Raw genomic sequence first — 144179 nt, forward strand, 5'->3', positions numbered from 1 at the left:
CCCACCAGGCTCCCCCGTCCCTGGGATTCTCCAGGCAAGAACACTGGAGTGGGTTGCCATTTCCTTCTCCAATGTGTGGAAGTGGAAAGTGAAAAGTGAAAGTGAAGTCGCTCAGTCGTGTCCGACCCTTAGCGACCCCACGGACTGCAGCCTACCAGGCTCCTCCATCCATGGGATTTTCTAGGCAATAGTACTGGAGTGGCTTGCCATTGCCTTCTCCGAGCATAAATCTACTCCGTCTAAACTGTTCGCCCTCGGGATTGGCCAGTCCCAGTTCTGGCGGGTGTGGCGGAAGACCACAGAGATCAGATCTTAAGCACTTTCGAACAGGCATTGGCGAGGTCGGCCTCACGGTCCGGCCACGCCCCCACGTCGGCGCCGTCCGGGGACCTTCCGTGAGCGTTGATATGATTGGCCCGCGAAGTTTAGCCCTCTTTTCCTCCCTGGCTGCTTGAAGATCAGCCGCCATCATGGTGAGTCTCTCCGGACCCGTGCATCCATCCGCCGCATATCTGAGCCATCCTCCGTCCCCTGGTTCTGACATTGGCGTTACAGTCCCCCCAAAGCCCGGTTACTCTTCCCTGGCCGAGTCTGACCGGGGAGACCTGTTGCCGAGGGCCTGGGAGACGCCGGCGAGGAGTCCGGGCTGTGTGCTGTCTACCTAGACATGCCGGGCTTTCAAGAGTCCCAGGAATGGGGGATTGCGGGAGTACCTACTGCGTTTGTCGGCCTCCTGGAGTCTAATGGGTGGGGTGGGGTGAAGAGAGAGACATCACGTTTGCACTCCCAGCTTGGGGTCGGCGGTTTGCCGGGGAAGGCAGCCCAGGAGGTGAAGAGGGTGCCAGCAGCGCCCGGGCGAGCTGCGACGAGTGAAACTGTCATGTGTAAGCTGAAGTTATTGTCAGCCGAATGGATTCTCTTGTTTCACATGGGGGAAACGGAGGCCTCCGGGTGTGGAGCCACTTTAAGGCTTGCCATGCCGTTACTGGTTCACTCATTTGAAGGTTCACCAGTTTTTAACCCCGCTCCGCCCTCGACCTATTTTTTCCTTGACCGCGACTTTAAAGAACTGAACATTATTGAAGTGGATTTAGTATGGTGTGGTTTTTTAAACTGTAGTTGAAATAGCTATCAGTTTACTGTGAGAGCTCTTCTTACCGGTTAAGTTTTTGTTTTTAGTGTAAACATGCTGAATGCCCACATTCTTTGGTAGTTATTGTGTAAAAACAGTGGGGCCGTTCAGAAGGGAATACGTATTTTTGTGGGATGTAGAGTTGGTTATTCAAGGAGGGTAGTTTACATGAAGATACTGCAATGCTTGTCAGATCTCTGCGCGCTGCTACAAACAGGGTGGTTTGACAGTAACATTTGTAGAATTAAAGCTTCACACCAGAGAAGTGGAACTTGGGGTGATTTTTGTCTTTTTTAAGGGTACGATTGGCAGAGTCTGGAGACATTCTTGGTCACAAGTAGGAAGTGGGTGTGCTCCTAAACATTCTGAAATGCACAGACAGTCCGCACAACAAAGTAGTAGCAAGACATTTGAGGTTTGAGAAACCTGTGTAGTGATTTCTGTAACAAAACGAAGTAAGCCTTTACAGATTCGGTATGTGGCTGTTGAGCACGTATTCTTGGTACTGTTTTTGCGTTGGGGTAACCTGTGAGTTAGGCAGTTTGCTATTTAAGTGTGTTAGGAGGAGATGGGAATTGGTGCTTTTTTTTTCCTTTTATTCAAGGTTTCCTGGCACTAACGCGTGTGACTCCTTTGTTTTTAATTAACTGTTCACAGATAGTGGCTATTGATGTGGACCTTGCACTTCTAGATCTTGGAAAATCACAGTAAGGTCAGGAAAAGATTGACTAGTTATGAAAACTATTATTATTAAGACGAGTGTTATGTTTTCAGAATGACACAGTAACTATCCGGACGAGGAAGTTCATGACCAACCGACTGCTTCAGCGGAAACAAATGGTAAGGAAGGGTATGTCAAAGTTCGGTTGTTGCTCAGTTTAGAAGGTGTGTTTCATTGTAATACACACTAAACTTGATAATTTCTTCTTAGGTCATTGATGTTCTTCATCCTGGAAAGGCAACAGTACCTAAAACAGAAATTCGGGAAAAACTGGCCAAAATGTACAAGACCACACCAGATGTCATCTTTGTGTTTGGATTCAGAACTCATTTTGGTGGTGGCAAGACAACTGGCTTTGGCATGATTTACGATTCCTTGGATTACGCGAAGAAGAATGAGCCCAAACACAGGCTTGCGCGAGTAGGTGTCCTCACTTGTTCAGTCGCTGCTGAAGGCATCTTTCTTAATGGTGTTGTATTGTGGGTGCAGCAGAATGAGCAAGAGCAGGCAGTCTGGAGGGGTAACACACTAAATAACTCTCCAGTGGCTGACAGAAAAGGTTCTTTGATAAAAGGCACAGATAGAGCGTGGGATTCAGAGTGGTGTCTGCAGGATTTGAGGAGGTGCCTTTGGAGCTGGGTCTGGAAGAGCAGGTGAAGTGCTCCTGGAAGTAGGAACTGGCTGACAGTAGAGGGATGGGTTCAGAAACCGTAGGTTGGCCCTACATGAAGTGAAATCTTTATTCCCAAATGTCTTGATTTTGGACTTAGCTTAGATTCATTGAGCAAGGAGCCATGAAAAGTTTCAGGTGATTTCCTGAGTATCAAGTACATAGTGAACTACAGTTGATCCTTGAACACTGGTTTGAATGTCCACTTATATGCAGATGTTTTTTCAGTGGTAAAGACTGTAGTATGGTGATCCGAGGTTGGTTGAATACATAGTGGCAAAAGAAAGCAGATGTGGAGGGCCAAGCCAGCTATGCATTCTACTAAGATACTCAACTGTCGAGATTTGATGTGTTTATTGCTGGAGATGGGATGTTCGCAAGTCATGTGTTCATATTACGCCTTTTTCCTTCAGCATGGCCTATATGAGAAGAAAAAGACCTCAAGAAAACAGCGAAAGGAACGCAAGAACAGAATGAAGAAAGTCAGGGGGACTGCAAAGGCCAATGTTGGTGCTGGCAAAAAGGTACAGTTCATCAGGGAGAACACGGGAATGTTAGTTTCAGGTGTTTAGTTTGTAGAAAAGTGGGGTTTTGTTTTCTTAATAACCTTTCTTAATGTTTCTTCTTTTCCCACTTCTTCTGGATTACAGAAGGTAACCTGTTTTGAGAAGCCACGTAACGTAGTATCTTAACACCTCAGTAGAGTAGCTTTGCCCACCCCTTAGCTCACAGATTAGCACAGCACAGGGCCACATCGGTTCAGTGATCCTGGTGGGTGCCTTGCAAGACTTACACCAGGAAAGTTTTCACTTTACTGCTAATTGCAAAGGTTTGTCAAGAGGGAGCGGACCTAGGTTCCCAAGACTGACGTCCTTAAAATTGGCAACTGATTGAGCAAGCAGCTGAATCAATGTGGCCCGTGTTTTCCTGGCACGCTGGAGAGGCGGCACGGTTTTCCGTTGCTTTCCTCTCCAGTTAGTCAGCACTTGAGTGATTTTAATTCTCAGCTTTTTACCAGCTTGGCTAGCTAATTGTAAGTAGTTGAATGGAATTAAGGTGTTGGGTTGTCAAATTAACAAATAATTAAGTGTTCTGTGAACTTTTGTTTTTTGCCTTTTCCCTCTACTTTCTTGGAATTCTTGTTCATCAGAAATGAAGTGTCTAGCAGGTACTGATTGTGAGCACGGTGTGGGGTGGATGCATCACCTTCACTGAGTTTGCTTTGATGCTTTGCATGTTGGCTTTCAGAGGAGAGTTTTGTAGCATAGTCTATAAAATAACACTAGTGCTGTGGTTTAAAATAGTATATTGTGAGCACAAGAGAGAAACTTTAAATCACGTTTATTTTGGAAACTCAGAAATGCATGTTAAGTTGTGAAGTGTCCCAGTGGAGGAAGGTGGCCCCTTTTAATTGGCACTTGCTGTGTTCCAGAGCACCAGATACCCAGGAAATGAATGGCTTTACTTCATTAACGAGGGCTTGGGAAGGGTTCTCTGATCCAGTCATGAGCAGTGTCTCTCTTGGAGACTGGTTGATTGACTGGCAGCTCGATAAACTGGCCCAGAAAATCTGGCAAAGCCTCTCTGTCTCAGAGCACCCACCCAAAGCTGCCTTTCACTATCTCCCTACTGTCCCATTGCTTATTATTTGGTCTTCAGGTTTCTACCTGATGTCCTCTTTTTTTTTAATTGAAAATTTTCCAAGATAATGGAGTATTCACATCAAAACCTTTGATAAACTTTTCCTACAGATACTTAAATATATTTGTACAGTGAGCAGCCTAAACATGTAACATGAAAAGTGGGCTGAGAGTGGATTGGGGCTAGCAGGGTTTGAAACAGTGGTGGTCACAGCCCTGTGTGTTTCCTCTCATTGTGACTCCCTGCAGAGCAGGCAGGACACTTGGTGTGCCCGTCTCAGGCTCTGACCACTCCCTGGTGCCGAGGAGCTGTAGTGGACGGACTGCCAGAGGAACTGGTTGCTGCTTAGAACTGCTCCCTGTTTGTGAGGCTTACTAAACCTGTTGACAGAAATTCCAGAAGTTGAAAAGCAGTCAATATTTGTGTACTGATCTAGATCTGAAGAACGTTTTTACGTCTTGTTTCCTTCATTCAGCCATGTGTTAGTGCTCAGCGGTGACAATGTGCAGAAAGTCAGGCATCGTAATTGTTCTTTTTAACTTAGTTTTTGTTCACATGTTGGAATTGCATCTTTTGGGTGCTGTAACGTTTACATTAAAAGAATAGTGTTTGAGAAGTGATTGAACTATTTTTACATCAGCTAAATTCTGTCTCTTAAAATACTAATTCACTACTTTTGTTGATTGTGAATAGTGGCTTTTAAATTACTGAAACTGAGACAGGTCTTAAAGACTTGCTTGATCCTTTAGAGCTCTCCCTTTGGTTAAATTAGACTTGAGTCTGGGATGATTCTCAAGTCTGTTGATGGTACTAACATGCCCAGCACAGTGTTGCTGAGCAGAGCAGAGCAGAGGGGCTGAGGCTCTGAAAGTGGGCATTGGCAGCCTAAGAACCATAGAAATCGGGCAGGGTGTTCTCAAAATTGGGGAGAAATCAGTTACTGCATCTAGGGAGTGCTCTATATACAATTGCAAAGAATAAAACAATCATCATGATTGCATGCAGATTATTTAGGAATTTGCAAAGGGACTATTAACGAAATGTTTCTTTTCCCTCTTCCCTCCTTTCTCCCTTCCCTGCCACTATTCAGTGAGCTGGAGATTGGACAACAGGTATTCAAGCTTTTCGTTTAGATTGTTAGATTTTTTGGTTGACAGTATTAAAGCATGTGAAATGACTTAGAATTATATTTACAGCTGCTCTCAAAAGTTGTGCCTTTTAAAAACTAGCAGTGTCATGGTTTTGTTTTCAAAACTTGTTTTTTGTCTCATCCCTAACTGGAATGTTTTTTTATTTCTTGATGCTTGCGTTGTGTTAAGATTACACAGACTTAACTAGGTTACTAATGTTTGTTCTGCATGAGTGTCATTAATTTTGGAGCTTGCTGAAGACTTTGTACTGTTAATTTTTAAAGACTTTTAAAGGTAGTTGCTAACTAATTTCTTTTTTCTTTGATTCACAGAAGGAGTAAAGATTCTGCGGTGACTGTATCTGTGGTGATTGTGCAGATTTTTCATGAAAGAGAATAAACTAAGACCTTTTACATGTCTGGCTGTTTGGAGTATATTTGAAGTTTTCTGGGAGTGTTATAAATTGGTTTGCTATTTAACAATTAAACAGCCCAAGATCACGTGTTCCATTAAGCATTCAGTGAAAACTTGCTGTATTGGGGTGGTGTCTGTCCTGTCCTTTACTAGCACAAAGGTGGCAGTGTGTTGAGTATCTGTAGCATGGGGGCATGTGGGGCCAGTCCAGTGTGCCATGTTAATACTTGGCATTGTAGTTGGTCAGTCTCTGAAAGAGACACTTGAAACCTGAATTCATTTTTGGTCTTACTAAAACCCTGCTTAGTTGTTAAGGAAAAAAATGTGTTGGCTGTGATAAAAATGAAAGTTACTTGGTTGCATTCTCATTTTTTATCCTGGAGTAAATAGGATCTGACAAAATCATTAGTCTATCGCAGGTTTGTGCTTATGTGATAAATGGGTGTTCTTTTGTGGGTGGGGAATTTGGAAAAGGCTCTAATGTGAATATTTGTGTAGTGTGTCGTTGCTTGGTAGGTCTGATTGTGCATGGGTTTTATGAGGTATGGAGGATTATCTGGTGCTGCTTTTTCCTTGCCAGATGCTGATTCTCCGATGGGCTTTCTCAGGCATCAGGTTGAGAGGCTGAACTGGCTTTCTGGTCAGTTGTGTGGGGGTAGCAGGCTTGAGGGTACATGAGTTGGGAGAGCTTGAGTGTTCGATGGGGGCAGAAGAGACGTTAATAGTTTGGGTTTTCTGTATCAGTCATTCTTCCTCGCAGTTGGTGTGTTTGGTTTGTACATGTAGGAATCAAGCTTATAAATGCTATTCAGATCTATGTCAGTGGATGGAAAGCTCCAGAGAAACTTCAGGAAGCAATAGAGGACTGCTTGGTTGGTTTGATGGGGGAGCCAGGAGAAGTAAGAATTGACAGCAGAAAGCATCTGAGGGTTGCAGGAAGAAATGATATTTTGCAGAGAGCATGCTGGGAAGCCTTGACTTGAAGGAGCTATATGCTGGGAGGGCAGGGATGTGACCAGGTAAGTGAGGGGCCTGAACCTGCTGGCCTAGGGTACAGTGGGCAGGGTGGGTGTAGTTCTGTTTGTAGTTACGCTGAAGCTAGATATTTGGGTTTGTGGAACTCATGGCCCTGTGGGTTCCCTTACTGGGAAATCTACTTTTATGTTCCCTTAATAGGACCAGGAAATAAGATCTGATGGTCTACTTGTAGGAAGAGTGGAGAAATGGGGGATTTAGGCCTGCATGCTATACTTTCACCAAAATGGCTAACGGGTGGCGTGGAATCCCTGGGGGATTGAAGGTGAGTGGCAGTTTTCAGTGAGCAGTGCATGGGGGCCAGAAGAGGTCATCTAAGCCTGGCGAAGATGCAGTTTTTCCCACTACTGACCTGGGGTATGGGAACAGAGACTGATTGGTAAGCAGCATGTAGGCAAGAAGAAGATCCTGGGAGAGACTCAGGATAGAAGGTAAAGCTGGAAGCAGTGGTGGGCAGGGTTGACGGGGTGGCCCCATGTTCCCGTGGTCACCAAGTTAAGGAACAAGGCTCAGAGAAGCAATGGAGCAAGAACCGAAGGGTAGGAGGTGGTTTTCAGAGTAGGGTACTAGAGGCCAATGTGAAGATGGACACACTTCAGGGAACTTGACCAGGTGAGGGTTGGCATGCAAGTCCCAAGATGTGTAGGCTTTTCCATTGGGATATGCTCGGGAAGGGCAGGGTGCAGTCATTCAGCCAGTAGTCTCTTTGAAGGGGATTGTATATAAAAGATCCAGATTTCTAACCTCTTGAGTTAGAGGAGTCAACAGCAGGCCCAACCTTCTGGCATCATGACAGCTGGCAAAAGTTAGAGGGTGGGCTGTGTGCCTCAGGGTAGATGTTCTGCTGTCTCTGTGGCCTCTGCTCCTGCAGCTGGCCTGTACCCTGGTCCACATGCCTCTGTTCTCGTGTCCCACCTGCATGCTGCCTAGCCTTCCATCTAGTCCAGCTGGGTGGGCAAGTTGCTTGGTCCCCTGATTGGGTTACTTCTCTATATCGGGGCCCTCCAAGAGTGCATTAGCTTTCCAGGTGGCACCAGTGCAAGTCAGGAGACGCCGGTTCGATTCCTGGGTCAGGAAGATCCCCTGGAGGAGGAAATGGCCACCCACTCCAGTATCCTCGCCTGGGAAATCCCATGGACAGAGGAGCCTGGTGGGGTACAGTCCATGAGGCTGCAGAGAGTTGGACACGACTGAGTGTGTAGACAGTGCTCTGCTGACCTGACACAAGGCCGTTTTGAGTCTCAAATGATAAAAGCATCTATGAGAACAGTTTGGAAACTGAATTGCTGAACAGCTGTGCCAGAAAGTGAGGACTCGCCTTCAGTGTGCACAATTGTGTGCAATTCTAGGGTTCTTAGGAGACTGAGCTCTGTTGGTTCTGATAGTAACCAGATCAGATTCTGTCAACAGGCTCTGAAAGAGCCTCCATGAACGCACAGAGTCGACTTCACTGGTCAGCAGTTGGGGAGGGCACATCCCTTCCCTTCGCTTGGCACTTATGAGACTTGTGGTGTCGTGAGGAGAGCTAACAAGAGTCTGGTGAGGAGAGCTTAGGACCGCACCCTTTCATTCCACATGCCCAGGTGGTCACTCAGTTGCTTAGTCTGTCCGACTCTGCGATGCCGTGGCCTTCCCTGTCCTTCACTATCTCCCGGAGCTTGCTCAAACTCAAGTCCATTGAGTCCGTGATGCTCTGTCGTTGCTTTCTCCTGCCTTCAGTATTTCCCAGCATCAAGGTTTTTTCTAATGAATCGGCTCTTCGCGTCAGTTGGTCAAAGTATTGGAGCTTCAGCATCAGTCCTTCCAGTGAGTATTCAGGGTTGATTTCCATTAGGATTGACCAGTTTGATCTTGCAGTCCAAGGGACTCCCATGAGTCGTCAACACCACAGTTCAAAAGTATCAGTTCTCATTTGTGCCCAGGTGATCAGCTTCTAACTGCTGCACTCTCTTTGAAAGAAGAGATCAAATGGCAGGTTGATTATTTTGGGCTCTCCTGAAAGATAGCATCTTGACAAACCATACTTTTGGAGCTGAATTAGGTACTGTATAAACAGTTCTTTAATCTGTACAATAGCTCGAAGAGGCGGGTCTCACTAGACCCACGTTGGAGAGGGTTTAGAGCAGGTAAGCACCTTTCAACTCAGTGATGGGGTGGGATTAGGATGCAGTTGTCTGGAGACTTTATTGTGCCTGTGTGTGTGTGTGCTCTGCTCTGCTCAGTCACTCATTCGTTTGCGACTCTGCGACCCCATGGACTAGCCCACCAGGCTCCTCTGTCCATGGGATTCTCCAGGCAAGAATGCTGGAGTCAGTTGCCATTTTCTACCCCAGGGGATCGCCCCAACTCGGATCAAACCCGTGTCTTCTGCATTGACAGGTGGATTCTTTACAACTGCACCACCTGGGAAGCCCGCAGGACTACCTATTAGTTACTGTATTTGTCTAACTGCTATTTGTAGTTAGAGTGCCTCTTGGCAGGAGTGTTACTGAACAAGTCATTGATGGCCAGTCGAATCTCCCATTTACTGATCTGCTGTGCACAGTACTCCTTGTTCTGGTAGCTGGGGAGATGCTGGAGCAGCTGTCCCTGCCCACAGAACTCAAAGGGGCTAAAGCGACTTATCCTGAGTCTCCTGGCCACGTTTCTGTTCCTGACCGTTGAAGGAGCAGACTGTAAGTTACGTGATGGGACTCCAAAGGCAAGAAGTCTTCTGAGAGTAACTAGGGCAAGAGGTGATGATCTGGGGCTATGGGAGCAGGTGTCTCACAGGAAGGCTGTGAAAGTGGAGAAAGGTCACACAGCGGGGAGCTTTAGGACGAGGCGCAGCATTCATCCTGCAGAAGAGGGGATGAGACTGGAGAGAGTGGGAGCACAGCGCAGGCAGGCTTTGTCATCCTCAGTGAGAGGGCCCTGTGGTGACGGGGCTTCCAGCAGAGTGTTGCCCAGTGCATTTCTGGTAGGAGGAGTTCGTTTCAAAAATAGACTTCAGGTTGTCTGCAAGAGCACAGAGGTGTGACACTTGATTTATTTATGCTGGCGCAGTAGAGGTGTTGCTGGGTTCTGGAGCCCTGTAGTGTGAGCCACGGGAGTAAACGCCTTCCTTTCATTTGTCCATTCCTTTCCACTCAGCCTTGAACTTCTTTTCCTATATGCCAGACTTTGTGGAAGTCATCCCCGCAGAACAAGTGTCTGGTCTAGTTGAGGATCAGTGCACAAGGGAGCTTCTGGTGGGAAATGAGATGAGGTCAGGGAGGAACCTTGTATGCTGGGCTAAGGAGGTTTCATTCAGTATTTTGGTTGAGTTAAAACTAGATGTTCAGCAGTGAATTGACTGTCCTTGTCACGTGCTAAATTCCTCTACATGGAGGATACCAAAGCCCTTGGACTGCTCATTTATGTTGGAGAGGGAATTTGTACAGAAAGTTAGGTGTTGATGAGATGGTATCTAAGCAGTCTAGCTTAGTGGGAAAAGGACTAGACTGGAAATCAGGAGACTTAGTTTCTGACTACTACTCAGACTCCAGCCACTGGGGACCTGAAAAGACAAGGGGCTTCCCTTTCCTAGGCCTCTATTTCCCTGTGTCTAGATGAGATACAAGGGCTTGATGAGTGCTTCCCAACCTGGTACCCGGGGGCTTGTTAAAAAACTAAATGCCCATGCCTCCTTCCTGTTTCCAGAAGTCTGGGTCGCAGTGAAGGCCATCTGAAGTTTTAACAGTTTCCAGGTAATGCTCCTGACAAACTTGGTTAGGGAAACTGGACTCAGAAGGTCTCTAATGTTCCTTCTGCCTCAGAATTCTGTGTCTCTCATTCTGAATTCTCTTGTCATTGAGAAGCTGGCAAAGAAACAGTAATACTACTGTTACTACTGCTAATAAAAGTAAAAGAAAAGCTAACACCTTTGGAGTGCTTTCCAAGTGCTAGTCCTGAACTGATGTCTCTCATTTGCCTTTTATAACCACTCTGGGAGGGAGGTATTCATATCCTTGTTTTACAGGTGAAGAGGTTGAGGCTCCAAGAGGTGAACTGTTTCGGTCAAAGTTTTGCAGCCATGGGGCCACAAAAAGTCAAGTGTGAGCGTGCATGCATGCAGCTTTGACAGCCTATAATATACCTGGGGGCATTTTTGGAATTTCCCAGTAAGGAGCTATAATTTGCACTGAGTCTTGAGTGCAGAGAGGTTAGCTAGTAATTCTCCGAATATGTGACACAGGCAGCATCTACATCACCCTACAGCTTGTGAGAAGTGCAAGTTCTCAGGCCCCAGCTGAGACCCACTGAATCAGACTGTGGGGTCCACCCACCTCTGTTAACAAGTCCTTGAGGAGGTTCTGATGCTGGTTAAGGTTTGAGAACCCCTGAGCTAGAGAGCGAGAAGGACATTGCAGGATTGCAGGCTGGCCCATCACCGGCCTTCCCTTTGGCGGAATCAAGAGGTCAGATGAGCCACGAAGACTCCCACGAGGGGGCGCTGTGGGCTCAGGCTTGGATGCTGCTTGCTTTGTTGTTATGGCTGCTACCCTGGTGGAAGCGTGAAAAAAGCCTGGTGTCACATCAACTGGAGAGGTCATTCTTTCTTCTCAGAAAAGGTCTAATGGGGGTGGTAATCTTGTTTATAGGATTCGGCCCTCGTAGGGAAGTTGAACCTGCAGGGCTTTCTGCTGTTCACATCTGCACAGCTATGTCTACCTGTCTGTGCTGCAGTGTCTCTGCAGATCCCGTGCAAATAGCATTCCTCTTGTAGCTGCCCAGCCAAGGGGCTTGGAGTTTCTTTCAGAGAAAAGCCGCCTGAACCCCAGCAGCCTGATTCTGGTTCAGTACTTTGCCTATAGGCGATGCCTCTGTCTAGTTCTTTGACAGTTTGGGAGTAGGGTGCAATGCTGGGTTACAAGACCTGTCTTCCAGCCTTAGCTGTACCCCAGCTATACTTCGTGATCCCAGGCAAATACCCATCTCTTTAGGCTTCAGTTTCTGGTTGTGTTAGATAAAGGAGTGGTGTGGAGTGGTGTGGAAGGTGGCTTCCAGCATCTTTCTCTCTACATATAAAATGCTGCCCTGGGGAGTTGAGGAGCTAGGCCTGTCTTATTCAAGGAGCTGGCAGTGCAGGGCAGCAGTAAGCCCGGCTGCACTACGTCCATCTCCTGTATCAGTTTAAGGAAGTTGGGTACTTGGTATAAGGCAGAAAGGTGGAACCTGTCAAATTGGATTTTTTTTTTTTTTAAAGTCCAGATCTTTAGGTAAGGATCTGCCTCTATAAATTTCTGTTCTGCATATTCTTGGAAGAATGAAAGATTTACACCTTGTTCTCTCAGCTGCAATGTGTATTTCTTCTGAAAACACTGGGTTGTGGCAGTGTGGGGGCTTTGACGTTCTCATTAATCTGGGGGTGGGCATTCTACACTTCATAGTGATCACTCACCCAGCCGAGCTACTCCTCTGCTGAGGCACTTTTTTTCCAGAATTGCGTTTTCAAAGAGCTGTAAATGTGCGCATCTCAGAGCGAGAGGGAATTAAAGAGAGGGTCTGGTCTAGCTCTCTGCTGGTTGCCCCTGTCTATACACAGTGATGTTCAGAGCATTTGGTTAGAAATTGCCCTACCCAGTGGACAGAGAATGAGATGGCTGGATGGCATCACCGACTTGATGGACATGAGTTTGAGTGAACTCTGGGGTTGGTGATGGACAGGGAGGCCTGGTGTGCTGTGATTCATGGGGTCGCAAAGAGTCAGACACGACTGAGCGACTGAACTGAACTGAATGGGCAAATGCTGTCAAGCTGCAGCTGTTTGGTGGAGGAAGCTCCTTAAACAAGATACTTCTTTCCATCAGGCCCCCTTGGAGAAGGAAAGAAAGCTCTTCAGTTGATCTGGCGCCTCTGTTTTGTGTCCACGTAATTCTGCATTTTTGTGCTGTTTATGGTGGCTTTCCCCCAGCCCCGCAGCTCATCAGTAGTAGCGGAGGAATGTGCAGGGGGCCTCTTCACCTTGAGCTGCGCCCCTCCTGATTGCTGCTGAGCCATGTGCTATTCAGGTGCCAGTTTCTCCTCCTCATTTTTTTTATTTTTAAGTATTTCACCCTTAAAATGTTTTTCCATTTTATTGAGATATAATTGACATGTCACATGATGTGAAAGATCTATATATGGTGAAATAATTACCACAGTGAGTCTATTTAACATCCATCACCTCACATAGTTACAAATTTTCTTCTTTCTTGTGGGGAGAACTTATAACAACTTTCAAATATACAATAGTCACCGTGCTGTACACTACGTGCCCAGAACTTAGAGATGGAAGTTTGTACCTTTTGAACACCTTCACCCGTTTTCACCCTCCTCCTACTACTGGCGACCGCCACCCTGCTCTCTGTCTGTGTGAGTTTGGTTTGTTTTAGATTCCACATAAAAGTGAGATCATACAGCATTTGTCTTTCTCTTTGACTTCTTTCGCTTATTGTGTCCCCAAGTCCATCTATATTGTCACAAAAGGCAGGATTTCCTTTTGAAAGACTGAACAATATTCCATCTCTGTGTGTGTGTGTGTGACATTTTTAATCATTCATCTAGTCACAGACACTAAGGTTGTTTCTGTGTCTTTACTATTGTGAACAATGCTGCGTGAACGTGGGAGTGCAGATACCTCTTTGAGAATGATTTCATTTCCTTTGGATATATACCCAAGTTTGGAATTGCTGGGTCATATTATAGTTCTATTTTTAATTTTTTGAGGAAACTCGATACTGTTTTCTGTAGCAGTTGCACCGATTACATTCCCACCAACAGCGTACAAAGGTTCGTCTTTCTCCACATTTTTGCCAACACCTGTCTCCTTTTGTCCTTTGCCATCTTCAGGGCCTTATGGTTACCTGCATCTGCCTGGCAGAGTGAGAAAACTAGGTAGAGGAGAGGCACCCAATCTCCATAAAGGCCTAACATTGTTCCATTCCTACTCTGCTGGCTGCAGCTTAGTCCCGCGGCACACCTGACCACATGGAGGATGAGGAATGTAGGCAGCTCTGTCCCAGGCAGAGTCCAGCAGAGTGGTTTGAGGAGTGTCTGCTAGTCTTTGCCATGGCAAGACGAAGGAAATGGGTGCTTTATGGGACCCTTCGAACAGAAACCTCTCAAGCAAGTGGAATTTATTGGAAAACTGGAGGTGTCTAACAGCCGTAATGTAGACAGTGCTGATGGCTTTGCTGGGATTGGGACTGGGAGTTGTTCCAGTAAAAATCAGCTCTTCTTCCTTCCCCGTCTTTGAGTCTGTTCCACTCCTTTCAGGTTGGCCTTTTTTTGCTCTTCCCCAAGGCTTTTATTTCAGCTTGCCATTCCCTTCCTTTCTAAGCATCCAACAGTATTAATTCGAACCTGCATCCCACTTATCACTTTCTAAGAATGAGACACTGATTGGCCTGGCCCAGGAGTTGGGTCCCTTCCCATCCTGCCAGCTCATGGAGCCCACTTTCCTCTTAAGGAAAGGAAAGTGACTGAGGGAGCACTTGCTGAGGAGTGAAGATCAGGGGCTGCTGACGTGTCCACAGCGGCTGCCCCTCGTACTGCTAAGACTTGCTTTCTCTCCTTGTCACTCCCAGACCACCATGTTACCACTTAAAAAACAAAACCAAAGCTCTGGTGCTGGCTCCGACGGTGCAGACGTGAGAGACGCCGGCTCCGGCACAACCAACCACGTGCAGAAGCGTGGCCGAGAGGAGCTACCCCACGTTCAAGGTAAGGTGCAGCAGCTGCGCTTTGCTGGAACAGCTATGAAGAGATGTCCCACGACCAAAGTAAGAGAAACCCAAATAAGACGGTAGGTGTTGCGAGGGGGCATCAGAGGGCAGACACACTGAAATCATAATCACAGGAAACTAGTCGATCTGATCACGTGGACCACAGCCCTGTCTAACTCAATGAAACTAAGCCATGCCGTGTGGGGCCACCCAAGACAGACGGGTCATGGTGGAGAGGTCTGACAGCATGTGGTCCACTGGAGAAGGGAATGGCAAACCACTTCAGTATGCTTGCCTTGAGAACCCCATGAACAGTATCAAAAGGCAAAATGATAGGATACTGAATGAGGAATTCCCCAGGTCGGTAGGTGCCCAGTATGCTACTGGAGATCAGTGGAGAAATAACTCCAGAAAGAACGAAGGGATGGAGCCAAAGAAAAACAAATACCCAGTTGTGGATGTGACTGGTGATAGAAGCAAGGTCCGATGCTGTAAAGAGCAATATTGCATAGGAACCTGGAATGTTAGGTCCATGAATCAAGGCAAATTGGAAGTGGTCAAACAGGAGATGGCAAGAGTGAACATAGACATTCTAGAATCAGGGAACTAAAATGGACTGGAATGGGTGAATTTAACTCAGATGACCATTATATCTACTACTGTGGGCAGGAATCCCTTAGAAGAAATGGAGTAGCCATCATGGTCAACAAAAGAGTCCGAAATGCAGTACTTGGATGCAATCTTAAAACAACAGAATGATTTCTGTTCATTTCCAAGGCAAACCATTCAATATTACAGTAATCCAAGTCTATGCCCCAACCAGTAATGCTGAAGAAGCCAAAGTTGAATGGTTCTATGAAGACCTACAGGACCTTTTAGAACTAACACCCAAAAAAGATGTCCTTTTCATTATAGGGGACTGGAATGCAAAACTAGGAAGTCAAGAAACACCTGGAGTAACAGGCAAATTTGGCCTTGGAGCACGGAATGAAGGAGGGCAAAGGCTAAAAGAGTTTTGCCAAGAGAACGCACTGGTCATAGCAAACACCGTCTTCCAACAACAAAAGAGAAGACTCTACACATGGACATCACCAGATGGTCAACACCGAAATCAGATTGATTATATTCTTTGCAGCCAAAGATGGAGAAGCTCTATACAGATAGCAAAAACAAGACCAGGAGCTGACTGTGGCTCAGATCATGAACTCCTTATTGCCAAATTCAGACTGAAATTGAAGAAAGTAGGGAAAACCACTAGACCATTCAGATATGACCTAAATCAAATCCCTTATGATTATACAGTGGAAGTGAGAAATAGATTTAAGGGACTAGATCTGATAGAGTGCCTGACGAACTATGGATGGAGGTTCGTGACATTGTACAGGAGACAGGAACCAAGACCATCCCATGGAAAAGAAATGCAAAAAAGCAAAATGGCTGTCTGAGGAGGCCTTACAAATAGCTGTGAAAAGAAGGGAAGCGAAAAGCAAAGGAGAAAAGGAAAGATATAAGCATCTGAATGCAGAGTTCCAAAGAATAGCAAGGAGGGATAAGAAAGCCTTCCTCAGCGATCAATGCAAAGAAATAGAGGAAAACAACAGAATAGGAAAAACGAGATCTCTTCAAGAAAATTAGAGATATCAAGGGAACATTTCATGCAAAGATGGGCTCGATCAAGGACAGAAATGGTATGGACCTAACAGAAGCGGAAGATATTAAGAAGAGGTGGCAAGAATACACAGAAGAACTGTACAAAAAAGATCTTCACAACCCAGATAATCATGATGGCATGATCACTCACCTGGAGGCAGACATCTTGGAACGTGAAGTCAAGTGGGCCTTAGAGAGCATCACTACGAACAAAGCTAGTGGAGGTGATGGAATTCCAGTTGAGCTATTTAAAATCCTGAAAGATGATGCTGTGAAAGTGCTGCACTCAATATGCCAGCAAATTTGGAAAATTCAGCGGTGGCCACAGGACTGGAAAAGGTCAGTCTTCATTCCAATTCCAAAGAAAGGCAATGCCAAAGAATGCTCAAACTACCGCACAATTGCACTCATCTCACACGCTAGTAAGTCATGCTCAAAATTCTCCAAGCCAGGCTTCAGCAGTATGTAAACCGTGAACTTCCAGATGTTCAAGCAGGTTTTAGAAAAGGCAGAGGCACCAGAGATCAAATTGCCAACATCCGCTGGATCATGGAGAAAGCAAGAGAGTTCCAGAAAAACATCTGCTTTATTGACTATACCAAAGCCTTTAACTGTGTGGATCACAATAAACTGGAAAATTTTGAGAGAGATGGGAATACCTGACCACCTGACCTTCCTCTTGAGAAACCTGTATGCAGGTCAGGAAGCAACAGTTAGAATTGGACATGGAACAACAGACTGGTTCCAAATAGGAAAAAGAGTGCGTCAAGGCTGTATATTGTCACCCTGCTTATTTAACTTATATGCACAGTACATCATGAGGAATGCTGGGCTGGAAGAAGCACAAGCTGGAATCAAGATTGCTGGGAGAAATATCAATAACCTCAGATATGCAGATGACACCACCCTTATGGCAGAAAGTGAAGAGGAACTAAAAAGCCTCTTGATGAAAGTGAAAGAGTAGAGTGAAAAGGTTGGCTTGAAGCTCAACATTCAGAAAACAAAGATGGCATCTGGTCCCATCACTTCATGGGAAATAGATGGGGAAACAGTGGAAGCAGTGTCAGACTTTATTTTTTTGGGTTCCAAAATCACTGCAGATGCTGATTGCAGCCATGAAATTAAAAGACGCTTACTCCTTGGAAGGAAGGTTATGACCAACCTAGATAGTACATTAAAAAGCAGAGACATTACTTTGCCAACCAAGGTCCGTCTAGTCAAGGCTATGGTTTTTCTCATGGCCATGTATGGATGTGAGAGTTGGACTGTGAGGAAAGCTGATCGCCGAAGAATTGATGTTTTGAACTGTGGTGTTGGAGAAGACTCTTGAGAGTCCCTTGGACTGCAAGGAGATCCAACCAGTCCATTCTAGAGGAGATCAATCCTGGGTGTTCATTGGAAGGACTGATGCTGAAACTGAAACTGCAATATTTTGGCCACCTCATGCGAAGAGTTGACTCACTGGAAAAGACTCTGATGCTGGGAGGGATCGGGGGCTGGAGGAGAAGGGGACGACAGAGAATGAGATGGCTGGATGGCATCACCAGCTTGATGGACTTGAGTTTGAGTGAACTCTGGGAGTTGGTGATGGACATGGAGGCCTGGTGTGCTGCGATTCATGGGGTCACAAAGAGTCAGACACGACTGAGCGACTAACTGAACTGAACTGAAAGCTTTATTTTTAAAACAAAAAAATAGCTTTATTGAGATACAGTTCACATACCAAAATATTTATTCTTTTGAAATGTACATTTCAGTGGACTTCTGTATTTTTGCAAGTTTTGTAACTATTATCACCACCTACTTTTTAAACATTTTCATCATGCCAGAAAGGAACCCTGTGCCTGCCTGGAGTCTCCCCGTTTACTCCAGCCTCTGCCCTTTAACCCTGGGCAGCTGCTAATCTACTTTCTGTTTCTATGCACATGTGCATGCTAAGCTGCTTCAATCGTGTCCAACTCTGTGACCCTATGGACTGTCCATGGATATTCTGTCCATGGGATTCTCCAGGCAAGATTACTGGAGTGGGTAGCCATGCCCTTCCCCAGGGGATCTTCCTGATTCAGGGATTGAACCAGCGCCTCTTAGGCTGCCTATATTGGCAGGCAGGGTCTTTACCACTAGTATAGATTTGCCGATTTTGGACATAGTCATTTCATATAAATGGAATTATATGAAATGTGATCTTTTTTCACTTAGTATTTTTAAGTTTCATCTATCTTTTAGTATGTATCATTACTTAATTCCTCTAAAAAATACAGCTTTATTGAGTTATAATTCACATAGCATGGAATTCACCGTATATAGGCCTCCATTGTTTTTAATATATTCACAGAGTAGTGCAGCACTCACCACTGTCTAATTTTAGAGCAAAGGCTCATCCATGTAGAGGCAAGCAGCAGTACAATTAATGCCTTTTAATTGTCAAATAATATTCAATTGTATGGATATACCATATTTTATTTATCCATTCATCAGTTGATGGACATTTGAATTATTTCTGTATTTTTGCTGTTATGAATAATTCTATGAACATTCACATACGAATTTTTGTGTGGGCATATCTTAACATGTTGAAGTGCTGCCAAAGTATTTTCCACAGACACAGTACCATTTTATGTAACTCCCAGCAATATGTGAAGGGTCCTAATTTCTTCACATCCTTGCCAACACTTTTTATCATCTGTACTTTTGATTTCAGCCATCAAGTGAGTATGAAGTGGTTTCTCATTATGGTTTTGATTTGCATTTGATAATCAGTTTTGCTGAGCATATTTTAATGTGCTTGTTGGCTGTTTATATGTTTTACTTAGAAAAGCATTTGAGTCTCACTTATTTTAGAATTGGATTATTTGTCTTTTTAAAAAAATTGAAGTATAATTGATTTACAATATTGTGTTAGTTTCAGGTATGCAGCAAAGTGATTCAGATATATATATATCCATTATAGATTATTTTAAAATATCAAATATGGTCCCCTCAGCTTCCCTGGTAGCTCAGCTGGTAAAGAATCCACCTGCGGTGCAGGAGACCCCGGTTCAACTCCTGGGTTGGGAAGTTCCCCTGGAGAAGAGATAGACCACCCACTCCAGTACTCTTGGACTTCCCTGGTGTCTCAGTTGGTAAAGAATCCACCTGCGATGCAGGAGATCTGGGTTTGACCCCTGGGTTGGGAAGATCCCCTGGAGGAGGGCAGAGCAACCCACTCCAGTATTCTTGCTTGGAGAATCCTCATGGACAGAGGAGCCTGGCGAGTTGCAGTCCATGGGGTCGCAAAGAGTCAGACACGACTGAGTGACTAAGTAGCACAGTGCTACACAGTAAATCCTTATTTATTTGTTTTATGTGTATCAGTTTGTTAATCTCATAGTCCTAATTTGTGACCCCTACCCCCCTTTGGTAATGTATTTCTGTTTTGTATATAGACTCATTTGAGTCATTTCTTAGGTTGCATATTATAATATTTGTCTTTGGTTGACTTCACTTAGTTTGATATTCTCTAGATCCATCCATGTTGCTGCAAATATTGTTGAGTTATAAGTATTCTTCATATATTCTAGATATAAATCTCTTAGATATATGGTTTATATGTATTTTCCTCCATTCTTTGGGTTGTGTTTTCACTTTTTTGATTGTGTTCATTAAAAGGCGAAGAGTTCTACATTTTGATGAATTCCAAGCTCTTTTCTTCTGTTACATGTTTTTGATATTTAGCTAGGAAATCATTGTGTAACCCAAACTCACAAAGTTGACTGATTTCTTTTATGAGTTGTATAGTTCTAACATTTAGGTTAGCGGTCCATTTTGAGTTAACTTTTGTAGCTGGTGTTAGGATGGGGTCTGACTTCATTCTTTTCCCTGTGGCTCCTCAGTCGTCCTAGTACCACTGGTTGAAAAGTCTACTTTCCCGTGAACTGTGTTGGCATCCTGTGGAAAATCAGTTTTGTGTGTGGCCACTTACTGGATTTTCTGTCCTTGGAAACTGCTGTCAGGGCCCCCATGAGACTTTGAATATGGCGATAATGTCTTTCTTGTATTGAACACCTACCATTTACACTGCTAGGCACATTATATGTATTCTCTTTTGTCCTCACAATAATTCTTCAAGGTGAGTATTACTCTCCTCATGTCAGAGATAAGCAAATTGGAATTTAGGATTTCAGCCATTTGCTGAGGGTCCTTTAGTATGTGGTAGAGCTGGGCCTTGAACTTAGATCACTGTGGCTTCAAGGGCAGAGCCTGACCCTGTACTATGGCTCTTTGTTCCCAGGAGGTCCCATCCAATTTAGATGTCATTTCTGGGCTTCTTTGAGGCCATGACTAGTCAGGTGTATGTATGCAAGTTTATGGCCTGAAACCTGAACATAGATTATTTGACGTCACAGTGTGCTTTGGATTTTTTTTTTTTTAAAGCAAATTTTTGCCTCCAGCTGCTAGAGTAGAAAGTGGGCACCTGAAGTGAAGGAGTGGTGGGTGGGTCCTATCCTGCCCTGTTGGGTCTCTCCTGGGGGTTATGTTATTTTAGAAGCCATGAAGTACATGGCTGTAAGAAAAGAGTAATAAAAGAGTATCACGATGGTGACCTGCCTTCAGATAATGGCCTGTGAGGACTGTTTGAAAGGTTTCAAGGTATTTAACTTGGAAATGAAAAGAGAGAGCTGTTGTTGGTTCAAGGGCTGTCATGTGGAAAAAGGGTGCGATTTGTGCCAAACATGGTGAAATGGACAGGAGGAAGTTTTTAAAACTCAGAACTAATGGGAGATGGCAGGGGCTGCCTTGGGGAGTCATGAACTCTTGTCACTGGTGGTGTACAGGCAGAGCCTAGCTGCTTACTTTGTGGGATTGTTCTAGAGGCTCTTAGGGACTTCTGTCAGGTGTAGCCCTGTGGGATTTTTTTTTAAGGCTTCTTTTGACCCCCAAAGCTTATGTGTCATGGCTTCTGGTTTTACAGGGACTTCCTGTCTATGCATCTGGGATTGCTCCCAGCTCAGATCTGTCATGCCTCACTGATCCCGAGGGCTAAATTTGGAATTTAATAACAACACTGTGGATTTATGTAGCCTGTTTCCTTGGAGGCACTTCATCTGTTATCCCATTAATTCTCATAACATCCCTGAGCGGAAAGTGAGGGAGGGCACAAGAGGAGAAGGAATCTCTCTGACTTCTGCACATCCTGAAGGTGAGAGGAGATGGTGGGATTAGGAGCTAGCCAGGACCTGGGGGAGTGGTTTGGAGCACGGCCCCTCCAGCTCCCCACCCATCCCTCTACCCTCACACCCAGAGAAGCAGCTGCCCGCTGGATAAAGTGTGTGTCTGCCCAGCAGGAAGCTCAGGTCTTGGGCATAGTATATTGGTGATCTGATTCCACAGAAAGTTTAAGACATCATGATGCATATGGCTTCAGGTCAACTCTGTCATGAGTGGGAGTGGATGTGTATGGAGGAGAGCAATGAAGTTTGAGCCCCAAGGAGAAGGGAATGACCAGTATCCATGTGTCCACCACTAACTTCCAGTGGCGGGGGTTGGGGGGAGCAGAGGCAGCAGCAGGGCTTCCTGGGGGAGGACATTTGAGCCAGGTTTGAAGAGTCTTGGAGAGAACTTTCAATTTACAATCTGGAGCTCACAGTTTGGTTTTGCTACAACTAGCTGTGTAAGTCCTTACTCCCCTGGCTCACTTTCCCAGGGGAGGCGTTGCCTTGGGTGCTCTATAAGTTTCTGAGCCTGTGAGCTGAGTGCTGTTGCAGGGATGGGTAAAGAGTCTGGGCATGCAGAGGAGGACCTGTGGACTAGCTTAGGAGGAGGTGCTGGAACTGCTGTGGAGGTTGAGCAGGCAAGGAGGGAAGAGGACCCCGGGTAAAGGTGTCTGTTTGGGCAAAGTCCTTGTCACTCCAGACCATGCTGCTTATCACTCCTGCCTCTGTTCGTACTCTCATGGGCATCTGGCTTCTCCATGCCTCCCAAGCTCTTTCCCTTTAAGTCTTGGCATTCTGTTTCAGGCTGGCCCTCGGTAAGTGTCCCAGCCTGCAGTGGGGACACTCCTGGCTGGACTCAGAGTGCTGCTAGCCTTCCCAGGCACCAGGCAAGAGAGGGCACGGAAACCTAAGGCCACAGACTGGAGACTGCTGCAGCTGGAAGGTCCCTTGAAAATCATCCGGTGCTATACTCCCCGTCACCTTTTGGTAGATGAGGGAATTGGGGCTTAGGGTTGCAAGCCTTGGGGAGAGCAGAACAGGTGCCAAGACCTGAGGCAATAGAAAGTGGATGGGTTTGTGGAAGGCGAAAGAGTCAGGACTGGGAGTGTTTGAGAAATGAGGCGGAGGGGTGGGCAGGGCCAGGCCACCACAGGACAATGTTAAGCAGAGGAATGGTTCCTTTTGCAAAGGTCACTGGCCAGAAACCAAGCCCCCAGTTTTCCCTGCTTCCCCTGTGACCTTTCCCACCAGTGGAACACCCCAGGCAAGGCCTACTCCTCTTCTCACCCCCACAGTCCAGACTTCAGTGTTTTCTCTCTGTGAGGACTCGCTCAACGGGCCCTTAATCGAGCGTTTACTGTATGCCAAGCCCCCTGATGGGCACTGAGGATCCAAGGGTGACTAAAAACGGCACCTGCCCTCAGCAGCCTGGCACGGCCACTGCAGAAGAGGTCGGGCCCATGCTGTCTGGATACCACCACCCAGCCCCCCAGGACACCCAGAATTCTGTCTAATCTACTTTCCCAAGGTGCAAACCCCGGGGCCAGGAGCCCTCCAGAACCTTGCTTTCCTTAATTAAGTCCTAATTTGCCCCTAACGGGCGACAGGTGCTTGCCTGATGTTGCTGAGCCATGATGAGTGGGCTGCCAGGGCGCCCTTGGCTTCGACGGTCTGAGCCCGTGGGGGCAACAGGGCCTTGGGCCCAGTACAGTGCAGCAGTGTCCCCATAGGAAAGAATTCTTTGGTGATGAACACTGTGTCTGCAGAAACTAATGGCCCAACCTCCTATTCAGTTTATGTAAAATAAAACAGGCCATATGCTGCTGCTTTCAGAGTTTGGGTGTTTAAATTAAATGTTGTTTAATGAATATTCAAACCCATTTGCTCCGAAGTTGCGCTCAATGTGGTGGCGGCTTTCATGCCCACTCCTTCCTTGCAGCCCCCTCCCTCCTCCAATACCCAGGGTATTAAACCATTAGAACGGGGTGTGAACATCCAGGCATCTGCCTTCCAACGGAAAGTTGGATATTAAAATGCTGGAGCAGATGACAGTATAAATAAAGACATAGAGTGAGAGGCTTGTCTGGTTATTTTTTTGTTTGGTAATTAAGACTGAGGAGGTTTTGACTTAAGAACTCAGTAAGTTCTGTCTTACTGAGAAACCGAGCTGGGGGGCCAAGAACTCTCCACATCTTTCCTTTGCCCATCAGCCCAGAGGGGACTTCCACACTGGCTGTGTAACTGGTTTATTGACGAGTGTCAACTTGGTGGCACAGAGGAGTAATGGTTTATTTTCTTCCAGTCACTGCTTTCTGCTGAACTCTGTCAAATTACCCTTAACATCTGCTGGAGTGGAGTCCTTAGTTTTATGGTCATTTATGGTCCAGGCTCTGGGTCGGGAATATCTCCTGGAAGAGGGCATGGCAACCCACTACAGTATTCTTGCCTGGAGAACCCCATGGACAGAGGAGCCTGGCAGGCTACAGTGCACAGGGTCATAAAGAGTCGGACACGACCAAAGCAACTTAGCACACATAGTCCAGGCTAGTTCACTCCTGGCTCATCTCTGGATGGAACCTCTCCCCTTGGCCTGCAGACCAGGCCTGACTCAGTTGATTGAAGTGGGGAGGAGGTAGTGTTTGCTCTCTCACTACTCCTCCAGCTCCAGAGCCTGGGGCCTCACTATTTCAAATTCAAGGGCAGGGATCATGTGCTGCGGATGCAGGGTGTCCTAGGGAAGTGGTCCCCAGGGTGGTGGGAGGTATCTCTACTTTGGCTTGCTACCATGGCTGACCTGGTGGTCTCTGTGTCGATGGGGAGCTGGAGTCCCTGGGGGCAGAGTCCATCTCATTCTAGCACTGTCCATCACTGAAGATGCCCGTAGAGAGATGCCCCCCTCTGAGGCCATGACATCCTATTGTACACATTTAGAGTGAGGGTTTGTTTATGACTGGAACCATTTTCAGAGCATCATGAGGGTTCCCATCCTTCTCTCCTACCCCACAAGACACCCCCCAACCCGGAGAGCTCCACATGGAGACCTCCAAGCCTCTCTCAGCAGCCCTCAGGTCTCTCTGTGGCTCTCTCTCCACTTGGACATTCCACTGAATTTCATTATGCTCATTTTCAACTTCCTCATTTCTTCTCATCTCCACAGTCCAAACCAGTGTTTTCTCTGTTGCGAGAACTCGCTCAACGGGCCCTTAGTTGAGCAGCTACTATATGCCAGGTCCTGTGATGGGTACTGAGGATCCCAAGGATGGTTAAAAATGCTCCCTACCCTCCAGGAGCGCTTTCCTCAGTGGGGTCCATGGACCTAAGGGAGAGACTCAATATGAAAAGGTAAGAGCTGAGGTATGGAGGTGGAGAGCTCTTAGAGGTATTTCACTAACCTCTAAGCATGTGGACACTCAGGCTTTCTGGAGGGGATGACCTTTAAGCTCAGTCTTGAGTTGTAATAACTAGCAGGATAAGAAATGTGAGAAGGACATCCCGAGGAAAGCAAATAGCAAGAAGAAAGACATGGAGGCATGGAAGAGCTGTTCTGTGTTCCTGGCGTCTAATATGCAGGGTAGGGAATGGTAAGAGATGGCTGGTTCCGGTCTCTGTTTCTGGCCTATTCCTCCTCCCAGTCCTCCTCCTACTAAGAGTTGTGGCTGACACCTCTTCAGCAGGCCTTCAGCCCTGCAGTCCCTCTCACCATAGAGTGAGTGATGGAGCGAAGTGGCTGATCATGGTATCTTCCTGCTTTGGTGTCATGCCACCAGTAGGTAAGTACGGTGATGTCTGTCCTGGGGGAGGTGGCCTGGTGGAACCATTTGAAGGTGGGAAGCTATCCTAGGGCCAGCCCCTGTGCCTTCACCCTGGCCTGCCTTTGGGCTCAGCTCTTGGTCTGAATTCTGAATCTCCTTCATTCATGACTTCATTTGCATTCTTTTTGGTCTCTGACTTTGTTTTAGAATCTACTTTCCCAGTAGGCAAGCTAGGTAGAGCCACCTCTGTTGGTATTGCACATGCCCAGACCTCAGAGAAAAGGACCCACCTGTGGACCCCAAGGTATTCTTACAGATCCCCGCCTGACCCGGATCCCACAGCTCCTGCTGTCCAGGAGGATTGGCATCTTCTAGGTGAGGTCAGCCTGGAGACTTTCTTCCCTGCCCTGATTGTGCGTGTGCATATAAATGCCTGTCTGTGCCTTTCTGTGTTGAGAGGGATTGGCAGGGAGCCAGTGTCCCAGCTGAGAATCTGTTTCTGGAGCTCAGAGGAAACTGGGCATCCCTCCCACTGGCCCGGGCTCCCAATCATCAATAAGTGCATTATCTGTGATAGGAGTATTACATTTTTGGGGGATAGAAGCCCTAGTCCCAAGCCCATGCCTAGGCCCCTGACTCTCCCAGGTGGCAAGTGTGGACTCAAATGCATTTTCCTGATAATCAGAGCCAAACAGTTAAAGAGCTGAATGTGCTATAAGGAACCTGTTCATCCTCTTTGCTTACAATTTGTGTCAGAGCTTGTGCTGGGAATTGAGGGGTAGCAGGATGAATAAGATATGGCTCCTGCTCTCAAGGGGTTCATAGCATGGTGCAGGCTGGGAGAGAACATTCTGCACTGAGCATGTTTAGTAGTCCTGGGCATCATGGATAGCCACCTCCATAGGATGAAGGGGCTGATGTTTGTCAGGCCCTTACCTTGCACCTGCCTCTGGGCTGACCTCTCTTCAATTATTTCACTTCATCCTCACAACTGCCTGATGAGATCAGTACTGGTCCATTGGAAGAAATAGGCTTAGGGAGGATAAGCAAAGTGTCTGAGGTCACGCAGGGACAGGCTTTGAGTGTGGACAGCCCATTTCTAGAGATCGTACTCTTAATTCCTGATGGCTCCCAGTCTCCTTGTGGGGAAAGGTGCTGAACTGTGTTCACCTGATGGAGTTAGTGAAAGTGATTTGTTGTTCCATTGGGCAGAGGCTCCCTGGCCTGGCTTTTGGAGGTCCACAGAGTCCCTCTAAATGCCCAGGGACAAAAAGAAGTAGTTCCAGGGAAGAAATTCCCTGGTGGTCCAGTGGTTAGGACTCTGAGTTTCCACAGCAGGAGGCACGGGTTCAATCCCTGATCAGGAAATTAAGATCCCACATGCCACAGCTCAGCCAAAGAAAGAAAAAAAAGCAGCTCCACGTTTTCGTGGACATCCCTATAGTCCTGAATCTGGAAAAGATAATGCTCAAGACAGGGACAAATGGTCTACTGAAGCTTATTCAGTTTCCCTCTGGGCACAAAGAAAAATCAGCTTACCCTGGTGAAGGATGGAAAAGATAGTGGGGGAGTCAGATGCTTTATCTGTGAGTTGAGGATAGTAGTTCTGTCTCCGTTTGTATCCCAGAGTGGTTGTGAGATGGTAAGACCAACTCCTACAAAAATGTAAAACATTACTCACACTGCTACCTGAAATTCTTCCATGTCAGTGGGTTTTTCTCTGTCATTAGTGGATTTCTAAAAACCAATCAGCCGAGCAGATGTCCCTGTCCATCACAATACATTTATTTCATACCTACTTGTTGCCAGTCATGTACAAAGAAAGGCAGGCAGTTAGGCCGGCAGTATTGTAGGCAACCTCCTACAATATTTTTAATTAGATACCTTATTTTGCTGAGTCTTCTCCATACCAGTCAGATGCTATCTCAATAGGAGATGACAAAGTTGAGCAACAGAGAGGTTAAATTATTTGCTCCAAGTCGCCGAGGTAGTAAGTAGTGCAGCCAGAAGTTGAATCCAAGTTTTGTGACTTCAAGTGGCTTGCCATGCTAATGATGCAGTGGCCTTAAAGGGTCATATTTTTATTTGGTGGAGGAGACTGTCTTGGTTCCAAAAGACAAACAATCCATCATGTTGTGGCCACACTGAAGGTTTCTCAGTGAAGGGCAGTGACTCCAGGATGGTTTTGTAGATCTCTCCCCTTATCTCTACAGACAGCTGAGCTGGGACACCCTGAATTCAGTATGCTGCCTGGTCTGCATACTGCCCAGGAACTTGGGGTATCTTAACAGGCACGTGGGGCTTGGGCCCATTGGAAGGATGGGGCCCATGGGAAGGGCTTGGGCCTGTGGGAAGGATGGAGAGAATGTTCAGATGGGCATAGAGGCCGGCTCCTCATACCAGGACCAGGCGGCCCCGAAGGATGCACCCCTGCCCCTCGGCAGGTACCCCTCGGCCTCATTATTGTAGGTGGGGTCACTGGGTTGCACGGAACACAGTCTGGGTGAGCCAGCTCGTGCACCAGGGGTCAGGCCGACCACAGTTAGTGGAGCAGCACAGAGTTCTTAGGTGGGAAGTGAGGCCATCAGAGTGAGGCAGCTTGTCTCTCTGTCTTGAGTCTCCTGTCTCTCTTGGACTGTGTGGTCTTTGCCCTTTGCCTGCCTCTGAGCCTCTGTGCTGTTTTCCTCTCTGCAGACAGGATTCCTCTGCTTATTTATGGTTCCTATGCTTGGCACACCTTTCTTCTCCAGTCTTTTTGTTTGGTTTGCTGTAGGGTCAATGTAACTCTGCTGCTGCTGCTGCTGCTAAGTCCCTTCAGTCAAGTCCGACTCTGTGCGACCCCATAGACGGCAGCCCATCAGGCTCCCCCGTCCCTGGGATTCTCCAGGCAAGAACACTGGAGTGGGTTGCCATTGCCTTCTCCAATGTGTGAAAGTGAAAAGTGAAAGTGAAGTTGCTCAGTCGTGTCCAACTTGTAGCAACCCCATGGACTGCAGCCCACCAGGCTCCTCCGTCCATGGGATTTTCTAGGCAAGAGTACTGGAGTGGCTTGCCATTGCCTTCTCTACACAACCTCAAATGCCTATCACCATCTAACTTGGTCTAAATTCTTGAGAGAAAAAAAATTTGATTGGTCACTGAATAGCCAGTGAACTTGATATCCTCAGGTCAGATGTCTTATCTATCTCCCGTCCATCCAGAAGGGAACAATGGTGCAGACATGGCCACTTGGGGCTGCCCCTTCAGCCAGGGATGTGGGCAGGGCAGGTACACCTGAACACATCTGCTGTGGACCAGGGCAAGCTGAAGCCTCTTGTCTCACTCAGACCTCGGGCAGAGGGCACAACCAGGCTCAGTTTCCTGTGGTCTGGTTTTCTCCAAGTGGGCAGTTGCCTTCTGAAGGCTCCGAGCAGCGGAGGCCCCCAAGACCACAGTTCACTGGGTTTGTCTCTGGGTTCACGGCGTGAGCCCTTCAGGTGGGGAGGACACGGTGAGAGACACGTGTCCACGTTTGTCAGGGCCCTTCCAGCATGTAAGGACAGAGTGAGGAGCCTGCAGTCAGAAGAGGGCCTGCCCCGACTGCCAGCACCACCGTCTTGGACTTCCAGCCTCCGCAGATGTGAGGAATGGATTTCTGGGGTTGAGAAGCCAGTTTGTGGTATGTTGTCACAGTAGCACGAATAGACTCGGACCCTGTTCATGTCTGGAAGCTCTGCTGGCCCAGCTGGCTGCACAGAGCCATGTTTGTCCATGGCTGACCCTGCCAGCCTTCTCTTCCATGCTCCTGTGGACCTCTCCATGTCAGGGTCATGTCTTCCCAGGACAAACAAGCTGTGTGTGTGAGAGAGAGAGAGAAGGAGAGGGAGGGAAAGGGTTAGACATCAAGGAAGGCCTTAACATCAGGACTGATGATGAGCTAAGTGACCAGGTGACTGCTCCTAACTGGCTGTCACAATAGCCAGCCAGCTCCTACCACATTTGTACAGGACTCCTGATTGCCTGAGGGAGGTGAGGCACATTCAGGCAGGGCTGAAAACGGGACAGTCCCCCCCCGCCGCCACGCCACGACTGTGATCCAGGAGACGACACCCAGCAAGGACTTAACGGCTTGGCCAGCTTTCTGGAAGGGGTGAAGGCCCTTCTCCCTCAGTCTGACTGCCTCCGTCAGTGCAGAGAGAAGGAGCTTCTGACTGGGAGTCTCTAACTCTGAGGCTGTCATAACTGACTACTTTATGTTGTAACGAGCCCAGAAGCCATCAGGGAGAGGACAGAGGCCTGATGAAAGAATGGTCCTATCTTGGACGAGCTGGGAGAATGAAAGCATACCTTGTGGTCTCTGTTGGCTGAGGAAATGAGACGTGGCTGTGTCAGAGTGCTGACCTGGCAGAAGGGTGTGCTTTGATGTCATGGAAGGAGCATGAGTATGAGAGTTGGAGGCTTGGAGCCAAGTTCTAAAAAGATAGTGACTGATAACAACCGTGCTTATTGTGAACTGGGTACTTTTCTAAGCACTTTGTGTGTTTTAAATTCATTTGAGGTTCACAACAACATAATGGAATAGGTACACCCTTGTCTGTTTTGTGGTTGATAAATCAGGCATGGAGAGGGTAAGTGACTTGCCCAAGGTCACATCGCCTATGAGCAGCTACTCAGACCGTCATGAGCCGTGCAAGCCTGCCGCTTGATCTGGGGCAGGCCGCTGGCCTCTTCACGTGGAGTGGCTGGTGTGGCAGTTCCCTGCCTGTTGTTGTCTGCTGTGTTTTGACCCTGAAGTCTGGCCTTGGGACTCTCTGCAGGGTTGTGAGATGGCAAGGGGTGGAGCTTTTCTTCTCAGGGACAAAGGAGCTGTCCAGATGATGTCATCACCGAGCTGTGCAAGCCAGCCTTCCCTGGTTGATCACACTAGTCATTAATCCCCATGTAAAATGCAGCTCGGGACCAGGCTCCAGACTCCGTAGTCACATGCCTGATAAATGATTCTGTTGGGAGAGGTTTGAAGGGCATCTGTGGAGAGTGGTTCTCAGCAAGATTCTTTAAGACCTTTTTACACATTGCCATCCATTCTGAGGCTGCCCTGGGACTGGGAAATGAGACTGCTTGCAGCATTGGGAAGCCAGTTTTGAAGGCCTTTGGCCTGGAGTCAGAGGCTGCTGTGCAGTCTTCTTCCAGGAAATCAGGGAGGGAGAGCCTGGGAAAGCACCTTAGTCTGTCTCTTTCACTGCACTTCGGGTCCAGGTGGGAGAAGGGAGTATTCCAGGTTGGCCAGCATTAGTCCTTGTGTTGGGACTCTTAGAACCATGCTTGGCCTTTCTCCTTGCCCAGCTAATAATATATGGAACACTAGCGTGTTACATGCATTGTCTCTTATCTAGTCACACCAACCCCAGAAGAGGAGTGCTATTAAGCCAATTTTACAGATGAGGAAATTGAGGTCAAACAAGCAGAAGCAGAATTTGGCCCCAAGTGCTTCCTTATTATTCCTTCTTTGAGTGTTAAGATCCTTTATATTTTCCAGAGCACTTTCTCTTTCACGCGCAGGCTGTCTGGTGGCCATAATTTCTGAACCAACAATCTGGATGGTCAATCCAAAATCAGATAGCCCAAGTTCAAATCCCAGCTCCACCATTTACTGTGGCCTTGAGTAAGGCAAACAGTTGTTGAAGCCTCAGTTTCTATTGTAAATTGAGGGTAATAATGTCTAAATCACAGAGCACTTATTAGGATGAAATGAGACAGCCCTTGGGTGGCACTTATGATTCCAAGTATATAAGTGGTAGCCATTAAATTATTATTGATTAGAAATGCCAATATTTGATACTGAGTCTTGTCCTGGAAATCAAGAATTAAGTTAGTTGTGACCATATGCTAAAGCTTTTGGCCAACTTCTAAAGAAGGAATGGCTATTATGATTTGTTTTATTAAGTCTGTGATAGGCTGAATAAAGGGCCTCCCAAAATGTGTACATCCTAAATCCGGACTCTGTGAATGTGTTAACTTATGTGGCAAGAGAAACTTCGTAGAAGTGATTAAATTAAGGATCTTGAGATGGGGAGATTATCTAGATGATCTGGATGGGCTCAAGGCCAGCACAGGGTCCTTATAAGAAGGACACGAAGGACAGAGTTAGAGAAGCAGATATGATAATGGAAGCAAAGTTCAGAGAGAGAGAGAGAAAGATTTGAAGATGATTTCCTGCTAGCTCTGAAGGTGAAGAACGGGGCCATGAGCCAAGGAATGTGGGTGCCTCTAAAAGCTAGGGAAAGGCCAGGAAATAGATTCTTCTCCAGGGCCTCCACAAGGAATGCAGCCCAATCTGGACCTGTGACCTGTAGAACCGTAAGGTGATAAACTGGTATTGTTTTAAGCCACTATATTTGTGGTAATTTGTTAGGCCACAGTAGGAAATCAATATAAAATTCTTACCAAAAAGGCTGAATCCAGGTGATACCACAGCAGAAAGATCATTTAGGAGACTTGGTTGGGTCTAGCTTATACTTCTTTTGCCAAATCTTACTGTACCTTTGAATAGACTATTTGACTTTCACTGGGATCCTGAGTGTCAATGAATAAATGATATTCTAGTTTTTCTGAATAAATGATAGTTCAGTTTTTCCACTCACACGAAATTATAGGATCCTTATTTAATGTCTCCCATTCAGATTTCACAGGTAATGATAAGCACCTCCTCCACAGACTAGGCTCTGTGCAAGGTTCAGTTCAGTTCAGTTCAGTTGCTCAGTCGTGTCCGACTCTCCGCGACCCCATGAATCACAGCACCCCAGGCCTCCCTGTCCATCACCAACTCCCGGAGTTCACTCAAACTCATGTCCACAGAGTCAGTGATGCCATCCAGCCACCTAAATGCATCTCTATAGGCAGTGTGATGAGTGTGCTTGGAGAGTGTGGGTTTTGATGCAGAAGATGCGAGTAGGAATACCAGTCTTACTGTTCATGATCAATGTGACCTTGGGCCAGTCACCTGACTTCTCTGAGCCTTAGTTTACAAATCTGTTAAGTAAGGTGCAGTACATGAGAAATACTTGACATGGGCCCAGCACTCAGTAGCTGCTGCCCCAATTGATGTTGTTGCTTACTTCTCTCAGACTTGGGTGCTCCACATCACTCCCCCAGGAGAGCTCTCTTGTCTGGGGAACGCCGACACTAGGTGTGAGGTCATGAGGTTCAGTGCCTCATGTTTTGTGGCTCTCCTGAAGAGAGGTGGCCTGGCCCAGGGACAGGGTTAGTGCCAGGCAGTGGGGAAGAACTCACTTGAACTCACCAGAACTTTCCAGAGGTGGAACCAGCTCCTTGTTACCTTCCTTGTTTTCAGGGGGACCCGGGTGTTATGACTTTCTGTCCCATAGGGGCCTGGAAGGGACATTGGCTCAGTCCAGATCGTGAGGATGTGGACTTTGGGTGTCATCCCCTCATGGGGTCACATGTACAGTCACGGAGCCCACTGTTGGGACTGAAGGAAACAAAAAGATACGCATCTTGGAGTCTTGAACTCATGTTTCCTTTCTGGACTTTGCTATCTGTAGTGCTCCATACTTCTCGAGATTACAGGCTTCATCGTGGTATTGGCACAAACACATATATTGATCAATGGAACAAAATGGAGAACCCAGAAATAAACTCACATACCTGTGTTCAGTTAATCTACAACAAAGAAGGCAAGAATGTATAATGAAGAAAAGACAGTCTCCTCAGCACATGGTGTTGGGAAAACTGGATAGCTGGACATGTAAGTCAATGAAAGTGGAACACTCCCTCCCACCACATATAGAAATATGGCTCAAAATGACTTAAAGGCCTAAATATAAGACAATACCATAAAACTCCTGGGCTTCCCTCTTAACTTAGTTGGTAAAGAATCTGACTGCAATGCAGGAGACCTGGGTTCAAGCCCTGGGTTGGGAAGATCCTCTGGAGAAGGAAATGGCAACCCACTCCAGTATTATTGCCTAGAGAATCTCATGGACAGAGGAGCCTGGCAGGCTACAGTCAATGGGGTTGCAAGAGTCGGACATGACTTAGCGACTAAACCACCACCACCATAAAACTAGAAGAGAACATAAGCAAAACATTTTCAGACAGGAATTGAAGCAGTATTTTCTTAGGTCAATCTTCCAAGCAAAAAATAAAATAAAAGCAAAAATAAACAAATGGGACCTACTCAGACTTAAAACCTTTTGCACAGCAAAGGAAACCATTAACAAAAAATGATGTAAATGACAGGGGGTTAATATCCAAGGTATACAAATAGCTCAGACAACTCAATATTTAAAAAACTGAACAACCCAATCAAAATAATGGGGAGAAGACCTAAGTAGACATTTCAACAAAGAAGACATACAGATGGCCAAACAGGCACATGAAAAGATGCTCAACATCAGTAATAATTTGAGAAATGCAAACCCAAACCACAAGAGGCATCTACCTTATACTCATCAAAATAGTCATCATCAAAAATTCTACAAATAATAAATGTGGGAGGGACTTCCCTGGCAATCCAGTGGTTAAGACCCCATGGCTTCCATTGCATGGGGCATGGATCCCGTCCTTGGTTGGAGAACCAAGATCCTCAGTGCTAAATGGGGTACAACCAACCAAAAAAAGAAAAAGAAATGCTGGAGAGGGTATGGAGAAAACAACCCTCCTATACTGTTGGTGGGAATATAAATTGGTGCAGACACTATGGAAAACAGTATGGAAGTTCTTTAAAAAACTAAAAATAGAGCTACATATGATCCAGCAATCCCACTGCTGAGTATATACCCAGAAAAGATGAAAACTTTAATTTGAAAAAAAAAAATCCATGAATCCCAGTGCTCATCACACTACTTAAAATAGTCAAAACATGGAAGCAACCTAAGTGTCCATCAGCAGATAAAGGGATAAAGAAGATGTATGTGTAAACACACACGCACAATGTGATATTACTCATCTATAAAAAGGAATGAAATATTGCCTTTTACCGCAACCTGGATGGACCTAGAGAATATGCTAAGTGAAGTAAGTCAGAGAAAGACAAATATATATCACTTATATGTGGAATCTAGAAAATACTACAAATGAACCTATATACAAAACAGAGGCTTGCAGACATAGGAAAAAAGCTTATGGTTACCAAAGGTGGGGAGGGATCAATTAGGAGTATGGGATTAACAGATACAAATGCCTATAAATGAAATAGATAACCAATAAAGATTTACTATATAGCACAGGGAACTGTATTCAATATCTTGTAGTAACCTATAATGGAAAATAATCTAAAAAATATATAGCTGAATCACTTTGTTGTTGTATACCTGAAACTAACACAATATTGTAAATCAACCATACTTCAATAAAAAGAATACAGGCTTCATCTTTTGACTGACAATTACACTGCATTGCATTTTGTTTTGGATTGGTGGGTGAAAACAATATTTTGGTAAATGTACACATTAAAAATCCCTCCCCCCCACCGACCCCTGCTTTTAAAATTCTGGCCCTGGCAATTCTTTAGTTTTCACTCAGAGCTTCAAGAAATGTAATTAGCCTCACTTGAACTTAACTTCATGAAGACTTTGCCTCCAGCCAGTATCTGAAAAAGGAGGAAAAAATACAAAAATTACCCAGATCTGCAATATTTGAATAGTCTTCCTCCTTTGAAGCCTCATCCCATTCACTATCTCCTGTAATGCTTTCAACACCCCTCTGAGGAAGGTATTCTTGTCCTGCTGATCCAGTGTTCAACCAGGGTGAACAGGTGAGGGCATGGGGCATGCAGACCATACCACCGTGCCCACAGGTCTGTTCCTTTACTGCCAGCATCCGTTCTGATTGGTAATGGCCCGTGCTGCACTGATGTTTACTAGTTTGAATAGTACCCCTGATTTTCCCCACTTCACAGGTGAAAACTCAGATAGGTGAAGGACGAAAGCCAGGCCCCTGGGGGACGTAACCTGGGGCCCCTGACTCGGAGAACCCGTGAGCTTTTCCTGCTTCCCAAGCTGCCCCTCTTTGTGGTAGGTTAAATCATACCAGCTTTAAAGACTCCATTACAATACCTTGGTTTCTTTCTTTTTACCACCTCGGAAGCGGCAGTAAAAATATTAAAACCAATTGCCGTCATCTTTCAGACCGCTGCGTTTATGAGACGTAGCCTTCAAATGAATGAAAATAATCGCAAACTCCCTCCCCGTTCCATTCTATGGGGACATTTCAGATTTATACAATATTTCTGAAAGCTCTTATAATAGGGCACATGCACTTAGGGCATTAATGAAGTCGGCTCAGTGCTGGCTGGTCTCATTTCATGGAGCTAATTGTTAAAGTGTTTTGCATACTTACAATTGAACTAAATTATTCCAAGCTAGCTGGTTTCAGGAAGTGTTAATTATATTTCAGTAAAGGAAAATCAAGGCTAAAAAATCATCCACTTAGAGCTTATCTATTTATGAACATCTCATTCTGGAGATCTCAAACATATATTTTAACACCATGTGAATATTGAGATTAATATTTCTTCACCAAAGAAAGCTTTATTCCTCCTTTGAATAGGCCCCTTCTCCCCCCATATTCCATCCTTCTAGCTTTATTCAGCAGTCTGTTCTGAAAGTTGAAAGAGGCCTTCTTTTGTATTTCTGGCGCCTTGAATCTTTAAGTTGGGTGCCAAGAGCAGCATTAGCTCCATTCATCTTGAGACCAACTGGCCTTCTATAAATGATATTAATTAATTTAGGGGTCCTGCACAGGCCGTTTCGGACCAAGAGCTCCCTTGCTCCTGGGGTTCTTTTCCGAGTAAGTCGTTTGGACAGGAATCTTCTCCTGGGACATGGTTGAAGAGGGTGAGTGGCCCAGCATTGTCGCTCAAGTCTCAGCACAGCGGGGGTGGGGATGGAGAGCTGGAGAGAAGGAGGTCTGAGGGGTCCACAGCGCCTGCATTGTCCTCCCACACTGCTCTCTCTAGCCACTGGGTCAGAGGACCGAATGGATGCCTGACGAGAAGCTCCCTCAGCTTCTTTTGCATCTGTTGCTCCGTTTCTTTGCTACTTGTTCTCAACTGTTTGTTCACTCACTCGTGCATGCATTCATTTTTCCTTTCAGCGCAGGCATGGAAAGCTACAGAAGGCCCATCACTCAAGAGCAGTGGACCAGGGGCTGGGCGTGGAGAGCTGAGGATGGCAGAGCCCCTGCCTTCAGCAGTGCTCATCATAGGTAGATAGACCAGAGCCTCCTGGAGGGCTTGTTAAAACACAAAGGACTGGGCCGCACCCCAGAGTTTTTGATTGAGCAGGTCTACGGGGAGCTGATAACTAGCATATCTAACAGGTTCCCAGGTGATGCTGATGCTCTGGTCCAGGAATTACCCTCTGAGAACCACTGCAGGAGACTCATGGGATGTAGGAGGCTACATCCTGAGGCCATCTTAATTTGTGTGTGCAGAACTCTGATACAACTTTTTGGCTGGTAGATGTGAGTGGCATTTTTTCATGAATAAAGACTTTTTCCTTTAAAAAATTACTTTATCTTCTACATAAACAGAGAATAACCAGTATGTATTGAGAAATGAGTGTCAAGTGTCTAGTTGGGCTTCTGAAACAGCTGCACAGCTCCTCCTGCACACTAGCCTTCCAGAAGGAGATTCAGACACACACACACTTGTGCAAAATGACGTGCACTACTTTGTAGAGGCCTCCAAGGATGCTTGCATGTATGTGGACCTTGAGAGGAATTAGTATTTAAATAGCAGTGGTATGGACAGCATCTCAGTGTTAAATCTCCACAGGTCCAGGTCTACCCAAAGCTTATGTAGGCCTGGGCTTGGGGTCTGGGCACTGAAGTGGACATGGGTAAGCTGGAGAGAGAACAGGGTCAGGGCAGGACACAGGAAGCTGGTGAGGGGACAGTGCACTTAGGGCTTGAGGGGTGAATAGGAGTTCACTAGCACTGGAGTGAGTAATTCTTCACACATTGGAGAAGGAAATGGCAACCCACTCCAGTGTTCTTGCCTGGAGAATCCCAGGGACAGGGGAGCCTGGTGGGCTTCCGTCAATGGGGTCACACAGAGTCGGACACGACTGAAGTGACTTAGCAGCAGCAGCAGCACTGGAGTGAGCGCAGGGTAGAGAATGGCTTTGGGCTGAGGGAGCAGTCTTTGCAAGGCACAGAGGTGAGAAAGGCAAGGCTCGTTGAAAGAACGTTGTGCAGGCACTGCTGTGTGGAAGCAGGAGGAAGAGTGGAGGATGAAGCAGGATTACAAAAACTGACAGGCTGAAAAGCTAGACTGCATCCTGAAATACAGATGACAGAGGGTCACTTGCTGTATAGTCAGGAGAGTGACTCAAGACTGTTGTGGCGAGGGCTTAGAAAAGAAGTCTGGTGGGACTGAGAGACCAGCTGGGAGGTAGCGTTAAGTCACAGAAAAGCTTCAGTCCCTTAGCTGTAGTAGCCATGTTTCCAGGACTTCTTTGCCACATGAAGCTAGTGGCTACCATTGGCCAGTGCCTACAGAACATCCCTGTGGAAGGTTCTATCGGACAGTGCTAGTCTGGATGGGAAGCCCGATGTCTGGGTAGTTACATCTCCTTGGGTCCGTGGACTCCTCACTGCAGGGAGAGAGGGGTGTGATGGAGGAGGGCCAGAGTGGAGCCCTCTCAAAGTGCCAGTTCCCAAGTTCAAGGGAAGCACTTGGGTGGAGTGGAAGCCATGCCCAGAGGTTGCTAGCAGAGTATAAACAATGGGAGTGGCTGGAGAGGGACAGTCAAGGGTCAGAGGAAAGATGACTCAAGCTCAGTCCTAGAGGCCAAGAAGGACAGTTTCAAGAGGAAGAGCAGGGATGTTCAGGAGACTCCACCTCGGCCAGTCAGTTCCTTTCTCCTGGAAATCTGAGCTGAGACACAGCGACTGGGCCCATTACTGCAGGAGCTGAGTTGGAGGGTCACTAGCTTGGGGGACAGAGCTGAGGCTGCCATGTTTGGGAGGCTGCAAGGAAGATGGTGCCGAAAGAGGAGAAGCCAGTTTGTGGAGGGAGATGAGAAAAGCAGGTGCGTAGAGAGAAAGGGAACGGCCACTCCCTGGAAGGAATGGGCTGAGAGTCTGGCTCTGAGCCCGTGCCACTTCCCAGGAGATGCTGTCCCCGCTCTGTGCCTTCACAGCAAGACTGTCTCCACTCTTAACCAATGGAATCTCACTGGGTTTCTCTTTCTTACAACCCAGCCATCTCTAAGCATGTCCTACCACCTAGCCCAGGAAGTGGCACACACCAGGTGCCCAATCAAAGCCTTTGCCTTTATTTACAAATTTATTTTTAAAATTAGAGTTTAACTGCTTTACAATGTTTTGTTACAATTTCTGCTATACAACGACAGATGAATGATTAAAGATGTGGTACATATATACAATGGAATATGAGTCAGCCATGAAAAGGAACGAAATTAGGTCATTTGTAGCGATGTGGATGGACCTAGGGTCTGTCATACAGAGTGACATGGGTCAGAAAGAGGAAAACATATATTAATGTGCATATATGGACTCTCAAAAGATGGTACTGATGAATTTATATGCAAGGCAGGAATAGAGATGCAATCAAAGCTTTTAAGGTATTGAATCAGTGCGAGATTTGAACCATGGACAACTTGAGAGATTCAGAGGCAAAAAAGAGGCTATGGGTTGCCTCTTCATCCCTCCTCCCACCCCCTTGAATGCAGATGGAAATACTGTGGGCAAGTGAAAGGTGGCCCCTTCCTCACCTCTGTGGCACTGGGGGTGTGGTCCCCTCTCCTTCCTTCTTCCAGAAACTACACCTGTGGTTGGCGCTGCTTCTGAGGTCTTTCCGTGCATCACCACACTCTTACATCAATTCAGGTGGTGGTTTAGAGCCAATTAAAATGTGTAAGCCACAGGTAGTGAGTGAAATCCCTAGGATTAATTTGCTCAGTGGAGTATTAATCTGTGTAATGTCACAGGTGCTCCTTCAGCAAACGCGGCAAGATGGAGTTACATCCACTCCCCGTGTTTTACCGTAAATGCTCTAATTGGCCCCGCTGGGCTGGGGCTGGGGTTGGGGTGTGGCTCCACCTCCTCTGAGCCCCGTGAAAGGGTAGAGTCAGCTGTTTGGGTCCCCAACTGAGCTGCCAAGCATCCAGGCCCCCTCCTCTGTACCAGCTGGCCTCCACACCCTCGCCCTGTGCCACCTTTCCACTCTGCCTCAGGGGCAAAGCAAGAGAAGGAGCTTAACGAACTGATCCTACCAGCCCCCAGGACTTGCCACTTTGCAAGCTTTGTAATTAGAATCCTTCTCAATTAGGAGGTGGAGTGAATCAGCATCCAAGTTAACAATACAACCACACCCATCTGTCTGACCAGCTACCTTGCCTTTAAGACAGCCCCCAAAGCAGGAGAGGATTGTTTTTAGTGCTGAGGCTGCAGAATCAGGGCTGCATGGTTGGGGGGATGTGAACCTGTCCAGTAAGCTTAGGCGCTGCAGTTCAGGACATCTGGCACTTGGTTTCCTCCTGGAGAATCTAAACTTCACTGTTGCAGTGACCGTAGCTGGTGACCTTGGAGTCCAGAGGGGCTTAGTTGGCTTGTCCAGAGACAGTGGCAGGACGCTGGGAAGCCATTCAATACAATGGCCAAGAGTTCTGGCTTTGAAGCCGGACAGATCTGGATTCAAGTCCAGCTTCTGTGCTTAGCAGTTGGATGCCCTTAGGCAGATAACCTAACTTCGCTGGGCTTATTTTCTTAATACCAGAATGTGTGTCACAGCATCTGCCTTACAGAGTCGCATGATATGTAGGAAGTGCTTAGCACAGAGCTTGCACAGTCAACTCTTCAAAACGACAGTTTTTATTATTATCATTAATAGTAGTGATAATGGAATAAAATGCCCTCAGGTGCCCTGAGGTCGCTCTGCTTTCCTATCCTTTTTCCTCCTCCTGCCTCCCCTGTCAATAACAAAGACGTGCCACGTCTGCCTCGACCTGTGCGTGGTGATAGTGAGGCAGGATAGTGGAGGCGACAGCTCTGAAGAGGACATAATTGGTGCTTAAGCATAGAGATGATTATGGCCAATAAGCTAAGCTGAAGCCCTAGAATCCTCCAGAGCTGGTCAGCTCGTCTGATGACATGGGGATAGAAGTTCCTCTCAGCTTCAGAGGATTCTGATGTTGGGGTGAACATTGCCAAGTTCACTGTCGCCAGCAACAGAAATGGACTCTGGCTGGTTTAAGTAGGAAAGGACTTTCTTGAAAGAGTATGGGGTCTCAGAGAAAGCTGGGAAACCAGGGTAAGGGAGGTGGGGCATAGAGCTGTGCTGCCTCTGAGCTCACTGTGCCTGGGGTCACACGCAGACACCCTGGGGACACAGGAGCTGCCTCACCTCTGGCATCTGTTCTCTCCTGACCCTGCCTCTCTGTGCCTCTTGCACATCCTGAATATCTGATCCACTCTTCCTGGGTGACATACTTGATTTCAGCTGCACAGATGAGTAGGGGAATACTAAACGCCTGTCAGGCCTGCCTTGTTTTCTGAATTGGGAGGAGGGCTGTGCCACCAGAAGAGTCACACAGGTATTTATTACATGGTGAGAACGCTTGGTCATGGGGCAGCCATTGGTGTATGTCAATGGAAAATGCTAGAGGTCTTCAAAGTCCCCATCCCATGGACCATGATGCTGCTGAAACCTTACCTGGCACATTTCCAGCATATTTCTGCATTGACAGCTGCTTCTGTCCTGTCCTGTAGAGAAAGGGTCTTAGACTCCTGGAAGTCCAGGCCCAGATCTTCAGATGACAGGATGCTTGGGAACTCTGGGAGTGGCAGTGGGGGAAGCTGGTCAACAAGCTCAGTCTGCGAGCAGAGTCTCTCTGGAGCAGCAGTGAGTCAGAGCCGAGGTTGTAGGGTGGCAGGAGAACCGGAGGTGCAGCCATGGTGGGGGGCTGCCATGCTGCCCTTCTAGGGACACATCAGATATGACACCCCTCCTCATCAGGCCCGACTCTGTATGATGTACGTGGGGAGGAGACTGGCTGAAAAGGCCCTTGTCCTGCCTTGACGGCATCGTTCGTGTCCTGGGGCTTCACCCCCATCCCCTGTCCCCATTCCCTGCAGTGGGTGACCACCATGCTCCAGGGAAATGAAAGGTAGCTTCCTGTCACCAAATGATAAGGCATCTTCATGATATAGTCCGGTTGTTCCCACAAAACGGTGTTTAAACCGTCAAACACAAATTAAAAAAAAAAAAGCCAATCTTATCCACAGCACAAAACCATTGCTCTGTTAAAACCCTGGGTGAGTGGAGGGTTGGGTATGGGGTCAGAATTCACACAGCCTCCCCTGTGTCACCTGAAACAACACCATGGCCTCTTAGGACACTGGTTCTTAAAGTGTGGTCAACAGCGTCAATGACACCTGGAAACGTTAAAAACAGCTTCTCAGACCCCATGCCAGACTCGCTGAATCAGAAACTCTGGGAGCGGGGCCCAGTACTGCTGTAACAAGCCCTTCAGGGAACGCTGATATTTGAGAACCACTGCCTTAGGTTTTGAGGAGGTATATTCTCCTTCCTGAAGGCCCTCAGTTTCCCTATCAGTAAGGTAAAGAATTTGGATGGGGACTTCCCTGTGGTCCCGTGGCTAAGACTTTGTGCTCCTAATGCAGGGGGCCCGGGTTTGACCCCTGGCTGGGGAGCTAGACTCCACATGCCACAACTGAAAGATCCAGTGTGCCACAACCGGGACCCAGCACAGCCAAATAAATGCATAGTTACTTACTTTTTAATAATGTGGATGATTTTTTAAACTGAAAATTCAAATAATTTCTGGAGTGGAAAAGCCGGGGTTTCTCACTGTTATCAATCAGCTGAGGGTCACTGGGTAAGTCACAAAACCTGGGCATAGTTTCCTTATCCATCAAAGGAAAGGTATGTGATGGCTTCATGGAGGAGGCAGGACCTGGGCAATGGACTGGACAGATGATTCTGCAGGCCGACTGTGGACCTGGTGTGTGCCATGATGTGGGGGTTTCCTGCAGCTCTGATTTTTAAAAAAATTTATGTATTTTTTATTGAAGGATAATTGCTTTACTGCTAAGTCACTTCAGTCGTGTCCGCCCCTGGGATTCTCCAGTCAAGAACACTGGAGTGGGTTGCCATTTCCTTCTCCATGCTACAGAGTTTTGCTGTTTTCTATCAAACCTCAACATGAATCAGTCATAGGTATATATATATCCCCTCCCTTCTGAACCTCCCTCCCATCTCCCTCCCCACCCCACCCCTCTAGGTTGATACAAAACCCCTATTTGAGTTTCCTGAGCCATACAGCAAATTCCCGTTGGCTATCTATTTTACATATGGTAATGTAAATTTCCATGTTACTCTTCCATGCATCTCACCCTCTCCTCCCCTCTCCCTGTGTCCATAAGTCTATCCTCTATGTCTGTTTATCCATTGCTGCCCTGTAAATAAATTCTTCAGTACCGTTTTTCTAGATTCCATATATATGTGTTAGAATACGGTATTTATCTTTCTCTTTCTGACTCACTTCACTCCGTATAATAGGTTCTGGGTACATCCACCTCATTAGAACTGACTCAAATGTGTTCCTTTTTATGGCTGTGTAATAATCCATTGTGTGTATGTACCACAACTTCTTTATCCATTCTTCTGTCGATGGACATCTAGATTGCTTCCACGTTCTAGCTATTGTAAATAGTGCTGCAGTGAACAATGGGATACATATGTATTTTTTAATTTTGGTTTCCTCAGAGTATATGCCTAGGAGTGGGATTGCTGGGTCATATGGTGGTTTTATTCCTAGTTTTTTTTTTTTTTTAAGGAATCTCCATACTGTCTTCCTTATGGAGACTGTGGCTGTATCAATTTATATTCTGCCAACAGAGCAAGAGCGTTCCCTTTTCTCCACACCCTCTCCAGCATTTATTGTTTGTAGATTTTTTGATGAGGGCCATTCTGACCAGTGTGAGGTGATATCTCTTTGTAGTTTTGATTTGCATTTCTCTAATAATGAGAGATGTTGAGCATCTTTTCATTTGTTGGTTAGCCATCTGTATGTCTTCTTTGGAGAAATGTCTGTTTAGGTCTCTTTCCCACTTTTTGATTGGGTTGTTTGTTTTTCTGGTATTGAGTAGTATGAGCTGCTTGTATATTTTGGAAATTAATCCTTTGTCAGTTGTTTCATTTGCTATTATTTTCTCCCATTCTGAGGTGCAGCTCTGATTTTTAAAGTACCAGGCTGGTCAAAGTATTGGAGCTTCAACTTCAGCATCAGTGTTTCCAATGAATATTCAGGAGTGTAGAACTGCCTAAAATGTGTATAGGACTAATAGGAAAACAGAGATCTTCTCTTTACTGGAATGGTGATTTCTGCAGTTGGAGCTATAGAGACAGAATAGGAAAACATATAAGGATTGTATGTTGGTGGATTCATGGACTAAAGCATCAGTTCATGCCTTCATGAAAACAGAGACTAAGAAAAATAGGTAAGATTGAGGCCAGAGGAGTGGATAAGGCTTAAGGAGAGGTTGAAGCTCAGCAAGAGATAAAGACTGAGATCAGGTTCAAAATTAGTTAAGTGCTCAGAGATGTAGTAAACTATTGGAATAAGGGATGTGTGTCTACTATCTTGGTATTGATGTGCTATTGTGATGAATTCATATCAAAATTGCTACCTCCAAACATGCATTGGAATGTTCTTTTAGTCAAGAAATATCAGTGCTGAGGTAGAGGACCTTGTTGGGATCAGAGAGGATTTTCTGCATAGAATCAAGATTCAATATAAGTTTTCTGTGGGAAAAAGATACATCAGTTACCCAAGAAATCTGGCAAAAGAAACAATTTAGCATTTGTACTCAAGTCCAGGTGGTGCTAGTGATAAAGAACCTGCCTACCAATGCAGGAGATGTAACAGACACAGGTTCGATCCTTGGGTCAGGAAGATCCCCTGGAGGAGGGCATGGCAATCCACTTCAGTATTCTTGCCTGGAGAATCCCATGGACAGAGGAGCCTGGCGTGTCCATAGGGTCACAAAGACACGACTGAAGTGACTTAGCACACAGACTGGAAACAGCTGCATATCCACAAATAGATGTGTCCATGCAATCAAATATCCTGCACTGTCAAAAAGAATCCCTGGAGAAGGGAATGGCTACCCACTCCAGTATTCTCGCCTGGAGAATTCCATGGACAGAGGAGCCTGGCGGGCTACAGTCCATAGGGTTGCAAAGAGTCAGACTTGACTGAGAAATGAGAATGTGCATGTACTGCTAATCTGTCAGATACAGTAAGTGAAACGAACAAGGTAGAAAACTGTATATAATATGTTAAAGTTTGTATGGAGAAGATATAGACATGTTTGAATATATGTAAGATGTCTCTGGCTATAGGACGTGCCCCTGGACAGGGCATCTCAGGGACTGGTGTTGAAGGTGGGTGGGAGTGAGACTTATTGGTTGCCATATCCCCTTTGGTGCCATTTGAGTGTTTAAAGCATATACATGTACTACTCAGAAAATGAAAACTAACAGAAAGCAGCAAAAACAGAGGACCACGGGCTGGTCTGGCCCTCTGGTGGTCTGGTCCTTGAGTACTGGCAAGTCAAGTACTGACGAGCAAGGCTCCTGTGGTGCCCTGAAAGAAAGGAGGCAGCAGGTGTTGGCTGAGCTCGCTGTTAACATGCTCACAGGCAGCCCAGCTTTCCAGGCCTCTGTCAGCACCTTGCAAAGGAGGGGGAGGTGTGGAGGCCCAGAGGGCCCCCGTTTATCAGCTGTGCAGGGAGCTGGGCAGGGGAGCTCTGGAGGGCAGAGGTGTGCTTGCCAGGCAGTCAGGGCACCGGTCTCACTGTGGACTCCAGCTGGGCACGTCCCTGCCGGCTCCCAGGACCACAGAGGTGCTGGAGGCATGAGGCTGTGCTGGAGCCCAGGGCTTTGCATTCCCAGCGCCCTTCTCCACATGTCATCTGCACGCCTGGGACGGGGGAGTGTTGCTAACCCCTTTCTGCACATGAAGAATCAGAGGCTTGTTTGTTCTAAGGACCTGTCCAAGGACACCTCACTGGTGCATGGCTGAACTGGGGTTGGAACTCAGTCCATGTCCTATGCGGTGAGTGGTGGGAAGAGGTTGCTGATGACTGGCAGGAAATGGGCATCACCCTCTTCTGGCCCAGGCTGAGAGAGCTCAGAGTCCCAGGTTTGAGAAGCAGGTTGGGTAAAGCAGACAATTCAGCAGCAGCTGCTGACCTTGAGGAACTTCCTTGAACTAGAACCACCACTGCTTCCTCATAGGGAAGAGGAAGGTGACTCTGGGACCCTGTGAGAGGTTCTGCCATGGCCTAGTCCTATTTCCCTGTTCTCGTTGGCAAGTGCCAATCAGGCTAGATAAGTGGATAAAATGAACATTCTCTGCCTATTGGGAAATCCTATTATTTCTCCAAGGTCTGGCCCAAATGCCAGTCCTCCACAAAGATTCTCTGATCACTCCCAGGGCATTGGATCTCTTCATTCTCATAGAACAGGTTCAGATTCAGTTCCCTCCTCAGGGCAGGGTCCTTGAGATTGCCCACTCTATGGACTACTTTGGGTTCACAGGAAGGTTTCGTGAAGGCTGAAAGGTGTCCTGGCCTCATCTCTCCTCTCCACAGACAGAAGTCATTTATGATGATGAATCTCATATGGCTAGGACAGAGGGTGTTTAGCAGTGAGTGACTCAGAGTTGGGGCTGGTTGTGAAGGCTGTGGGGAGATTTTCTCCTGGAGGCCCTAGGACCTGCAGAGATGCTGAATTAACCTGTGTGGTCTCTGGCAGTGGTAAGGTGGGAAGCCTGGGGGTACAGGGAGAGGCTGGATGTAGACAACCAGGCCAATCAGTGGGCCTGGGATGCGGGATAGGTTTGAATGAGGCAGTTGGGGAGGGGCAGCCAGAGCTGGAATCAGCAGTTAGAGGGAAAGAGAATGAGGAGGAGGAGAAAGAGGAGGAGAAAGGAAGGGCAGGAGCAGACCTATATTGTCTGGTGGCTTCTGATGGGCCAGGCAGTGGATAATACATAATTTCAGTCAAAAAGAGGGGTCAAAGGAAGTCTCAAAAACCCAGGGATCACCCTTTTAAAAAGAAGGGGTGATGGCCAATTTCACAGGCTTCAGAGGAGGTCAGTCTGTGCAGGGCTCGGGGGAGGTGGCTGGCACGGGCTGTTAGGAGGCCACCGCAGCCTGGGTTGATGGCTCTCTGGGCATGATGGTGAAGAAGCTGGATGGCAGTGTGAGGCGGGCAGCGAGGCATCGCTTGTGGGTTGGGAATGGGCCCAGCACAGGCTCACTGCATGATTGATTCTGCTGCTTGAACACAAATAGCTGGAAATGTAAACACTGCCCGATCCCGGCACAGCTCTTGGCATTGCTAATTAGCCCTGAGATTATTCCTTGCAAGGGAGCAACTACATCACACCTCAGTTACGGCTGAACTACCTGAGAGGGAGGCAGGTCTGCTCAGTGGCTGCCTCTGCCCCAGTTCTTCTTTAAGAAATGCTCCAAACAGTCATCTGGCCCCTGCCTCCTGGTCCTGCCTTCTTCCCAAGGTGCCACTGCTTAGGTGTTATTACTTAGGAGAGGGACTAATTTGTGTAAGGGGAAAGTCACAGGGAGAGACTGTGGTGTAAATGTTAATCGTTTTTTTAACTCCGCATTATGTGATCCGTTAACATTAATATTTAATTTAATGCAGTCAAAAGATTAATGCTTGTGTTTATTTCTAAAAAAGGCAAGGATGCTTCAGGCTGCTTTTCGGCTTGGTTGAGCTTTGGGGTAAAAAAAAAAAAAAAAACACCCAGAACAGAAGAAATGTATTCATGCTGTAATAATACAAATACCCTCTCTCTCTCCCGTTCTACCTCCTCAATTCCTAAAAATAAGCCACGGGGTTCTAATGGGGACACTGATTAAATATTCGACTCTGTAATTTATGCCCAAGTGAATCCCAACAGGAACCAGGGGCTCTGGAAATCTGTTGTGAAATAATTATCCTGAATGACATTGTCGAGATGGTCTGCAAGGGTGCTGTCAATAATGCATTAGCCCAAATCTGTTTGAAATACAGCAAGGAAATTACACGATATTCACGGGAACCTGAAAGAATTATCAGTAAACAAATTTAATCAACTTGATGTTATGCATACCACTCAACCTCTTATTATCTGATCATCTAGGTTTAGAACACGCAGGGGAATTGAATGACGTGGGATGCGAGGCTGTGTGTGTGTGTGCGTATGTGTGTGTGTGTGTGTGTGTACTAGGTGGAACCAGCCTCAGGTTTCTACATTTCTCCTCCTTGGCTGCATTTCATTTGCATTTTTCTCTAGGGCTGATTGTTGGCTGTCAGCTCTCATCTCAGCCTGGCCCTTGAACACTCACTTTTTTCCCCCATGTCAGAGCCCTACTTAGAAAATCAGCTTACTGTCCACCTATCCTTCAGATCCCTCTTACTCCCCTTCTACCTTCCAAAGGAGTGGTACTTGCCCCTGCTTTTGGCTCAGAAGTAAAGAGGAAGTGAGTGCTGTTATCTGGGGGATACTTCCTGGCATAGCAGAAAAGAGCCCTAAGTGAGGATCTGCCACTGATTTGCTGGGTGATCTTACCTCAGTCCCTTGCCATCTCTGGGCCTTAGTTTTCCCGTCTGAAAAGTGGGTCTTGGGCTGAGCTTCTTGGTAGCAGCTAAGCAGAGTCTCATTTGATTGGCTTCTTCTTTGTGTCCTTTTGAAGCTGATAGGGACCCCAGAAGGAAGGGGGCTTTCTCAAAATTACACGGAAAGTTGGCGGCAGAGTCAAGATGAGACCTTTTGGACCCACTTATCATGACCCCTCTGTCTCCTAAGCCAGAATGTTTTATCTTTGCCTGCAGTACAATTCACGAGGAGCATTTCTGAGTCTTTAATTCCCATCTGAGCTCTCACTCCTGGGTCAGGGGACTTGGGTTGCCTCCTGGGATGGGTATTCCTTTCTATTTCCAAGTCTCAGCTTCCCTACCTATACAACAGAGCAGTTGGGTGAGGTGACTTTCAGAAGCCACTTATTTTAATTAAAAAAAAATGTATCTGGCTGTGTTGAGTCCTAGTTACAGTGCATGGGCTCTGTCATTGTGGCACATGGGCTTAGTTTCTCCAAGACATGTGGGATCTTAGTTCCCTAACCAGGGATTGGACCCGAGTCCCCTGCATTGTAGGCTGGTTCTTAACCAGGGAACCTCCAGGAAAGCCCCAGATGCTTCTTATTTTAGCTTTGACATTCCTCATTGTCACCTACTTTCTAAGTTCCTCAGTTGGCTGTGGCTTCATGCTTTGAGGTAGAGGGTCTAACTTCCATATGTAGACTGTAACCCTCTTGTCTAACTTCTCTGTGAAATGAAAGTGCACTCTTGTTGAGCACCTGCTGTGGTCAGTGTCCAGGACCAGGCCCTGGGTGCATGTGAGGGGGGTGATGCTCACTGAGTCCTACTTTGTGATGGGCCCTGAGCCTCATATTGGTGTAACTTGATGGAAGTTGAGAAGTTCTACTTGGAGATTAAGTAAGAGCCAATTCATTCATTGACTTCTTTTTTGGGCACCTGCTGTGTGTCCATCCTTACACTTGGCATTGTGTAGGATAACAGTAACATATGAATATAGACTATGTACTAAGTACTGAACTAAACACTTTACAGGTTTAAGAGCATGATGAATTGCCTGAGAATGGGTCATCATGAGGGCTTCCCTGGTGGCTCAGCAGTAAAGAATCGGCCTACAATGCAAAAGTGGGTTCGATTCCTGGGTCAGGAAAATCCCCTGGAGGAGGATATGCAACCCAATCCAGTATTCTTGCCAGGAAAATCCCATGGACAGAGGAGCCTGGTGGACTACAGTCCATGGGATCACAGAGTCAGACACGACTGAAGTGACTGAGCACACATGCATGGGCCATCATGAAATAAAGTTAGGGGTAAGAGGCAGAAAACACCTGTATTATAAAGAACAGCCAAAGCAGAGAGGTATAGACCCCACTGCCCCACCCCCCATCCAGAAGCTACTGAATGGGCCCTTCTCCCTCCACCCATCACTGTAGCCTGGCCCCTGAGCCCCACATTGTCCCAGCCTATACAAATGGAAGTCTAGATCTGGTGCTGTTCAATATGGTAGACACTAGCCCCAGCTGGCTATTCAGTCCAGACTGAGAAGTGCTGTAAGTGTATACTACACACTGTAAGTGTATATTGTAAGTGTATACTACACACTGGATTGCAACAATAAGTACAATGAAAGGATGTCAAGTATTTCATTAATAATTTTTATATGACTAGATGTTGAAATGGGCTTCCCTGGTGGCTCAAACAGTAAACAGTCTGCCAGCAGTTAGGAAGACATGGGTTTGATCCCTGGGTTGGGAAGATCTTGACCTTTTAGAGGAAGGAAACCTACTCCAGTATTTTTGCCTGAAAAATATCATGGACAGAGAAGCTTGGCAGGCCACAATCCATGGGGTTGAAAACAGTTGGACACGACTGAGCAACTAACACTAATAGATGTTGAAATATTATTTTGGATAGATTGAGTGAAATGAAATATTATATTAAAATTAAATTCACCTCTTTTTCTTTATTTTAATGTGACTAGTAGGAAATCTAATATGATATATGTCTTATATTTTATTTCTACTGGAAATAGAAATATTTAAATATGGAAATAATTTATCTCAAGGGAATAAGGAGTACTAGGATGGTGGTGCTGTGACTTTCCCCTCCCATTTCTCATGGGGGAGACTAGAGGGGAGTTTGTCCCTACCCATGTAAGGGGTTCTAAGAGAATCACTCATAGCAATGGAGGAGTGCTGGTTGAAGGAAGACTGGCATCTTATCTATTGGCTTAATTTATGACTGCAAGGAAATCCAACCAGTCCATTCTAAAGGAGATCAATCCTGGGTGTTCATTGGAAGCACTTATGCTAAAGCTGAAACTCCAATACTTTGGCCACCTCATGCGACGAGTTGACTCACTGGAAAAGACTCTGATGCTGGGAAAGGTTGGGGGCGGGAGGAGAAGGGGACGACAGAGAATGAGATGGCTGGATGGCATCACCGACTCGATGGACATGAGTCTGAGTGAACTCCGGGAGTTGGTGATGGACAGGGAGGCCTGGCATGCTGTGGTTCATGGGGTTGCAAAGAGTCGGTCGGACACGACTAAGTGACTGAACTGAACTGAACTGATCAGGAGAATTGTTGACTTGCTCCCTCTGCTGGTCTGAACAGGGGAAAAGATAATCAGGGAGCATAGTAGATGGAAAAATCCACACCCCACCTCGCCCCAGAGATGTCTATGACTCCATTCCAGCAATCTGTACATATGTTAACTTACATAGCAAAAGGGACATTGCAGATATGATTAAGGTTAAAGACCTTTCGATGTGATTATCCTGGATTATCCATCTGGGCCTAATCTAATCACAAGCATCCTTGAAAGTGGAGAATCTTTCCTGGCTGCTCTCAGAGAGAGACGGGATGACAGGGATGATGGAAGAAGAGGCAGGAGAAATCAGAGTATGAAAGGGACCTGACTTGCCATTGCTGGCTTTAAAGTTGGAGGAAGAGTGTCGTGATCCAAGCAATGCAGATGGCCTCTAGAAGTTGGGTACACAGGGAAACATGCTCCCCTAGAGCCTCCAGAAATGACACAGCCCCACCGACACCTGTATTCTGGCCCAGTGAGATCTGGGTTGGACTTCTGACCTACAGAACTGGGAGGTCCTTGTGTTAAGTCAGTTTGTAGTTATTTGTTATGACAGCAATAGAAAGTGAATATAGAAAAAGACATGAGGTTGGAGAGAGGGTACAGCATTTGGTCCAGTAAAACTGCATGAGTTGCTCATGAGTTGAGTGGACATCTTGGAATACAGCCAGGCTCGAACCATTCTGCCAGACACATCCAAGAGCCTAGATGGAGGGGAAAGGAACTTAGCAGTAAGAGGCTTTGGGGTAGACCACCAAGGGTGATAGCTGAGAAAGATCAAATGAGATTAGGTTGGAGCAGATGTGGGGGCTGTGTAATGGAGAGTCCTCCTTCCTGTAGGGTCTCCTAAAGAGCTCATGCATGTGTTCCAGGATCAGTTTGGGACCTGTCACACAGAGATTATTACCAGAGACAGTGAAGATTGGGCCATGGAAGAGCTATTTGTATCAGTTAGTTAGACTAGGCTAATGCTAAGTAACAAATAGTCCACAAATATTAGCACTTTATAACAATGGAGTATATTCCCTGTGCATTCTCCGTGTCCATCTCTACCCATCCTTCTGGGATCCATGCTCACATGTCATCTGCTAAAGCATGCCACATGGCTCCACCTAATTTCAAGGGGAAAGGAAAGTGTAATCTTACTATATGCCTGGGGCAATAATTGGGGATAATTAACCACCACAACCAATGCCCACCAATCCTCTTTTCCATTCTGTTCTTTCCAGGACCAAAAGTTCCTGGAGAGAAAGGACCCCAGGGAAGGAAGGAGAGGAGGGAGAAAGAGCAGAGCATGTACCTTCCCTCATGGCATGACTCTCAGATTGATGCCTGACTAGTATGGGAGGAAGGGTAACATGTGACAACTGAATTAGTTATCCAAATGAGATTTTAAACCAGACTGGACTTTTCATTTAGATTTTGAAAGGATATGGGAGGTTCTTCCTATGGTGTCATTACAAAATAAGAAACTGGGATTCATCAGGGCATGGATAAAGGCAGTACTTAGAAAATAAAATTATTTTTTAATTTGGCCCACTAATTTCAGACTCTGCAAACCAACAACCAATGCATTTAATTCTCCAAATGATCCTTTCAAGTAGTCACTATTATTATCTTCATTTTAAATATGACCAAATTCAGGCTCAGAGAGGTAAAGTAACATGTCTAATGGTACACAGCTCTAGCAGCGAGCCAAAATTCAAACTCAGATTTGTCTGCAAGTACACTTCTGGGCATCTCCAATGGCTTAGAGGTAAAGATTCTGCCTGCAAAGCAAGAGACATGGGTTTGATTCCTGGTTGGGAAAGATCCCCTGGAGGAGGGCATGGCAACCCACTCCAGTCTTCTTGCCTGGAGAATCCCATGGACAGAGGAACCTTGTGGACTACAGCCCATAGGGTGGCAGAGTCAGCCACAACTGAAGTGACTGAGCTGGCACAGGCATGCAAGTATACTTTTAAAAGCCACACTTGCTTCCCTGTGCCATATTACTCTGATATAAGTGACCCTTCTAAAGGAGACAGGAAGAGACTCACTTACACTGGGAGTTATCTCTTTGTGGGTAGGTGGGTAAATTTAGAAAGATCTTCAGGATGTAGCAAAAGGGAACCCACATTTCTGGGACACCTGCTATGTGCCAGGGCTCACCACATACTTGGCATGTATTATCTCATTTACCTCCTGGGCAACTCTATAAGAAAAGGAATTCCATTCCAGTTTTGCAGGTGAGTCAAATGAGGGCATCAAGAGGTAATGTGACATGCCCTATGTCAAACAACTAACAGGCAAGATTTAAATCCAGTTCTGTCTGTTTTGCAAAGCTCTCTCCACCCATCAGCAATTCCCAATGAATGGATTTTGGAGGAGTTAGAGTTGGAGGGGGTAGTCTTAGTGGAACAGTTGAGAAGGGCTTCCAGAATGAGAGGGTGTGATAAAGCAAGAAAGGTTGCAAGTGAAGGTGGAGAGATGAGAGTTTGGGGACTCAGAACAGACTGATCTGGTTGTCACCTGGAGTGTGTAAAAACAGTGGAGGTGAGAAGAAAGGCAATGCGGAGCCAGATGGGGTCTTCTTTGGGATTTTGGGATGAAGAGTTTGGCTTTGTTCCTGCAGGTCTTGGGAGACCATTTGCAGTGAAGTCTGGCAAGCTGCTGGGGAGGACTAGGAAGCCCCAGGCCTTACCGCAGGGGCTTTCTGCACATAGAGACGTGGTCCTCTGGGCAGGTGGAAAACAGGAAGGGGTACTTTAGGCAGAAAGGACTGCCTCAGGACAAGGCATGGCCAGGGTTGGGGGAGATGGTGGGAGAAGATTCCAGACACAGAAGGACAGACAATGGAAGGCACCAAAGCAGGCAGGATGCATAAGGCAGCAGAAAGAATGTGTCTTTGGCATATGACAGGTCTCTTTCTGGTCTCAGATGTGTCTTTTAGTGTCTTTGCGACACTGGGCACATAATTCTGCTTTTATGACACTTAAATTCAGTGAGATCTGTGTGGTAGAAGCTGTATTTTACTGTACTTGACTTGCTCAAAAAGGTAGCCTCTTTGATTTACCTGACCTTCTTGCTGAGCTCCTCTTCTGCAGGAGAATAGGAAACCCAACATGCCAGTGACAGCCTCTGCCAGTGTGTTCAGTCTCTCCTCAGTGCAAATGTCCCCATTCTTCATTTTATATTGTTCTCAGAGCTGATTGAATGGTCCTTCTTGGGACTTCCCTGGTGGTCCAGTGGTCAGGACTTCAGCTTCCACTGCAGAGGGCTTGGGTTTGATCCCTGGTTGGGGAACTAGGATCTCACATGTGTGGAACAGCCAGAAAAAAAAAATGGTAAAAAAAAAAAGAAGTCCCTCCTGAACAGCTCTTCAAGTCAGTGCTGTCTTTCAGCTTCATTCCTTCTCTTGCTTTTCTCTAGGATGACACGCAGGTATTTGAGGGTTTTACTGCACTCCTAGGGCAGTGAGGACAGTTGTCCTCCATGCCAAAGAGCTGGTCTGCTCTGCCCCTGGACTGCTGGCCACTAGGTATGACTGAGCTCTTCCAGACTTCTGGATGATGTTCTGGTGATGTCGCTGGTTTTGGCCGTTTGTCCTTGGGTCACATAATTCCTGTCCCTGGTGGCCTCTTTCTCTGGATCCTGGTGGCCTCTGCCCTCTTAGTACCTCTGTGTGCCCTCTCTGGATCCCCCTCTTGGTGGAGGGTTGGGGTGCTGCCTCAGGCCCAGACCTCTGGCCATTTCCTGCAGACCCTGCTGAGCCATCACCCTTTGCTGTGCTGGAACTCTCTTATGAGGGGCTTTTCCTGGAGGCTTATGGACTCCTGCCAGTAGACACGGGGAATGGGTCTTCAGTCCTTTGAATGGTCTTGGCTTCCCTCTTGGCCCATCTAGTTTATCACCTCAAAGTGAGATTGAAGTTAGAGGGGAAAGGTAGAACATGATCGCAGCTTCCTGTCAATTCCTCTCTCCCTTCCTCCATCCATCTTTTCTTTCTCATCACTTCTTGAATGTGAAGGGAGGAGCACCTTGGCTTTTACTCTGGGGAAATACAGCACCCTAGACCATGCGTTTTGGGCTACTGACTCCATGCCTAAACCCTAGGGATGGACAGATTCCTTAGGCCTGGATGACCAGGTTAGTCCCTTCCCCTGGCCAGGCACTGGTTCAAGGATAAACATATGACCACATTTGTGTAATGAGATACAGCTCTGGGAACTAATTAGAATAGAGAGGCTCTCTTTTAAATTTTGTAATTTTGAGTTATAATTTATATAGAGTGAAAGGTACAGATCTTCAGTATTTGGTTTGAAGAGTTTTGACAAATGTTCAGTTGATCCTTGAAAGACATGGGTTTGAACTGCACAGGTCTTCTTACTAATGGAATTTTTTCAATAAAAAATACGTACTACAGTATTATAAGATCCACGGTTGACTCTGTGGATGTGGCATTATGAATACAGAGGGCCGACTGTAGGGTTATAGAGGATTTTTTGCTGTGTGGGGTGACCCTAGCCCCCTGTGTTGTTTAAGGTTCAACTGTATACACATCTGTGTAACTAACACCCAAATCAAGGTACAGATCATTTCCATCACCTAAGAGTGTCCCTCTGGCTCTTTTCCAGTCAATCCCAGAAAGTGTCCACTTGCCCATTCTCTGTCAATAACACTCTCTCCCCAGTGCACAAAGCAGAGGCAATCATGAGTCTGACTTTTTATCACCATAACTTACTTTTCCTGTTCTAGAACTTTACATCCTGTTCCACTTCTCTGTCTTTCCTTTATCCAATATCACACTGCCTTGATATACTGCCTTGAAGTTAGGCAGTATGAATTTTCTAATTTTGTTCTTTTCCAAGATATTTTTTTTAATGTTTAGGTCCTTTGAATTTTCATATCAATTTTTGTTTATCTTATTATTTTTAAAATATTTATTTATTTATTTGGCTTCACAGGGTCTTAGTTGCAGCATGTGGTATCTCGTTCCCTAACCAGGAATCAAACCCAGACCCCCTACATTGGGACCATGGAGTCATAGCTACTGAACCACCAGGGAATTCCCCTCATATCAATTTTAGAAACAACACTTTCAATTCTTCAAAAAACAACATGGTGGGATTTTGATTGGGACCTCATTAAATTTACAGATCCATTTAGAAAAAGTTGCCATCTTATCCATATTGAATCATGCCATCCATGAATATCTCTTTCCATTTTTAAAGTTTTTCTTTCATTTCTTTCAGCAATATTATGTCATTCTCAGTGTAGAGTCTTTCATTATGTTCATTGCCAAGTATTTTATTTTGTGTTGCTATTGTAAACAGTTTTAAAAAATTTCATTTCCAACTGTTCGTTGCTCCTATAGAGATTCTCTTTTCAGTGTTTGCTAAGCTTGGTGGGACGTAAGCCATTCAGAGGTTGCCATGGGGAGGTGGTCTCCCTGAGAGTAAATGCAAAAGAGGGGGAGCATGGGACTTCTCTGGTGGTCCAGTGGTTAAGACTCTGTGTGTTCACTACAGGGGACAGGGGTTCCATCCCTGGCTAGTGAACAAAGGTCCCACATGCCTCATGGTGTGGCCAAAAGATATTAAAAATCATGTATAAAAAGAGGGGAGCAGAGATCAAAACTAAAGAGAGCTAAGAAAAGAGAGGAAGAGGGAAAGAGAATAAAAAGAGAGAGAGATCCTGGACGTCACTGGAAACAATATATATGTTTGTTTTTGGTTAAGCCATTTTGAGCTGGATTCCTGTAGTTTGGAGCTGAGAGTCTTGACTAATCCAGTGCAGACTCCTGTGTGTGTGAGAGTATGAGTTCCATGCCTATGAAGAAAAGAAAAACGAAAAGAAAAACATGGGTAACCAATTCTTACTCCATCTTCCCATAAGTGAGAGCTGCAGGGGTGCTAGTTTCCTCACTAGGTGATCTAAAATTGAGTAAGCCCATTGCTTAATTCTTTTCTCCCCTTCCTCCTCTTTCCCTCCCCTCTGCTACTGTTAAGCTTGTAGAATAGAACTTAGACTATAATGGCTTTACAACACAGGAAAATGCCAGTGGATATTATGGGGTGGTGTTTGAATAATGTAACATTGGGATGTCCTAGCAAGGCTGACAGCACTAAGTTCTTATCTTTCAAAACTTGTTATTTCTTGGAACACCACTCACAGGATTTATGTAAAGTATACTATGCATATGGACTTATTAATAGTTATTTTATTTGCAAGAGCAACTCATCATTATTAGCAAAAAGAGCCTCAAACAGACAGAGACAACACGACAACAGCTATGAGGAAGATTGACTCATGTCAATTGTGACCTTCAACTATATATGTCTGTGCTGTCTGTTTTTGGTTGTGACGTGACATTGGTGTGTTCCTTCAATCCAGTAATGTCTCTATATTGATACATTTTAATTTGCACAGGAGAATTATGCTATATTTTCTTGTTTTCTTGCATGATTTTTCTTGGAAGTTAAGATTGGTCAACACTGAAATCAGATTGACTATATTCTTTGCAGCCAAGGATGGAGACATTTTATACAGTCAGCAAAAACAAGAAAAGGAGTTGACTGTGGCCCAGACCATGAACTTCTTATTGCCAAATTCAGACTTAAATTGAAGAAAGTAGGGAAAGCCACTGGACCATTCAGGTATAACCTAAATCAAATCCCTTATGATTATATAGTGAAAGTGACAAATAGATTAAAGGGGTTAGATCTGATAGAGTGCCTGAAGAACTATGGACAGAGGATTGTGACATTGTACAGGAGGCAGGGATCAAGACCATCTCCAAGGAAAAGAAATACAAAAAGGCAAAATGATTGTCTGAGGAGCCTTACAAATAACTGTGAATAGAAGAGAAGTGAAAGGCAAAGGAGAAAAGGAAAGATATATCCATTTGAATGCAGAGTTCCAAAGAATAGCAAGGAAAGATAAGAAAGCCTTCCTCAGCAATCAATGCAAAGAAATAGTGGAAAACAATAGAATGGGAAAGTCTAGAGATCTCTTCAAGAAAATTAGAGATATCAAGGGAACATTTCATGCAAAGATGGGCTCAATAAAGGACAGAAATGGTATGGGCCTAATAGAAGCAGAAGATATTAAGAAGAGGTGGCAAGAATACACAGAAGAACTGTACAAAAAAGATCTTCATGACCCAGATAATCACGATGGTGTGATCACTCACCTAGAGTCAGACATCCTGGAATGCAAAGTTGAGTGGGCCTTAGGAAGCATCACTACGAACAAAGCTAGTGGAGGTGATGGAATTCCAGTTGAGCTATTTCAAATCCTAGAAGATGATGCTGTGAAAGTGCTGCACTCAGTATGCCAGCAAATTTGGAAAACTCAGCAGTGGCCAGAGGACTGGAAAAGGTCAGTCTTCATTCCAATCCCAAAGAAAGGCAATGACAAAGAATGGTCAAATTACCACACAATTGCACTTATCTGACATGCTAGCAAAATAGTGCTCAAGCCAGGCTTCAGCAATATGTGAACTGAGAACTTCCAGATGTTTAAGCTGGATTTAGAAAAGGCAGAGGAACCAGAGATCAAATTGCCAACATCCGCTGGATCATGGAAAAAGCAAGAGAGTTCCAGAAAAACATCTACTTCTGCTTTATTGACTATGCCAAAGCCTTTGACTGTGTGGATCACAAAGAGTGTGGTAAAGAGTCGGACACGTCTGAGCGACTGAACTGAACTGAACTGTGTTTCGAAAAGAACATTTAAATTCCCTGAGAAGTAACAAGATAGGCTAGTCTTGAGGGAAGTGCAGACATAAGCTAGAGGATCTGGGTAAGGTAAATATGATGAGTAGCTATTGAACTCACACTAGACTACCTATAGGAGTTACTATGTGAGCTGGGCTGTGAATGGTACCCAGGACTTAGAGACAGGAGGTGGAGGTAAGAGTTAGAAGGAAGACATTCCAGGTAGAAGGCACAGCTTTTGCAAAGAGAAACTGAGACGTTGAAATTTGGGGATACACCGGGAAGTTAGATTCACCTTGAACAGAGAATTTATGAAGGGGATGATTGACAATATGATTGGAAGGGTAGAGTGGGGCTAACTCCTCGTGGAACAAGGTGAGGTTCCTATACCATTTGCATCTCCCCACCCTGTAAAGGAGGTACTCTAGCATTGTTTGTTTCCATGTTCTGATGAGGAACCTGAGGCACGTGAATTAAAGGATTTGCTTAAAGTCACACAGGTAATAAAGGGTAGAAGTTGGGGAACATGAGCCCCCAGAGCCTGAAGTCTAATGTCTTGCTCATCACAGGAAACGCTGGAAGTTTATGGAAGTGAAAGAGTGACTGGGGTTTTCTTTTTTTAGAAAATCTTTATTTATTTGGCTGTGTTGGGTCTTAGTTGCAGCATGTGGGATCTTTGATCTTTGCCCCCTGCATTGGGAGTGTGGAGTCTTAGCCACTGGACCACCAGGGAAGGCCCTACTGGGGCTTTCTTAAATGTCTGTTGAGTTGAATTGATATGTAGAAATTAGAGAGAAATCAGATTTTTGGTTCAGTATGAACAAACACTTTCAGGAAAAATAGGCTTCTATAACAAGTTGTTTTAGCAATCAATTTTGGGGATCTCTCTCTCTCTCACTGATGTTGTGAATTTGTAACTGATATGGTTCTTTCTTCCTTTTAACTACAAGGAAGCTTAATGTCAAATTTGTAGCTCTATAGAATGGCTGGTCTGCTTTTCTGCATGCTAATCTTACTCCTTGTTTTATTTTTTCCTGCCCTTTTGTCCCTTTGCTGTTAATTTTATCCCTTTGTGTTGGACACATCCATTCAAGCTGCCTCAAATTTGCATATAATTAACTAATTAATGGGGGCACAGATTGAGAAATTGTAACAGATATGCTTCCTTGTGAGGTCATGAGCTCACTGCCATCAGAGATGTGTAAGAAGAGACCGGAGGACCTTTTGGTTCAAAGATCAGTTTCCAGAGTTTTTGATGATAAGAGTCAGAAATAGGTCATTCTTTGACTGCACCCACACCCATTCCCCTAACCAGCTGCACCCCAGTGCCCGTAATAAAGTCTTCATCCGCTCTCAAGCCTGAGGTCCTCTGGCTTCACTGGCTAATGAGACTCTGGGGGCCGGGCATACAGGCTGCCTGGTACTGGGGCAGCAGTGCAGATGACATTAATAGCATGTGACTAGCCATGGACTGATTGAGTAAGCAGATGTTAAGGTCTGGGCCGATAATGACTCATTACTATTTGGGATAAACCTGATAGGGACGCTCTCACTCTAAGAATTAAGTAGTTTATGCTTCATCAGTTGTGTTGAGCAGAGTGTAAGTGGCCCTTCTGGGTACAGAACTCTCCAGTTAGGACAATTAGCATGCCTTCTACCCAGCAAGACAAGGGAACAGGAAGTTTCCTTCCACTGAAGAGTAGGCGAGAGGGGGAGGGGAAGAACTCGAAGACAGAGGTGTGCATACTTAATATTTGCATTACCAGCATCCATCCTCCATCCTCCCCTGCTTTATCATTTGGAGATATGCCTCTTTGCCACTCTCAGTCCAGGCAAGGGTGGGGCTCCTCTCCCACCCAAGTTGGGAGGGAGAGCAGGTAGCCCAAAGCTGGACCAATCAGTGCATTGCATTGCCTGGGCCACAGTGATTGGTACAGGGAGGTACACTTGTGACTCAGTCAGACTCCATGAGACATGAGACATCTGCTGGGAATCTAGGGAAAGCCATTCTCTTACTCTTCCCAAAGGATGTGAAATAGGAGCTGCAGCAGCCATTTTGGGATTCGAACTCCCAGGCCTCTGAGTCACCAGTCCCCAGCTGGTGCTACATGGAGCAGAAACTACTGTCCCCACAGAGACCTGTCCAAATGACAGATTTGCCAGCAAATGTAAGATTGCTATTGTTTTAAGCCACTGAGTTTGAGGCTATTTGTTAGATAGCAGTTGATATCTAGGACAGTTCATCTCTCATATCTTGCACTCTGGACTAATCTTGTCTTATTTGCAAACCTGATCATCTTGCCTCTGCTTAAAAAGTCCTCAAGAGCCAGAAGGTTAAAGACCAAACTTCTTCATGTGTTAGTCAAGGACTTTCAGGCTCTACCTCTGAGATCTTATCCCCCTGTCTTTCCTCTTGGATATTCTGTCCTTCCCACAGAGCTGCTCATAGCTCCATAAACAGCTCCTACTCTGTCTTATATAGGCTGTTCCCTGTGCCTGGAATGCCTGTCGGGTCCCTACCAGAAGATTCCTCTGTGCAGAAGTCCTTCTACTCTTTTCTCTTTCTCAAACTCCTGTTGGTCAAATTAATCTAAATTAATCCAACATTTAGATTAATTAATTAGATTAATCACTATGTTCCCTCTATTTCTATACATATTCTCTGTTTTTCTATATGGAGATTGGGAAGAGAATTTATGACCAACCTAGGCAGCATATTAAAAAGCAGAGACATTACTTTGCCAACAAAGGTCTGTCTAGTCAAGGCTATGGTTTTTCCAGTAGTCATGTATGGATGTGACAGTTGGACTATAAAGAAAGCTGAGCACTGAAGAATTGATGCTTTTGAACTATGGTGTTGGAGAAGACTCTTGAGAGTCCCTTGGACTGCAAGGAGATCCAACCAGTACATCCTAAAGGAAATTAGTCCTGAATAAACATCGGAAGGACTGATGCTGAAGCTGAAACTCCAATACTTTGGCCACGTGATGCGAAGAACTGACTCAGTTGAAAAGACCCTGATGCTGAGAAAGACTGAAGGTGGGAGGAGAAGGGAACAACAGAGGATGAGATGGTTCGATGTCATCACTGACTCAATGGACATGGGTTTGGGTGGACTCCAGGAGTTGGTGATGGACAGGGAGGCCTGGTGTGCTGCAGTCCATGGGGTTGCAAAGAGTTGGACACGACTGAGTGACTGAACTGACTGATGGAAAATTCTATTTTATCTCATTTTGAATTTCCAACAGCCCTTTTTAAAAATTCTGTTTTTCACTGTCTTGTATTGTTTCATGTTTTATGTTTCTTGCTTCATGAATGAAGTAGCTTCTTAAATCTTTCTGCTCTTCTTTATTCTGAATTATCATAGCTGCCTTGCAGGTCTGGTTTTCTATATTTCTTGCTTTCTTGCTTTCTTACTGGCGACCCCATGGACTGTAGCCCACCAGGCTCCTCTTTTCATGGGATTCTTCAGGCAAGAATACAGGAGCGGGTTGCCATTCCCTTCTCCAAATGATCTTCCTGACCCAGGGATTGAACCCAAGTCTCTTGCATTCCAGGCAGATTCTTTACCACCTGAGCCTTCAGGGAAGCCCTTTTCTTGTTGGCAACTTGCCTCAAATGTTTGACAATCCTTGAGTTGTCCATTCATGTTTAAGAAAGAGCAACTTGGGAGCCCTGAGGACATAGGGCTTGAAGCATTCCCCTGATGGGTGAACAGAAAGCTGTTACCCTGGAAAAACCCGAGTGCCGTAGATGTAGGCTGCAACACCCCACCCCCTGAACTATCTTTGGTTGTCCCAGACAGTTCATTCTAGCTCATGGGAGTGTATTCTTCCTTGTCACTGAGTGATGCATACTTTGATATAGAGCCCACTGTACATGGGGTGGCGTAGGAGGAGTAATGAGCCTTATAAAGATTAATCCTCTCTATTCATCCCCAGGTCTACCTTCTGATCCTCCTTCTTACTTGGTAACTTTGAATCGCAAACCTCTCTGTACCTGGACACAGCAGGATAGCCTCCTCATCAGCTATAACCTCATTCTCAGGTGTTTTAGACTGCCTCTTCTTCCATCCAACTCCATCCATATCTGGCCAGTTTCTATATTCTAGGAATACATTAAAATTGCCTTTCCATTGATGTCTTACCCCTGTTCTCTTTGTCATATTGAGTTTATGCCTTTTAAATTTTCTCCCTGTCATCTTACAGGGATCTAATCAGGGTGAGTGAGAGAGAAGCCCAGTCCACAGACTGTGTGCTTCTGCCTTTCTGCCCTGGGAAGGACTTCAGAGACCATAGACTCAATTTAAAATGAAGAAGCCAAATTTAGAATGGGATATAGCAACTGGCTAAGGAGGAGTGGCCAAGCAGGGAGATAGTAGAGTGTATTAGTTTAGAGCATGGACTCAGACCAGATGAGTTTGAACCCTGGCTCCAACACTTAGTAGCCATGGGACCTTGAGAAAGATTTTTAACTTCACCGTGTCTGTTTTCTCATCTATAAAATGGGGATAAAAATACTGACCTTTTAGAGTTGTGAGATATAAGTGAGTTACTATATATGAGGGGCCTAGAAAAGGGTCCATCATGAAGAGTTATCTAGTAGTGGAGAAACTTAGTAAGTTTCAGATCTTGGCCAAACTCAGGCCATGCACCAGTATGTCTTATGAGTTTCTATCATATGACGTTTCTAAACAAACAGAAACACTGCCATTGCTAAATTAAGTACAGAGTCATCATCCTGGTAGCTCAGACCCTCTGCAGGGTGAAATCTCTGCCCCCAGCTCCCACCTGGTTTGTCCACCTGTTGCCTCAGACCCCTTCCCCTCTTGTCCTATCCAAGCCATGCAGTCTACACTAGTCCCCCCGGTCTTAATTCTTTATGGCTGATTGGAACAGCTTTTAAATGTAGTCCCTAGGGCCCACCATTGATAACTGTGTTATAGCAAATGGCACCCTCAAGTACCTGGAGAATCCCTCTCTTGTCTCTTTTGCTGCTGCCTTTGCTGAGTTTTAAATCTGTTTAACAAAATAGACTTCTGTCCTATTTGTGTCTTGGCTCTCATCAGAATTTCCTTGAAGGTAAGGACTGTGGCTTAGTCATCTTAGTTTCCTCCAGAAGGCTGGCTGATGTAGTACTTCACATCTGCTAATAAGCATGATAGAACAACTTGGAGATGGGTAGACCTGATTGAGGTCTCAGCTGTGCCAGTTAATAGCTGTGCATCCTCAGATAACAAAATTATCTTCTCTGGTCCACCACTACCTCATGTGCATTTTGAGACTCAAATAAGATGATAAACCTTTTACAATCCTAATAAACTGTGAGAGGAAGATTTCATTGTTGTTGTTAGTTGCTAAGTTGTGTCCAACTCTTTTGTGACCCCATGGACTGTAGCCCACCAGGCTCCTCTGTCCATGGGATTTCCCAGGCAAGAATATTGGAATGGGTTGCCGTTTCCTTCTCCAGGGGATCTTTCTGACCCAGGAATTGAACCACGTCTCCCGCACTGCAGGTGGATTCATTACCACTAAGCCAAACCTAAGGAACTGTGAGAGGAAGATTTCATTGAGGACATGTTTATAAAGAGAAAAGCTTAACAGTGATGTCAAGGATTCCATGCAGGTAGGATGGGTTTAGGGAGATGAAACCCCAAGGGTCTATCAGGGAGGACTTGGTAGAGGCATGGAGTGGTGGCCAGGGGCAACTGGCACCTATGAAAATTGGTAGGTAGGTGATCAAGAAGACAGGGATTTTAAGTGTAGCTGATTGGAGGATGATATGATGACCGGGATGGAGAGCAAATTTGGTGGCCAGATGAGGTGTTAGGTTTGGGAAATGTAAGGTTTGAGGTGAGGATTGCATAGAGATGCTCTGTCAGAAAGTTGAACATGTGAAGTTCCTACATGGGAGAAAATCTTGGATGTCTCTGTTACTGAGCTGATTGTTGGTACCATGGAGAGGACAAGATGCGGAAGGGAATGTGGAGACAGATCAGAGAGCTGAGGACAGGATTTTAGGGAAGAGAAGCATCTTTTGAAGTTTTAGGCTAGAATTGTAGTCTGTGGAAAGAAGAAAGTGCTCTGTGACACAGCAGGGGACCGAGAGAGCACTGATCTCAAAGATGAGAATTTAAAGAATGAATGCTGATTACTGATTGGCTGTTTGTTTATATTAAGAAAACCACTGAACTGAATGTGGTATGTTTAGATGTGATAATGGTATTGTGTTTATTTTTTTTTTAATTCTTAATCTTTTAGATATACACATTCTTCATTTGAATGATTTACAGATAAAATGATATGGTGTTTGGTATTTGCTTTAAAATAAACTGGTGGGATATCTAAAAGGGACACACTTAGATTCAAGATTCAAATATGAAAGTTAAGGATGGAAAAGATGTACCATGCAAACAGTAACCAAAAAGAGAGCTGGGGTGGCTATACTATCATCAGACAAAACGGACTCTAAGACTGAACTTATTATTAATGACTAAGGAGGATATTTTACAATGACAAAAGGCCAATCCATCAGGAAGAAATAAAAATTATAAACATATTTGCATCTAACGAGCCTGGCAGGCTACAGTCCATGGGTTCGGTAAGAATCGGACACGACTGAGTGACTAAAGAGAGGGGGATGCATCTAACAACAGATCCTCAGAAACAGGAAGAAAAAAAACCCTGATAGAACTGGAATGAGAGATAGGTAATTCAACAGTAATAGCTGGGGCCTTCAGTATTCCATTTCAATACTGGATACAATAAAGAAGATCAACAAAAGAAGTAAATTTAAACAACACTCTAAAACAATAGACCTAACAGATACCTATAGAGCATTCTAGCCAACAAAAACAAAATACATGTTCCTTCCAAGTGCACATAGAACATCTTGAGAATTTGGTTGGGACTAGAAAGTGTTTTCTGAGACTGGCATAATTTGAGGCCAATTTTCCTGAATTAATCAGCCACTGAAATCCCTCCTGATTAAGGATAGGACACAGTGTTTGGGCTCAGAGCCTGCTGCATTGGTTAGAGTTCTTAATTATACTTACAGAAGTGGGTAGCTTTGTGCTTAAGAAGATGGGCTCAGGGCAGTGGTCTGGATCTGATTCCTGGGTCTGCCATTTACTGGGTCTCTGAACGTAAGCAAATTGATTAACCTCTTTGTGCCTTGAATTTTTTTGCCTGTGGAATAAAATATGATATTAATATTGATATTTTAATATTTGTTAATAGTTATTAGGATTAAATTTAAAAATATATGTCAAGCATATACATACATGCATGGAACCTAGTAAACATTAAACGAGTGTTAACTATTATTATACGCAAGTAACTCCACCCTTATGGCAGAAAGTGAAGAGTAAAAAGCCTCTTGATGAACGTGAAAGAGGAAGGTGAAAAAGTTGGCTTAAAGCTCAACATTCAGAAAACTAAGATCATGGCATCTGGTCCCATCACTTCATGGGAAATAGATTGGAAACAGTATCAGACTTTATTTTTTTGGGCTCCAAAATCACTGCAGATGGTGATTGCAGCCATGAAATTAAAAGACACTTAGTCCTTGGAAGGAAAGTTATGACCAACCTAGTTAGCATATTAAAAAACAAAGACATTACTTTGCCAACAAAGGTCCATCTAGTAAAGGCTATGGTTTTTCCAATGGTCGTGTATGGATGTGAGAGTTGGACTGTGAAGAAAGCTGATCGCCGAAGAATTGATGCTTTTGAACTGTGGTGTTGGAGAAGACTCTTGAGAGTCCCTTGAACTGCAAGGAGATCCAACCAGTCCATTCTAAAGGAGATCAATCCTGGGTGTTCATTGGAAGGACTGATGCTAAAGCTGAAACTCCAATACTTTGGCCACCTCATGCGAAGAGTTGACTCATTGGAAAAGACTCTGATGCTGGGAGGGATTGACGGCAGGAGGAGAAGGGGACGACAAAGGATGAGATGGCTGGATGGCATCACCAACTCAATGGACATGAGTTTGAGTGAACTCCAGGAGATGGTGATGGACAGGGAGGCCTGGCGTGCTGTGATTCATGGGGTCATGGAGAGTCGGACACGACTGAGCGACTGAACTGAACTGAACTATTATTATGAATGACTGGGTTACAGGTAACAGAAATTCAACACAACTAGATTAGGGAAGAGGAAGTGATTTACTGACTCTTGTAACTGACAGTATAAGAAACCAAGCATTTATAAATCAATTTATTATCAGGAATGCTGCTGCTGCTAAGTCACTTCAGTCGTGTCTGACTCTGTGTGACCCCATAGAGGGCAGCCCTCCAGGCTCCCCCATCCCTGGGAGTCTCCAGGCAAGAACACTGGAGTGGGTTGCCATTTCCTTCTCCATATTTTGAGGCTTTACCTTCTTCTGTATTGGTTTACTTCTCAGGTAGGTTTTCCACAAGGTGGCCACCTGCTTCTCTGTGCTCACATCCTACTTTCTGAGCAATGCCAGCAGAAGACAGAGCTCCTTTTGTCTTGAAGCTCCAGCAAAGGTGTTGGAGTTGGCTTTTACTGGCCTGGCTGGTGTTCCTAGCCCATCAGTGATCTGGTTACTGTGGCCAGGGAAACTCAGTGCTGTCACTGGCCAGTCCCAAGTCACAAGTAACCTTTACAGCTGAACCACATGATCTGAGGTTGGATGGGGGGATAGTCCCAAAAAGAATGAGATATTTTTATCAGAAGAAGAATAAGGATGCTGGGCAGGTAGAAAGTCATTTCTACTACACCCACAGAAGGGGAAGTGGAGAAGGACTGTGGAAGAAGGGAGGAGGCTGTGCCAGGTGGTGAGGCTTCTAGCAGCATGAGGGCGTGTCACGTAAGCTGGTAAAATATTTTGCAAAGTGAGTTCCACTGAGTGCCAGTTCAAGCAAGCATTAATAGACGTTCCTGTGAGACAGGTTCTGTGGAGGAGGAAGTTTGGGAAATTCTAGGTATCTTCACTACAAAATTCTCCCTGCTTTTAACACAGCTCTGTATTTGATGATTCTGCAGGATCAAGATAGAGATCTGAGATTCCCAAACATATGGAACCACGGAACCCTTATTCAGTGAAGCATTTTGTAGGATCACAACCTGTGGAACATGATTTGGGAAGCATGGTAGAATAGGATGGTGATGAGGTTGGGAAATGGCAGAAGCAAGAGACTTCCCTGAATGCTCGTAGGGGAACAATGGTCTGCAGGTGACTGTGGGTGGTGAGGGGTGAACCTCTCCTCTTCAAGCCTGGAGTCAGAAAATTCTGTCTTAGTCCAAAGGGGAAACCAAGATCAGATCGTTTTGCCTCTAACCAAGTTGGCTGTCACCCAGAGAACACACCCTCCCTACTTGTCAGGAAACAAATGCAGAGGACTGATGCAGGTTCTCGCCCCTTTAGATTCAGCCAAGAACAATGCGGAGCAGCCTCATCCCTGGGGAGAGCAGAGTCACTAGACCTACTCCTTCAGGCAGGGTGTGGTGTGCAGAGATGATGAGGCCTGATCTTGGAAGGTCTCTGCAGGGGAAGTTCTGTGTGCTCCATGTGTGCTCAGGGGCAGGAGAGAACTTCCATCAGCGGGTGTAACAGCAGCATCTCAGACAACACTGTGTGGCCTGGAGAAGACTCTCTTTTATGGGACTACCTGGGAGTAACCATGTTCTCAGGGAGATAGCCAAGTCTTCGCAAGCTTGAGTACCAAGGAGTCAGCCCCCTAGAATCCTTTTGAGCTATGTCACTGCAATCCTAATGCAGTTTCACCATCCTATGGTAGCCTTTGCATGGGAATTAATCCCACTGTACTCTAACAGAGCTATGCGTTCTTCTTTATGACTTGAGACTAGAGGTTTCAACCTATACAGGGGATAGACTGGTGACATAAAGGGAGACATCTCTTGAAGGTGGCATTTGTCCAGAGGGCCATTCCCCCACAGAAAGGGACCCCTACCACCACATTACCCCTCAGTGCTGTCGTGAAAGTCAATTGCTACTGTTAATCATTTCAGTTTTAGGGACATTTATGGACTAGACTTCCCTGGTGGCTCAGATGGTAAAGTGTCTGCCTACAATTTGGGAGACCCGGGTTCAATCCCTGGGCTGGGAAGATCCTCTGGAGAAGGAAATGGTGACCCACTCCAGTACTCTTGCCTGGAAAATCCCATGGATGGAGGAGCGTGGTAGGCTATAGTCCATGGTGTCCCAAAGAGTTGGACACAACTGAGTGACTTCACTTTCACTTCACTTTTCATGGACTAGGCACCAAGTTTTCAGTGGGCTTTCATTGTTTCTGTTGGTTGATGAGAATTTATTTACAACTGAGGAAGTGGAAATTCAGAGGTTAGAAAATTTTCCTGGAATCATACAGATGGTAAGTGGCAGAGCTAGGGTTCAAATCCTGGTCTATGGAATGCCAGAGACTGTGCACTTATGTTAGGCAACTGGCAAGAATACTAGAGTGGGTTGCCATTTCCTTCTCCAGGGGATTTTCCTGACCCAGGGACTGAACCTAGGTCTCCTGCATTGCAGGCGGTTCTTTACCATCCGAGCCACCAGGGAAGCCCACAGAAGTGCTTAGAGAACATGAAATCATGATGCTCTTATGATTTACACACGGGGGATTTGGGTTTGATATTTATCTGGCGGAGGAGCATTCACTGCTGTTCTTCTTAAGAGGCAGGATATGTTCTGTGACTTGAGTCCTGGGAGTCTCTTCATATTTTTTCCGTCAATGTCCTCTGGGACTCAGCAGCCATGGTTTTGAAGCTACTCCTGCCAGTTAGCTCTTGGTCACAAGTGGGCATCAACTGTAAATCAGTAGAATGTTCTGTCATTGGCTCTAAGCGGCAAATGAGATAATTAGGTCTTGCAAACTGGTCATCTGTCATCTCATTTCCATGTTTGATGGGGTTCCTAAATATTGGTACCATTTGTTGAATACTCCCTTGTGCTCGTTTTGAAGGAGTGTTGCTCTAAAAGGGAGGAAGAGAAGTGAGGTCGTACCTGAAGGGAAAATTGAGATTAGGAGAGGCTGTTTTTTGTTTGTTTTAAAATCAATGAATGAGTGGCTAAACACATAAATGATAAGACCATGTTAGTATGCTGAAAAGAATGATCCGTAGTGCGGAGGCATGCGATGAAATGGGATGACTGAAGCTATGTCCTCAAGCAGATGAGATGGGGATAGATTTAAAACACAGATGGGAGGAGTGGCTGTAATGAGACATTTGGCTGGAATCCAGATATCCCATGCTTACAGAGTCCCCCAGGCCATAGAGGGGAGTGGCTCTTGGGGAAGAGACTTGGACTTAGCCAGGAGGACTGATTTCCAATGGCCCTGTGCTTCCTCCAGAGGGTCCTGGAACAGGGTGGATAGCTTCTATGAGCTTTGGTTTTGGTCTCCTTGTTAGATGATTTTGCATACTCTGCAGAGTCGCAGCAAGTATTAAACAAGACAATGTAAGTAGAACCCTTGGCATGGAAAATAAAAGTGATTTCAATTCTATCACTGAGAGAGAACTGTATTTACCATTTTAATGTATTTTTGCACCTATCTTTTTCCCACTTAATATAAACACATACTTAAAAATACTATTGTTTTTTACACACACTTCTATAACATGCTTTTAGCACTTAAATATGTTGAGGACAATTTTCCACAATAATTTTTCTATAGCATCATGTTTTAAATATATGCACATCATTACAGTAGGTGGATGTACCATACTGTGTTTTAACTAGTTCCCGTTGTAGACATCATGGAAGTTGCTCCTTATTATTTTCTATTATAAATAACACTGTTAAAATGTCCTTTCATCTGTATTTTCACATACATCCATGGTTATTTCCCTACAGACGTTTTCTGGCAGTGGAATTTCAGATGACCTGTGGGCAAGCTCTGTCACATGGCTACAGAGAGAGAGGAAGAGGATTTCAGGGGACAGCACAGACAGGCAGAGTGAAGTGTGATACCTGCAGGGTGCTGATGAATGGCTCGCTCTCCTTCAGGAAACAGGGCTCTGGGGGCCTGAGATCAATCTGTAGATGTGATCTGTCTCCTTTAACAATTTAATTGCTGCCCTGGTTGAAGACATAAGGCAGGTTTACCAAATATGAGGATATTGTGAAGTTGGCAAGGATATGTTGAATGATGGAATCAAGATGCAAGGGAGACCCTGAATGGCAGGAAGAACAGGCTGAAGCAAACAGGAGAGACTGAATCGGGAAAAAACCTGCAGTGTCTTAACAATGATAAATCTAGACTATGCACATCAGGGCTAGAGTAGAGCTGGATGAACGCCAGGTCATGCCAAAAAGACATGGGAGTTGATGTCGTGTGGTTGACCCCCCAAACTCATGCAAAACAATCCAATAAATCTCAGGTGGTATTGGTGTGAGTACAGTGTCCAGACCTTGTGCCAGTGGAATGTTGATAAGCTGGAGCTCAGCAGAAAAAAAAAAGTGGTCAGGCTGGTGAATGATCTAGACTGTAACTGTTCAATAGAAATATTGTTGTTGTTCCATCACTAAGTCATGTCCAACTCTTTGTGACCCCATGAACTGCAGCACGCCAGGCTTCCCAGTCCTTCACTGTCTCCTAGAGTTTGCTCAAATTCATGTCCATTGAGTCAGTGATGCCATCCAGCCATCTCATCCTCTGTCACCTCCTTCTCTTGCCCTCAATCCTTTCCAGCATCAGGGTCTTCTCCAACGAGACAGCTTTACAATGCAGGCCATATCAATCTATCTATCTAAAATTTAAGAAATTTCTAGTAGCCAGTACAATATTTTAGATAACTCAGTCTATCTAAAATATTATCATTTCAGCATGTAATCAATATGAACAAATTATTGAGATATTACATTCTCTTTTTTCCTCCTATATGCTAAGTCTTTGAAATCCAGTGTACAGCATGTAATCAATATGAACAAATTATTGAGATATTACATTCTCTTTTTTCCTCCTATATGCTAAGTCTTTGAAATCCAGTATACTTCCAGCACATCTCAGTTCAAGCTCTAAATTTTCAATGGTGAAAATGAAATGTAGTTCACTGAAACAAAAAGTTGTATATAGTGGAAAAATATTTTATACTACTTTTGTTTTTTAATTTAAATTTAAATGATTAAAATTAAGCACAATAAAAATTGAGGTCCTCAGTTGCCCCAGTTCAGTTCAGTTCATTTCAGTTCAGTCACTCAGTCGTGTCCGACTCTTTGCGACCCCATGAATCACAGCATGCCAGGCCTCCCTGTCCATCACCAACTCCCAGAGTTCACTCAAACTCATGTCCATCGAGTCGGTGATGCCATCCAGCCATCTCATTCTCTGTCGTCCCTGTCTCCTCCCACCCCCAATCCCTCCTAGCATCAGAGTCTTTTCCAGTGAGTCAACTCGTCGCATGAGGTGGCCAAAGTATTGGAGTTTCAGCTTTAGCATCAGTCCTTCCAATGAACACCCAGGATTGATCTCCTTTAGGATGGACTGGTTGGATCTGCTTGCAGTCCAAGGGACTCTCAAACATCTTCTCCAGCACCACAGTTCAAAAGCATCAATTCTTCGGTGATCAGCTTTCTTCACAGTCCAACTCTCACATCCATACATGATAACTGGAAAACAGTTGCCCCAACAGCACTTCAAATACTCAGTAACCTCATGTGGCCAGTGGCTATTGAAACTGGACAGGGAAGGTCTATGCCCTATGGTTGCTACACAAAATGTGTTCCATGGACCAACAACATTTGTGTCCTCTGGAAATTGGTTAGAGATGCAGATGCTCAGGCTCCACCCAGAACTCCTGAGTCAAAATTTGCATTTCAGCAAATTGTCTGCATGATTCATGTGCTCACTTGAGAAATAGTGATCTAGATGTCAGGCGATGACTTGGGGAATGTATGAAGAAACCAAGAATGTTTTGCATGGGAAAAGGAAACCTCAGAACACCGTGATAATTTTCAAACATTTAAGGCCCTGTGTGTGGAAAGTGGAAAAGATCAGGTGGAAGAACTGAGACCACACAGGTGGAGGTGGGGCTGGGGTGGGAGAAAGGGAACTGAACTTTTTTAAGCGTCCATAGTTAATTTCACTTAATCCTCATAACTGGAGGATTCCAAGAACTGGGCTTGGAATTAACTCAGACAATCTGAGTTGAGATCTAATCATCACTAATCACTGTGCATCCTCAAGGAAAATTTACTTAGCCACTCTGAGCCTCAGTTTATTGTCTCTAAAATGGGAAAAATAACAGCCCACATGCCATAATGTGAAGACCATGTAGGCAAGGACCGTAATCACTGTATTTACCACACCTTCCCTGGGCTCAGACATGGCATAGATTCAGTCTGCAATGAGGATTTCTTTGTAAACTAGGCAGAGCTCTGGCCTGTGAAGGATGGCTGGTGCTACTATTAGCAGGCTTGTAGTTTAGGGTGACAGATTGCGTTTTTCAGTAGACACAAATGAACCCTGCCCTTGCGTGTCTTCATCGCGCCAAAAGCCCATTTTTTGTTTACAGCCCTGATTGATCTGGGTTGATCTATCTGCAAACCTTTTCATCAGGAGGGTGAAAATAGAAAACTGGGGAGGGGAGGTCAGGGCTCCTCCATCTTACCCTGCTCAATGGGTGGTGCTGGGTCTCTAGCCACGTTACCTTAATGGGGGTAAAAGACCTCCAAAGAGTGGTACTGGGTCATTCTAAGATGGGGAGAAACTGGCCCGTCAGAGCGTTTCTCAGCAAAAGATCTCATTGCTGCTGCGCCAAACCACATCTGTGCTCTGTCAAGTAAACAAAGAATATCTACAGCTCTCAGGCAGGCACTAACATTAGCCGAGTGAGGGCTTTTTGGGGACCAGGGAGAGTAGGCTCGCATTTGAAAATGAACCACTGTACGTGGATTTATAGCACTGCTTTTCTGATGAAGAGGGGGAAATATTTTTCTCTGGGAGATTAGAATTTACTAGTGGATTCAAGTGTAACTTTGGAGAGTGGCAGAGGTATTAGATGTGGCAGTATCACAGTATTGTTTTATTGGCAATTAGATTTCAAACTGGCACGAATGTATGAAAATAAGTCTCAATTATGGGCCTGCGAAGTTTCTCCACCATCTGTCAACAGTTTGCTCCTTATGCCACAACATGTGTACCTTTGGAGGGAAAATGATTTAATAGCCCAAGTCAAGAGGTACAGCTCACCAAATTATATTGGAGTTTATGGCCAAGGCCTGCATTTGTGATTTTTGATGCAGAGAAAGCAAACATGAACTTGTGTGCATACACACACACTCTTCAGGGTCTCACAGCTGTCAGAGATGGAAGATATCTTCAAAAAGAGTGAATTTAACTTTTGCATTTTATAATTGGGAAAAATCAAGTCCCAGAGAGGCCAGGGACTTGTGCAATTGGTGCTGTGAGATGGGGCAGAGCTGGAATGATAACAATAGGAAACTTAGGGATGGGGCAGTGGTGGGTTAGTAAATGTGTAACAACCTCTGAGGAAATGAAAGCCCTGATGTGTAGCACCTGCCTATCCCCATGATGTAAGCACTTTCATGACGGTGATTTCACACTAACGCGATATCACTGAATGTGTAGTTTGGAAGGGATGCACGATCGCCTCTCACAAGCCAATTTCGGTGGCTCCAGTGTACCATTGTAAAGGGGGATGGAGTTGGTTATAGGTATTTGTGGTTTGCCTGGCCAGCATCTGTTTCCGTTTCTGGTAAGTGTACCCTAATTTTCCTGGAGGGTATTCACCTGTACCCTGTTTTCAGCCCATGGATTTTGGTTAGGGTGACCCCATCACCAACTCCAGGAGTGGTGTGTGACTCAGGCCTGGGCCAATTGGTGTATTTCAGCTCCCTGGACATTGACTGGTTCAGGGTCGGGCGTGGACTCTGGGAGTCAGGCCTGGGACCTTTGTTTGAAGTGGTGGTCTGAGAGCTAGGAAGGAGCAGTTTGTACCGAGTGGTGGCCAGTTTGCCACCAGGAGAGAAGAGGCTATCGAGAATGAAGACAAACACAGAGGAGAGCAGAGCTGAGACTAGAAAGAACAGGCCCTGAGTCTGTTCTTTGCTTCTGGATCTATCTGAGCTTCAGGTGTAGTTCCTGGACATTCTGAGAATCAACGAACATGTTTCATTTTTTTTTAAAGTCTGTGCAATTATTATGTCAATTATGCCTCACTTTTAAAAATGTATCCAGACAGAATCAGTTGTGGAGCAGGGCTCCTTCAGGTCTACTCACTTCTGGAGCAGAAGCTCAGTTCTTAGCTGCCTTTCCCAACCATGCCTTTTTCCCCTCTGTCCAAACTTCAGCAAGCATCCTTGTTCTGAATAGGATTTGGGGAAACTGCACGTTTCTTTATCAGGCATGGTGCCTCTGATGGGAAGAGTTCTAACCGACGAGTTTGTCCCTGAGAGCTATACTAGGGAATCTCTAGAGCCTTTTTGATCTGTTGCTTATCTAGAGTTTGATCCATGAAGCCACAAGCCTTGTCTATCTTGGACATCATTGCTTTCACAGAACCCAGCATATGCCTGATGTGTGGGAAATGCTCAGTAAATATTAGTGGAATGTCTTGTATCAGGCAGGCTTTGCTGTGTTATGATGCTATAACAAACAACCTCTAAACTCAATGGTTTATAACAACAAAGTTTTATCTTTCACTCAAAGTCTTTTATCATTTATGTTGGCTACAGCTCTGCTCCATGTCTTTTTGTTTCAGGGTCCAGGCTGAAGGAACAGCTCCCCCTGGGAACATGAAAATCTCATGGCAGAGGGAAAAAGAGCAAAGGCAGAACACGTGATGACTTTTAAACTTTCTGCTTAGATAAGGTACTTGGTACTTTTTTTGTGTTCCATTGGTCAAAGCAAGTCACTTGGCAGGGAGATGTCCTCCAAAGCAAGACACTGCATACCACAGATATCAGTAGAGATGAATAATCAATCCCCTTATAGGTTGGGAGTGAGTAATGAGGAATAATAATACAGGCAACCACACACTTGAAGGGAGAATGTGGGGATGCGGTTAGAACTAATCTCGTGAAACTGAACATTTGAGTATAGACTGACCCAGCACTGGGCTTCCCTGATAGCTCAGTTGCAATGCAGGAAACCCTGGTTTGATTCCTGGGTCAGGAAGATCCACTGGAGAAGGGATAGGCTACCCACTCCAGTATTCTTGGGCTTCCCTTGTGGCTTAGCTGGTAAAGAGCTGCCTGCAATACGGGAGACCTGGTTTCGGTCCCTGGGTTGGGAAGATCCCCTGGAGAAGGGAAAGGCTACCCACTCCAGTATTCTGGCTCAGAGAATTCCATGGACTGTATAGACAATCGGGTTGCAAAGAGTCGGACATGACTGAGTGACTTCCACTTTCTTTCACTTTGACCCAGCAATGCCCGGAGAGCTTCTTGCCTGTGGGAACCAGTGTTATGGTAATGTTTATAGGAGCATGTTTGGTATAGCAGAAAACTCCCAGCTCAAACAACTTAAATGTCTGTAGACAGATGAATGGATATATAAGTTAGAGTACATTTACACAAAGGGATGTAATGCAGCAGTGAAAGGGAATGAGCCTCAGTTTTCGGAACAACATGAATACATCGTAGAAGCATATTAAGTTAAGTGAAATAAGAAGATACAGAGAATTTGATTCTAATTTTGTAAATCATTCACGTGAAAAAATCACACAAAAAGCAAATGAATGATAAACACAAAAATCAAGATTTGGCTGCTTTGAGTGGGGCAAAGTATGACAGTGGGATAAGCGGATACAACTTACTGGTGATGTTCTAGCTTTCAGATGGGGTGGTAGGTTGGGAGAAGTCATTTTCATATTGTGCATTTTAACATATTTGTTACATTCTTTTGGGTCTATCAAATATTATGTTCAAAATGGAATTAGAAAAGAATCCAAAAATAACAGCTAGGAAAAGTAATAACTTTTAAAAAGATGAGTGGTTATGGAAAAGTGCTGTCTTAAAAAGTGGAATTCCTAGAAGCAAATTTGGCAAATACACGTTGGGGCAGAATTCCAGGATCAGGATAGATCGTGGGTCCCCTCAGCACCGTCCCTAGACTGTGGGCAGTTCACACCATCAGCCCTCCCCACGCCTGGGGGAATACCTGTGTCCTCATTGGCCCCAATATCATGCTCCCTAGATTGCTGCAGGGACTGAGATGCATGCAGGGACCCTGCCTATGGGCCCAGACATTCCAGGTCCACAAAGAAAGGTTCGGCCCTGTGGATGAACACAATGGATGATTGGGTTTGTCCAACAGGGGTCCTGATTTAACTGTCCCTGAGTTTGGTCCTCTGTGGGTACATAGACAAGGCTCCTTTTGGCCTTGTAAAGTTGAAGAGGCCACACCCAGATAGCTCTTGGTCACCCCCATGCCACCCTGACCACTCCAGTGAGGTGGCATTCTGCTGGAAGAGTCCCTGATCTGGTCTCCAAGCTCAGGGCAGGAGAAGGAAGCTTCAGATTGGATATTATGGATCTCTGACAAAATAACCCAAGAGCACCTGTCCCCAGATGCTTCAGCATCTTCCTAGTCAGAGTGAGTTACATTACTGAGAGGAACTGCCTGCTGTGGTGACTCCAGGGGCCCAAGTGGCATCCGAGTCTCTTCCATCAGAGAGAGAAGGAGAAGGGTGTTATGGGGCAGCTTGGAGATGTGTCAGACCCGAAACCAGAGCACGGGTGAGACCTACCCAACCTCTGCACGAGGGGGAGCCTGCCCACACCAGCTCTGCTGAACTTCCTTGCCCACCTCTAGGACACATGCAAAAAGCTGCCAACTGCTCCCTTTTGGGGACGGTGCCTGCTTGCCAATCTCTACACTCTCTGGCTCATCTAGCTCATTTTAGTTTGGTTGCTTCTGGTTGCAGGTAATAGAAATCCAAAAAAATGTAATTTTTCTCTATTTGCATTTATATAGGAGTAGATATAGCGTTAGGTGAAACTTGGTCCAGGATTCCAAAAAATATCACTGAGCCCTCTTTCTCTATCTCATCTCTTCTTGGTTCAGCTTTCCAGTGTGGGCTTTATTTCAGAGAGACTTCTCACCACTCCCAGCTGTAGGGGTCTCCCGGAGCTTCTGGGACTCCACTAAAGTCCAGCAGGAAAGAAGTAACTTCTCAGCCCCCATGCCTATTAAAAGCCCTGAGATTCATCCTGTTGGGGTCACGTGCCCCTTCCAAGCCAATGACAGTGACTGGGGACTGGGAGGCATTGTTTGGTGTAGTCAGGTCACACGATCTCCTCAGGGCTGGGGGTGAAGTCAGCATCCCCAGAACTTGTGGGTTTCAAGAGAAATCCAGGACTGTGAGGAAGAAGGAAGGGGGACTGGCTGCTCAGAGAGTAATTCACAGCCACTTCCTGTCTGCTGATGCTTGTTGTTCAGTCACCAAGTCAATGATGCCATCCAACCAACCATCTCATCCTCTGTTGCCCTCTTCTCCTTCTGCCTTCAGTCTTTTCTGGCATCAGGGCCTTTTCCAATGAGTCAGCTGCTCATATTAGGTGGCCAAAGAATTGCTGATGCTCGTTAATCGTTTGGAGGAGCACTTTGCACCTTAAACATAACAGTGGTTTATATGCCCCGTGGATGTTAAAAAAGTATTTTTCTCTATGGTTGTTTGCCTTTTAAATTTATGTTTTTTTTAAACTTTTATTTTTAACCATGGTCATTTTCAAACGCACACAAAAGCGAGTGAATACAGTAATGAATGCATCTCTGTCTCCACCAACCAGCTGCAACCATTGTCTTGTGTTGATTTTTGTCTTTCAAAGTTTCAAATTTGTTCAGAGTTCAATCTTCATCTTTTCTATTGTGGCTCCTCCTAATATTCGTGATTGTGTTGAGAGGGAAACTAGATACATAGTCACCTACATTTTTTCTAGGTTTGTTTTATTTGGATATATGCTGTGAAGTGAGGCGCTAACAGGACTTTTCCCCAGGTATCCAGTTTCTCCAGGTCTGTTTATTGAATCATCTATCCTATTCTCACTGGTTTGTGAAGCATCCTTGATCTGATATTAAGTTCTCGCATGTACCAATATCTGTTTCTGGCTACATATTCTGTTTTATTCACCTATGTGTTCTTGCACCAGTATCAGTGTTTTAAATTTAAAAGATGTATAAATAAGTTTTCACATCCAGTAGGCCAAGTTCCACACTAAGCTTCTTTTTTTCAGTGTTTTCTTGACCAACTTTATTCATTCTTCCAGATGAAATGTAGAATGATTTTTCTAAGTTCAAAAAATAACAGCCTTAGGATTTTGATTAGAATTGGTTAAAGTTCTGTGTAAAGTTGGAAAAAAGAACATTTTCTTCATAGTCAGTCTTCAAATGTATAAATATAGCACATCTTCCCGTTTATTCAGGTCTTGTAAGTCCCTCTGTAAAAATGCATGGTGTTATCTCCTATGAGGGCCATTCCTGGGTTGTTTATGTATTCTGCTGTTTATGGATGAGAGATTTAAAGCTTCCCATTTTATTTTCTTTATTCATTCTCTCTGACTTTTTATTTCTATCAAGTCTGAGTCCTCTGAGAGGTTTAGACCATGCTTGATAGGAACCCACCACCCAGTCAGCCAGAGTTTATATTTGCTCTAAAAGTGGAGTCCCTTGGGCTCCACGTTACAGTGGAAAGAGCATAAGATCTGACCTCAAGATAGGCCTGAGCTCAGGCTCCTATCCTGCCCTTTATCAGCCGTGCATCCTTGGGCAAATTATCATTTTGCTTCTCCAAGTCTCATTTTCCTTACTGGCATATGAATGTGGATTGTTTTCTCCATTTTTAATCTATTTCCTTTTATTGTGTTTGTTTCCAAACTTCTCTTTCGTCTCCAGGGGAGGCTAAACTTCCTGGGAACAGAGGTTATGCCTCCTCCATGGCTGCAGGTGGAGACCGTAATCAGGTCACAGTAGATGTTTGGTACTGCCAGGCTGTACTGACTTCAGAGTCCAGCCCATGGACACGATTTTGGTTCACTTGAAATAGAAGATACTTCATTTATTTATTTTTATTTTTAGTAGGAGGATAATTGCTTTACAATGTTGTGTTGGTTTCTGCCATACAACAACATGAATTGGCCATAAATACATATATGCATATAAATATGTACATATACCCCCTCCCTCTTGAGCCTCCCTCCCACCCCCATCCCCATCCCACCCCTCTAGGTCATCATGGAGCCCTGAGATGAGCTCCTTATGTTATATGGCAGCTTCCCATTGGTTGTCTGTTTCACACAAGGTAGTGTGCATTTTTCAGTAAGTTTGTCCTACCCTTTCCCTCTCCCATTATGTGCACAAATCTCTACATCTGCATCTCTCTAAACAAAAGATGCTTTGAAATAACCTGGAGCCCTCACCTGGATTATGGTTCTTTAATAAAACTTTGAAATATGGATAATAGTCTTAAAGAGTGAAATAGTTGAGGTTTATTGAGTTCTTAGCATGTGCCAGGCACCAGGTGATCACGGTCCAGGTGTGATCTCATGAGACTACACAGAACTCTGGTGAGGAAGGTATAATCCCCATCTTAGTTCGGAGATGCTAAGAAACGAAGATCTTGCAGCCCAAGTATGGTGCTACTGAGACTCAGACCAGCTCAGTGCCCTGAACCTGCAGACCCTACCATCTTCCCAACCACAACCAAGTGGTGTGTTAACAGTGCCTCAGGCCTTGGAGGTAGCCCTCTGGTGGTCTAGGTCTTGCTTTTAGCAAAGTAGTGAAGTCAGGGAGCCACTGATTGTGATAGTTGCCTTCTCTTTCTCCTTACATTTTAAGCATCCCCAGAAAAAGACTGATCAATGCTTCTCACTATGGTGTTGAACTCTTACTCATCCAGTCTTTGCCACCTCTTGCTCTCCTGACTTGTGAGTGGCAGGGCAGCGAGGCCTTGTAGGGCTGCTGGGTGGAAGAGAGGGTATGGAGCATGAAAGGGGCACAGGGCATGGAGGTGAAGTACCCACGGCCTGGCGGGATGGCAGTGGGGAAGAGCTCTGGATGGATTTGTGGACGGGCGTGGGTTTGCAGGGGAGAGAGAATGTAGCCATGTGGGAGTATGTGCTTATGTGTGTGGGTCTGTGCCTGTATGTTTGACTACATATGGGTGTTAGTTTAAGCACATGTGTACATACAGTTATGTTCATCTTTGTGCATGGGTTACGCACGTGTGTGTGACTACATATCAGTGCACACGTATGTTCGTGCATGTGTGTGGAGTTGTCATTTGTGTACATTTATGTGTTCACATGTAGGGGAGGATGTGTATATCTTTGTGTAGGATTTTATGGGTATGTGTGCCTGGGTGGATGTCAATATATGTGTGTGTGTGTAATTGTGTGTGTGCTTGTACGTGTGTGAGAGTGTGTGAGTCTACGTACGGCAGGGCCCTGGACTGCAGAGCTGGGTGCCTTTCCTTCACTCCTGACAGATGGTCCAGCTAATGAGGGCCCCTCTGCCACCTGCCTGCATGCCCCCCTCCCCAGGGCCTTGCTCCCTCCCCCGAGTCCTGCTGCCTTCCTGTGGTGTTTCTCCTCTCCCCGCCCCCTCCCTGACATGTGTGCCTTTTTGGCTGCTGTGTGGGAAAGGTGGGATTAGGACAGAGCTGAGAGCCAAGGCTGCCCTGGCCTGAGGCTACGGTGACAGGGCCAGGAAGCTGGCAGGGCTGAGAGTGTGTGTGCACGTGTGCCTATGCATATGCATGTGCGCGTGTGTGTGTGTGTGTGTGTGTGTGTGTGTGTTTGTGTGCGCATGTGGTGGTTACCGTGGCAGGGAGGCAAAGCCCAGGCCGCCCTTACCAGTGCCTGGCCTCATCCACAGGGTGGGCAGGCAGCCCAGGGTAGAAAGGCCTGTGCTTTGCAGACAAAAATGCCAGATGGTGGGGGATTTGGGGGAGCCTTCCATGGCCTGGCTGCCAAGGGCAAGGAGGTTTTCTGGAGCTCTGGAGAATGAGCTGGGGGTTTGCTTATGTGCTGCTGTGAGTTTTTTTGGTGAATGTGTGTGTGTGTAGCCTTGTTTTTGCATATTTTAGAATATATTTCCCTTTTGGATTTCTATCAGTTTGCTAAAAAATTTGATCTTTAAGCTTTAGTTTTCTTTTTTTTTTTTGAATAAGGAGAGTACATGTTCCTGCAAGGAAGTCAAAACATCTTTTTTAAACAGAAAATATTTATTGATAGGCTATAAAAAGCAGCACCAAATAAGGCAGACATTTAGATTGGGTGTTTCAGTTGTGAGTGAGCCTTAGGGTCATGGCGAATGCTGGGTTCTGTTCATGTTGTGAATGGGTTTTGCCTCCTGCTGGCTAGTTTTCTAGCTTTGTCTTTAGTGAAAGTTTTCCTGGGTGGACCCACTCATTCTCGACAATGTGCGCTACCTAGTCCTATTGGAAAATGCAGAGCTTGCCCAGGTGCAGGCTCAGACAGGTGTGGGGATGGCTCTGCTCCTCCACCCTGAACCAACATGGCATCTCCATGGAGACCACCCCACGCACTGATCTCACCAGGATAGCCACACCTGAGCACACAACCTTGGGTAGAGACCAGCTTTTCTTTTTGGAAAAGAGAAACGCTGTGGGAGAAGGATGATTTCATGTGAGTGAAGTATTTCCTGGCCCTGACACAGCCCAAGTACTAATGTCTGCACAGGAGGGCGGTGCTCATGGGAGCCTTGGGGATGATGGGTGGGCCTTCCAGTGGAGCTTGCCTTGGAAACAGATCTTCCCAGCCTCAAGAAAATGGCCAGCTGTCTGCCTCTGGCTCTCATCACCAGGCTTAGAAACCCTCCATGGTGTCATGCTGAATAAAGTCCAGACTCCTTAACAGGGCACTGCAGGTGGTAAGCATAGCCTCCTTCCCAGGGCACCTTCTTTTTGTAGTTCATCTGTTGCTACAACTTTGGTATCTTGCTCCAGGCTCTAAATGCCATTTTCTTTTTAAAAGGTACTTTTCTTTCTTTCTTTTTGGCAGTGCTGGGTCTTCCTTGCTGTGTTGGCTTTTCCCTGGTTGTGGTGAGTGGGGGTTAGTCCGTATTGTGTGTGGGCTTCTTTTGTTGTGAAGCACGAGCTCTTCAGTAGTTGCATCTCGCAGGCTCTAGAGCACAGACTCAATATTTGTGGCTCACGGGCTGAATTGCTGCATGGCACGTGGGATCTTCCCGGATCAGGGACCGAACCCATATCTCCTGCATTAGCAGGGGGATTCTTTACCAATGAGCCATCAGGGAAGCCCTGCTTTTAATTTTTAAGCAGAAAAAAAAATGTATTAACATGCTATAAAAGGAGACCCAAATACAAATGAAGACAATAAGACTATCACTCACGCCACCTCTCTCCCCAGGATGCCCTTCGTGCTCCTCTTCCTGCCTGAATCCCATCTTTCTTTCCAGGCTCAGCTAGCTGACACTTCCTCCTTCCATTCCCTGTGCTCCCATGACATATCATAAACTAAGAAAAATCTCAGGTGATTCCTGTCTGAAGTGGCCGCTTTCTTTTCTTGAGGTCGAGGGACTGTATTTAATCCTGACACCTAGTGAAGCTGCTGGCACATAGGAGGTGCTCGGTTGGCTGAACGAATAAACAGAAATGCAAGCAAAAACAAATTTTTTTTTTGAAATGTGTACCACTGAGAACAAGCATTATGATTCTTAACACCGATCTACTCATATCACCATCATCATTATTGTTATCGGTGTGGGGGTGTGTAACTGCATGTGTGGTGACACTGGTCCATTCAGTGGACACAGAAACAGAGCATTTACAAGTTTCACTCACGAAATAAGAGATGATGAGCCAGAAATTGTTACTCATCCGCCCGATACCCACAGTTTCTTCTTCCAGCACTTTCTGTCTTGAGAATAGCCTTCATCAACATCATCTTGCATATGACCTCTCCCTTGCCATGATTATTATCAGCTTCTCTTCCACCTTCCGACTCGCTCCTGATTGAGTACATTTATACCCTGCTGGGAAAGATGGGCCAGTGATTCTGGTCAAACATATGCTGGGTGCTGAGGATGCAGAGATGAAAGAAGCAGGACCCCTCCAATAAGGAGCTCACATCCTAGGAAGAGACCTGTATAGATATGGACAGAGCTTAGCTGATTCTTCAGTAGAAACAGGACCAGATTCACTTCTGAAGCATAGGGGAGAGAGATCTTCACACTGAAAAGCTCCTACTCATTCTGAAAGTTCCAGCTCATCTGCCCCCTACTCTAGAATACCTTCCTGTCCAGAAATGTGGGGATTCAGATGTATAATTCAGCCCCTTCCCCCTACAACCCTCCCACCCCTGCTATATCACACACAGACATAGATAGACATTTGTGTGTAGAGTCCTTCACTAAAGGGGAGTAATTTCTCTTGCAAAAACACAAGCAACCTAAGATTTAAGATTAGATGTTGCTTTTATATAATGTCCCTTGATTGTTTCCATGACTTGAGTTCAACTCTTCCATTGTGTTACTTGATCCTCTTCTCTCTCTGCTGACTTTTTCTCTCTCTTGGATCAACACCCCAACCTCCTTCATTTCTTGGGAGAACAAATGCTCTGTCCACAGCTGATAGCCCCTGGGATGTGCCTGGCTGGCCTTATGGAGGTTCATGGCAGGTGTCTGCCCTGATTGGCCGGTGCTCATGCCACACTTTGCTGTTAGCTGTTTTGAATGTTGCCCTCCCTGGCTTAGCTCCAGTCTCGGCTCCGGGACCCCCACTGCACATCAAGGACTTGGCTTGGCAACACTTTCCTGTTGAGTCCTCTGTCTGCCTTTGTGTTTTGTTAGGTGTGGGTGTATTGAGTAGGAGGAGCCTCTACAAGCTACATCAACCTCCTTCCCCTCACCCAACTACTCCTGGGAATGATCTGCCCTCAGTGCTGTGAGGCGACACCCTCACTTTGGGCTCACACTTCTGGCTGCTGAACCAAGTGGCTGGGAGCAGGACTGCTCCTCAAACAGTGTAGGGATAGGGGAGCAACACCAATCCTCCAGTGGAAAATAAAAAGGTCAGGCAGTATTAATTCATCTGCACAACTCACTGGGCTTAAAAAGCACAGCCTGAAATGGCTTCTTGATTGAGAGAAGATGCTTCATTAATCTTGGCCCTCTCATTTTAGAGTGTGAAGAATGGAGACTAATGGCTGGCATTTCAGTCTCATCGATGGGATGCAAACCCACAGACACTGGACTGTAATTGCAGAGAAACCACAAGAAGGAGAAGGGGAGTGAGCAGGTCGGGGAGATGAGCAGGGAACCCAATATCCTGAGGGTGGTGGTGGTGGGGAAATGCGTGTGTATTAAGTCCCTTCTTGTATATGTTGCCTGTTAATTCAATATCCTGAGTCATCCTGGAGACAGTCCTCCAGGTCCTCAGGGTGAGAGCTCTGGCCTGGAAGTCAAGAGTCCTGGGTTTGAGTCTGGTCCCTCCACTGCCTGACTGGGTGAGTGAAGCAGGTTGGTGCTTCTTGCTGTAAAATTCAGGGAGAGATGACTTCTCTGGTCCATCTCAGTGTTAGGCCGCTTGAAGCAGTGACAGATACCATTTGGGTTAGGCCTTGTAGCCTAGGGTTGAAGGCAATGCCTCTGCATTTTTGGGGTAGCCACACCTTCTTATGAGATCCAGTGTGCTAAGAGACCTACACATAGAAGGTGTCAGGAAGTTAATATGCCAAGAGAGTGTAATTGAGGTAGAACTCTCACCAGGAAGGGAAGGAGGGAAACCTCTTTGCAGTTGGGTGTGGGAAGGATCCTAAAAGGCCTCCTGGAGGAAGAGGGCCTTATGGCTAAGGACAAGCTCTGGCAGGCAGAGAAGACAGAGGTGGAAAGTTTCGACTTCCAAGTATCAGCTCCTGGGGCCCAAGGAGAACTATGTATTTTCTGCAGGTTTCTGGGGTGAGGGAAGAGAAAGAACTAGCCATGGCCTAATCACCTAGAAGTCACCCTCAGTAGCCTTTGAGCTGCACCAAACCTTGTTTCACACTTCCCAGGTTTCCATTCTTGGGCAACCATTCCTGGAGACATAAAAGATTTTTCTTGGTTGCTTACCCATGTTGTGACTTTGGACCAGTGGCATAGCTACTCTGAGCCTTGTTTCCACATCAGTAAAATGTGGATAATAGCATAACTTGATAGGTAGATACTTAGGATTATATGATTTAATATATATAAAATGTTTACCATGGTGACTGGCATGGGATAAGAGCTCAAAAGCGTTGTTGTTGTTTAGTCACTAAGTCATGTCTGATTCTTTTGTGACCCCACTGACTGTAGTGTGCCAGGCTGCTCTGTCCTTGGGATTTCCCAGGCAAGAATACTGGAGTGGGTTGCCATTTTAGCCGCTATCATATGGCTGTCTTAATGATATCATTCCTGAGTACCTACTGTCCCCAGGCACCGTGCACTACATTCTAAGAGTAACTAACACATTGTGATAACAATTCTACATGGGAAGCATTGTTATCATCCCTTTTAGAGAAACCTGAGGCACAGAGATGTTAAGTACCTTGCTCAAGGTCACACAGGTAGTAAGTAGTGGAGATATAATTTGCTTCTAGGCGTCTATGCTCTAAACCACCCTGCTACCCCTGCTACTAGTTCTCTTGGAATTAGTATTATTATTTGGCTTTCAAATATCAGGCTGCAGATCCAGCCCACCAGTGTGGGGAGAGGGGTGAGCAGAGGAGGCATTCTGAAATAGTTTCCTTGTTTCCAGCCAACCTGAGGGACCGACACGGGCGACTCCTGGGGGCAGGGAGATGATATCCCTGCACATACGCAGTAGCAGGAGCCTGCTCTATGGGTATGTGGTCAGACTGGGATGGTCCAGTCTAGAACCTAGGTCAGAAGGCAGCATCTTAGAAATGTGGTTGAAAGTGCTGAAGGATGAACTGGGGGCAGATCAGAGACAAACTTATCTCATGTCTGTGAGGATTCATCTGTCTAGCTTTGGGGAGGTGGTGAGCAAATGTGATCAAATTGCCAACATCCGTTGGATCATAGAAAAAGCAGGAGAATTCCAGAAAAACATCTTCTTCTGCTTCATTGACTATGCTAAAGCCTTTGACTGTGTGGATCACAACAAACTGGAAAATTCTTCAAGAGATGGGAATACCAGACCACCTTACCTGCTTCCTGTGAAACCTGTATGCAGGTCAAGAAGCAACAGTTAGAACTGGACATGGAACAATGGAGTAGTTGAAATTGGGAAAGGAATACATCAAAGCGGTATATTGTCACCCTGTTTATTTAACTTCTATGTAGAGTACATAATGTGAAATGCAGGGTTGGATGAAGCACCAGCTGGAATCAAGATTGCCAGGAGAAATATCAATATCTTGAGATATGCAGATGACACCACCCTTATGGCAGAAAGTGAAGAGGAACTAAAGAGCCTCTTGATGAAGGTGAAAGATGAGAGTGAAATAGTTTAAAACTCAACACTTAAAAAGCAAAGATCATGGCATCTGGTCCCATCACATCGTGGCAAATAGATGAGGGAACAATGGAAAGTGGCAGACTTTATTTTCTTGGGCTCCAAAATCACTGCAGATGGTGACTGCAGCCATGAAATTAAGATGCTTACTCCTTGGAAGAAAAGCTATGACAAACCTAGACAGCATATTAAAAAGCAGAGACTTTGCTTTGCTGAAAAATGTCCATCTAGTCAAAGGTATGGTTTTTCTAGTAGTCATGTATGGATGTGAGAGTTGGACTGTAAATAAAGCTGTCATTTAGTTGCTAAGTAATGTCCAACTCTTGCGACCCCGTGGACTGCAGTCCGCCAGGCTCCTCTGACCAAGGGGATTTTCCAAGCAAGAACACTGGAGTGGGTTGCCATTTCCTTCTCCATGGGATCTTCCCGACCCAGGGATTGAACTTAGGTCTCTTGCACTGCAGGCAGATTCTTTACCAACTGAGCTATCAGGGAATTCTCTAGTAAGAAAGCTGATTACCAAAGATTGATGCCTTTGAAATGTGGTGTTGGAGAAGACTCTTGAGAGTCCCTTGGAATGCAAGGAGATTAAACCCGTCAATCCTAAAGGATTTATTAATCCTGAATGTTCATTGGAAGGACTGATTCTGAAGCTGAGGCTCCAATACTATGGCCACCTAATGAGAAGAATTGACTCACTGGAAAAGACCCTGATCCTGGGGAAGATTGAAAACAGGAGGAGAAGGGGACGACAGAGGATGAGATGGTTTGATGGCATCACTGACTCAATGGATATAAGTTTGAGCAAGCTCTGGGAGTTGATGATGGACAGGGAAGCCTGGTGTGCTGCAGTCCACTCAGACACGACTGAGTGACTGAACAGATGATGAGCAAATGTGATTCTTTGGTCCTTATAAGGTTATTACCTCAGACTTGTAGAGCCACCCATCATCCCTTGGAGAGGGCCTAGCTTGATATTTCCATGGACTTTTCCATGGACTCTTCCATGGATCATGAGGCCCTGGAGCTGTTTTCCTCAGAGTCTGGTGATTGAATCAGCCTTGAAAACTGCAGCTTTCTTCCATATAGAAGATATTATTGGGGTACCACCAATCACTCCCACATTTGCCAAGCCAGTGCACTGGGCTGGACTTCCAGCTATCAGCATCTGGAAGAGAAGCCCCTCTGAAGTCTTTCTTCCTGTGCCTGGGAAACAAGAAGTAGTGGACCTTTAATGACAGTTAGTGACACCCCTCCCTAGCCCACCTCAGTGACTGGCCACAGTTGGGGTATAAATACCCCAGCTCCCTCACTCCTGATAGTATAACTCTGAGGCACATATCCCCCGCCATGTCCCAAAGATCTCCTGTGGATGAAGCTCCTGCTGCCCACAGTGATAACTTGCTTGGTAACTCCTCCTTCATGGCTGCCTTCTTTTTCCTATCGCACTTCTTTTTAAAAAATAATATTTATTTATTTGGCTGCACCAGGTTTTGGTTGTGGCATGTATGCTCCATAGCCCATGGGCTCAGTAGTTTCTGCGTGAGTTTAATTGCTTAGAGTCATGTTGGGATCTTAGTTCTCCCACCAGGGGTCGACCCAGGTCCCCTACACTCCAAGGCAGATTCTTAGCTACCGGACAACCAGGGAAGTCCCCTATCTCATTTCTTTATTTCCCTACCAGGGTTCCCTGACATCACCTCCCAAATAAACTGCTGGCACTCAAATTCTTGTATTACAGCCTGCTTCTGGGGGAAACCCAAGCTAAGATAGCTGCTCTTGGAGATTTCTACAGCACATTAAAGCATTCAAGGCTCTGAGTAATCTTATAGTGAGACCTAACTAACTTAACCACCTAACTAACTTAACTAACTTTCCCAGACTTGTTTGACCAGAGGATTCCTTTTTAACCTGGTACCCAGTAACCACCCGTGGAACGTTGCTCTGCGGCACACACTGTGGGAAACTGTGATCTAACCCTACCTCACAGTTTAAGGCTGGGTTATCTGAGGCCCAAAGAGGGGAGTGAGCAGCTGAGCCTGTTCTTGGCAGAGCTGGGATTAGGACTCACGGCCCCTCCACTCCTGGTCCAGGTGCATTTTCTAACTGTCGTAATTTCCTCCTCATCTGTGATATGCAGAGAATAATATTTCCTCCATAAGAGCTAAGGTAACATGTGTGAAATCCAGAGTGAGCTGAAGAGGATTATATCAATATGTGGAATGATTATTCTGACAGTGAGAGAGGGGGTGGAGAGCCCTAGACTTAAGAACCAGGTTAGTTCAGTGGCTCAGGGGCATCTGAGTCATTCCTGGAGGAGACAAGGTGCCTGGAATTCTTAAACCCACCAGGCTTCCCGCAAGAGCACTCCCCCCACCCTTCTCCACAACCTGTCAAACCCAAGGCTGACCAGAAATATCAGCTTAGAGGAAAGTCGGAAAATGGCTTAGAGAGGGCCAGCATCCATCTTGGAATGTACTTATCTCATTTTCGCAGTCACTGGAGACAGCCAGGGAGGAGAACCAGATGTTCAAGCATCCCTTTCCTGCTCTCACTCTCTTGCTCTATCTTTTCTGTAAATTGAATTTAAAGGACCTGTTTCTTAGCAACAGCAGCAGCCCGTGATTACAGAGTCCTCCTTGGCCATTTCAATGCCCAAGGTTTCAGTAAGCAAATAAACCTCTCAGTACAGGCTGGGGATTGGGGACAGATAGCAGGACCACAGTGGAAGCCAGCACACCCAGTGGTATGTTTAGAGGGGTTTCCAGAGGACCCCAGCTGAGGGCAGGAGGGCCTGCAGAACCCTCTGTGGCTCCCAGGTACACATGGGAGGGCTTTGTAAAAAGAGCAGTAGATGAAATCTCAGGAAACTCAAGTCTGGCACTAGCAACACTGCAGGGTTACCTTGGGCAAGTCACTGAATTTTTCTAAGCGTTGGCTTCTGCACCTGTCAGATTGGTGGTAACACCTTTCCAAGCTGAGGTGTAAAAGTGATCAGAGCATGCAGATGTCTGAAATGCGTGAGGAATGATGATGGGTGACAGGGGTTAGGAATGTTTCCTTCCTTGGCCTGTAATGCTTTGCCCCCTATCACTGGAGAAAGCAAACCAGATCCTGAAAGCTGTGAGATAACCTTCCCTTCTCCCCAGAGCCTTGACTATGTCTTCAGGCTTGTGGACATGAAAATTGTGGGGTAGGAGGAGGTCCTGCCTGGGAAATGGGAGGAGAAGACCTCTCGGGGCAGTCCTGATGATTAGAGCGATGCCAGGCCTTTGGGGCCCCTTTGCTTATTTCATACCTTTCTGGTCCTTGTAGGCACTTGAATTTGAGATCTCTGCTTTACTGGCAATCCCTTGAACATTTATAAGATGGGGATGTTAATAAGACCTATCTAAAATAATGATTATTAGCTGCACTGCCTGGCTTGTGGGATCTTAGTTCCTTGACCAGAAATCTAACCTGTGCCCCCTGCAGTGGAAGCATGGAGTCCTAACCACTGGACTGCCAGGGAAGTCCCTAAAATAGTTATTATTAAAGTGAAATGATGTAATGCATGTAAAGTGCCCAGCACATGGCAGGATTTGAAAAATATTGGTTTTTGTCCCCCTAAAACTTTCAAAGCTTTGAGTCATTTGTATTAGTGGGTCAGCCATAGGAACCTAGAACGGTTCTTTCTAGAGGCAACCTTTGTTTAGGCATGAATTCCTTCTGCCATTCATTCATTCAGGCACTGCTGTGTCAGAGTTTGGTCTCTAAAGATCAAGTTCAAGTTCAAATCAAGGTCAAGGCTTGGCTGCTTAAGATGTGGGTGGTCTTGGCTAAGCACTTGACTTCTGAGTCGCCCCGTTCCATTCACTCATGCATGCATTTAGTTTTTGCTAGGCATCATGGTACTTGGTGATGAGGCTTTAGTGATACATAAGACAGACAAAAGAAAGTCCTAGTCTTGTTTCCTAGCAGCAGAGCCTGAAGCTGCGGTTCAGGTGAATGTGGTTTATTAGGGAATGTTCTTAGGAAATGCCTTTAATGGAGGGAGTAAAGCAGGACAGAGAAAGAGAAAAAGCTGAGGTCAAATCTTGCCTCGATCTGATCCACAAGGAGGTGATTGGGTCCTGAATTGTAAACCACACTGTAAAGTGTTCCCCCTTCAGGCAAGAGGAGCAACATTTTATACTCCCAATTCAATCAGGCATTGGCTATAGACCAATGCTGGGGTTATGTGATCTCTGGGCAAAGCAGCTCCTGCCAGCCAAGGACAGTTCTCTGGAGAAGGGAGGCAGCTGTGACTGTTTGCAGCCAACATTCACAACAGTTGGGAGATGGGTATCCAGGCCAGGTAAGAGCATCTGTGCCAGGCACTGACTTTGTCTACCTCAGCCCACCACTCGCACCACTGAGATCCTGTTGACTCTCACATTCCGTTCATCCCACCTGGTGCCAGCTTCTCGAGAAATCCATGGTTGTAATTCCTGGGGAAACTTTTAGGAGGAGGATTAGTGGGACATGCTACAGTTCCTATTGCCACAATCTCAAGACCACAGTTGGTCATCATTATCTTCCTCCTCTTCTATTTGCTTTCGATTCTTCTGATCCTTGGCTAGCACTTTTGCTGGTCTGGGTGGCTTGCCAGGTGGGGTGGCCCAGGCACTCATCTCTAAGGGAGTCTGAGCACCTGGTTACTCTGCCATTCTCAGGCTGTGGTTGGTGCACCTGCTCCTTATACACAATACTAGGTATGGGAGTACCAGACACACTCCAGTGAATCACGTGAGTTCCAAACACATTTCTCCATGTTCCCATTATCTGGACGCAAGCCACACTTCTTTATGATGACCAGGGCCAGTGATCCCTCACAGTATAGAAACTCTTTCTGTGTCTGCTGATCCAGTAACCCAGGAAGCGGTGATAGAACCTTGATAAACCTGGCTAACAAGAAGCCCACGCTGTTGGGTTTGTACCTAACTCAGTCCCTGCCACTGTGGTTACTTTGTTTATGAGCTCATTGTGCACACTACTGCTGATCAAGAACTGAGACTAGCTAACATTGCCTGGCTAAGTCATCCTGTTTAGTCTTTCACAGAAGGTGATCCCTGGTGTATGGCATCTTCACACTTGTGTTCACTCCTGTGAGCCCATTCCCAAGCCTCTACACGAGACTTCCTCGTCCCTGGACTTCAATCTCGTTCCTTCTAGACTCCTGGCTATCAAGCCCTGTTGTTCACTATTGCCCATCAGTCTACATATGTCCTAACTTTAGGCCACTTCTTTCTTCACACAGAGTGGATGATCAGATGCCTTGCCTGAAACTTTTGCACTAGAAGGACCTCTTCTTACTATTGTCTGTTAGGGTCCCCTGAGTTTGGCGGTGGTGCGACAGTGTCCATTTTCTGTTTGTACCAACACCTGTGAACCAAACTTGAGCTCCTTCTTCCTCTGTCACTTGGTCGTGGGGAACCTCTCATAGGACTATAGGTGTGAGTTGAGGGAGAGACATTGCGGCAAACATGTTTAGTGACATGGAGTATGGGACCCCTGTTTGTTCAGTTACTTCTATCCTTGGACCTGTTTGAACATGATCCTGGGTATACCATGTCCAATTTCTGATGATTGCTGACATTCCCAGATCCCAGTGGGTTGTTTTGGTCTCATGGTTACTTGGTGTCCCATGATCAAATACTCTTGTTACTTCTTACTTATAAAGGTTTGATGACATTGATGACATGATGTCATAAGTACAGTGATGTTCTGTGGAATGCCTAGATGTTTCAGGCCCCCTTGGATATATGATGACAGAATGAAGGAGAATGAATAGAGTCTTGTGAGAGTATGAAAAGAGAATTGTGGATGAATACTGCTGTTCATCCCTCATGAATATGAACTGTTCTGGGTACTCCTTTCTGCTGGGTATGGGAAAAAAAGCATTTATCAGCTCAAAAGCTGCCTATCATTTACCTGTAACTATACTAATTCACTCTAGTTGAGATAACACATCAAGCTGAAATGCTGCACGTGGGGCTACTATTTGGTTTCGTTTGGAGTAGTTCACTGTAATCTGCCATGGCAGAGGCCAGACTAGTGTATTAAATGGGAAATATGATAGGGACCATCTCCTCTGCACTTTTAAAATCTTTGTGGATGACACTAATCTCTGCCATTCCTGCGAGAAGTAGTAATGTTTTTGATTTACCACTTTGGTCCAGGGATAGGGACAGTTTGAGAAACTTCCACTTGGTACTAAAAGAGATTTTACTCTACCTGTCAAGGAACCATTGCTAAGTAGATATATTCCAATTATATACTTGGGAACTGAGAAATGACCACCGATCCTGGACCATGATTCAATATTTTATTTGACTGCCATATGCTTCTACTATAATGAAGGAATCATGGTAGGTCTTTGGGTCTCAAGGTACCCGTAGTAGCTTAGATCCTGTATCTAACATCCGTTAAAAAGTCTAGATATTCCATCTTCCCATTGTAATTCTCCTTTCCCTTGAATAAATGATAATAGTTCCAGTGGTGAATGACTTCCATGGGTTATTTACTATAAAGTTGCAAGATCTGTCTTATGGGGCCTAGTTAATCGGTTCTGGGTCTAAGAACTGGCTCAAGTCTAGAAACTGGGCAAAGAACTATAAACCTCCACTGGAGTATCTAATCTTGGCATTGGACTCATCCGTTCATCTCATTCATTTCTCTATTAATACCCTTAGCTATTGGGAACCTTATGTTATTATTAACCATCTCAAAACCAGCACATGTTTTCTATAAAGGCTGGAGAGCACATGGTTTACGCTTTAAGGGCCATATGTCCCCGATTGCTGGTCGAATAGTAGTCTCACTTGAGTCTTTGGGTCCCTTTCCCTACAAGCCTGTGACAGCAGCTTCTGAGAGCCATACGAGCAGCATGTCAGAACCGCCCTCTAGGTTTCTTTGCCCGGGAGTTAAATCCTGTGATCTAGGAGTGCCTCTGTGTCAATAAGCTTTTAAATCCAGCTTTATATTCTGCTTTCCTCCTTCAGCATCCACTTCCAGATATACCCTTCAGGTTTGTGCTGGTTCGTATTAGCTGGGTCTCATAGCTGCTTTGGCATTTAATCTCTCTCTTTCTCTGAGCAGGCTGAGCACTTGCCCAGTGAGCCATGCTGCAGTTTGGTTCTATCTGTGGCTCTGGTGGCCAGGAGAGGAGGTGGGGGCGCATCCTCAGGAGGCTTAGCGTTGTCCTCTAAGCCACCAACCTCATCTGAGTCTGTAAAGACAAAGCAGGAGACAGGGAGATGTACAATCAAAAAGAGGGGAAAAGACCTAAAAACATATTTCTCCAAAGAAGACATACAGATGGCTAACAAGCATGTGAAAAGGTGCTCAACATCACTCATTATTAGAGAAATGCAAATCAAAACTACAATGAGATACCACCTCACACCAGTCAGAATAGCTATCATCAAAAAGTCTACAGACAGTAAATGCTGGAGAGGGTGTGGAGAAAAGGGAACACTCTTGCATTGCTGGTGGGAATATAAACTGATACAGCCACTGTGGAAGACGGTATGGTGATTCCTTAAGAAACTGGGAATAAAACCACCATATGACCCAGCAATCCCACTCCTAGCCATATACCCTGAAGAAACCAAAACTGAAAAAGACACATGTACCCCAGTGTTCATGGCAGCAGCGTTTACAACAGCTAGACTATGGAAGCAACCTAGATGTCCATTGACAGATGAATGGATGTTGGAATATTCAGTTCAATTCAGTTCAGTTCAGTCGCTCAGTCGTGTCCGACTCTCCGCGACCCCATGAATCACAGCACGCCAGGCCTCCCTGTCCATAAAAAGGAACACATTTGAGTCAGTTCTAATGAGGTGGACGAAGCTAGAGCCTATTATACAGAGTGAAGTGAGTCAGAAAGAGAAATATAAACGTCATATACTGATGCATATATATGGAATCTAAAAAGATGGTCCTGATGAATTTATTTTCAGGGCAACAATGGAGAAACAGACATAGAGAACAGACTTATGGACATGGGGAGGGGAGGAGGGAGAGGGGAAGTGTATGGAGAGAGTAACATGGAAATTTACAATACCACATGTAAAATAGATAGCCAATGGGAATTTTCTGTGTGACTCAGGGAGCTTAAACAGGGGCTCTGTGACTGGCTGAGGGGAGGATGGGGAGGGATAGAGGAGGGAGGTTTGGGAGGGAGGAGAAATGGGTGGACCTATGGCTAATTCTTGCTGATGTATGACAGAAAACCACACAATTCTGTAAAGCAATTATCCTTCAATTAAAAAAAAAAAGGAGTGCAGGCATTTTCAGTACAGTCAATGTTTAGGGGAGGTGGGGAGTCAGGGGATTCAAGTGTATCTACTTACATGTCTCCACCCCCAATTTCAGGATCCCATTTCTTCCTTTCAGGGCTCTGACTTGGTGTATGAGAATTGCTGGGCCTGAGAAGGCAACCTTCTCCAAGTTCTGCTAGTCTTATGATTGTGTCCTGGATCTAGCCCCAGGTCTGTGGTCTAACTGAACTCTGTAAATGCCATTGAAGAAGTTGTCTGCCTCTCGTAATTGCTTTAAATTAATGATTGATTGTCCCAAACTTGCTATTTTCTCTTCAAAGCGTTGAGTGTTCTGCAGCAGCTACCAATTTGATGGCCCTTATACTTACCCTCATGCGACGAGTTGACTCACTGGAAAAGACTCTGATGCTGGCAAAGGTTGGGGGTGGGAGGAGAAGGGGATGACAGAGAATGAGATGGCTGAATGGCATCACCGACTCGATGGACATGAGTTTGAGTGTACTCCGGGAGTTGGTGATGGACAGGGAGGCCTGGCGTGCTGTGATTCGTGGGGTCGCGGAGAGTCGGACACGACTGAGCGACTGAACTGAACTGAACTGAACTGATGCTTACCCTCTCTCCTTTTGGTTGTTTTTGTTCAGTCACTAAAGTCGTGTCTGACTCTTTTGTGTCCCCTGGACTGTAGCTCGCCAGGCTCCTCTGTCCATGGGATTTCCCAGGCGAGAAGACTGGAGTGGGTTGCCATTTCCTTCTCTATCCTTTCTCCTGCATCACTCAGGCTCCAGAGATGTTGCATGAGTCTGTGCTTCCTCCTCTACCTGTGTCCCATCCCAGGCACCACAGGTGAAAATCAGCGAGTGCACTGCCGCCTCATGCTCTGGACTCCCAGTTCTTACCTGCCTCCAGGCCCTGAGTGATGCACCCCAGAATCCCATCCTGAGATCTGATTCCTAGGTCCACCCCTGATACCACCTATCTTTAGCTGATTTCCCAGAGCCTGAAAAGGGATTCAGGTTTCTGTGATTCATTCAGGGGGTGCTCTTCAGTATAGCCTGGGGTGGGTTGGGGAGTAAGGCTAGGAAAGGAGAAGAAACTGAGCAGGGATATGCTTGCGAATAGTCTACCTTCAGCCTGACCCATGGTGGTGGGGCTCTGCTGCAGGAATCATCTGTTCTTGGAGCAAGGGGGCTAGACTTTTATATCCCTGTATCAATTAGTCATTAGCTGTTGGTATCCCTGGGATGGAGCTATAACCTCTCTGGCAAGGTGACGTGGCTCAGCCAAGTCTCTGGAAGAGAGGCAACTGTGAATTGTCATCAGTCAGTCAGCAGAGTGGCTGGGGGTGGGTGGGTGGGTGGACCTGCTGAGCAGGAACCCTGGCATCTTCCTGAGAGGATGGACTATTCTGGAAGAGGAGGAATTTCAGCAGGGCTGGGGCCTACAGAGTGAGGCATCCGGGTAGTTGTAGCCTTTGGATCAGAGTGGTTGGCAGTGGAGGTTGGTATCCAAAATGGTTGAATTCTGTATATTAAAAAGAAAACCTCAACCCTCAATAAAGCAGCTTTATTGAGATATAATTGACTTACAATAAACCACATGTACAAGATATAATTTAACATGTCTTCAGTTCAGTTCAGTTGTTCAGCCATGTCTGACTCTTTCCGACCCCGTGGACTGTAGCATGATGTAGGTAAATATTCATGAAATCATCACAATAATCAAGATAATGAAAAAATTCATAGTTTGAAAAAGTCTCATTTTGTCCTTTGTAATCTCTCCTTGCCCATTCTCATCATACCTTGCCCACCACCCGTCAAATCCTAGTCAACTACAGAGCTTTCTGTCACTATAGGTTAGTTTGCATTTTCTGGAATTTTGCATAAATGAAATCATACCAAAAAAAGTATGTACTCCTTTATTCTTGCTCTACTTCTCTCACTCAGCATTGTTGTCATTATTTTATTGAAGTATGGTTGATTTACAGCATTGTGTTAGTTTCAGGTGTGCAGCAAAGTGATTCGATATATATATATATAATTTTTCAGATTCTTTTCCATTATAGGTTGTTATAAGATATTGAATATAGTGCCCCATGCTATGCAGTAGGACCTTGTTGTTCATCTGTTTTATATGTAGTAGTGGACATCTATTAATCTCATGGGCTTCCCAGGTGGCTCAGTGGTAAAGAATCCACCTGGACTGCAGGAGACACAGGTTCAATGCCTGGGTTGGGAAGATCCTCTGGAAAAGGAAATAGCAACTCACTGTGGTGTTGTTGGGAGAAGGCAATGGCAATCCACTCCAGTACTCTTGCCTGGAAAATCCCATGGGTGGAGGAGCCTGGTAGGCTGTAGTCCATGGGGTTGTGAAGAGTCGGACACGACTGAGCAACTTCACTTTCACTTTTAACTTTCGTGCATTGGAGAAGGCAATGGCAGCCCACTCCAGTGTTCTTGCCTGGAGAATCCCAGGGATGGGGGAGCCTGGTAGGCTGCCATCTATGGGGTCACACAGAGTCGGACACAACTGAAGTGACTTAGCAGCAGCAGCAGCAGCAGCGGTGTTGTTGCCGGGGAAATCCCATGGACAGAGGAGTCTGGTGGGCTACAGTCCATGAGGTTGCAAAGAGTCAGACACAACTTAGTGACTAAACAGCAATCTGTTAATCCCATACTCCTAGTTTATCTCTCTCTCACTCTTTCTCCTTTGATAGCCACAAGTTTGTTTTCTACGTCTGTAAATCTGTTTCTGTTTTGTAAATAAATTCATTTGTATTAATTCTTTTAGATTCCACACATAAGTGATATCATCTGATCTTTGTCTTTGTCTGAGTTACTTCACTTACTGCGATAATATCTAGATCTATCCATGTTGCTGCAAGTGGCAATATTTCATTTGTTTTTATGGCTGAGTAAGACAGGGAGGCCTGGCGTGCTGTGATTCATGGGGTCGCGGAGAGTCGGACACGACTGAGCGACTGAACTGAACTGAATAGTCCATTGTATTTATATAACCATGTCTTCTTTATTTGATTTGTGCTTCTCTAATAATTAATGATGCTGTCAGCTTTATTATTTTGAGTGGCAGCCGTGTTGTTGCACACACCATTCCTTTTGTTGTCACTGCACGCTCATTCCTTTTTATTGCTGAGTAATATTCCATTGTATGGATACACCACATTTTGTTTACCCATTCTCCTGCTGACAAACATCTGGGTGATTTTCAGTTTTTGGCTATCACAGATAAAGTTGCTGTAAACATTTGTGTACAAGTCTTTGTGTGGACATGTGCTTTCCTTTCTCTTGGTTAAACAGTTGTGAAATGATTGGATTATATGGTAAGTGTATGTTTAACTTTGTAAACTGCCAGACTGTTTTCCAAAGTGATCAAGCCATTTTACCTTCCCACTAGGAGTGTATTCAATTCCCCATATCCCTACCAACACTTGGTGTGGTCAGCCTTTTTAATTCAGCCATTGTAATAAATGTTCTGGACATTTAAAAAATGTTTCTTTTAAAAAAAACATTTGAAAATGTTTTTTAAAGACGTTTAAAAAATGTTTATACGTTTCTAAAAATCATTTAAAAAGATGTTTTTTCTTTTATTCTTTTTGACCACATCATGCAACATGCAGGATCTCAGTTCCCTGACCAGGGATCGACCCCTTGCCCCCTGAAATGGAAGCCCAGAGTCCTAACCACCGGACTGCCAGGGAAGTCCCCTGGATGTGTTTTGGAGGCAGAGCCTATGGGGATTTTCGTGGATTGGATCTGATATGAGAAGAGGAAACGGAGTTATTTATTCAACAAATATCGAGTGCCTTCTCTCTTCAGGTGTTACTCTAGAGGCTGAGGGGAGAGTAAAGAATAAAATAGACGTGATCTCTCTCCTCATGGAACTTACAGTCTGTATCTCTTCTATGCCCATTTGAGGAAGACTGGGGTGGTGTGGGGCTCTAGTGGGGATAGGTTGAGGATGTGAAGGCAGGGGCAGGTGCAGCTGATGAAGGAGGTGAAGAGAGTAGGGACAGAGGATGAAGACAGGCTGTGAGCTGTAAAAATCAGTGGATCTGGTTGAAGAAGATGCAGTGATGTCCTGACTCCTGTTTACTATTAGTGTGACCTTGGCCAAGTCATGTCTTCTCTATGAGAAGCCTCAGTTTCTTCATCGGTAAAGTGGGAAGAACAAATCCAAATGCTTAGTGAACTTACTAAAGTCAGTGGCATTGATTCATTCACTCATTGAGCTCTTTAGACAGGATCACAGTATTGTAAGTGTTCCTAGGAGGGTCCTAGGAATCTCAAAGTCTGCCTACAGCCCACCACCTCATCTCTACCCTCTCTGCCAACCCCTCAGAGGCAGATGCCAACTCGTGGGCCCTGAGCAGCTGAGGGAAGTGTGAAGCTAGTTTGCAGCTTTATTTTTAGAGCCGCCCCTGGAAGATGGCTTTGGTTGCCTCTCCATGGGGAGCTGGAGTCAGGCTATATTTAGGAGGCACAGCTGCGGTGCTCTATCCCTCCTGTGTCTCTGGGGTTTAGTCATCATGGTGTTCGAGGGTACATATCACTCTGCCTAAGCTGTCTTTGTTGTCTATGGGTCCCTGGGAGTGGCAGGCCCTTCTGACTCAACCTGTATTTCCAGCTCTCCAAGGTGGCGGTGGCAACAGGGGACAGTCTTCCTCCCTCTGAGTCCAATGGTTTCTGCCTCATCACCACTCACAGATGGGATGTGGCTCCCCTCAGTGCCCTGTGTGTAACCATAGCAACTATGATGATCCACTTTTGATCAGTGTTTATGTTTGCTAAGTGCTTTCACAGCCATCATCCAGGGTGTTCTCCAGGTGGGTATGGGGTGTGGCATCATGGTCACCCTCCCTTCTGCTGAATCACAAGCTCCTTTAGGGCAGGGCTCATGACTCATCATTTCTGTATTCCCCATGTGCATATTCACCTAGTGTAGACTAGGTGCCTAAGAGGTTCTGACTGAATTGAACTCCAATCAAATTCTGCAACTGGACATACTTCACAGTCAGCTAGATCCTTGAACCAGCTAGATCCAGAGCCAGCTGGGCTCTGCCATTTGCTAGCTGGCTCATAACAAACATCAGGCCTCAGTTCGTTCAACTTGTAATGTAGGAATAATCATAGGAATTATATCTCATAGGAGTTAAAAATCAGAGTAATACTCATAATGTAGGTATTGTCTATCCCGTGAGGTTGTTGTGAGGATCAAAAAGCACTAATGCAAATAAAGACCATGTGTGTTACACAGCCTGGTGCATAATGAACGCTAAAAAGGATTTGTCCACAGGAGATTCTTGTTCTTTTCTCAGCAATCTTGTCCAATTCTATTGTCAGGACCAGGGATCTACTGACATGTTACATCAGCCAGCACTACAAAGAATAAGTGAAAGGATGTTCATTAAGCATCTGTCATGTGATATTACTTCATTCATTCTTTCTTTCATCCATTCAGAGTTGATGACTCACTTGGGGGCATCAGAAAGAGGTGGAAGCTCTCCCATATCTTCCCTGTCTCATGTCAGTGCTGTCCTCTGATGGTAGAAAGGGGGACCTCTCTGCTTTACTAATAGGTCAGTCATTTCCCTTCAGTCTCTTTTTATTGTGAGCTTGATGAGTGTGACCTCCAGATGAACCAGGAAGTAAAAGGAATAAAAACATATGAAAAAGTCCCTCAAAGGACTGATGGGCTGTGAATATGCCCCAGTCTCCACCTGTCCTATAGCCCACCAGGACTGTGGGCTGAGGACTGGGGATTAGACAGAGGGAGGGCTTTGGTAGCCTGGAAGGAGGATCTGCCTTGGATGGTTGCCAACTGAGGCAGGGAGATGGCCAGTGTGTGTTAGGAGCCTTAGGTCCTTCCAGTGGGCAGACACCTGCAACTGGCAAGGGTAGGAGGAGCTGGAGGCAAGGGTCTGGCCGCAGCAGCCCATTTCAGTGGCGGGTGTAGTCACTAGGTGATTTGGTTGGGCTAGAAATAGAGAATGCCCAGGTGGCATGCACCTGGGGGCCAGCCCCATGGCAGTAGGGGTTGGGGTTGCTCTGAAGCTGGGAGTGGCTGGGTTGGCTTAGTTTGGAAGTGGCACCAACTAGACACTTTTTTGCCATAAACGAGGGCTTTGTTCACCTGTTATCAAGGGCTGATGACAGTGGCCCTGTGACTGGGGACACTGATGCCCTGTTGGCTTTCTTACAGAGAATAATCTTATGGGGGACAGTCTGGCTTTACTCTAAGGAAATAAGGGAGTGACTTAGTTGACTCTGTAGATTGGAGAGCAGGAGTGGAGGGGTGTCCTTGCATGTGGCAGAGACTATGGTGATCACATCACTGGCAGACTATTTCCTTCTCCAGAGCCATGTGACTACTCTGGCCATGACTGTCAACTGAAGTTGGGGGAATCCCTTCTGGAGTGAACATGGAAGATCTTACAGCTGTCCCTCCCTCTGCTGCAGTGAGGGAGGAGGCTAAGACATTTAGGTGGTTCAACTCTAACCTGGAGGAGACTGTTGGCCTCAATTCCAGAGTCACTGTGTGGAGCAGAGTTCTCCTGAGACTTAAGTTCGTTCTTTGCTGTTGTTCAGTTGCTAAGTTGTGTCAGGCTGTTTGCAACCCCATTGTCTTCAGCATGCCAGGCTCCCCTGTCCTTTACTGTCTTCCACGTTTGCTCAGATTCATGTCCATAGAGTCAATGATGTGCTCTAACCATATCTTTTGCCGCCCCCTTGTCCTTTTGCCTTCAATCTTTCCCAGCATTAGGGTCTTTCCCAATGAGTCTAGGAACAGCAGCAGCAAACCTTTGTTTTGTTGAGCCACAGTGACTTTGGAGTTCTTTCCACAGCAAAGTGAACACTCAGGATGATTGAAGTTGGTGGCAATGATGTGGGAGGATACTGATGTTTCCTGGACTCAACCAAATATTTTTGGTCAAGTACCATTTATATTGTATTCTAGGGATAAACTCCTGCCCTAGAGCTCAGCTGCCTTACCAATCCTCTTGATCTCACTGAACAGACAGGGAAATAGGGGCCCAGAGAGGTGACAAGCATGAGTCCACATGACTGGTTTAGAGGCAGAGTCATACGTTACAAGTTCTGCCTTAATGTGTTGTCTGTAAACGGATGTATTTTTGCAAAGAGAACTTCATTTGCCCATTGGTTTTATTCAGTCCTCTCAGAGGTGCTTCATCATCATTTTGATTAGGCTTAAGTGAAGTTTACAGAACCATAGCCAATGGAAGCTTCCTTACCCTTGTAGTCAAGCAGTTAATGTTAATGAATGAACCCTCAGATATTGTGGGAGAACCCACTCTGAAGGGGACCCTGGGATGACTCCTTAAGGAAATAAGAACTCTTTGAGAAAGTGAATGACTGCTTCCTTACTGATGTTTGCAAACAAGAATTTTTGTATATTGGTGATAAAAAAAAATAGTGATGCCCCATCTACTTGTGTGTATATATGTACGTTTGTAAGTTTGTGTGTGCTGACTCCAAGGGAAAGAATGAACTTGCAGAGGATACGTTCTTAATCAATAAATACCCAGTGAACTGGGCTTTTTAATTAGGGGTGGCTCAGTGATAAAGAATCGCCTGCCATTGTAGGAGATGCAGGAGATTCTGGTTTGATCCCTGGGTCAGCAAGATCCTTTGGAGGAGGAAATGGCAACCCACTCCAGTATTCTTGCCTGGAGAATTCCATGGGTAGAGGAGCCTGCTGGGCTATAGTCCATAAGGCTATAAGAGTCATACATGACTGACTGACTGAGCATGAACACACACACAATAATTTTGTGAGAATGAAGAAAGTAGTGAACAAAGCAGGAGTTTGTCTTTGAAAATGAAAATATTTTTAGTATTATGGAGGTCTTGAATTTTCCTTGATCCCAGGCCCCTAAACGTTCAGATTGTATCAAGAATGAATGTTCAGTTTTTTTTAAAATTGAAGTATAGTTGATTTACAAATTATATTAGTTTTAGGTATACAAGAAAAGAATGAATGTTCATTCATTTAAGGAACAGTTATTGTGCACCTACTGTATGCCAAAGATGGAGAAGCTCTATACAGTTAGCAAAAATAAGACCAGGAGCTGACTGTGGCTCAGATCATGAACTCCTTATTGCCAAATTCAGACTGAAATTGAAGAAAGTGGAGAAAACCATTAGATCATTCAGGTATGACCTAAATCAAATCCCTTATGATTATACAGTGGAAGTGAGAAATAGATTTAAGGGATTAGATCTGATAGATAGAGTGCCTGATGAATTCTGGATGGAGGTTTGTGACACTGTACAGGAGACAGGGATCAAGACCATCCCCAAGAAAAAGAAATGCAAAAAAGCAAAATGGCTGTCTGAGGAGGTCTTACAAATAGCTGTGAAAAGAAGGGAAGCGAAAAGCAAAGGAGAAAAGGAAAGATATATCCATTTGAATGCAGAGTTCCAAAGAATAGCATGGAGAGATAAGAAAGCTTTCCTCAGCAATCAATGCAAAGAAATAGAGGAAAACAACAGAATGGGAAAGACTAGAGATCTCTTCAAGAAAATTAGAGATACCAAGGGAACATTTCATGCAAAGATGGGCTCAATAAAGGACAGAGAATGGTATGGACCTAACAGAAGCAAAAGATACTAAGAAGAGGTGGCAAGAATACACAGAAGAACTGTACAAAAAAGATCTTCATGACCCAGATAATCACGATGGTGTGATCACTCACCTAGAGCCAGACATCCTGGAATGTGAAGTCAAGTGGGCCTTAAAGCATCACTACGAGCAAAGCTAGTGGAGGTGATGGAATTCCAGTGGAGCTATTTCAAATCCTGAAAGATGATGCTGTGAAAGTGCTGCACTCAATATGCCAGCAAATTTGGAAAACTCAGCAGTGGCCAGAGAACTGGAAAAGGTCAGTTTTCATTCCAATCTCAAAGAAAGGCAATGCCAAAGAACGTTCAAACTACCGCACAATTGTACTCATCTCACACGCCAGTAAAGTCATGCTCAAAATTCTCCAAGCCAGGCATCAGCAATACATGAACTGTGAACTTCCAGATGTCCAAGCTGGTTTTAGAAAAGGCAGAGGAACCAGAGATCAAATTGCCAACATCTGCTGGATCATGGAAAAAGCAAGAGAGTTTCAGAAAAACATCTATTTCTGCTTTATTGACTATGCCAAAGCCTTTGACTGTGTGGATCACAATAAACTGTGGAAAATTCTGAAGGAGATGGGAATACCAGACCACCTGACCTGCCTCTTGAGAAACCTGTATGCAGGTCAGGAAGCAACAGTCAGAACTAGACATGGAACAACAGACTGGTTCCAAATAGGAAAAGGACCACGTCAAGGCTGTCTATTGTCACCTTGCTTATTTAACTTATATGCAGAGTACATCATGAGGAACGCTGGGCTGGAAGAAGCACAAGCTGGAATCAAGATTGCCGGGAGAAACATCAATACCCTCAGACAGGCGGATGACACCACCCTATGGCCGAAAGTGAAGAGAGGAACTGAAGAGCCTCTTGATGAAAGTGAAAGAGGAGAGTGAAAAAGTTGGCTTAAAGCTCAACATTCAGAAAACTAAGATCATGGTATCCGGTCCCAACACTTTATGGCAAATAGATGGAGAAACAGTGGAAACAGTTGCTGACTTTATTTTTCTGGGCTCCAAAATCACTGCAGATGATGATTGTAGCCATGAAATTAAAAGGCGCTTACTCCTTGGAAGGAAAGTTATGACCAATCTAGACTGCATAGTAAAAAGCAGAGACATTACTTTGTCAACAAAGGTCCGTCTAGTCAAGGCTATGGTTTTTCCAGTGGTCATGTATGGATGTGATAGTGGGACTGTGAAGAAAGCTGATCGCCGAAGAATTGATTCTTTTGAACTGTGGTGCTGGAGAAGACTCTTGAGAGTCCCTTGGACTGCAAGGAGATCCAACCAGTCCATTCTAAAGGAGATCGATCCTGGGTGTTCATTGGAAGGACTGATGTTAAAGCTGGAACTCCAATACTTCGGCCACCTGATGTGAAGAGCTGAAAAGACCCTGATGCTGGGAAAGATTGAGGGCAGGAGGAGAAGGGGATGACAGAGGATAAGATGGTTCGATGGCATCACCGACTCAATGAACATGGGGTGGGTGGACTCCGGGAGTTGGTGATGGACAGGGAGGCCTGGTGTTTTGTGGTTCATGGGGTCGCAGAGTCAGACATGACTGAGTGACTGAACTGAACTGAACTGAACTGTATCCCAAGTACTATTTTACTGGCACTGGGGCCTTTGAGGCAAGGCCCTGATAGTGACCTATAGGAGCCTGGAGCTTCCACGGAAAGAAATCAGAATGTGTTAAGTGCTTTATAAGAGTATTCTCCAAGGGGAGGAAAATTTCCCCACCTGAGGCTAGCAATCTGAGAGAGCCTCATGCAGGAGTAAGCATTCAAATTGACTCAGAGCAGAAAGAACAGGTAGAATTTTGATAGAAAATGCAGGGTAGGGGAGGCCATTCTTAACAAAGACACTAGCTGGGGCTAGACTAATGGACTTCCACAAGGAGAGTGAAATTTAAAAAAAAAAACAATCGCAGGTTATCCTCTAATTAACTGGAAAATTCCAGTAACTGGAACCACTTATGGAAGGTTATTCCATTAATTAAGATTTTCCTGCGTGTCTGTGTAGCGTGTGTGAGACTGCACAGTCACAGATACACACACACACACACACCTGTTCAGTCCCAGACTCCCCTGAGCACTTTTCTTTTGCAGCCAAATGGTGCTGATATTTGCACCCCTTCAAGGCCGGGGCTGCCGGGCGTGGGGGTGCTGCCTATCAGCCAGGAAGACACATTCTCGGCACGCCGCACTGCAACCCCACGGAGGCCCCATTCCGAGAGGACTGGAAATGTAATCACAACAGTTTTTATTAGCAAAAGAACAGCAGGAGCCCTTCTGCTGTCCATATGGACAGATCCCGATGGGTATTCGTGAAGCAGTTTGCTGCGGGAATAGCCGTGCTTAAAACTCCTCGTCCAATTACCTTTGAACTTGCCTTTTTTGCTGCAGTGGCTGTTGCTGCTGCATGTGAAACATTTCCCACACTTGTTTCTCTCCAGGAGGGACGGGTCTGTCTTACCCTGTTTGGTGTTCCTTTGCCCAGAGAAGACCCAGGAGTTTGGGACCTGGTCACCTCTCCTGGATGTCCTGGATGTCCTGGAGATTGATTTGGTCTCATCTGTCCTGTGTTATACTGTCCCGTTGACTGGAGCCAACAGTAGCTTTAGGAGAAGCCCCTTAGGCCTGTTGGAACCTGGGACAAAGAATGATTTTGCAGAGACACTTGGCGAGGGGTAAAGAGCCAACCCAAGCATTGCTTCCTGGCCTCCTCCACATGCTTCTGGGTAGAGGGCAGTTTACACAGTGACCATACAGCCTAGGTGTTGAGGACATTTCTAGTTCCAGATGCCCTTCTCATTGTCACTAGTCGTGTCCATCACATTACAGGTCCAGATTCTGGGAGAAGACACACAATTTCTATGTATGGAGGATCCGTTCCGTTCCGTCGCTCAGTCGTGTCTGACTCTTTGCGACCCCATGGACTGTAGCCTACCAGGCTTCTCCGTCCATGGGATTCTCCAGGCAAGAATACTGGAGTGGGTTACCATTTTCTTCTCCAGGGGATCTTCCCGCCCCAGGGATCGAACCCGGGTCTCCCGCATTGGAGGCAGATGCTTTAACCTCTTAGCCACCAGGGAAGCCCATCAGTTCAGTTCAGTTCAGTTCAGTTCAGTTCAGTCGCTCAGTCGTGTCCGACTCTCCGCGACCCCATGAATCACAGCACGCCAGGCCTCCCTGTCCAACACCAACTCCCGGAGTACACTCAAACTCATGTCCACAGAGTCGGTGATGCCATCCAGCCATCTCATTCTCTGTCGGCCCCTTCTCCTCCCACCCCCAACCTTTCCCAGCATCAGAGTCTTTTCCAGTGAGTCAACTCGTCGCATGAGGTGGCCAAAGTATTGGAGTTTCAGCTTTAGCATCAGTCCCTCCAATGAACATCCAGGATTGATCTCCTTTAGAATGGACTGGTTGGATCTCCTTGCAGTATAAGGGACTCTCAAGAGTCTTCTCCAACACCACAGTTCAAAAGCATCGATTCTTCAGCGGTCAGCTTTCTTCACAGTCCAACTCTCACATCCATACATGACCACGGGAAAAACCATTGCCTTGACTAGACGGACCTTGGTCGGCAAAGTAATGTCTCTGCTTTTTAATATACTATCAAGGTTGGTCATAACTTTCCTGCCAAGGAGCAAGCGTCTTTTAATTTCATGGCTGCAATCATAGGCATGTATAAATCTGAAATAGGGTCATCATTAAAGCAGAAAGAAGCCCATGTTTTCTGAAAGATGTAGGTGCCAGAGTTTGGACTTCATTGTCTGGAAGAGGACAAAGAGGAGGATTCAGCAGCTGGAAGTAGACACATGTTTCTGAGTTTGTGAAGATCCATAACAGAAGGGGAGCCCAGAAAGCAGACACAGTGTTACGGGTTGATGCCTTGTGAGCTGGGCAGGGCTGCCCTTTGAGTCTGGGAGAAGTCAGAGCGCACATCTGTTCTGCCTGCTGGACCGACGATCTTCTGGCAATGGTCCCTTCACTCTGCTTCAGGGCTCTTTCACTCTTCTGTTCCCTGGAAAAGTGGTTTAACTGAGTTGGTTCTCATCCAGTGAGTCAGGAGTGACATGGAACTTCAGAACTGATCGAGTAGTGTCACATGGATAGGTTCTAGAATGATCCTACTGTTTGTGACCCTATGAACTTTAGCCCACCAGGCTCCTCTGTCCATAGAATTCTCTGGGCAAGAATATTGGGGTGGGTAGCCATTTCCTTCTCCAGGGAATCTTCTTGACCCAGGGATCAAACCCAGATCTCCTACAATGCAGGCAGATTCTTTACTGTCTAAGCCGCCAGGGAAGCAGAAAGATCCTACTTGAGTCAATTAGAGTCTGACTTGAAATTTTCGCTGGAACTCTTTAAGAGAGATTTTTGAGCAGGGGAAATTAACCCTGGAGGTGTGGGTGGCCACACAGCTGCCATCTGGAAAGAACCTGCTGAGAGTGACTCCCCCGGTGCATAAAGCTACAGCATCTCTGCCTACCCAATTTTGTGAATCCTCTCTTGTGTTTAAACCAGTTCAAGGAGCCTCCGGGCTGAAGACTCTGCCAGATTACCCTCTTCCACAAGATACTGGCACCCTTAGGTCTTTCCTTTATGTTTTCAAATCTGTCCTGGAAGGCCTCCCCTCTCTGGTCAGGGTGTGGCTTCCCAAGTTGTCTAGAGGAGAGCTAGTCATCTTCCCTGCATGCATGTCACATAACGGCTGTATCGGATGTCCTGAGTACAGTCCTGGCTCATACTAGCAGCTTATGAAATCAAGCTAATCTGACTGTACACATCTATGAGGCTTTTCCATTCCTCATCCCTAAAGGCAGAATCATCTTGGGGTTCAATCTAGAGTGTGGGCCTTGGAATCGGACAGACCTGGATTCTTGTTTTCTGATTCTGCTACTTGCAAGCAATGACTGAGGCAGGTTATTCAACCTCTCCAGGTCTCAATTCATTTGGAAAATGGGTGTAATTATACTCCTTGCTTCCCGGATGCTTTAAGGACTGAATGAAAAGATTATGGAGAGCCAAGTTTAGCACAGAACATGTCTTATCCTATGTAGTAGCTATTGTTATTTCTAGAGAGCTCCCTAAACTGCCTTTAAAGCTACTGAAGCAATGCCCAGCAATTGTTATTCCTTTGGATTTCCCAGTGTACACGCCCATTTACTTTTCTATCGTTTCCCCTTGGTGTCTACTGAGGGCTCATTTTTTTCTGTTCTTGACTCCATGGTTACCCAGATGTAGAAGCTGACAGCCTGGGAACTCCTCAGGGCCAGAAACCATACCAAACAACCAGGAGAGACCAGAGCAGGAGAGAGTGTTCTAATGGAGGAACAAGAAGCAATGCCCTGTGCCCAGAGGGAGGGGACAGGCTATAGAGAGCGCTTGTGTCCATGACCTTTGACCCTGGGATGCTTTGTTTGAAGCACAAAACCACCCTTGTTCTGTCTTGGAGACTGGGAGAGCATTCCTTCAGTGCAGTCAGTCTTCCTGAGTTCTTGCTTTGTTCGGAGCTGTGGCACCAACTCCACCTCAGTCTCTTTCCTATTTGTTTTCTTGTCAAATGGTTCAAGGACAAGGAGGAGGTGGGCAGTAGCATGGAAATTGTAGAAACTGGCAAGCTGATTCTTCAATTCATATGGAAATGAAAAGGACTTAGAATAACCAAAACAATTTTGAAAATGAAGGAAGTTGGAGGACTAACGCTGCCTGATTTTAAGGCGTATTGTTAAGCTGTAGAAATCAAGACAGCATGCTATTGGCAAGAAGACTGACAAACAGATCAATGGAACGGAATTGGAAGCGTGTAAGGATGCTGAAGCTGAAACTCCAATACTTTGGCCACCTCATGCGACGAGTTGACTCACTGGAAAAGAGTCTGATGCTGGGAGGGATTGGGGGCGGGAGGAGACGGGGACGACAGAGATGAGATGGCTGGATGGCATCACCGACTCTGTGGACATGAGTCTGAGTGAACTCCAGGAGTTGGTGATGGACAGGGAGGCCTGGCGTGCTGTGATTCATGGAGTCGCAAAGAGTCGGACACGACTGAGCGACTGAACTGAACTGAACTAAAGTAGTCCTACATATATGTGAACGACTGATTTGTGACAAAAGTGCAAAGACAATCCACTCAGAGAAAGAATAGCCTTTTTCTTTTTTAAACAAGTGGTGCTGGTACAATTGGATGTGCTGTGTTTAGTCGCTTAATCATAACCGACTCTTTGCGACCCTATGGACTGTAGCCTGCTGGGCTGCTCTGTCCGTGGTGATTCTCCAGGCAAGAATACTGGAGTGGGTTGCCATGTCCTCCTCTAGGGGATTTCCCAACCCAGGGATCGAACCCAGGTCTCCCACATTGCAGGCAAATTCTTTACTGTCTGAGCCTCCAGGGAAGTCCAAGAATAATGGAGTGGGTAGCCTATCCCTTCTCCAGGGGATCTTCCCAACCCAAGAATCAAACCTGGGTCTCTTGCATTGCAGGTGGATTCTTTACCAGCTGAGCTACCAGGAAAGCCTGGTATAATTGGATATCCATAAAAAAATGAACTTTGACCCATAACTTGAACCATGTACAAAAATTAGCTCAAAATGGATGATAAATATAAAACCTAAAACTATAGGCTTTCTAGAAGAAAACAGAAGTCTTTGTAACCTTTGTTTAGGCAGAGTTCTTAAATATGACACTGAAAGCACAATTCATGAAAGAAAAATAATAATAAATTGTACTTAATCAAAATTAAAAACGTCTGCTCTTTGAGTGATACTGTAAAGAGAATTAAAAAAACAAGTCACAGACAGAGAAAATAAGTGCAAATAATATAACTTATGAAGGACTTGTGTCTATAACATACAAAGAAATTTCAATAATAATATGACAAACCAATTAAAAATAGCCGAAAGATTTAAGTAGATATTTCACTGAATAAGATATGCAAATGGGTAATAAGCACATGAAAAGATGCTCAACATCATTAGTCATTAGGAAATGCTAATTAAAACCACAATGAAGTATTATTACATACCTTTTAGAGTGGCTAAAATGAAAAAGACTGACCACACCAAGTGTTGGTGTTGTGAGGGACCTGAAACTCTCATATGCTGCGGGTGGGAAGTAAAATGCTACAACATTTTGGAAAACAGCTTGATGGTTTCTTACAAAGTTAAATGAACACTTACTATGTGGTCCAGTCAGTCCACAGCTAGCTATTTACCCAAGAGAAAAGAAAGCATGTGTCCACACAAAGACTTGTACACAGTTGCTCATAGCAATTTTGTTCCTAATAGCCCCAGTCTGAAAACAACCCAATATCGTTTAGCAGATGAACAGGTGTATCATGAGGGGTGTATCCATACAATAGAATACTACTCAGTAATCAAAGGGAATGAACTATTTAAAAATATATATTTATTAATTTGGCTGCTCTAAGTCTTAGCTGTAGTATGTGGGTTCTAGATCCCTGACCAGGGATCAAGCTCAGACCCCCTGCCTTGGGAGTACAGAGTCTTAGCCACTGGACTGCCAAGAAAGTCCCAGGAACAAACTATTGATACATGCTGTGACATAGATGAATTTCAAAATAGTTAGGCTGAGTGGAAGAAGTCAGGAAAAAAGTGTAATACTATGTGATTTCATTTCAATAAAATTCTAAAAATGCAAATGAATTGATAGAGAAAGCAGACTGGCAGTGGGGGGGGGTGAGGACAGGAGTGGGCAGAGAAAGGAGGAGGGAACTTTCTGGAGGGGATGGATATGTTCATGCTCTGAATTTCAGAGATCATGTCTATGGTGTCTACACATGTCAAAACTGATTAGAATTTAATTATGTGCAGTTTATTGTATGTCAATGTATGGTCCACAGTGTCGCAGAGAATCGGATATGACTGAAGCAATTTAGTGCACGCGCACACACACATCTCAATGATGCTGTTTTAAAAAGAAAGGGAAGACTTCCCTGATTGTACAGTGGTTAAGAATCCATCTGCCAATGTAGGGGACGCGGGTTCGATCTCTGGTATAGAAGGATTCCACAGGCATTGCAGCAACTAAGCCTGTGGGCCACAGTAGTCTACGCACTAGAGCCAGCTAGGGCAGCTGCAGCTACCAAGTCCACATGCTGCTACTGCTGAGGCCCACACACCTAGAGCCTGGGCTCTGCAACAAGAGATGGCACTGCAATGAGAAACCCGCAACCAGAGAGTAGCAGCAACAAAGACCCAGAGCAATCCTAAAAGAAAGGGAGACGAGAACTCTACCAGCATTCCCTAGCCCAGGTAAGGCAGTCTGAGAAAGCTGCGGTCCTGTCCAGGCAACGGGGGAGAGAGAGACAGGGCTACTAATTCCAATGGCTCCCTATTTTGCATTTGCCGACTTTTCCTTCACTGTCCCCCAGGTTGCCTCATGCCTTCCCAATCCACTTCACCTATTTAGAATCTATTTGTCCTTCTACATCTAGAGGAGAAATTGTCTCCTCCATGAAACCTTCCAAGACCACAACAAACTTGGGTTTTTTTTTCATCTTGTATACTCATGCAGCATCTGTTTTATATGTTACCACTCAGATCATTGATTGTGTTTCTCGTGATGAGAAAACAAGAAGGGTTCAGTCCAGCACCAGCACCTGCTCTCTCGGGCTCTGTTCACACTTCACAGGGCTTCCACCGCTCTTGTCCTGGCAGCTTGTCCCACCTCCCCTCAGATAAGCAGTGGGTGTGGACACACTAGTATCTCTTTGTGCTGTGCTCTGCTTAGTTGTTCAGTTGTGTCTGACTCTTTGTGACCTCCTGGGCTGCAGCCCTCCTGTCTCTGTCCATGGGATTCTCCAGGCAAGAATACTGGGGTGGGTTGCCACGCCCTCCTTCAGGGCATCTTCCCAACCCAGGAATCGATCCCGTATTGCAGGTGGATTCTTTACCATCTGAGTCATCAGGGAAGCCGCCCTCCCCTACCTCTTTAGTCAACAGCAACTCCAGCTACTCAAGGGCGATTCCCACGAAAGCCTCCTCCCCTCCCCCATGCACAATCACAATGTACTCTTGGCTCTTTCCAAATCTTGAATCAAGCTTCTCCTCAGTAGCCAGGACTCTAGTCCCAGGCATACCATTGCTTGCCTGGATCCCTGGAACAGCCTTGTCCCTGGGTTTCCCATGTCAACCCTTCCCACCATCCCCAACAGGTCTAATTAAAAATAAATAAATAAATAAAAATTTTTAATTAAAAAATTTTTCTTTGGCCACACAGCATATTCCCTGACCAGGGATAGAACCCACACCCCTTGCATTGACATCACGGAGTCTTAACTGCTGGATTACCAGGGAAGTCCTCCCCAATGGGTCTATTCTCAATCCAGTGCCCAGTCAGTCCCTCTGAAACCTACATCAGCATGTGTCACTTTTCTGCATAAAGCTTTCATCTAAGTTCTAGTTGTGCTCGGATTAAAATGAAAACTCCTTGCATGGCTGATACAGCTGTAGCTGATCTAGCCTTGCTCCGTGCCATGTGCTAGCTCCCTTCCCACACTCTGTGCTCCCTGGACTGGCTTTCTTTCCATGCCACGTGTACACCAGACTCTCTCCATCACAGGGCATCCCTCTCCCTGGACCCCCCTCCCTACTCCATCCTCCCGCACTACCTGTTGCAGGGAGTCCTATGTTTTTTAACTTCTCTCACAGAATCTGGTACTTTCTTAGAGTGTATTTCTATTTCTAAGTGCATTTTTATTTGTTTGGTTTACTGATGTGATGACTGTCTACCCCTTGACTGGAGGTCTTACAGGGAGCAAGCCTGCATTTTCTGCTCCATGTGCTGTCCCCAGTACTGGGCTCTCAAGAAATATTTGGTGAGTGACTGAACGACTGAACCTCAAGGGGAAACTTTGACGAGACTGGCTCTTTGCTGTATCCTTTGTCCAAGTGACCTTGGAGTATGAGGATATAATTTTCTATCTTACAATATGCATTTCTGAAATCAGGGTGGCTCTTGTAGTTGTCACATAAAGTAGATGTTTCTCCTTCAGAAAACTGCTAATTTGGTGATTCAGTCTTACAATTGTTGTTCAGTCACTAAGTCATGTCTGATTCTTTGTGATCATATGCACTGTAGCATGCCTGGCTTCCCTGTCCTTCACTATCTCCCAGAATTTGCTCAAATTCATGCCCATTGAGTTGGTCATGCTATACATTATGTCTGAGAAGTGAAGATATAGAAAACCTTTGTGTCATCCAATAGATGACATGTCTAACAACAGAGGAGGGCATCTGGAAGCTTTCCTATTGTCCCTCAGCTGTGACATGGGCTTTGTGACCTCAGCTGTGCTGTGTTCATCAAATACTTGGTTTTTATGGTTTTCATATAGATGTGCAGCTTCTCCTTAGTCCAGAATGTCAGCTTCCTGAGGGCAGTCATGGTGTTTCATATTCACTGTTCAAGGACTCAGATTGGGCACAGAAGGGAAGGGGAGGGGAGGAGAGGAAGGGGAAGGGGAGGGAAGGGAAGAAAGGGGAGGGGAGGCCACTAGAAAGAGTCCAGTGGCTCAGCTGTGAAGCCTCCTGAGCTTCCCTGGCCTCATAGGTAAGTCTTGTCTTGAGACCTCAGGAGTTCTAGGCTGGATCTCTGAGCTCTCACCTCAAGAACATCCTTGCTAGCAGGTCCCTCTCTGGCATGCTGTGCAATTCTAACAACAAGGGTTTACCTTATCTATGAGACAAATGCTGCTGTTTTGTGAACTGGGTCTCTCTCCCTTGCCCTCTGAATCCAGGGCCGTACACAGCTAACCTGAGCTGAGGCTTCAGCTCACTCTATGTGTCTCCTAGGATTTAGAGCTCAGCCTGGGCCACCAGCCTTCAGACCTCCATGCTGATGAGGAATGGTCCTGTCTTGTGGTTGGGAACTCTGGCTGGGCTCAGGCCAACTGAAGCTTCATCTCGGCTTTGCTTTGAGCTAGTGGTGTGACTGAGTGAGTTGGGTTTTTTCTCAGAGCTTCAATTTCCTCATCTATAGAACAGGAGTGATAATAATACCTAACTTACAGGATAGTTATAAACAAAGATTATAGTAAAAATACTACCAACTTGTAGTGCATGAACAGTGGCTATCGGCTAGTGCTAGAAAAGGCTCAGGCACTAACCTTCAGTGGCCTTGGGAGAGGGGCTGGTGGCTAGGACAGAAGGAACACACCAGGGGCCCTCGGGCAGAAGTTATTATTATTATTATTTTAGTTTGTTTATTTTTAACTGAAAGATATTTGCTTTACAATGTTGGGTTGGTTTCCACCATGCATCAACATGAATCAGCCACAGGTATGCATATGTCTCCTTCCTCTCGAACCTCCTTCCCACCTTCCACCTTCACCCCACCCCTCTAGGCTGTCACAGAAGCTGCTTTGAACTCCCTGAGTCACACAACAAATTCCCACTGGCTCTGTATGGGACAGCAGTTGTTTACTAACCCAAATGAAAGTGGTTTCATATTGTAACAGCCCACATGCCATATAGGTGTGTGCTGCCCAGGCTGTCACATGACAAACGTGAGATGTCTAGCATGATGCCAGGCAGAGAGGAACTGCTTGATTTAGGGTAGCAAATACCAGCAGTGTGCTGATAAATGCTAATGCACACAGGCTTCTCAGGAAAAAAAAAAAGGAGGCCCAATTTTTATTAATAATATTTGCCAAATTCCATGGTGTAAAGACTACCAACATGGTTCACTTCAAGAGAAGCACAGTAGCCACTGTGATATAGAATTTCTACCATACAGATATAATCAATATAAATAAACTCAACAATATAGAGAATAGTAAGATGTAGTAAAATAAGTAGGAAGGAAGAAGTTTTGAGTACCTTTTATCTTTGTTCTTAATATAATTTAATTATAGTTTATATAATTTGATTTTTACTAATGGCTGTGTTTAACAACTACTGGTAGACTTCCTGAAAATTTAACAGTTGCCTTTTGACAACAGTATAAACCCTGGGGGCATCTCTTTGCAAGATGATGGCTACTGTGCCTACCTACCTATCTGCCAGATCTCTGCCTATTCCCCTGTCTGAGACTTCTGGTCACCCTCTTGCCCATTCCCTGTAGCTGGCCCCACCCGATGCTCACTGTTGGCTATCCTTCAGTTCAGTTCAGTTCAGTTCAGTCGCTCAGTCGTGTCCGACTCTCCGCGACCCCATGAATCACAGCACGCCAGGCCTCCCTGTCCATCGGAGCTCCCGGAGTTCACTCAAACTCATGTCCATCGAGTCGGTGATGCCATCCAGCCATCTCACTCTCTGTCGTCCCCATCTCCTCCCACCCCCAATCCCTCCCAGCATCAGACTCTTTTCCAGTGAGTCAACTCGCGACATGAGGTGGCCAAAGTATTGGAGTTTCAGCTTCAGCATCAGTCTTTCCACTGAACACCCAGGATTGATCTCCTTTAGAATGGACTGGTTGGATCTCCTTGCGGTACAAGGGACTCTCAAGAGTCTTCTCCAGCACCTTACCTACTGCCAATGCTGGTAGCAAGGTTAAGTATGTGTCCTGCCCTGTGGGGCATCCCTGGTCCCTTCTTTGTCTCTGGCCACCCACCACTTCCTTGACCCCCAGCTTCCCTCCTGGGCTGTACCCTGATGGGACAGTGCTAATGGGTGGATGAGAAGACAGTGTGTTCTGGGGTGTGAAAGCAGAGAAATGCTGTTTTTCTTCTCAGGACTAGAGAGAACCACCTACCAAAGAGGGTTTGGCTCACGATTGCCAGGTTGCCTGCTCCCTTCAACACTTGACTGCAGTCCTTGGTGCTTGGCAAATGAATCTCCCTGGCATAGAAATCTCTCCTGCCAAATCCAACCCTTCAGCTGGTGATAGACACTCACCACCGGTCTGCACAGGGGAAAACAAAGCACAAACCAGGAGCACGAGCTGTGGCATCAGCATGGGGAAGTTACAGCTCTTTGAAACCCTGCGGGTCTGAACTGCACAACATTATCAAATGAATTAAAGGAGGAATAGATGCTGCTAAGAAAAGATGCCCTGCTTTGTTCCAGATTTTGTCAACAGGCAGATCTGTCATCAAGCCTTTATCTCAGGGAAAGCTGCTGGGAAGAGTTGTTTGAGAGGCTAGTTCAGAGAGAAGGAACATTGCCAGCAGACAGGCCTGTCCCTTGTTTTATGTCTCTGGGATGAAGAGGAAGAGGGGAGAAGAGGACAGCTAGACCTGGAAGACAGTGGAAAAGACCAAGACTTTGGAGGCAAACTGTTCGTGTTTGGGCTCCATCAATGTCTCATTGTGTGACCTTGGCCAAGTAGCTCCATTTCTGAGGCTTGAATTCTTCATCTACGAAAATAGGAATAGTGGTATTATAACAGGTGCTACTGAAACTTGGTTCAGGTCTCTGGGCATTACCATCCCTGTGCACTCTGACCTGGCTGCGTCTGAGGCAAGCACTTGGGGGCGTCTGGCTAAGGGGTTGATCTGAGCACACACCTGGCATGGGCTGGATGCAGTGGGGAGTTAATGCACCCGTGACTGGTGGGAGCTGAGGATAAACCCCCTAGCTCCCTGGCCCCTCAGTGGGATGACTGTGGGGTTCTCTATAGAATGGAGCCTCACTTGGCTGCAGGAATGGTGTGCTCCATGGCATGCCCTCTGTTGGGCTTCTGTCCCTTGTTTCTCTTTCCCTCTCTCACATGGATGGTTCCTGGAATCACATCCGGAATAAACTACGTGCACTTGAATCCTTGTCTCAGGGACTCCTGAGGGGAATCCAGCCTAAGGCAGATGTTTCTATCGCAGGATCATTTTGAGGACTGACTGAGCAGTCAGTAAACACGCTGAGTGGAAAACAAAGTGCCCAGGGAGGGTACCTGGTAGGGGCTGAGCTGGGTCGACGCTGGTCTCCTGTGTCTCTCTTCATCTTCCTGTCTCTTTCCTGGGAAGCAGCTGCCACAGTGAGAACCTCTGTGGTCTCTTGCTGTGTGCCTGGCAGCTGTCTGAGTTACCAGCAGGCAAGGGAGTGGGCGAGTGGCTGTCTGCAAGGCTGTCTTTTCAATGCTGGGTATCCTGAGCTTCAGAGAGTGTGAAACTCCCCTCCCATGGGGTACAAGTGGAGCCTCTGGGAGTTCTTTTGGGGGCTAAACAGACTCGAGGATTAATTAGCTAATGCCTGTGGAGTGTCTTGGAAATGTCAAGTGCTGAGTGTGAAGTGGTATCACTTGAGATGGTTTCCCCTAAGCCCCCGTGAAAGATGCCAATTACTGTGTGTGAAGGGGCTGTTGCTGAGTCTCTAGTCGGGGCTCTTAACCAGGTAAATTTTGACAGTTCCCATAGGGGCTCAAGGTTTGGTTTTGCAGGCCCCCAGAAACTGGAGCTCACGTGGGGAGTGTTGGTGGGATGATGGCTCCTCCATGGCACCCCCTTGGGAATTCCTCTGCCCAGTACCCTCCAGTTCCATACCACTCTAAGACCCTCTAACTGATGCAGCCAAGCCCTGAGGTTGCTCACTGGTCTTTGACTAATCATCCATCCAGAGCATGGGTCTGCAACTGTCCTCTTCTCCCTCCAGACCTGTTCCTCCTCCTTCTGAGGGTGCCACCAACATCCTCCCCAACATTGCAGGCATCTTTGTTAGCACCAGTGTCCAACCATTACCAGGGTGTTTGGATTATTTCTCTATATCATTTATGGCATCTGGCTCCTCTTCTCTAAACCGTCTTCGCTGCCCTGGCTCCCAGGCTGTCATCCTACTTCCTGAACGTGTGGTTTGCATCTCCTGACCATGCCCCTAGCTGCCAGTCTGCTCTCATATATCATGTGGAGACTCATTCTGAAACTCAGTGCTAATGGAATCTCTCCTTCAGTGAACATTCACTGGCTCCCTATTGCTTACAGAATAAAATGCAAACCCTTCTGTTGGCTTACAGTCCATCATGATTGGGCCCTAATTGATCTCTCTCATTTTTTTTGTTTGTTTATTTGTACTCTCTCCTTCCATGTTCCCACCACTCCAGTCAGCATGAACGACCCTGGAGTTGGAGACTGCTCACCCAACGGACCGGCCAAACCCTCCCACTTTCTGCATACACCCCCATCTTTGTTCCCACTGGTGCCTTTTCTGTGGGAAGCTGCACCCTTCTTGTACCTCCACATGTCTATTTGTGCTAAGTCGCTTCAGTTGTGTCCGACTCTTTGTGACCCCATGGACTGTAGCCCACCAGGCTCCTCTGTCCATGGGATTCTCCAGGTGAGAATACTGGAGTGAGCTGCCATGCCCTCCTCCAACATGTCTGTTTAGAGAACATCAATATCACCCCCTTCTCTCACCGTCTTTTGCTGCGGAGGCTTTTTGATCTCCTGTTTCAGTGGCGAGTAAGAAGTCAGCCTTGTGCTTCATATTAATGCTGTGTCTGGTAAAGATGTTTTTGACAGCAAGTCTGGTGCTGTAATATAATGATCCCTCCCTCAACAGAGAAGACGGCTGCATATAGCCCCAGTTCGCTTGCTCCCTGGTTGTTTTCTAACTGAACGTGTGTATGTGTCTGTCTTTTCTCCTGGCCCTCAAAGAACTCCTTGTACCTAATATTTTTCCTCACTGCCAGCAAATATTAGTTGTTCAATACTTGTTGAAATAATATCAACTTGTGGCTTCAGAGACCACCAGGTATGTTATTAAGATGTGGCATCTCTTCCTCAGGATGTATTTTTACACGCTGAGTTGATGGCACATCACAGCCAGTTTGGGATTCCCTAGGCAGAGGTCTGCTTGAAACTCTTCTGTAGTCCCTTCCAGGTCCTGAGGTCCTCATGGGACTTTGCTTGGAGGTGTCCCCTGCTGGGGACTGGCGCTTGTATCAGGAAGGCAGGATTCAGAAACTAAGACCCCAGAGAGCAGGAAGCCAGTGCCTGGATGAGCGGGTAGGAACTCAGGTGATGGATTCACTTCCTTGGTGACACAGAGGTGTGGGTGCCAGGAATCCATGTTCATCATCTGGTCCTACTGGGGTGAGTGGCAGGGGCAGTGATGTGGTGAAATTTAGCAGGCTCCATAAGAAGGAGCTGGGCTGGGGTCAGCCTGGGAGTTAGATGGCAGGAGATCTGAAGGTACCAGGTTCAGTTTGATTTCTCTTCTCCACCGTTCTCTTTTCTCTTAAAACATAAAGGGTATCTTTGCCCAGTGTAATTTGTCCAGTCCCAGGAATAGCATATCCCACGACTCCAGGGCTCTGTGCGATGCTGCCCCTACTACCCAGTTGCCAGGTCAGGCCCTGACTTTACAATCTGAAAGCCTATCAAGCAGATAACTCCCTAATAGGGACTTCGTTTGACCTTCTAGGGTCAGCAAGAAATTGAGCTAATATTTTAAAATTATGACATTTTGCCTAAAACGTCTATGTTTCTGGTTTCTTTTTTAAAAAATTGGAAGACCTCATAAGACTGGGCTTTTTTTCCATATAAGGCAGCTCCAAGCTGGAGTCAAGCAGTGGTTGCTTCTCCAGACAGGGCAGGTGGGCACCCGTGTGCCATGGGGTACCTGGCTTACTTCATTCATTGGCTGTCTTGACCAGTGGCCTGGCCTTAAGGTCACAATCCAGGAGAATATCATTGATACAGCAGAGACTCCTTTGTTATCAATAATTGATGCCAGAACAAAGTCATTGAGATATGTGAATCTGAATCATAGTTGGAGTTGGAAAAGCTGTCCTGAAACCGTTCACATTTCTTTTATGTGCAGACACAGACTTGAAACTCAGAGCTCGGTAGGGACTTGCCAAGGCCACTTGGTGAGCTGATGGTAAAACTGAGACCAAATCCCAGGTCTCCTTACCCATCTCTAGGAGTCTTTCCCAGTCAGACAGCACATTTGTCTCCTGGTTCCTTTGTGCCCCTCATTTCATGGCCATCATCTCCATTGCAGACCTGTGCAGAAACTGAGGGAAGCTCGTGATGGGGCGGGCCGGGGAATAAAGGGTGGGGAGGCCCCAGGCTGCTGTGGATAAAGGCTGAATGCAGGGGCGTTCAAAAGCCAGTGGGCACTGAGTCAGTTAAGCTGCGCTTGTCTCCGTTGCCCGGGTACTCGTTATGCATCGCATAATGCCATTGTTCAGCCAGAGCCAAGGGCCAGAGTGAGCACTGTCTTTGCAGGTAGACATCTAGCGCCGGCTCGGCAGAAAGAGAGGGAACAGGAGAGGCTGCGATATTCCAGCTTGAAAACAGCAGCCGTATAATAAAGCCAGGCTGGTTCGTCTCCGGGCCCCGCTGTCCCTTCTCCCCTCCTCAGAGTAGCAGCATGAATCAGTTCACTGCGGCAATGGTCCAGGCGATGTGACTTGCATCCCCATAAGCTACCTGATTGCAGTCCCTGGATGCACGAGACACGGGATGTGCCTGGAATACCAAACTGCCTGCCTCGGCGCCGCAGCTGCCAGAAGATCTCTGGCCCCACCTGGCCTCATGGACAGAGCCGGGCATCCTTCAAGGCCACCACTGGCCTTTTATCTTGCCTGGGGCTCTGGGACAGTCACTGCGATTCTGGGGCTGCTTTTGATGGGGGCGGGGGTTGCCACCAGCCTGTCTCAAAGATGCTCTGACAAGCCCCTCCAGCCCTGGGCAGACAAAGGCTTGAAAGGAGAGGAATTGCACATGGTCCAGACGCTGCTGTTTCTAATATGTTATTCTGACACACAATTAACTGCAAATTTGCTCTAAGCAAAGAGCTCGAGCCCTCGTGGGGTCTGCACATTACAGTTTGGGCAGAATTCGATCTGGTGCAATCCTTGCCCTTCCCTATGGTTCAGGGGTTGCCTGCTACACACGACGATGCCACCCGTCTCAGGGCTGGTGGGTGTGGGCACTCAATCAGAAAGCATGTACCAGCTTCCCTGGGCCCCCACTATGGGCTTGCATGAACCCTTCTAGCAGAGCTGCTGAACAACAACCCTTCCTAAAATGGTGGTGCTTATCCTCCGCTGACAAAAGGCTGATTTGAGCTCTCCCCGGAGGTGGGATGAAGCCAATGCATTGCCTTTTATCTCCCTGTCGCTTTGAGGGGGGAGACAACTGGTACCCAGCGTGATGGGGAGCCCTAGAGAAGGCACTCTCGAATGAAAGGCATAATCTCCAGCTCCCCAAACCAGGAGGCTTTTATCCCCCACCCCCCAGCTCCCCCCCATCCTGGAGGCATCTGAATGGGAGCGGGAGCTCGAAGGAGAGGCTCCCGCCGCTGCACAATGCCACACAATATTGCTTCTCCCCGGGAGCCCGGAGAAGGCCACGGGCAGACGGCGTCTTACTTTGAAACCAATCCTCCAATCAGCTATTTAAATAAGAAATATAATCTCATTGAACACCGAGAGCTGTCGGCCTGAGACGCTTCCATTTACAAGGCACTTGAAGAAAGTCCCCAAGCCCCTAGTTTATCAGGACAGCCAGCTTAGGGCTATTTACTGGGGGAAAGAGAGGTGCCAGAGGAGGAAAATAAGAGAATTGAAGTTGGCTGTTAGAAATCAGCTACTCAAGGAGTGAACACACACCCCCAGCGCGGGGCGCCTCCATGGAGCAGGCGAGAGAGTCTGTGGTTCTCAGAAAACCACCTTAGGGCCAGGGTGGTGCTCGGTTCATTGTGGTGGATGTGGGAGAAGTGGGTCTGTGGTGGTGACCACTGTGTCCCAGGGGTCTTCCTGGCATCCAGAAGCCTTGCCTGTCACTCTTTTGGAAACATTTCTGAGTACCTGCTAAGTTCATCGCTCCAGCAATACCTTGCTCCAGTCAGAGGCGAAGTGGTCGTTAAGACCCAGTGAAAAAAATTTCCCTCATAAAAACAGGCCCAGCAAGGAGGGCATGGTTTGACCAAGTCCTGTGCTTGAGCTCACAGATTTGCCTCTTGGGCCAGCTGTGTTTCTAAGCTTCCCACTGTGCTTCCTTGTGGGTCCTGAGGAGAGGCTGGGGAGCCTGGTACTGTGTTTAACGGGGTGGGCCTCGACCTGATGGCTTTAGTGAGAATCCTGGTTCTGCCACTTACTCACTTTCTCATCCACATGCAACTTACTCCCTCAGAGCCTCAGTTTTTCGTCCTCTGCCCGTCAGCTCATCCAAGTGGGTTGTCAGGGCCTGGCAGGGAGTCTGCCCTACACAGGACAGCCATTACTATATTGCAGTGGAGTGCCCCATCTTGATGCACAGCTTGTCAGACGTGACCACCTGCTCCGGTTCTGGTGTGTCACTTCTGGTCAACAGCTCTGGCCCACCTTGCCTCACTCTCTTCTGCCCAATCCTGTCCTGGGAGGGGCCAGGGAGAGGAGCCTCAGCTTGCACTAGAAGGCTGCCTGGAGGAGGTGTGGCCTGAAGGGTGGGAAGGACCTGGGGATCAGAGGAACAAGGGGTGTAGAGAAAAGGTTTGAGGGTAAGAATGAGCAAGAGGGAGGGTCAGGCAGCCAGCCTGTAGGGATGGAAGGGAGAGGAGGGTGGGGGTGATGGGCCTGCTTTCTCTATTCCTTTTCACCATCTGGGCACCACTGCTCATCAGAGGCTGAGTTCGCCTTAGCAGGAACCAGAATTGAGAAGGCCCTCTGGGTGAACCACTCTGAGCCCCAGTGCGTGAGTTTCTGTCAGTCATAGGCAACTATGGCCCTGATTGCATGCAAAGAGGAGCCTTAAAGCCCTGGAGGGGCCCTGGTGGACCAACACCCCAGTTTAGAGTGAAGAAACCTAGGCCCAGAGAGGGCAGGGAACGCACTCAGTGTCACGCAGCAAATCAGCTGCAGGACAGGACACGGCCTGGAATGCCTCACACCTGTTTCTTTCATTTGTTATTAAACCTAGCTCTGATTGAGTGCCTACTGTGTGCCAGGTGCTGGTCTAGCTCTTTGTGTATATTTCCCCATTTAACCCTACTGCAGCCCTGCAAAGTAGGACTTATTATTTTTATTATCATCCTTATTTTAGAGATGAAGAAGCCAAGGAAGAGGGGAACCCAAGCATCTGGCATTGGAGCTCCTTTCTTGCCTTTGAGGGCACCTCGCCCAGCTCCCTTCTCCTTTCCTGAAGGAACGTGTCCTTGTCGAGGTCTCAGCTTCATTTGGTATTCCCTCCCTCCTCAGCAAAGCACCTAAGTGCCTTCTGCACTCCCAGAACGTCAGGGAACATCAGCAAGGCAGGCGAGGAGGACCCCAGACCCGTGCCCTGCGCCGCGGGAAGGGCTGGCTCACTCCGCTGACTTCCATTAAACATTTGACGCATCACAGAGCTGCCAAAAGCCATCCATCACGGCTGCCTGCCTCCGTCTGCCTTTCTGACCTGCTCCCAAAGTGGCACTTCTGCCTTCACGGCCAACGTATGAGAAGCGGAGTGGGAGAGAGGGGACATGGCTGTGGCCAGGTGCCTGTGACCACCTCATCCCCTGTACAGGGGCCCAAGGAGGAGCTTCAGGGCTGCCTGAGCCCTGATATTAACAAGAATGCTGTCTACTGGATGCTCAGTGCACCGAGCAGAGCGGAGCGCCTTCTGTGGTTCATCTCCCCGAAACCCCACCCCTCCCACCACCGAAAGGCACACTTATCATTGCCCTTCGTTAGATGTGGAGCCTGACATTGGAAGGTTTGGTTCCTGTGGGGGTGCTGGAGCCACACTGGGCCCCGGCATGTGAATCCAGTCCCTTCCCTCACCCCTTCTCTACTTGGGGATGGCTGGGAGGACAGGCGCTCAGCAGGGAGGTAGGGGATGAGCCTGAAGGTCAGGGTGCCCTGGGTGGGCGCTCCACTGGGTGGGCAGTCCACTCAGTGCCCAGTGGAGGATCCCAGCATTGGATGAGCCACAGGACAGCCTCTGTGGGTGGTGGGGTCCTGTCTCTCCCTACACCCAGTTACTCTAGCCAGAACTGAGCTCCTCCTGGCACCTCCCTCACCCCTGGTCCCCAGTTCAGTCAGTCAGCAGTCTCTCAGCTCCTCCTGCTAAGTGTTCTTTAATCCTTGAGCCAGACCCCTTCCACATATCACGGCTGCTCATGGGGACTGCTCCAGCCCCTGCTGGTCCCTGGCCTCATCTTCAGGTTCTGTTTCTTCTCCCCACTGGAGCCAGATAGGTCCAGATGTATTCTGGACCCCACATCTGCTCCTCACCCCTCTGCTTAAAAACCTGAACCCACCTTGGGGTAGAGCCCACACGTCTTACTTGGCTAGACTTGCAGGGCCGCTCAGCTCTCCAGGCCCCTCTTCCCCTTGCCTCTGCCCACACCCCAGGCTCATGCTGCGGTCTCTGCTCCTGCTTTGCTCTCAGCGGGTGCACCTCACTGCTTGGTTAATTCCTGCCTATTATTCAAATCTCAGCTTAGATGGTATTTCTTCCAGGGAGCCTTCCCTGCTTTGCCAGCCTGGGCTTAAGGGGCCCTTTCATGTTCTTCCCTCCATCGTGGCACAGTCCACACCGTCCCAGTTGCTTCCCTGCTTAGTTGATTGACTGTCAGATGCGGGGAGGTTGTGAGTGCCCCCCGACCAGTGGCCCCTTGGGGTTTAGCACAGGGCCTGCTCTGTGGTATGCACCACATGAATGAACGACTCACGTGACGGGTGAATGGCTGATGGCTGATAAGGCCACGCTGGGGCACCGGTCAGGGGCTCAGACCCAGGGGCACCCCCAGCAGGAGGAGGCGATATGGCGTTTTGGAGTTTAAACCAGACCCCAAGGCGGGAAGCGGGGTGAGATGACTTGAGAGATTGGGACTGACATGTGTACACTACTATGTATAAAATAGATGACTAATGAGAACCTACTGTGTAGCTCAGGGAACTCTACTCTGTGCTGTGTGGTGACCTAGATGGGAAGGAAACCCAAAAAGAGGGGCTATATGTACACATGTGGCTGGCTCACTTTGCTGTACGGCGGTGACTGAGACAACATTGTAAAGCAGCCATACTTAAGTGAAAGTTAATAAAACAAAATGAAAAATCACCAGACCTCCCTGTTTACAAGCTGTGTGCTCTTGGGTTCAGCCTCTCCCAGCTGCAGTTGGTCCATATGCAACACAGAAATAGTAATAATAACTCCTTTGCTGGGACCTGGTGGGGAGAGGCCTTGGACACAATGGTTGTACAGTGCTTAGCCCTGTGCTGGGATTGGCAGAGGATGTAACAGGGCTCTTTCTGGGACTGAGCAGGGAACCCAGGCGTCCCCCTTGGGCATGAGACCAGGGCCAGGCTGGAAGCTTCTCTGAGACCTGAAGGCGGGACTGACAGGCCTGGGCTATGCAATCAGGAAGGCGCTGAGGCCTGGACTGACCAGGAGCATGAAAGAGAGGGCAGCACTAGGCCTGGCAGTTTCTCCACGCTGCCCGCAGGCTGTCTCCCATCCTTTATTCATCCCTCCTTCAGATCTAGCCGGAGTTAGAACTGGCAGACTGAGGTTTTACGATGTGGTGAAGCGGAGGGTCTCACTCAGAGAGAGTTTGGAAAGTTGGGGTGTGGCAGTGAGGGAGTTTGGATGTAAAGAAGGGAGCAGATCACCATTTACTAATTAACAGTTGTCATGATTGCATGTAGACACTTTTAATTCTATTTTACATGATGATTAAGAGCACTGGCTTTTTAAAAAATGTGTTTATTTATTGGCTGCATCGTTGGGTCTTACTTGTAGCTCGTGGGCTCCTCTCTAGTTTTGTGCACACACTCTCCAGGCTTAGTTGCCCTGCAGTATGTGGGCCCCTAGTTCCCCAAGCAGGGATCGAACCCATGTGCCTTACACTGGAAGGCAGAGTCCTAACCATTGGACCACCAAGGAAGTCCCAAGAGCACTGGCTTAAATGTCAGGAAGGCCCCTCTAATGCCGGGTCTGTGACTGTGCGTACACTGTAAAGACTGGGAATAAGACAGTACCCCCTGGTCGTTGTGTGGGCTCTGGGGACAGTGTGAGAGAAACACCCGACTCTCCTATGTGTGAGCCCACGATGGAGCCTTTGGAGCGGCATGCTGGTAGACATATCTTCATCTCCAGACGAGGACATCAGGTCCAGGGAGATGAAATGAGGAACCCACTGTGACCAAAGGAACAAGGGACCTGGCCTGGGCCCCGGGTTAAGGAGTTTGGCTTCTGCAGCCGCAAGGGGCTGCATATGGCGAGTAGTATTTTTCTCACCGCCCTCACGTTGCGTTTCTTAATTTAAAGTGGGAAATTCCATATTTGGTGCCTCATCAATCATTTTTGTGAGCTCAGCTCCGTGGAAAGCACAGAAAACATTTATATTTGCAGCTCAAACTGTTGAAAATGTAAAACAATTTAAATAATATTAACATTTTAACAGCCTCCACTCATAGTTCTGTGAAATTAACCATTATCTCTTAGAGTGTTTGTTAAAATTCAGCAGTGGTTAAGTAGTGAGGTTCTGAGCGTTGCCTGGGTTTGGGAGGCTGGATGGGAAGGCAGCCCATGTGACTTCGCCAGGGAACATTCCTGCCTACGCCCTTGCCAAGGGGGCAGCCTCCTACAGCAGGAAGCGTGGTTCCATGAAGACCTCCCAAGTGGGCTAGGTGTTGGAGGCAGAGATGAATGTGACACAGATTCTGCCCTCATGGGACTTCAGTGTGGGGCAGGTGACTGGAAAAATATACACTAGGGTAGAATAGGTGCTACATATGAGAATGGGGTACTGCTGTCCTGGGAGCACTGCAGAGGCAATCAGGAGCACTTCCTGGAGGAGGAGGCATCTGTGCTGATCTTTGTACCAGTTTGCCGCTAAATAGGGGAACAGACGGATCATCTCTGAGGCCTGACCCTGAAGGCAGGGTCTGTAGTTTATCCTTGGCAATGAGGAAGAAGGGCCTCCAGAGGCGGTATTTCATTCTGGTCCTGTGCAGGCCCCATGCACCTACCTGGGAGGGGGTCAGAGGATGGTTGGGGTAGATGCTTGCTGAGCAGTTGGGTGGCTGCTGGGTGATAAGCCCAGAACAACAAAGACTCAGGAGTAGAATGATGTTATTTTCAAATAATGGGAATGAGGGATGGACTTTTTTGATGACTTCAGTAGGAATAAGTGGGTTTTGTAGATACATGTTATCATTTTTAACTTCTTAACTCCTTATCTATTCTTGCTTTACCACAGAGTCATGGTAGAATTGACAAGGATGAGATGGTGAGTTTCCCATCTTGGGGGGAAGGTCCAGCAGATGGGTGATGTGTCAGGCACTTGTAAACAGGGATTCCTGCAGGGGACATATGTCCAGCCCTCATGTTGGCCTTCCCCACATGGGGCTTCCCAGGTGGCGCTAGTGGTAAAAAACCCAGATGCCAATGCAGGAGACACAAGAGATGTGGGTTCGATCCCTGGGTCAGGAAGAACCCCGGAGTACGAAATGGAAACCCACCCCAGTATTCTTGCCTGGGAAATTCCATGGACAGAGAAGCCTGGTGGGCTATAGTCCATGGGATTGCAAAAGAGTTGGACATGACTGAACACACGTGCACACACACATGTTGGCTAGGCCCTGGCTAGACACTATCTCCTTGAAAGAAGAGGCAGACCTGGTTGTTACAGACTGAATTAAGTGTCCCCCCATCCCTGCCCCACCCCCCAGCCATGTGACTATATCTGGAGATGGGACCTTTAATATGGTAATTAAAGTTAAATGAGGTTATAAGGGTGAGACCCTAATCAGATAGGTCTGATGTCCTTATATGAAAATGAGGACAAACCCGAGATCTCTCTTCCCAAGAGTACTCAGAAAAGAGGCCCCATTAGAAGGGAGAAGATGTCAGCTATAAGCTATGAAGAGAGCTGTCATCAGAAACCAACTCCAACGGCACCTTGGACTTCCAGCCTCCAGAATGATGAGAAGATACGTTTCTGTTGTTTAAGCCACCCAGTCTGTGGTACTATGTAATGCTAGCCTGAGTAAACTGATGAAGGGGGTTCACGGTTTGGTGAGAGAGATACTGGGGTTGCTGGTGATGATACAGCATGACACAGATATGCCCAGGGAGGGTGGCACTTGGCTCAGCCAGGTGGACATCAGGGCAGCCTCCCTGGAGGAGGCAGTAGTGCTGGAGCTAAGTGCAGAAAGAAAAGGAGAAGCTGGTCATAGGGAAGGGGGAGAGGAAAGAGGGAGGTTGTGTCCAGTGGAGAGAACAAAATGTGCAAAGACCCAGAAGTGTTGACAGGATGGCAGGTTTGGAAGCACTGAGAGGAATTCTGTGCAACTTGCGTGCAGGGTAGGGAGGGAATATGAGGGAGAGAGGAGGCAGGGGGACAGGCAGGGGCCACCAACCAGCAGAGGCCCTCTTGCATCTTCCAGGGACGGCCATGTAGGAGCCAGTGCCTTCCAGAGTCCCTGGCTACGAGGACTCCACGATTAGCAACTCACTTGCTGTGTGACCTTAGGCAAGTCACTTAACCTCTCTGCACAGCAATTTTCTCATTTGTAAACCGGGAAGAAGGATCCCTGCCCTGCCCGCCTCCCGCCTGCTTTGCAGGCTCAATAAGGTAATGCCTGTGAAAGCACTCTGGTGAAAACCCCACAATAGCACCGCAGACGTGGAAGGTGTTATTATTATGTACCCAAGCTGACTCCCATCAGAGGAGCACAGAGTCAATGGGAGTCTTGAGGGCTGTCAGGGAACTGGCTGCTCTCTGAAGCTTGTCACAGAGACCTGTCTTTTCATTGTACTCCTTTCATATCACTGTTGGCTCGATGAAAGAAGGGGAAAGAATCTTTGATATGTCTAAATATTCCGTTCCCACCAAGACGGGAGGAATTCCGAGGAAGAGCTATTATTAGAGGCTGAGCTGGAAGCGGGCGCCTTCGGCGGATTGGAGCTGTCAGTTTGCATCAACAGCCTCTTGTGCTGCAGAGCTGGCCAGGCGGCTGGGGCCCAGGCACAGAGCAGGCGCGCCAGCCCGGCTGGTTGAATTCTGATGGCACTTACCTGGGAGGTAGGAGGACCTGCTTCTGGTCTTGATTCTGCATCCACTTTGCTGGGCCACCCAGGGCCAGTTGCTCACCCTCTCTGAGCCATATAATGACCGTATATAGAATTCTTACTAAGGGAGAGGGCTTTTACGTGCAGGGAAAATAAGATGCTGTAAGAGGTGTGGGCAGGCTGAGAAGTGTCCAAGCACAGGCTGCCAACACTCTCACGTGTGGAAGACAGAAAATTTCCTCTCTGGGAAGGATACATTAGGATCTTGCATCAGAGCCACCTGAGGGTTTGAAAAATCAGATTCCCAGGCACCACTCCAGGCCCACAGAATCAGAATCTTTATGTAAGCTCCCAGGTGTGGATGCAAGAAGCCTGACCCAGCATTCTGTGCTCCATACTCCTGCAAACCCTCAGACTGGGTCATTGGTTGGGCTCTGGGATGCTGTGATTCCCTGAGAACAGTGGCACGGCATGACCCAGTGAATCCATCCTTTTCTCCGTTTGCCTCTAGCTCACACTTAGTTCTCCAGGAGCCTGTGGGTCCCAAGAACTGGACAGATGGTGGCTTAATGATGGCTCCTGGCTAGGGCCATTGCCTTCCATACTGGTCTCACTGAGTTTGTCATGTGCTGACAAGCTGTGGAGAGACCAAACAGGGAGGACTTCTGGCAACTGAAAAGAATGGACTCATTTTTAGTGCCTAGTCACTTACAGAAAGCCTCAGAGGGTCAGGCCCAGAAAGGGCTGAGATGTCACCTAAATCTAGTCCCTGTTTCAAAGGTAAAGACATGGACTCAGCAGGTCAAGCCAGTTACTTTAACTAGGAACCCTGATCTATTAGGTCCGTTCATCTAGGACCAGATTTAAGTGAGAGAAGGTAGAGAGAGCCCCGTGGCTGTCCACAGCCTGAGAATGTTCAGTGTTCTGATGTAGGCTGACATCCTGGGGGCGTTTTAGAGTCTGTGCCTGTCCTGGCTCTAAGGGGTACATTTGAGCAGCCTGTTGTGGAGACACTTGACTTGGAGACTACCTGGGTGCCTCTTGGTGGGTCCTCTGGAATTTCCTGGCTATAAGTCTCTCTACTTACTCCCGAGAGAACATAGCATAATGGGGGTGAGGGTGACATTTGTAAAAGAGGTGAATCATTACAGATGTTGGCATTTCTTATGACTCGTGACACACTTCCCACCTGAGTTGAACACCCTGAGTGAGGTGTCATCAGGGCTGGTAGCACTAGATGCTGCCACGCTTCGTGTTTGGTTCAGCCTCTCACTAGCATTTTAGGGAAAGCTGAATAAAGCTCAGTGTGGACTCCAGTCCAACCATCTAAGGGAAGGTAGACCCAGCCTACGAGGTGAAGCTTCCACTTAGGAGACTTCACTGCCTTTGCTTTCACAGAAACTTCATGTCCTGAAAACACTTGATGCCTTAGCTGGAAGGAGATTTCTCGGGTTGAGGTTGTGTATGGTTTTTAGTCCCATATATATATATTTTTTTTTACTGTCCCCAAATTAGGCAGTAGTGTTGGGCTTTCTGCCCTCAGGGGTAGCAGTGGCCAGGAGGAAAGAGTTGTCTGAAAGATAATTCCATCCCTGGCTTTTCTTTCTAGAGCTACCTTGAGGCAGTGATGGGCTTCCCTGGTGGTTCAGACAGTAAAGAGTCTGCCTGCAATGTGGGAGACCTGGATTAGATCCCTGGGTCAGGAAGATTCCTCAGAGAAGAGCATGGCTACCCACTCCAGTATTCTTGCCTGGAGAACTCCATGGACAGCGGAGCCTGGCGGGCTACAATTCATGTGGGTGCAGAGTCAGACACAACTGAGAGACCAACACGGAGGCAGAGATACTGGGAGGTGGAGGATGGGAGAGCCCTGAGGGAAACAGGAAAAGAGAGAAGAAGCTGTCCCTCCACCACCCCTTTAACCCCAATGTCTCCAGACCAGAGCAAAGAGTGGCTTCCAGTTGTGCAAGCAGTAAGGCCCGGCATCTCTCTGCAGGGAGCCCAGGCAGAATGGCTGGCTGTGTGGTTTTTAGCCTCCCTGAAGAGTTCCAGCCCCAGTGTGGGGCGGAGGCAGAGTGTAGGACACCCCAAGGGACTGAGGCTGGGGACAGTGATGTGTATGCAGAACCGCTCAAGCCTGGCGGTGTTCCCCAAGCCTACACCTGGTATAAGACCCAGGGACCTTTGTATCATTTTTGCCTAGGAGGAAGGGCTCCTGGTCATGAGTTAGTGGGGTTATATCTCTAGCCAACAGGATCAGGCCTCCAGAATTCAAAATGAAAATGATGTGTGGGAAAGGCTAAATGTGATTCTTCCTGTAAGTTTGAGTTTGAGAACCGAGATTCTGGTCCTCAGAATAGATAGTAAAGCAGGTCAGTGCCAGAATCACATCACAGGTGGTCAAGAGATGGCTAACGTGTGTCATCTAGAGAAAAACTAAGATTAACTGGGAGAAGCTATCTAGGGCTCTGTGTTGAGAGGATTCCGAAGAGGAGTCTTTGATTTTGCTGTTGTTTAGTTGCTAAGTCACATCTGACTCTTTGCGACTCCATGGACTACAGCACGCCAGGCTTCTCTGTCCTTCATTACCTCCCAGAGTTTTCTCAGATTCATGTCATTGTGTCAGTGATGCTATCTAACCATCTCATCCTCTGCTGCCCTCCTCTCTTTTGCCTTCAATCTTTCCCAGGATTAGGGTCTTTTCCAATGAGTTGGTTCTTTGCATCAGGTGGCCAAAATAGTAGAGATTCAGTTTCAGCATCAGTCCTTCCAATGAATATTCAGGGTTGTTTTCCCTTAGGATTCACTGATTTGAACTCCTTGCAGTCCAAGGGACTCTCAAGAGCCTTCTCCAGCACCACAATTAGAAAGTATCGATTCTTCAGTTCTCAGCCTTCTTTGTGGTTCAACTCTCATATCCATACATGACTATTGGAAAAACCATAGTTTTGATGAAATAGACCTTTGTCAGCAAAGTGATGTATGTCTCTGCTTTTTAATACGCTGTCTAGGTTTGTCATAGCTTTCCTTCCAAGGAGCAAGTGTCTTTTAATTTCATCCAGCAGTCACCATCCAGAGTGATTTTGGAGCCCAAGGAAATAAAATCTGTCCCTGCTTCCACTTTCTCCCCTTCTCTTTGCCATGAGGAGTCTTCGATTAAGGAGAAATTAAGTTTTCATTTTGGGCTTACCAGGTGGGCTTCCCTGGGGTAGGAAATGGCAGCCTACTCCAGTATTCCTGCCTGGAGAATTTCATGGACAGAGGAGCCCGGCAGGCTACAGTCCATGGGATTGCGATGATGACTGAGCGACTAACACTTACCAGGTGGCTCAGTGGTAAAGAATCTGCCTGCAGTTCATGAGCCACAGGAGACACAGGTTCAATCCCTGTGTGGGCAATCCACATGCCCCTTGGAGGAGGGCATGGCAACCCACGCTAGTATTGGTGTCTGGAGAACCCCCATGGACAGAGGAGCCTGGTGGGCTACAGTCCAGAGGGTCACAGAGAGTCAGACATGACTGAAGTGACTTAGCATGCATGCACAAGCTTAGGAAAACACAAAATCCAAGCACCATCAATTTGTGATGTCAGTGCTCTTTAATTGACAGTAGTTCACTGGGAAGTTTTTGTTCCCTTACTTATTCCAGGCTCTGTGTTAGAGCAGGTAGAAAGAGTAGTAGAGGTATCAAAAACGTTCTATTAACTGCTTGCCTGCCATAGTGTTTCTAATCCTCATGCACATGCTATGTGACTAGTATTTCTCTTTGTGAGGATGTGGGAACTGCATTTGTGAGCAACCTCAGCCTTTCCTGTAATAGTAAAGATAATGCAGTGTTCCACAGGTGGTACCACTTGGCAGTCACTCAGGGGTTCTCGTAGCTCTGCCACCTCCCAGGACCTCACCATTCTCTGCTGGCAGATGGGGACACGAGAGCATGTGTGGAGGACCCTGTGAAGCAGGTCAGCTGGGGCATTATCACTTCCACCCACTGTCAACTAGCTGGGACTCAGCCACCTGGCCACACCTACCTGCAAAGGATGCTGGGAATGCAGGTTGGATATATGAAGATGGGAAAAGAGAAAGGGGTGTGCGTTAAATTCGCTGTTTCCCTTTTAAAGAGACTGAGACTTAGAGACTTACATAGATCGCCTTAAGGTCAACCAGCCAGTAAGAGGCAGAGGCAGAGTCAGAAATTTGTATTGGTTTGCTAGGGCTTGCCGAGGCCAAGTACCACTAACTGGTGGCTTAAACCACAGAAATTTATTGTCTTACTGTATGGAGGCTGGATGTCCGAAATCAAGGCCAGACTCTGAATTGTGAGACATACGTTTTTATTGTCAGCAGGATTGGCTATTTCTGAGGGCCGTGAGAGAGAATCTGATCCAGGCTTCTCCCTTGGCTCCTGGTAGCCTTGGGTGCTCCTTGGCTGGTGGATAACTTTCTCCTTGGGTCTTCACATTGTCTTCCCGCTGTGCAGGTCTTTCTCTTATCCAAATTTCATCTTTTTATAAGGACACCAGTCATACAGGATTAGGACCTACCCCAGTGACCTCATCTTTAATTATGTATATATTTTTTGGCATGATATTATATGTATATATATTAAATTTTTATTGAAATATAGTTGACTCACAATGTTGTGGTAGTTTCAGGTGTATGGTATGGTGATTCAGTTACATGAATGTATAAATATATATTCTTTTATAGATTCTTTTCCATTATAGGTTATTACACAATATTGAGTAGTTTCCTGTGCTGTACAGTAGGGCCTTGTTGGTTATCTATTTTATATATAGTAGTGTGTGTATAGATGGAGGAGCCTGGTAGGCTGCAGTCCGTGGGGTCGCTAAGGGTCGGACACGACTGAGCGACTTCACTTTCATGTTTTACTTTCACACATTGGAGAAGGAAATGGCAACCCACTCCAGTGTTCTTGCCTGGAGAATCCCAGGGACGGGGGAGCCTGGTGGGCTTCCATCTATGGGGTCACACAGAGTTGGACACGACTGAAGTGACTTAGCAGCAGCAGCAGCAGCAGCAGTGTGTGTATTTTACCATGACCTCATTTTCTCTTGATCATCTGCAAAGACCCTGCTTCTAAATTAGGTCACATTCACAGGTACTGGGGGCTCAGACTCCAATATGTTTTGAGGGGATGCAATTCAACCCATGTTGTTGTTCAAACGCTAAGTCATGTCCAACTCTTTGCAGCACGCCAGGCCTCACTGTCCCTCACTATCTCCCAGAGTTTGCCTAAGTTCATGTCCATTGAGTCGGTGATGCCATCCAATCATCTCACGCTCTGTCACCCCCTTCTCTTGCCCTCACTCTTTCCCAGCATCAGGGTCTTTCCAAAGGAATTGACTCTTTGCATCAGGTGGTCAAAGTATTGGAGTTTCAGCTTCAGCATCATCCTTCCAATGAGTATTCAGCGTTGATTTCCTTTAGGATTGACTGGTTTGATCTCCTTGCTTCAACCCATAACAGAATTCACAGCCAGGTGTGTCTGGAAGCCATGAGAAGGGCATGGTGAGTCTGCCCAGAGGACTGAGGGAGGGTTTCTGGAGAGGGCAGTGTTCACACTGGGCATTGAGGATGGATCAGGTTTCTCCAGGTGGATGAGGAGGAAGGGAATTCTAGACAGAGTCCGGATGTACAGCCGCATTCATGAGCTACAACACGTCATGAACTGAAGGAATAGCCTACATTTCTTTTTAGACATCCTAGAACTCATTTGGGGCTTCCCCGGTGGCTCAGAGGTTACAGCGTCTGCCTCCAATGCGGAAGACCCGGGTTCGATCCCTGGGTCGGGAAGATCCCCTGGAGAAGGAAATGGTAACCCACTCCAGTATTCTTGCCGGAGAATCCCATGGACGGAGAAGCCTGGTAGGCTACAGTCCACGGGGTCGCAAAGAGTCGGACACGACTGAGCGATGGAACGGAACGGAACGGAGAACTCATTTGTGGTGTTCAGACGGCCTTCCTCCCTTGAGTCTAAATTACCAAGGCCCAGTTAGAGGGAAACAACAAATATGTATTGAGAACAGATTTGTGATAAGCAATCTGCTATCCCCTGGGGACTCAGTGACAAGTAAAATAGAACCCCCGCTCCCCAGAAGTTTATAGCTCAGGTAAGCACACAATGAGCCCTCATGAAAGGTAACTAATGAAAGTAGAATAAGAGACTTAGAAATGTGAAGTGAGTCGGACAGATAGGAACCTGAGCTGGTTTGGGTTGTGGAGGGAAGGGTTGTAGCAATCATGGAAAGCTTCCTGGTGGAGGAAAACTATGGGTTGGGACTTGACAGGGGGCTTGGATATATCTAGAGAGAAGGGAAGGGAATGGGATTTTATATAGTGGGAACAGAGTAGCCAGGATTGGTGGAAGCCAGCCTGGGATTGGAGAATAATAGAGCCTTGGGCTCCAGCCTGCAGGTTGGAGTTTGTGCTGTCTTAGGGCCTGGCTGCTCTTGCCTAGAAAATCCCATGGACAGAGGAGCCTGGTGGGCTACAGTCCATGGGGTCGCTACTAGTCGGACACAACTGAGCGACTTCACTTTCACTTTTCACTTTCACACATTAGAGAAGAAAATGGCAACCCACTCCAGTGTTCTTGCCTGGAGAATCCCAGGGATGGCGGAGCCTGGTGGGCTGCCGTCTATGGGGTGACACAGAGTCGGACACGACTGAAGTGACTTAGCAGCAGCTGGGCCTGGCTGCTGACGTTCTCCTGCCAGTGGGCAGATTGCGTGTGAGGCCTTACAGCTGGAGGTGAACGGTGTCTGACCACTACAGCGACATGTCCTAATGACGCACACCACGGGGCCAGCAGGGACCAGCAGGGGTTGGTGCAAACGTGCCCCCACCCTCCGAACGCCAAGACAGATGCGGCGAGATGACTGTTAGGACCTTGGCTTGATGACTAGATAAGAGCAGACAGCATAAGCAGGCAATTGTTGTTCCTGCCACAAAGGGCATTCTGGGGGGCAGCCCTGCTAAGATCTCAGCCCAGTGGCCTCCCTGTGGGGGCCCAGGCACAGTGGCAGCACCACTGCAGTCCCAAATTCACAGTTATTAACTTAAATGACTGCCTTGACAGAGCACAGCGTGGCACCGACCCTCCGGCAATTCTCAGACCTCGCAGGGCGGCTTTTGTCTCTTGGCACCACCTCGCCCCCCTCCCTGGCCTTCTGGAGGTGGGAAGGTGAAAGGGACACCCTCCCCCATCTGCTGGGGCCAGAGACAATGCACCTGTCAGGGATAGAGGACAGAGGCTGTTTAAGGTGCATGCTCACAGCAAGAGTGACCCTTCCTGGGGCCTAGGAGCGAGACCCAGAGGTGGTGGGTGGAGTCCTGGCCTGGGCTGCGGGAGCCCCAGTTCTGGTCCTGGCTCAACTCTCAATCACAGTGGGACCTTGGGCCCAGCAGGTCTTTCTGGACCTCAGTTTCCCCTGTAACAAACAAGAAAATAGAGTTTATTGGGGAGGCCAAATGTTTTGGTTTTTATATTGAATAAGAAAGAGCTTTTAAGACATATGCTCTGTCTGAATATTTTTGAAAATTTAGAAGCAATACAATTCTGGTCAGTCATAATAAACTTAGTAAGGAGGGAATGACTGAAGCCAGCAGCTCCCCTTCCCACATCCAGGTGTCCTTGAAATGGACCTCTGACCCCACCCCATTTGTGTACTGGTTCTAAGGTCTTTAATTACATGGTGAAGAACTGGGAACAGACTGATCAAAAGTCAGCCTTTGCTAATGAAAGAAGTCGTCATAAATCAGGATTTAGGACCCATAGACTGATGTAGATGCCAGCGGGAATGCCAATCCCCTTGCCTCTTTCCAGGAATACACTTACCAAGTGAAAATTTCCACTTGGCCAACAGGGTGGCTGGTGTAAGGTCCAGCTTCTCTAGGAAGGCCCCTGATTTCTCCATATGCCATGCCTCTGTCTACACCTCTGCACAGGGGGGTTATTTGTGGTGTGTTTGTGTCCTTCTCAGGCTGTGAATGCCCCTGGCAGGGGGACCACATCGTTGCTGTCTGCAGAGCCTGGCACAGGGCCTGGCTGGAGCAGATGCTCAGTGAACAAGCAGTGACTGGAATCCTTGCTGAGCACCGACTGTGTGCCCAGCCATGTCAGGCACTGTGTGGCATGTTGAGGACTGGTCTGATCACTGCTCTAAACCTGTGCCCAGGAGGAAAGCTGATTGGCTGACAGCGTTGAGCAGTGTAGACCGTGGGTGAAGGGCAGGAGAGGGTTCTTGGGGAGGTCACCTGGCCTGTGTCTTGGGGATGGACAGGAGTTAGGCAGGCAGCGGGGAAGATTGGGGACATTCCAGGGGAGTGACCAACGTTCCCCATCCCAGGGAGTGCAGGGTCTCTAGAAAGCATATCCCGTTCTATCCTCCCAACAGTTTACAGATGTTATGATCTCCATTTTATAGACGAGGGGACTCGGGTTGTGCCAGGTTAGGTGATTTTCCAAGCTCATTCACAGAGCTTCATTTGAACCCAGGTGTGTCTGATGCCTAAGGTTGCGCTCCTGTGAAGGTCAGAAGGACCACAGGGCCTGGGTGGAGCAGGGAGTGGGCATGGTTGGCAAGCAGTAGGGAGGGGATAGTCCAGGAACATTCTGGGGCCTCACACTTTCAGAGATCGGTCTCCAGTCCCCATCAGTCCTGGAACTTCCTGGCCAGGGGACCAGATTTTATTTCCCATTGGGCAGATGAGAAAATTGAGACTCGGAAAGAGAGAGTGCTTTGCTGCTCTGCTAGAAATCTCTTAGGATAGGCACTGATGGAATAGGGGTATCAGGGCAGAGGTGGGTCAGCTTTGTCTCCGCTTTACTGCTGGGGCCAGAGCAGTGCCTGGTTCATGGCAAATGCTAAGTAAACATTTGCAGGATGGATGAATGAACAGATGAATGACTGTGGGAGCTGTCCAAGCATTATGTGCATGTGTGTGTGGTTGGTGGTATTGCCTTTAGAATAAGACCTAGATGGTCTTAGGAATTCTAGGAAGGGTATTCCTTCACCCACAACAAAGAGAGCTATGCAGAGGGAATTTATAAGTTCTTGCTCTGTGTTTGGACCTGTGCTAGATAGACTCTGGAGCAAACATACACTTATCTAACAACACGTTGGTGGGAATGGGAGCAGCAGCATCCTAAGTCTTTGGGGATAGAGCAGTGAATGAAACAGTCAAGGTCCCTGTGTTCAGCAGCTCCCTTCCTAGTTGGATGGCACAGAGAATAAATCAGAAAGCAAAAAAAGTTCCCTGAAACCACTACTGTGAAGCGATTATCAGTGATAATTGCTATGAAGATGATAAAAGAGGGTAAGAATAATGGGTCTGGAGGATGTGCTGGAAAGGGGAGGATTAAGGGAAGGTCTCTCCTGCTTGGTGCGAACAGACTAAATCTGGAGGAAGAGCATTTCAGGTAGAGCAAACTGCACGTGCAGAGCCCTGAGGCAGGCAGGGCTTGCTTTCCGGAGGAGCAGGAGGAGGCTGCTATGGCTGGACAGTGAGTGGACAGGGAGGAAGTGGGAAGAGAGGATGCAGGCAGGAGGGTGGGGCCCACCATGCAGGGCTGTGTGAGGACACGGCGGTGTGAGTTCTACAGGAGGATTTTGCGGCAGGCCGGTTAGCATTCTCATATTCGGATGTTGAAAAGATAAGCAAATCCATTCATGAATGATGTAAGTGTGATGAATATTATGAAGAGGAAATAAAGGATGTTTGGTGGTGATGGTGGGGGACTTGGCTGTGTCAGAGGAGGCGGCATTGAAGTGAGATCTTGAGGCATCCAGGCAGGGACACTGGTGTACAGGGCTCCTGCTGGGTGTGGTAGGATGATGTGGCCCAAACTGACCCCGTAAGGGATGTGCCCTGTGAGTAAGGGTGGCAGGATGGTCAGAGGGCAGACCTGGCAAGCCCTCTTGGCCATGATAAGGAGAGTTACTGGCCCTGGGGAGCCACTGAGGGCCAAGAGGAGGAGTGACAGGGTCAGGTGGGCTCTTTGGAGAGACTGCTCCAGCTGCTGGTAGGGGACCCACTGGAGGGGTAGGCATGACAGCAGGGAACCAGTGACGAGGCTGGCTGGGGTCCTGAGCCAGGAGGTGGCAGCGAGAAGGCACAGATGTGGACAGATCAGAGAGCTTCCTGGGATCTGGCAGGATCTGCAGGTCTGGTTGGTCCCATGATCTTCCTAAGAACAGAGGAAGCTTTCTGTGAGACGGAAGAAGTGTGGTGGGTTGAATGGTGTCCACACCACAAGAGATGTGTCTACCCAGAACCACAGGGTGTGATCGTATTTGGAATAAGGGTCTTTGCAGATGTAGTTAAGGTCAGACTCTCAAAGGGAGATCATTCGGAACTGGTGGCTCTTATTGTTTAGTCCCTAAGTTGTGTCCAGCTCTTTTGTGTCCCCATGGACTATAGCCCACCAGGCTCCTCTCTCCATGGGATTTCCCAGGCAAGAACACTGGAATGGGTTGCCATTTCCTTCTCCATTCTGAATTGGACTGGGCCTTAAATCCAATGACAAGTGTCCTCATAAGAGAGTGAGAAGATCCAGAAACCAAGGAGGAAGGGGATGTGAAGGCAGAGGCAGAGACGGGAGCAATGCGGCCACACTTCAAGGAACACCAGAAGCCATCAAAAGCTGGAAGAGGCAAGGGAGCAGTAAGAGCAAGTGTGGCCCTCCTGACACTCTGGCTCCAGACTTCTGGCCTCCAGAACTATGGGATGATGCCTTTCTGTTGTTTTAAGCCATTGAGTTTGTGGCCATTTGCTATAGCAGCCCTAGGAAACAACACAGTGCCCAAGGAGAGACCTGACTGATGCTGCTCCGATGGTTACAACCCACGGCTTGGGTTCCTTTGAAGAGCTCTGCTCTGTTCCTGTTTTGCTGCCCTCCCCCTTGCTCACCCCCTCTCCTATATTAAAATAAGATTGAATTTTCTAGCTTGGGTTACTAAGCTTTCAGATCTGGAAACTGTGGCCATTAATCAGCTGTCATGGGATGTCGTAAACAAGGGGCTTTAAAAACCATGTTTGCTTTTTAGGCTGATAATACTTGGAGGTGAAGCCAGAGAGTTATACATAATGCATGCATTTTAATGGGCCGCGCACTACAGCCCTCTTTAGTTGGAATGATTCGTTTTAATGTTCAAAATAAATATCAGAGACAATTTGCCAACAAAGCTGATTTTCTCCGCCCGCCATTAACTTAATCTTTATACCTCAGCCTAATGACAGAGGGGCTTGGGGCGGGGGGTGGTGCTTTGTATTTCAAGTAATGGAGAGATGCAGTCAGTACGGTCATGAGCCATAGGTGACAGCTCGTCCCAGTTTGCCCAGGACAGCCCTGCTTTATGCTCAGTGTCCTGGAGAATTATTCTGAGATTGGATCAAGTGGGATTGCCGATATCCAACTATTTGTGACCCATATGGTTTACTCAAAGCATAGAAAAGTTATAAATTAGTTTGGGATTAACATACATACCCTAATATATAATAGATTATCAACAAGAACCTACTGTATAGCACAGGGAACTCTACTCAGTAATCTTTAATAGGGAAAAGAATTTGAAATGAATGAATATATGTATGTGTATGACTGAGCCACTTTGCTGCACACCTGAAACTGACAGAACATTGCAAATCAGCGATACTCCAGTATAAGACAATTAAATGAAAAAAGGAAACACAAAACAAAACCCCATAAAGTACTGTTTTGAACCTTGAATAAAAAAACAGAGAAGTTCCCTGATTTATATGATAAATGAAATCTGGCACTACAAATGCCCTTTACTCTATCGATGGGAAAAATGTTAACTCACTCGTTAAGTGACGTTAACTCACTTAACGTCCTTGTGAAATTCTGGTGAGTGGGGGAGGAATTCAGAAGGGGAGGAGATCAAGGTGTGGGATTTGCTGAACAAGGCTGATTTTAAACCCACAGTGACCTTGCCAAAAGGAGAGTGTCTTCTCCCCCTGCAGCCCCCAGAAAACTCATATCTACTTGATGGTGGGTCCGTGTGTGTTGGGATGGGTGGTTTCTGGAGACCCCTGTTCTGGGAGACCACTGCTGGGGACACAGAGAGAGCATGAAGCATAGTAGGCCTTGCCGTAGCCCACCAGTCCAGGTAAGAACAGGGCTTTGCCTCTCTTACTGCAGGGGTGGACCCCTCTGCCAGACTCAGCCACAGAGGGAAGAACATGCGCTTGAGAGTTGCTCAGGTTTTCTTTATTCATCCAGTACATAAGGAGTCCTCAAGTGCCCGCTGCTCTGCTGAGTATCAGGATAAATTCACCTAAAAATCCAGGTTTCTGTCTTTCTGTGAAAATTGTAAGATCTGGCTCATGACCTGGCATTCCTGCCTGGCATCACTGGAGCTGAGCTGTGGCTGCTGTCCTTAGCATCACCTTCAACCAGCCCATGTCACCCTTCTAGGCAGCCTTCCTGGCCCCTGCAAGTGTTTGATTTTGGGAACCCTGGTTTAGTCTATGCTTCCTGTACCAAAGGAAGGTGCCCAAGAAATTCTTGCTGTTTGTTACATGAAACTGACTCAAGATGGTTCTCCAAAGAGGTCCTGGACTTCTTTCAAGCCTTTTCACAGCTTAGTCTAAGTGCCCTGGGATTCTGGAGGACAGCAAGTCCCACCCCTGACCCCGGCCCCAGCCCCCAGGAAGCTCAGATCTGGAAGGGACACTGATGGATCAGCATCCTGCTCAGTATTCTAGGAGAAGTGGGTTCACAGTACTGTGGGTACAACAGCCTGGGTGAGAACCCAGAGTCACCCAAGCACGTGGAGGACAATTGGCCACATCTTTCAAAATTTGAAAAGCCCATGCCCTTTGGCATAGTTGTTCCAGGGCCACAGACCACAGATGTGTTTGCAAAAGTGCATCAAGATATAGACGCAAGCCTGAGTATTAATGAATGTTTGGAACAGCAACTAGAAGCCACCAAAATGTCCATCAGTGGGCTGAGTATGTAAGATATGATGCTTCCATGCCAAGTGGCTGCAGGAGAGAATATAGCTGATTTTGTGCTTATGTGGAGAGATTCAGAGTTGCATTTTCAGCAAAATAAAGTCAGGAGTAGAAGCAGGTATATATGAACACATTTGTATTATCAAAAAAGGACTGTTGAAAGTGTGGCCTTCGGCACAGCCTACTGGGGTGTAAGTTTCTGCTTTCCCGCTTACCAGCTGTGTTACTTGGGAAAGTCACTTGACTTCTCTAGGTTTAGTTACCTCGCCTGTACAATGGAGCTAATAATAGCATCTGATCATAGGGCTATTATGAGGTTTCAGTGTATTTCATACACATAAAACATAATTAGCACCAGGCCTAGAGTAAGTCCTTGTTAGCTAGTCTTGTTACTGTATATACTTCTATAATTTTTTTTCCCTAAAAGAAACACAAAATGTTAGTAAGGGCTAACAAATCAAGTTGCTTAGAGCAGCGTGTGGCACATCAAAAGGGCTTATTTAGTATGTGCTGTGTGTTTGTGCTAAGTCGCTTCAGTCGTGTCTGACTCTTTGTGACCCCATGCACTACAGCCTGCCAGGCTCCTCTGTCCACAGGATTTTCCAGGCAAGAATACTGGAGCGGCTTGCCATTTCTTTCTCTAGGGGATCTTCCTGACCCAGGGATCGAACCTGCATCTCTTAGGTCTCCTACATTGGCAAGCATGTTCTTTACCACTAGTGCCACCTGACAAGCCACTATATATACTTATATAATTTATTTTCCCCTTAAAGAAGCATAAAATGTTAGCAGGGGGGCTAGTTTGGGTATTGAGGGCAGGGAGTCCATGTGGAAGGTGAGACTTCCTTTTTATTCTACACATCTTTAGGAAAAAATTCAACATTTTTATCAAAGGCATTTTGTACTTTTATTTCTAAATCAGTTAAATACACACATCCACACATACACATATCACAGAGGAGGAAGCTATTTCTGTCTGGAGTGAAGTGGGAGCTGGGAAGGTTAATTGAAGAGGCTATAGTGAAGCTGGACCTTAAAGCATCATCCAGGCAAAGAAATGGGCTAGGGGATGGTTTACTGGGTGGAAGAAGTGTCACGTGCAGATGTCCTGAGGCCTGAAAGATCATAGGGAGCAGTTCAAGGTCAGGGTTCAGAGTCACAGAGGAGCTGGAGGGGTGAGGCTTCTCAGAAGTGCTTGTGGACAGGGCCCAGGCCTCATGTCCTCAAATTCACGCGTGTTCTCAGATGAGGGAGAATAGATGATATGTTTTTGAGTAGATGTGAATATACAACATCCCCATTTCCCAGACTGAAAAACTGAGGCACAGAGAAGTGAAGTGATTTTCCCAAGATTACCCATCAAATTAGAGGTACAGAGTTCTTCTTGACTTCTGGTGTCATCTTGTTCTACCATGTAGTGCATGCTTGATCAGCCCCACCAGATAGCATCTCAGTGTAAGGTTTGGGGAATGAAGGTTTGGAGGGCAGATTACTTGTTAATTTCTTGTAGTCTTTCTTCTCACTCAGCCATTAGCTCTAGTAAGGCAGGAACTGTGACTGTTTTGTGGGCTAATGCATGCCCCAGGGCTCAGGACAATGTCAAGTACATGGTAGGCACACGGTAAGTGTTTGTTGAATGCATGAATAAATAAGGTCACCTAGAAAGTCAGGGACAACCACAACAGGAATCCAGGGCTCTGCACCCCCAGGCTGGGCTCTGTCCATTGCACAAGGAAACCTAGATTCCAGAGCAAAGCTGTTGTTGTTGCTCTTTTTCAGTCACTCAGTCGTGTCCAACTCTTTGTGACCCCATGGACTGCAAGCATGATAGGCTTCCCTGTCCTTCACCATGTCCTGGAACTTGTTCAAACTCATGTCC

At 46.4% G+C, this 144179-nt stretch overlaps 1 protein-coding gene and 1 long non-coding RNA gene across 3 annotated transcripts; both read left to right on the forward strand.

Moving 5' to 3' along the window:
- The first annotated feature begins 384 nt into the window (after window positions 1-384).
- On the forward strand, window positions 385-5709 carry RPS24 (ribosomal protein S24). 2 transcript variants are annotated; one of them, XM_055425359.2, is made up of 6 exons: window positions 386-473; window positions 1907-1972; window positions 2064-2273; window positions 2937-3047; window positions 5255-5276; window positions 5627-5709. In XM_055425359.2, exons 1-5 carry the CDS (start codon window positions 471-473, stop codon window positions 5255-5257), a joined length of 393 nt encoding a protein of 130 aa, XP_055281334.1. In that variant the 5' UTR covers window positions 386-470; the 3' UTR covers window positions 5258-5276; window positions 5627-5709. The 2 variants fall into 2 exon arrangements, with proteins under 2 accessions (XP_055281333.1, XP_055281334.1); XM_055425358.1 differs by lacking the exon at window positions 5255-5276 and having other exon boundaries at window positions 385-473.
- A 2612-nt stretch (window positions 5710-8321) lies between these two features.
- Window positions 8322-94985, forward strand: LOC148775969 (uncharacterized). Its single transcript, XR_016038747.1, has 3 exons — window positions 8322-14468; window positions 74726-74835; window positions 94865-94985. It is a non-coding gene; the product is annotated as an uncharacterized LOC148775969 (long non-coding RNA).
- Window positions 94986-144179: the final 49194 nt, after the last annotated feature.

This window comes from Moschus berezovskii, chromosome 12, assembly GCF_049115385.1.
Source record: "Moschus berezovskii isolate FMDL1 chromosome 12, NW_MosBer_1.0, whole genome shotgun sequence".
In the NCBI taxonomy this organism is placed as follows: Eukaryota; Metazoa; Chordata; class Mammalia; order Artiodactyla; family Moschidae; genus Moschus; species Moschus berezovskii.

Coding starts and splice junctions, on each gene's coding strand:
- RPS24 (XM_055425358.1), top strand. Junction 1,973..2,063: donor TGCTTCAGCGGAAACAAATG/GTAAGGAAGGGT, acceptor ATTTCTTCTTAG/GTCATTGATGTTCTTCATCC. Junction 2,274..2,936: donor CCAAACACAGGCTTGCGCGA/GTAGGTGTCCTC, acceptor TTTTTCCTTCAG/CATGGCCTATATGAGAAGAA.